The 144,179-nt window shown below is 35.4% G+C and overlaps 3 long non-coding RNA genes across 4 annotated transcripts; 1 reads left to right on the top strand and 2 right to left on the bottom strand.

Annotated features, from left to right (window-relative positions):
• Nucleotides 1-43,071: 43,071 nt before the first annotated feature.
• LOC143662534 (uncharacterized) lies at nt 43,072-45,624 on the bottom strand. Of its 2 annotated transcripts, none has more exons than XR_013165394.1 (3): nt 45,582-45,624; nt 45,084-45,161; nt 43,072-43,817 (listed from the first exon to the last, which is right to left on the bottom strand). It is a non-coding gene; the product is annotated as an uncharacterized LOC143662534 (long non-coding RNA). The 2 variants fall into 2 exon arrangements; XR_013165395.1 differs by lacking the exon at nt 45,582-45,624 and adding an exon at nt 45,334-45,573.
• A 38-nt stretch (nt 45,625-45,662) lies between these two features.
• On the top strand, nt 45,663-111,330 carry LOC143662535 (uncharacterized). The gene is made up of 5 exons (XR_013165396.1): nt 45,663-45,964; nt 81,863-81,971; nt 84,570-84,690; nt 109,442-109,546; nt 110,998-111,330. It is a non-coding gene; the product is annotated as an uncharacterized LOC143662535 (long non-coding RNA).
• On the bottom strand, nt 57,111-72,695 carry LOC143662536 (uncharacterized). The gene is made up of 3 exons (XR_013165398.1): nt 72,468-72,695; nt 72,198-72,258; nt 57,111-57,353 (listed from the first exon to the last, which is right to left on the bottom strand). It is a non-coding gene; the product is annotated as an uncharacterized LOC143662536 (long non-coding RNA).
• Nucleotides 111,331-144,179: the final 32,849 nt, after the last annotated feature.

The following is a 144,179-nucleotide window of genomic DNA, read 5'->3' as shown; positions in this document are numbered from 1 at the left end:
TGCCTGTGGAAGATTTCACAAGGAAGGTGCCATTTCAAGCAGATATTAAAAAAAAGTCAGAAATTTGTTAATTGTTGAAAGAGGGCAATTATTTCATTGCCTATGAAAGAAAAATGGAGTACTCTACTGACGACTGTAAGGATAAAAATTGCACATGATTTGAGGACACTTTTACAAATCATTTAAAAGATTTTAGGGTCTTTAACCTTATGAACCTTGAACTCTGACTTATTAATGGTTTGAACTGATTAATTTGCCTTAAGAACTAGGTGAGGTAGTGATCAATATTGTCCCTTCATTTATCAATTTCTTCTCCGGCCTTGCAGAGTCCACTTCACGGTTTTGCCTTCTCTATTGCTCATCTTTGTGTTCCTGAGACTAAATTTAGGGAGACTCAAGATCAGTTAACTAAATTAGCTGAGGTGCTTTGCAGTGTCACATTAAGGGCAAATTATGTGTAGCTGGTTAAGAAAGAAAATTCAGGCACGACTGTATAAAATACTGCTTTAATTAGAGCCAAAGAAAAATGTAGCCTTGGTTACTTGCTCAAATGTCTTAATTATGAAAGTTAATTTTAAGAGCCATGATGCTTTGTTTTATGAAATTGAAAATGGTTGCAAAATTATTTTCCACTGCCTATCAGGAAATAAGTTATGAGTTAAACGTTTTATTCATTAATTCTCAATCCATAAACAAATTCTCAAAGGAAGACTAGAATTTTCAAGATTCCTCTCTGATTAAAAAATCTGAAATGAATTCATATCCCCAAGTGGTGAAATTTTACACAACCAAGAAAGGGCAACCAACCACCCTAAAGTTATGTGTCCCAATGCATTTCTGAAGGAATTGATAAGCATACTTTTGGGCAAGTATAATTTGGACTACCTCTTTTCTTTTCTTTCTTTTTTCTTTTTCTTTAATTGACAGCTTCTTTAAAGTAGCAAAAAGAGAGTCTTGTACAGTGAAAAGAACATCAGCTCAGAAATTTAAATGTCCCCTTTCTAGCTGTGCTACTCATTTTATGAACTTGGACAAGCCCAACCCTCCCTCTCTCCAGGCTTCAGGGCTCCAGCAGGGGGGAAAGGAGGGCTGGAACGTGGTTTCTCGTGGTATGGAGTATTTCTCTTTCCTAATGGAGATTTCATTTTTGTAAAATAATGCATTATGAACAAAAATTCAGTAAGAAACCCAATGCATTGCTAAATATTCTAAATATCTGTCACAACTCTTCGGAGACCTAAGTAACTCACTGAAACCGACTTTGTTCAATGGGGCTGGTAAATGGGTTCCACACTTGGGCAGCTCCTTCTTTCTTATCACAACATATGATGGAGATACAGATCCAAATGCCTGATAAGTTGTAAACATTGACTGGTTTCATGGTTTCCAAATATAATCTTATTTAACTTTAAAATCTTAAAATCATCATGAATTTGGAACGTTTTCACTGTATCAATGCACCATGATGGAACCAAAATATTTGCTGCGATACAACTATGTGCATCATAAAGAGACTACTTATTTGAACAAAGTCTATCTTTGGTAGTGTCTATCCATCGATTTTTACATCAAATGTGATATCAATTTAGTTTATCAGGGAGCTGAAAATGACATTCAAACAGAGATAGATAGATAGATAGATAGATAGATAGATAGATAGATAGATAGATAGATAGATAGGTAGATAAGTAGATGATAGTAATATGTTACAGACAGAATTTACAGACCTGTATGAACATATCCTCTCTCCCTTACAGGCACGCACATATACACTGATTCACATATATATATATATATATACCTATTGTGAGATTTATGCATGCATTTGATGATGAGTTAGCTCTCTTATAATATTCACTGGGTATTTTGTTTGATTAGCAACCTCAACTTTTCAATATAAACATAATTTGAGTTAATAGATTTCCCACATCTGTCAGTTCTGATTTTTTTTCATACTTTCCAGTAATTTTATCTGCTATTTCATATTGACATGTACAAAATACCCCCTGCCAGAATAAAGTATAGCAAAATATCATATTGAAGGGTTGATAGTTCAACTCAAAGTATTGTTTTATTTCAACTTTTTATTAAATGTGAACCATCAAAATTTGTTATAAAAGCTTATTTGGTGGGAAGATGTGGAGCTATATACAGACTGAATATTGGCTTCATCATTTAGAGAACATGTCCCTTAGAAAAAGCTGCATAAGCACTATGGAGTGCAGCAGTCGTATCTATTAAAAGGGTATGCTAGGGGTGCAAGGACAATTCAGTGGTAGAATTCTCGCCTGTCATGCGGGAGACCCAGGTTCGATTTCCAGTGCATGTATTTCTCAGAAAACAAACAAACAAGCAAAACAAAAAATGAACAAACAAAATTCAACAAATGGTGCTGCAATAATGGGATCCTCACATGGAAAAAAATGAAATGTGACCCACCATAAAGAATACAAAAACAAAAAGTGTTATACCTAGCTCACACTCTAAAAATATTAGTGTTACACCTAGCTCACACTCTAAAAATATCTTGGAACTGCTTATTATTTGGTTGAATTTATGCACACATATGCATAAAGTTATAGGTATATCCTATACACAAATAGAGAATTTTTTTGATGATTGTTTCTAAGCATATCGAGAAAAGGATTTTGTCTCCTTTGCAAAAATTCCTATCTTTGTTTTTTCTTAATATAGTGATTATTTAATGATGTAAGGGCAGTGCCATGGTCAGGTTCATGTATCAACTTGGCCAGGTAGTGGTACCTGTTTGTCTGGTTGGGCAAGTGCTGGCCTGTCCGTTGCCATGAGGACATTTCATAGAATTAAATCATGATCATGTCAGCTGCATCCACAGCTGATTTCATTTGTAATCAGTCAAGGGGAGTGTCTTCTGCAATGAGTGATGCTCAATCTAATCACTGGAAGCCTTTTAAGGAGGATTCAGAAGAGACAGGCTCTCTTCCTGCTTCAGCCGGGGAGCCTCTCCTGTGGAGTGCGTCCAGACCCTCCATCGGAATCAGCTTCACAGCCTGCCCTGCAGATTTTGGACTCTGCGTTCCCGTGGTCACGTGAGATGCTTTTATAAATTTTATATTTGTAAGTGTTCCCTGTTGACTCTGTTTCTCTAGAGAACCCTAACTAATGCAGGCAGCAATTTAAAAATCATCCATATTTAGTTTTTAGTTTTACCTGTAAAAAAAAAAAGTGAACAATATATTTTGACATTTTAAAAAATTTCACTTTGAAATCATTATTTTGTGAGTAAAGTTTGTAAGAGATCACTTTCTTTGGACTAAGGTATAACTCTATGTAAACTAAATACACAAATATAAAGAAAAATGTGACCATTGTTACAGAGAGACTAACATTTGTGAGTGTAATTTGAACAGATGTGCTACAGTTTCACTATTGTGATGGGGGCATGAACTGCTTTAAAACCACGTGTTAATTCTAGAATGTTAATATCTAGAGAATTATATGCTTTTCCTTTTTTCATTTTACTAAGTGTGTAAGTGAACAAATAGTGAATGGTAGAGTGTTAAGTGCTCAATTCATAATTAAAGATGCATTTTGAACTTTGGTGAAGATATAACATCATCACTAAAATAATACTTAACCATTTATGCAGCATACATTTTCAATGCCAAACAGAAGGCCATGAAAAATCAATACTAGTATATTACCTGAATAAGAGTTCTAACAAGAGTTTTAATTCTGGGAGGATATAATGTTATTCATTATTCCTTATATTGGTACTAGTTAACTGAAGTGGGAAATTGAGATGATTCCTACAAGCAGAGCTCCCATTTGCTTCAACCATGTGGATATCTCAGATGAAAATAACTTTTATGTCATAATTACCTGCATCCTTCAACTTTACGTTGTATGTTGACACACCATTAATATACCAGTCCCAATGTCAGGGGATTTTTTTTTTATCTTAACACAATATTTTGTACTTTATGAAGACGTATGTTTTAAAACTATGCCCAGAAATTTTAGATGCTTAAAAAAATACTTGAAGAAATAGAGAAACACTTTCAAAATGATCACAGAAAGTTAAAAGGCAGCAATGGATCATATACAAATAAGCATTTTAAACTAGTCTTCTAAAAATGAATTCTTTTAAAGGTCATTGCTTAAACAATCTAAATCAGCCAGATCAGACTTGGGGAGTAAACATCAGCAGTTATTTGCCATAACGTGGAGTTTAAAGAGTCCTTACATAAGGCAGCAATGTTGTGCAGCTTTACTAGGGCATAAATATAATTTAACACTCTGATCTAAGCCTTAACCTGATTTGTGACTGCTGACAGTGTCTAAGTAAAAGGAATAAAAAGCAACAAGGTTTTCTCCAGTGAATGGAAGCCTTAATGTTAATTTTACATATATGTACTTTTTTCCACCTTGTTTCATAGAGAAGATTTTTCTCTAGAATTTTGTAATATCTCCCTTCTGGAATAATGGACACATATCTCCCTATATCTTGGAATACCAGTTTTAAAGTGATGTCCTAGTATTCTTATATAAAATAACGTAAATGTGTTAGCATTCACTGATCTTTTTTACTTGGAATTCTAAAAATTGAGTTAGTTTGAAAGCATGATTACCCTAATATATATGTCATTTGGAAGACAGTATATATATATAATATATATATAATATATATATACTATGCAGTCTTCATTCAATAAATATGCCTCAATTTGTAGTCTGCAGTACACAATAAATGTTAGTATATCAATCAGTTCACCAAGGAGAATTGCATTATTAACATTCATTAACTTTGTAACAGATAACTTAATTGTACAAATAACCCAAAGCTATGTAATTAGGATGCGATTATATTCCCATTTCTTTATGACAAAATGAACTTATAGTTCAAGCAACTGGTGCAAATGAAAAGTAAAATGTGAAATGAGGTTATAAATCAACTATTAAATACATATTCTTCTTTGCTACTGATAAAGGGATGGTTTAGTTCTCTGTATTTTATAGCAATTTCCTATTAAATGGCTTTGTTGGAATTGAGACCAATAATAATCTCTCTTTTCTCATTATAGTCAAAACGCTCCACATTATTTTGAAATGAAGGGACTGTTTCCTTATTGCTTTAGTTATGCTCAGATTCATGGGCCAAAATAAATAAAAATTAAGCATGAGTGCACACTGCCTTATTTTCCCAATCTCCATTATAAATCTACACTTCTCAGGAAAAAAGTTAAACACTTATGAAAGCTTCATTATTCCTATTCCCTTCCTTGTACAGAAATCTAATGATATCAATATTTGATAAACCCTTATGAAGGCTTCAGTTTTGGTTAAAGGCAAAGGACGTGCTGATTTTAGTACCCTCAACATACTGGAAAGGGACATCCACATTAACCAAGATATTTTACTAGAGGTTCAATAATTAGTTTTGCTACATTTCATTTTTTCATTTAACATGGCAGTTCATGTACTTTTTCTCAAAATTCTGCACAATTTTGCATGCTAATATAGAAATAGTTTGACCAATAAATTGAATCCAGATAAATATATCTTAATTCAGATTTATTAGCTACCATGCAATATAATGAGTAAAATTTTTAGATTTCTATGTCTTTATGACCGAGGTCAATACAGATTGGTAGTCCAACTTCATTCCTTAGAGTAAATGCCTTTTGGTATACGTCCCCCATGACCACTATTTTGTAGTCCATACTTTTCCTCGAGATCAGTGAACCATCTTTTTCTACACTCCTTTGAGAGTATGTTAAATATCAACTTTATGTGAGGAGTCAGCTGTAGACCAACTTTTATTCCTGTCTTCCTTCTAGCAAAATTCCCCAGATCTGCCCACTATGAAGAGATAATGGATATCCAGCCCTGCAAATGTGTTTGGCCTCAGGCTACTACTCGTCATTCACTGCCTGCTAGTCAGAATCATAATATTGCTATCTCTTTAAATGTAATTAACATAGTCTGCCATGTAGTTTGGTTCTTGAAGACCCTGATTATTAAGTTTCAACATAGAGGTAAATGTTTGGAATGGCTATGAAGATATGCTTGTTTTAACTCTCTCTCTCTGCTAATTCTAAAGACAAAAAAACTCCAAAAGATTGAGACTCTAACTGCTGCCCCAATATTAGGCAACTGAGACACCACTTCGGGTATTTTATCATTTAAACAGCTCTAAAAACTGTTTTTATATTTTAACTTTTGTAATGAAAAATTACTTACATGAAGAAAAGGACATGTGTTATAAATGTACAAATTAAAGTTGTTTTTTGCAAACTGAACATACCTGTGTTACCAGAGAGAAATCAAGAATATAAAACATGGTAAGCTCCCTTCCATTCCTTAACACTTCAAGGATGGCTGCTAGTTGACATCTAACATCATAGATATCTTTTACCCCAGATTTGTACTTTATATAAGTAGAAATATAATACTTCTGTTTCTGGCTTCTTTTACTCCACACCGTGTGAGATTTATCTAAATTTGTGCATGCATATTTAATCTTTCATTCTCATTGTTTAAAAGAGTGCCACCATTGTTAATCATCCACCGTTTATTCATCAGTTGGATTACTGATGGATATCTGGGTTATTTCCAGTTTTAAGGTGTTATAGATAGTCCAGAAATTTTGGTGAATATAGATACTTCTCTTTGGTGTCTGTGTCATATGGTACCCATACAGTTGTTTTGTTGCTATTGTTGTTGAAATGAGTTTTGTACACCAAAAATTTTTGAGCAGCATATGAAAATTAGGGTTTCTCCAGATATTTGTCAACACTTGGTATTTTCCTTATTTTTCATTTTAGTTTGTAGAGTGGCATGATATTATGGTTTTAATTTGCATTTTCCCAATAACAAATGAAATTGATCACATTTTCATGTTTCCCAAAATTTGAATAAATGCATCTTTCAAATGAAAATCTCAGAGGGCTGGCTCTGCCTGTTTGTGTTCTTTGTGGTTGCTTGTGCTTTGAAAATCTTATTTCCTAAGATTTCTAAAGCACACTTCTTCAAAAACTACTAAAATCCTAACCATTCATGTTGATTGTATCCATACTCAAAAATATTGGCAAGACTTAGTCCTTAGAGACATTCAGATTAAAAATATTTTCTTTTGAAGCCATCTTTTATATTGTAGTGCTCCTGGTGGCAGAAAGCAGGGTCCACAGGTCCTACAGGTCACATCTGGGGGTCCAACACAGTGATTTGTGATGTGGTCAGCTGGATGTCAGAGATGAAGGCTCCCATCACATCTGAAAACCAATGGAAAGGTTTAGGACAATAATTCTGTGGAACACAAAAGGATTGCAGTTTGAAGACTGCATTTCAAAATTTTCTATCAATAAATATAAATAACCATTTCAGTGTCAGCCATTGTTTTACTTATCCTTTAGTTTGTCTAGTACTCTTTGAAACAAAGAAAATCAACATGACCCCAAAATCTACCAAATGGGTTTTCAATGCATTTACAGAGAGATACTAGGTTATAAAAGGCGATCACAATTCTTTTCATTGAAAATAAAGGTAAATTGCTCTCTTTTTTGGGCAGGAAAAGACAGCAATCCTACTTGCTGTTTTCATGGAGTGCATAATCATTTCTCTTCTAAATTCTATGATGTTTTAGTGAGTATAGAGAGAGAGAATGAAATAAACAGAAAAATTTTAATACAGAATGAATATTTAAAAATCTTAAGTTATTTGGAAGCTTCAGAATGGCGAAATGGTTTGAGGTGTCCATTAATTTCATAGTTGGTATTTTTTTGTCTTTTTGCTGAAGAAAACAAATAATCCAACAATTTCATTATACCAAGTCACTGCAAGAGAGAAACCATAGTTGCTCTGTGCTATTTTTCTTTTATTTCTATATTTTCAAACTACATTTTTACTACATTCATTGGAAATCAAGTCCAACTATATTCTGAAGGAGTTTTACCTTAATGTACAATTTCAGACAACTTCATGACAAAAAAAAATGTGTGCATTTAGAACTAAGTTACTAAATATAATAGGGCTATTTGTAGAGGCTTTTAAAAATACCTCTTCTATTCTTTAGATTTCCACTATCACTATCCTATTTCAGTTCCACATTAATTTTCATAAGGTGACTAGAACACTTCACAACTTTGAATTCTCTTGCCAGTTTCACCAGCTGTTAATCTGCTTGTGCTTTAATCTGAATTGTTATACCATATCTTTATTGATTTAATTTGAAACTTTTGAGTATGAGAGCGATGTCAGAAATGTGTGTGCATAAACAAGTTAGTTCTAATTTTCATGACCACTTTTTGGGTTTCTTTATTAGAAGTAGTTTGGCAATGTTGCAAATTGTGGAGCTTGTATATACAGAATAAAAAACTCATGGAAGATGACCCTTCCAAGTCTAGAGTAGTTGGGTTCTGCTGAATTTTCCTAAAGCTCCTGATAACTAATCCAACTACAAGTAAGATTTGCCAGTTCCCTGGAAGAATGACTTGTTGTATTTTAGAGCAGATCTTTTATGCAAGGTTTTTGGTGGAGTACCTGTCAGTAGAAAAGGCTCTTCCTAACTATAAGCAATTTTATGATTACTTGTGCCTCTTTGTTAATAATTCCTGAACAACTGATAGGCTTTGGTCTACATTACTTTTGTTAGTAACATCACCTGCCATTGAGTATAGGAATGGAGAAAAATAGGACTCACCCTTGACTCCATTCCCTACGTTTTTACAAACAGTTGAGACTACTGGCAAGCACCATATAACTCACTTTTGTCAGATTATTTTATTGAGTCAGAAAAGTTAGCAACACTGCTTTGGCTCCCTGAAGAACAATTCTGATTACATGTTAGCCACTTCAGAACTTGTTTTCTATGACTGTGACATTCAATGGTTTTCTCATTTCAGACTCTGTCCTGATGTCATCTGCAGTTAGGCTTTCTCACAATGTATGTTCCAGCCAAATAAATTCACCCAACATGTGGATTATTCTCTCTGCTTTTGTGCCTCCAAATTTTTGCTCACAATCTGCTTTTGGCTTGAGATAGCTTTCCTCTCATCGTCTCCACTTCTCCAAACTATTTGTCCCTTTCAATTTTAGACAAATTCCTTCATGTTGAAGGATACCTTGGTCTTTCCAGTGTGAAGGACTATATTTTTGTTGAACTCCTTGAGCTTGTTTTTTCTACCACACCATATTTTCTATGTTCTCATGGAAAGCTGACATTTACAAGTTGACTACTCAAGCCTTGAGCACAAGAACAGTCTTTTATAACCATCATCACTTAGCATATTTTCTACCCCATAGTTAAGTTCAGTCAATATCACAGTGCACAGTTTCTTAAGACTTTCTCTTTTTTTACATTGTGATATTACTGGAAAATATGGATCATTATTTTACAATCACTCACATCTTACATTTACAGTGGCTAAGAGACAGTTGTCATTGTCTGTATATGCGAGAACTTGGCCCAATCTGTTCACATTTCCATTATGTCAATCAAGTCATGTGCATTGTTGCCACTTTATGTATTGATTTTTATTGCCATTTAAAATCTTCCAAAGAATACATGAGGTTTCAGCATTGAAACAAAATGTTATTGTGTTCACAGAAAGGGAAAGAAAGAGAGCAGTGGGGCATAACACTGATAATAGTGAAACAAATAGTTTTCATAAGGAGAATGACAACTATCCCATATTGTCTTGCAAAGCAAAATCCAAGTGCTTTATGGTAACTAAGAAAGGAAAATACCCACAAGTAGACGATGCTTAACTGTTGCTACACATGCAAAATGATCGTAAATTGCTGGCCAGAAATGGAAAGTGAAGTGAAGAGAATTGCTAAATCTTTTCTAATAGATGAAAAAAAAAAAAAAACAAGGCTTCAAAGTAATGAGAGGATTGTGTAAATAATTCATGTGTTACACAGGGTTTTTGTTGAATTATTATATACTAATTAGCAAGGTTCATACTTTGTTAGTAATTCATAAAATAAGTGTGTGTCTTATAATTTGATAGCTTCTTAAAGTTAAATTTGAAAGACTGTATACTAAATGAATGTATTGAAGAGCTGAATAGATAAATGATAAAATCTAACCTTCATATTGCAATTCTGAAATTACATTTATAATATGGCAAATTATTAGTCCATGACCTGTTTGGGTTATACTTTCTCTTATTACAGAAATTGTAGGAAATTCATCACTTATTTGTACCAAAAAACACCTCACTCCTTCCTCCCTAAAAGAAAAAGTCTAAATTTTTGAAGTTGAGTCTGTTCAATAATGCATGTATATTTACACACATATGTGTTCGTGTATGTACATTTATATGGCCTTGGATATATTTTGTTTTTATATGATTGCACTGTTAAAGCACAACAGGAAATGGAGATGCACCAATTGTCTCCTTAATATAAACAATAAGGAGTCAATAGACAATCCTGTACAAAATATACTTCTTTTTATACATCTATGGATCTCATTGATCAATTAATTACTATCTCCTCTTTGTCCTGATAGGCAGACCCAATTATCTGTCTACCCAAAAAGATCCACTCTAATGAAAACTCAATCATTTCAAACCCTTAATACCATGCACTGCCTAAATACTTGATGACTACAAAATGTGACTGGTAACTCTAAAATCACAGACTGAAATACTATTCACGAAGGAATAAGTGACATAAAAATAATTTATGAGCTTATTTGACATATTTACAATAAAATGAATTTGTTGAGGGCTGTCTCTGTGTTTAAGTAGAACATTTTAACAGTGGAAACAGCCCCATTGAGATTGTCTCTATTTCCACTTACATTTTAGGGATTGAGCATTCTCAGATTCCTTTCCCATTATTCAACTCTAATGTTCCCTCTAAATTTAGTATTGACTCCATACTTGGGGAGAATTTATGACTCGTGTATCACCTTATAGGAGAACCAAAACAAAAATTAAGATGCCATTCTTAAGGTATGACTTTTTGATAACCCACTAAACCTTTGTTTAATGACTAAGGTGAAAAATAAAACATTTCATCCAAATTGCTTGCACTTGTAATACAAATATAACCATATGTCTTCTGAAGTTTCCTTGCTTTCAGAAAGCTTATGGAAAAATAAAACACTAAGGTATGAGTAATTTCACAAAAGAAAAATAATGTTAAATTGTTCTGCTTTTGAAATTAAGAGGATTTTCAGGTAGGAGGGAAAAAGAAGGAGAAAAGAGAGATTGCCAGGACACTTGGTGTGGTGCCTGAACACATTTAAGCAGAGAGGTTTCTAATGTCAATGTAAAGTCATTTATGTTTCTAGAGCTTTCCCAGCTCCTGCTCATAGGAGTCTTCTCCCTTCTCTCCCCAATTCCTGAACTTCATCTCTCACTTAAGTCACATCTGACCTCAGATATCTCATTGATTTTCAATAAATAATGTAGCAGAGAATTCTTTTGTGTGAATGCTGAGGGATTGCCTGTGTGTCTGGAAAAAGAGGGGAATGATTAGCCTTCACATGCGCATCTAAGATGCAGGACATACACACGGAACAGTAAAGGCAGGAGTTCATACCAACCCATAAGCTTCCTGATTCTACAGCAGTAGGAGAAAAATTCCAGAGGTCATTGTGAAAAGGTAAAGCCACTAGGAGACCATAGAAATCTTGTGGTGGGTACTAAACTTCTACATGGCATGGAATTCCAATAGTTCAAAACACTTGAAGCCAGCAGATTGAAGCTGATTTTATTCAGGTCCTAAATTCAAGGAAACTTCAAAAGGCATCTGGTTATATTTGTATGACAAGTGCAAATGGAATAGCTAGACCATTGATTTGTCCTTGACTCTGCCAATCAACCATAGCCAGAAGATTTCTCATCAAGAGATCAATTAAGCCAATTATAGAAATTGACTGAGATTCCCATAATTGCTTTTGATAACTTGCAGTGCAAGATGAACATTTGGAGTAGAGTCAGAGAATAATAATTGGAGGAAGATCTGAAATGATAATCTTTTCCTTCTTTCTCAAAATCTTGGTCAAACTCCTCTACCTGGTTTTAATTGTCTTGGGTGGTACATGATTTAAGATGGTAAGTATGTACTTTTCACATTAAAGGAATTAATACCAATTAAATCCTGCCCCATCCTCGTACATAATTGTAAATTCTTTTTTCTTTCTTTTCAATCCTAATACTTTCTACTTTGTTCAAAGCTTCGATTATTTAAGAAATAAATGTAAACTTTATTTAATAGTTTCTCTGTGTCCTGGTTTTTTAGGCATAGTAAAGATAAATGAAGTTTACCTGGCTTTAATTAACTATGTGTAAGCATAAAGGCATTTTTTAGAATCCAGTGAAAACAAGTTGACGGGCTCTGGCATCCAGTGAGATCAATGTGATAAGATGAACGCCTTCTCTCCATGGAGACAGTTCATTCAGAATATCTTAATTGATTTAAGATTTAAGATTGCCTGACAGGGCAGATGACACCCTGCTGGCTGGTGACGCTGAGGTTAATTTTCAAGTTCCATTATTCATGTAATCTCTCAGCATCATCTTGTAAATTTGTCATTAATTCTTGTGTTTGGCTTCATACATGAAATTAGTGTCTTTGGTTGTTACATAACTTATTGGTAGTGATGCACAGACATCAAAGTTTCTATTGCCCCTTGAGCCTTTACCAATTTAGTCAGAGTTGACAGTCACTCTTTTAGTTTTTGAAAAGATAAATTCATTGAATAATTGACCTTTTTCAGACATCAGTGCTATTTTCAATAACCTCTTTCTAATTTAATACCAAAATCATAAGCAAAAATAAAGAAGACCGCTATTTATAGAAAACTTTAGTTTTTTTTGGAAAACAATTTTATCTCATAAGCTTTCATTAAGAATCCAATTTCCATATCCTCAATTCTTTTAAATATGACATGGTCAGACTTAAGAGCATTTGCTTATTTCTCTCTACAAACAATATTTGGTTCCTGCCAAGCAGCAGGAGTTAACCTATTATCACTTATTCCTTTGTGTTTATTACATACTGACTCAATGATAGCCTGCTGTGCACTATTATTCTTATAACATGCTGAGATTCTAAGTTTCTTCTTTATTCTTTCCTTTTGCAGGCTAGGATAATTCTAGCATGACCAAAGGAGGAATCATATGAGAACTAGCAATAAACTCAACAAACCTATAAATGTTCTATGTGTTGGCACATTCCATGAAACCAAATGTTTGACTCGTGCTATTCCTTCCAGGGAATCAAAAAGTATAAAATGGTTTTCACTCTTTGGAGAACATAACAAGTTATTACCCAAATTAGCAGCAAACATGATATTTTAATAGCTCTGATGTTTCTTTTTCATGATACCTTATCAGCAAGCTATTGAAATTTGGGCTTGAAAAATAAATAGTAATGAACTCCTATTGGAAAGAATAAGATATTAAGAAGATATTGAAATAAGGTGTTCAATTATGCCCTGGTTATGTTACTGATGACAAATATGAAAATAGAAAAATATGATAATCTTGAAACTAAAGAACTCTATATAAACTTTTAAAAAGAACTCGACATTAAATTGTTGTTTTAAAAGTTGATAATGATCATGTCTGCCTAGATATAGTGAAATTAAAAATGAAAAAATAAGATATAAAAGCAAATACAATACTTAGAAGAACTGCATTTAGTTTCCATGTTCAATCTGGAGAAATTGCCACCACTTTTACATAATTACTGTTTTAAAAATTTTATTTTTATTATAATTTTAAAAATTAAAAATTATTGTATCAAAAGCTATTTAGCTTGTCTTCCTTAAATCATTCACTTCAAAAAGAATTGTATAGTATATACAGTGAGAAAAATAATATTATAAAGATACTGATATTGTAATCATAATTCCCTTCATTTCTATCATGTTTTCCATTTGCAGACTGAGTATACAAAATCTAAGATATATGAAAATTTGTTGGCCTCTGGTATTAGCATGCAAAGCTATTTTACAGTGGCTTCATTTGCATAGATGAAGACTCTTTAAAATATAATTATGTAACACTTTTGATTGATTTTCATCAAGAAACTCTAATCATTTCTTCTATATATGTGCATATCCCACCCCCAAACATGCAAATAAATATATTAATCATCTATCAGGAAATAAAGGTGAAATTTCAGTATGCTTATGCCACTTGGGGCAATTTCAAAATTATGGTTTTCCTACTTATTAATAAATTTATCTAAACACTAATATTTTTGAATAAAAATAATAAAATATATATTTGATATAAAATAAACTGTCATATTGTAGTATTTCTAGAGTGCACAAAAACAAGGAGTCAGAAATAGACATTTTCAAGGATATGCATTTTTAGAGAATTTATCATTGTTATTAAAGATGAAGGGTCAAAGTTTTAATAAATTCAAGCATTTTTAGAACATAACGAATTTTAATTCTATAACTCTGTTAGCAGTTACGACCACAGGGCCTGTTTTATTTTTTATTAAGTTGAAGCTCACACAATATAAAATTAATCATTTAAAGTGGCCTTTGGTACATCACAAAGTTGTGCAACTACCACTTTTATCTAGTTCCAAACTGTTTTCTTGTCCCAAAATAAAACCTCATACTCATTAAACAGTCACTTCCCATTCCCCTCTCTTGCCATTCCCTGCTACCCACCAATTTGCTTTTTGTCTATGGATTTACTGACTCTGAGTATTTCACATAACATTTTGTTGGTCCTCAGAAAATTAACCATAGAATTTCCATATGAATCTAGAACTATACCCCCTAAGAATACTCCTAGGAAAACTCCACTGAATGTCCAAAATATTGAAAACAAGGACTCAAATATTTATAAACAAATATTCATAGCAGCAGTATTTACAAGATCCAAAAGATAGAAACAACCCAAAATTTATCAGTGAATGAAATGATAAATGAATTGTGGTGTATCCATATAATGGACTATTATTCAACCATAAATAAAGTACTGATACATGCTGCAACATGAATCAACCTTGAAAGCAGGCTAAGTGAAAGAAGTCAGACATAAAAATTCACATATCACATAGCCTTTTACATTATGATATCTTTTGCAGTTAATATCAAGTTTCAGGGAATACCTGACACTTCTGATCATTCAACAGGTTCTGGTTTAAAAAATCAAAAAATATAGTATTTCAACAAAATTACAAGTTATAAAAACATTAATCTGGGAATTTTAGAGCTAAAGATACAATAACCAAAATATTTTTAAAAGATTGCTCAATAGTACAATGGAGGTAACAGAGGATAGAATCAGTGAGCTTGAGGTTAGATCACTAGAATTTACCCCTCTGAACGAGAGAGAAAATAGACTGGAACAAATAAATGAAAGTATCTCAGAGACTTGAAAGACTAACAAAATCCCACATAAGACAGACATTTGTATCACTGGAGGTTCATAAATGGAGGGAGATGTGAGTGGGAGTGAAAACATATTCAAAGAAATAATGGGTGGAAAGGCCTCAAATTTGATGAAAGATAAAAATGTATATATTCAAGAACAGCAGAATAATCCCCGCCAACTTTCCACATTCAGACATATGACAATTAAACATTTGAAAACTATACATAAAGTAGAAAATCTTTGAAGTATCCCCATTATCTATACAGGAGCATCAATTTGAATCAATTCTTATTCAAAAAAATGGACCAGATTGAAGAGTAACAACAGTTTGCAAGAGCTGAAAGAAAAGAACTGTAAACTACAAATTCTATACATGGAGAAACAATCTTCAAAAATGAAGGCATAATAAAGAGATTCTCAGATAAAGAAAGTTTAGAGAAATTTTCACTAGTAGACCTAACATTAAAGAATGGCTAATGGAAATTCTTAAACAGAAAGGAAATATGAAAAATGAATCTTGGTATAACAGAAAAGAAGAGAGAACAATGGAAAGAGCAAAAATATGGTATATAAAATACATTTTGTCCTTGTGAATTTTCTTAATCATATTTGATGATTGAAACAAAATTATAACAGGCTGATGATATATCAGTATTTGAAGAGCCCAAAATTTGAAGACAATGGTATTAAAACGTGGGGGAAAAAAAAAAAAGGGAGGATAAAATGACCCATAGTTCATCAGAAGTGTAAATATTGGTTCCAGTAGGTGGTAATGAGTTTTATATATATATAAAAATCATAAAATACTAAAGAAAATGGTAATGCTAAAAGCATTACCATAAATGGTAATGCTTTATTTAAAATAAATAAAGAAAATTCTAATAATTTAAAATATTTCAATAACCCACAGGAAGGCAAATAAAAGAGTAAAGAGAAGCACAGGATACACAGAAAACAGATAATAAAGCAGCAGATGATTCCCAAATATCAATAATCTTAAGAGAAAAAAGTTCATTATTTTGCTATTAAATGTGGTGATAGCAGTAGTTGTTTTTTAGAGTACCTGCTCCAAGTTTCTGAAAATTTTCTCTTTATGCACGTTGAACTTTGGCAAATGCTTATCCTCCTGTGCTAAAATGATAAACAATTTTATGTTTAGCTTTTATTTTTGAATGCTAAATCAACCTGCTAATCCTGAAACAAACCTCCATTTGTTGGTATACTATCATTTTTATGTATTATATGTTTACACAGAACATCATATTTATATACTGATATTTTTTATTTGCTGAGATTTTGTTGTCCGTAAAATTAGGAACAATTTTTATACTTATGTTCACAAGGATTATGTCTATAATTTTCTTTTCTAGTAAAACTGAAGACAGATTTTGGTGTCAGACTTATTCTACCAACTGAAATACTTTGGAAAGTATTTCTTCCTCAATTTTTGGAAAGACTTTGTATAAATTGGAGTTATTTCTTACTGAAATGTCTGAAAGAATTTGCCCATGAATTTATGTGAATCTGGAGATATCATTGAGAGAAAGATTTTCCTAAGAATTAGATGCTTTTAATTAATAGATATTTGCCCTATCTTGTTACTTTTGGAAGTTAATGTTTTCTATCCATTTTCCAATTTTATCTAAGATGGCAAATTCATTGGCATAATTTAGTCATCCTATACCATTATTTTCTATTTAAGATTTGTAAATTTCACAGTAATGAATCCTCATTCTTTTTTTTTATTGGTAATTGCATTTCATTTTTATCCTTGAATTGCATTGCTAGGGAATTATCAATTTCACTAATCTTTTGGAAGATTAAAAGATAGGAGACAATGCCATTTTTTTGTACTGTTTGTCTCTACTTCATTGATTTCATTCACTTAGAGAATAATATATTTTTTTAATTTTTAAGACATTCTATAGTCCAGCACATGGTTCTTAGTAAATGCTTTGTATGATTTTGAAAGGTTATTCATTCTCCAGTTTTGTGTGGCGTGTTTTACGAATGTTGATTAGGCCAGTCCTGTGAAAATGTTCATATCATCTACATCCTTACTGATTTCTTGTCAATTTGTTCCCTCAATTACTGATAAATGAAGATATAAATATGCAAGTACAGTTATGGATTTATTATTTATTATTCCTATAGTTCTGTCAATTTTCATTTTGTGTATTTTAATGTTTAATGTGCATTCATCTTTAGGATATCGGTATCTTCTTGATGAACTGACACTCTATCATTAGAAATTGACTTTATGTACTTCTGTGAATTATTTGTGCACTGAGAGTCTTTCTGTGTGATATTAATATAACCACACAAATTTCCTTATTCTCATAAGCATAAGATTATGCTGTATGATATTCCACTCTATTTCCAGCTTGCTGGTGTCCTTGTATTTAAAATCAGCTTCTTTTAAACAAAATACTGTGTGTTCTTGCTTCTTTGTGTAGTTTGACATTCTATACCCTTTGATTAGATGCTTAGTCAATTTCATTTAGGATATTAGTTGATATGCTTAGGTTTGTATCTACCATCTGGCTATTTCTGTCTATTTTCCCTTCTATCCCATTATTCTTCCTTCCTTGTAGTTATTAAGTTTTTCTTTTTCACTTAATATTCCATTTATGTTTTATTTGGTTATAAACTATATTTGTATATAAATATCTGTATGCTAAAATATTTGTATATTTTTAGTGGTTACTCTAACAATTAAAATATTAATCGTTAACTCATCCTTACCTCTCAACTAATTACGAGGTACTTCATGTATGATGTAATTGCCTTACAGTAGTATAATTCTCTATCTCTGCTGTCTTTGTGCTATTGTTTTTATTTATTTTATTTCTACATTTATAAGCAACTCCAAATGCTTGAATCCTGAATGTAAATAAAAGTTATCTCTAGTTCTATTTCTCTATTTTTTGTTTGTTTGCTGCACAGAGTTGATTCCACAAAGTAAACTGACTTATAAAAATATAAAAATAGCCTTCTAAATGTACCCACATATTTAACTTTCTAGCCTCTTCCTTCTTCCCTAAAACCTAAAATTCCATATTTTGCATCAGGCTGAAAGATTTCCTTCTGCATTTCTTTTGTGACGATCTGTTGGCAATGGATCTGCTTAGTTTTTTGGTTTTCTGACAAAGTACTTATTTTCAGTATTATAAAGATGTTCAATTTTTTCTGATTTCTATTATTTCTGATATAAATCAGCTGATACTCCCATTATTATTCTTTCCTGTCTAATAGTAACGCCCTCTCTAGATGCTTCCAAGTTTTTTATCGTCACTTTAATTTTTAACATTTTTGAATATGATGTCCTTAAAGTTTAATGCTTTTTATATATCTATCATGGGTTTACTGGAATTTTTCAAATACTGTTTTTGTTTTGGAACAATTTTAGAATACTGCCAGCCAATGTTTCTTTGCATATTCTTCTATCCTATTATCTACACACTCCCTTCTCTGGTTCTAATTATATGTAGATTAGACTACCCTATGTTATTATTCTACAGGATATTGAGGCTGTGTTTCTTTGTTTTCAGTCTTTTTACTGTTTGTTCGTTAAGTAGTATAATCGCTCTCTACTTGTCTTCAGGTTCATTAATCCTTTATTCTTCATTAACCAATCATTCGACAAATTTATTTTCCATTCAATATTATTTTTGATTACAGATGTTTACTTTTTATCTTGAATAATTGCACTTGTGTCTATTTTCTATAATTCTGTTGAAATTCCCCATCTCCTCATTATATATACCTTTTCTTGTAGGTACTATAACCTAATTTTAATATTATTTTAAACTCTTTGTCTGTTAAGTAAGAATTATCTCTGGTTCTGTCTCTTATTTTTTTTTACATTTCTGATTTTTTTATGGCATACTGCGGTATATCTGAATATTACCTTGTGGAGAACTTGGATGATTTTATCTTCCTCTGGAGAGTTTGATTTCTGTTCAAAAGGAATTTCCTTGCCAGTAAATTACTAGATCACTGCGAAAATGTAGAAGCTTAGTTTTAGACTTGGCTAATCATTGCTACCGTCTTAGTAATGTAATAAGGTCTTTATTTCTAAGACATGAATCTTTTCAGTTGTTCATGGAAATTGACAAGTTATTTGCCAGTCACTCTAAGTTATTTGAAAGAGAACTTCAACCCCAAAGTTTTCTAGAACTGAGAAGCCACTGAAATCTGATTCGTCCTTTTAGCCCTCTGTTACTTTACTCCAGACTTCTTGGATACATCTTTCATATGTGCAATTTAAGAATCAGCCAAGCATTTGAGTGAATTTTTCAGGGTATTAGCTGTGGGTTCCTCACTATGACTTCTATTTTGTGATTCTTCGTCTGATTTACAGCCACTTTACTGGGTCTGAAACTTGATCTCTATTATTCAATCTAGTAGTACTGTTCCTTTCTGTATTAACTCTATTACCTGGGTACCATTGACACAAGTGAGTGTCATCAGGAGAAGATGGGATAGACATGGTTCTTAACCACTGTGAATACCTTCCTTTTAGGGTTACATACTTGTTACTGGTTAACAGAATTATAAGCCCTCATTCCCATTCTGGGCTCCATGTGTCTGGGTTGTTTAAATGATCTATCCAACCAGGTTGAGTTAGATTATGTGCTACAGAAAATTGAGGTTTTGAACAAAATAAATCTCTCTTCCTTTGTCTCATAGAGTAGGTGAAGTTCTAAAATGCAGACAATCTTCTCCTTACCCCTATATTCTGATTTACCTTAGTTCCGACTTGATCAGCTTCATTCTTATCTCTAATAGAAGCCTGATCTCTTTTTCCATTTTTTAACAGTTGTTGTATGTGACAGTGCTGACGTTCAGACCTGCAGAATTCTTATACTGAGTCTTAGCTCAGACAGTTGATTTTTATATTTTGTTTAGAATTTTTCATTGTTATTTGCAGGAATGATAGTCTGATTCTACCACTCAATCATTACCAGAAGCTAAGCATAACGTATGCTTTTGAAAGAAGGAGATAAATGATATATGTCTAAGCTGGTACAGACTTCATTGAATTACTAGCAGTTTATTATCCTGTTGAGCAAAGTGTTCATCTTTAATTGATTGATGGGTTGTTTTAGAAGTAAGTGAATTGGGCAAGGAATTTTATTTTAATCTAAAATAACTATGTATTTTCAGAATTTTGGAATGGTGCATGTAGAAAAGACAAGAAATGATTTTCTACTTATCCAAGCACAACCTCATTTTTCACTTGATGGTTTAAACATCTCCCATTAAAAATTACAAAAGTATTACATGAGTATTTATGGTTTTTGCAAAGAAACTATTGGTTGGAATCGTTCCGAAAGTGTAATGAGTATAATGAAAATTGCAATTGACAATTCCAGTTATATCCCTGAAAGGAGAGAAACTTATTCAAAACAGATGCTTTCTCTGAGATCCAGTTTTCATTATAAGTTTTTATCAGCATAGATTGGGAAAAAATGCCATTTTATCTTTTACAACTACCCTTTTATAGTCTGATATCAATAGCTCGTAGTTTAGTAGTTCTTAAGTTGTAGGCTAATTTCGATGTTTGATTAAAAATGCAAATACATTCATAGTCTGGAAATTTGAATTTGTGATAAGCTGTTCTGGTGAATCTCACATACTATTTGAAGGCCACAGGTTTAATGAACTTGATTGTTGTCCAGTTTGGTCATAACATTTTGATTAATTTTCAAATGACTCTCTTTCTCTAGGGGTTCCCAAATTTCTCATATCATATCAGTAAGATGCTTGTGAACAGCACAAAGTCTGGCCTTAAAAATAGGATTGAAGACAGGTGACTCATGGAGGTAAAATAATGGTTCAAGAAGCAGAAGAAAGGGTAGAGGGACTGGCTGTTTTTGTTCCTTGGTTGCTAAATCAAGTACTGTGCAATGGGTTAGCTTAAAAAATGTGAAGTTATTGGCTCATGGTTTTGATGCTTGGAGAAGTCCAAAATTAAAGCACTATCAAGGTAATGCTTTCTCCTAGAAGACTGTGAAATCCTGAGGCTGGCTGCTGTCAATCCTTCGTCCTTGACTTTTCTGTCATATGGCAATAACCCTGGCAGCCTCTCCTGGCTTTCTCTTCTGGATTCCACTGACATTTAACTTCTGGCTGTGCCCTCTGCCTTTTTCTTCCTGTGACATCCCGTATAATGTCTCCAGTGATACTATCAAGACCTTTCCTGATTTGTCTGGGCCACATCTCAAGTGAAATCACCTCATCAAATGTCCTATTTATAAGAGTTTATCCCACAGGATTGAGCTGAGTTTAAGAGCGTGTTATTCTTGGATGCACAGTTCCAAACCACCACAGGGCCACAGGGTCAAGTTACAATCTACCAGGCAAACTACAGCTCAATTATGTCAAATGGTTTTGCTCATGGTTGCAATGTAAAAGGATCACGTTGGACCCAAATTCAAAATTAGCAACTTCTGAAGCCAGCTTGGATCAGTTTTTAAAAACCTGACTATGGTACAGTTAAAAAGACAGCTAGATAAACCTCTTAGGACTGGCTTTATTCTTGGCCATATAAGGGTGAAAAGAGCTCTACAGTCTCCATATTCACTTAGTCTCGTTAGGAAGAGAGTAGATGGGAATCTGATGAAGTCGAAAGCAATAGCTAGGAATGCAGCGCACATTCTCAACAAATAACCTCGAGTTTATCACCTTAGTCACTTCATGTAGTCACTGCTGTCTGAATATCACTTTAATATGCCTAGATGTGGATGTCAAAATTCAGGAAAAAAGAAGGTTAAATATTCTATTTATTATGAAGTTGCTTTGTGAGACTTTATGAAATTCTGAGTGCCAGTCACTGGAAGACAGTACATTTTTTAGGACGTTAAGAAAACAATTTCTTTGTATAGGATTTATGCTGTTTTTCACAAATTTGTTTAAAGATTGCACACTGCTTTATTATAGATTGGATAACTTCACAATATATGGAAATGAGAAGCACAAGGCTCTTGTTCCAGTGAAGGTAAAAAATGGCAATTTCATAGGATCTACATATACTATCATGCTCCTGCTGTCACCAGCAAGGATTTGGTGTTTTTTTTTTTTTTAAGGTATTGTCTGTGGACCAGATAGAGAACATTGGTATAACAATTGGAAAAATCTAAATAAAATGCCTAGTTTAAGTTAATACTATTGCACTAAAATCAATTTCTTAATATTGACAAATATATGAGGGCTATGTGAGAGGATAACGTTAAGAGAGTAGGAAAAAGTATATGGGGACACTCTGTACTATGTTTGAAACCCTTCTGTATATCTAAAATTATTTCAAAATTTTAAAAAAGTTTAAAAATGTGTCATGAACACTAAAGAAAATTTAGTTGGGGGAACTTCTGAGAATCTTTTTCAATAAAGATAGGAACAAAAATTCATGCTGTCCTTCATTTCATTTTGTGTTTTCCTGTACGACCCTTTAAATCAATGATCAACTGCTGGTGCTATTGATCTCCATGGAATAGCCACTGGATAATGCTTGCTGAATGACTCAGTCTTTTTGATGTATTTAAAGATCCTTTTATTATTGGAATTTGGATTATCTTTGAAAGGTGCTCCTAAAATTTTCTTTTGACTCACTTAAGTTTGAATTGCCCCTAACCGGCCTCATTGTGTGCTTTTTTGGTTCTCTTCATGAAAGATCCCCATGATAATTTAAAAAAGAAATATACCACACTCAACCTTCTCCTCCTTTAACTGTCATGATAGACTGTTAAACTCTGCCAGGCATCTATCCCTGTATTTTTATTTTACTATCTGGCCTACTAATAAAAGTTATAATATAGGAAAGTGATCATTTTAAGGTGGTTTATTTCAACAAAGATCAAAAGAGGATAAATGAGGGCACTGATTACAGAAAATAAAATAACAAATTGAGATACAATCATTCTTTGTCTTTTTAAAATTGCTTTCGATATCCCTCTGATTTTGTCCACGTTTTTCTCACATTCTTTAGCATGCAGGTCAGTGCCATTTGCATGATTAATTTTCAAATTTATATACACACTTATTCCCCTTATATCACACACTTTTCCACACTCCTGATCTCTAGATAAAGCTTTGTGAGTTCTTGATCCATTCCCTTTTTCCCTGATATCTTTGGTATCTTAATCCTTCAATTATTTCCTTTTGCTTGAATCTTTGTAAACACTTCTTTTCTTTCAGTATTTCCATTTAAACATTTTAAAATTATTCATACCTCACTGATTTTGGGAAACCCACGAATGAGTCTTTCAATCCTGCTATTCTTTAAACCATTAACCTGCCTTGCATTTTCCACATCAGAATAAAAATAACTGAAAAATCAGTGTATACTCCTTATCCCTTATTCTCCAGCAACTACAAATTCTTAAATTCATTAGCACTTCTATCTCTATTATTCTACTGATGCTGTTCTTTAGAAACTCCCAGAAACTTACCAGTAGCCAAGTTGCTTGGTGCTCATATTCACTGGATAAATAGACTATTGAAACTTGGTTCCCTGGAAACCCTGTTATGTTAGCTGTAATTGGACCTCCCGAATTGCAATTCTTTATCTCCTCTAGCTCTACTTTTTCAACCAATTTTCCTCAGGTCTGAACTTGATACTCTTATAAGTTCTTATCTGTACTCTTTTCTTGTGTATACAACTATTTGTTATTTACTATGGCTTTACTAAACACCTATACAAGGTAATTCTGAACTCTATCTCCAATCCTTGACACTGCTCCTGAGCAGCAATTTTACCTTATTGTTGTACATTTCCACCAAAATATTCCATAACTAAATATTTTTAAATCATGTTGTACAAAATTAAATAATTATCTTCATTCTAAGAACTGAACATCTTCCATGGGTCTGACAATGTCAAAAACACACCAGGAATTTATTTTCACAAAAGATCAATACTTCTCTTTACCTTGCCCTAAGTAATTGTTCCATTTTTTAGATCTGCCCAATTTACCTTTTTTTTGCTGTCCTCTTCATTTCCATTTCCATTACTCTTTTCCAAGCACTCTTTGCCTCTCATAGACTGTGGTAATAGTCTAATTACAGAGTTTTTTTTTTTTTTTGATGTGTCCATCTTCTGTAAGCATGTCCCCAACTTAGCACTCATTGATGGTGGTTTGTATTTGCCATCAGAACTTCAACTTCTCTTTTGAGACATACAAGTTAAATATCTATGTTATCAACTTTTGTTGAAAATCAAACAAACATAGGAAGCACAGAATGTTTAGGTGTGATGATTCTTTGAGCATGGTCGTTCAACTTCAGCCCTATCTCTAAGTGACTTCAGCTTCTGTGCTTCTTCTGCATTTTCTTTCTGCATCTTCACCCAAACTTCTTTATCCACCATCAATTCTCTATCACTGGAACCAGAGAAAAGTTGAGATGAGCCTCTTTTTCCCCAGGAAACTTTAGCACCTTGAGATAGAGCAGGTGGAATGAATGAGGGAGGAGTAGCTGGCATTTGGGGAATGAGGACTCAAGGTCAGTCTGGAAGAACTTTTGGGCATCAGTTTCAAGGAGAAAGTGCATAGCCCAAGGCAAAGTGAATGGGTTTGAACAGACTAGAAAGACAAGTGGACATCTGCATATGGTAAAAGTATTTTGGAGTAAGGCCGAGAAAAATGCTGATACAATGTGCAACTGGGAGATAAGTTGGCTGAGTTGAACATGCGAGAAAGATAAAAGATGACCATGGCTTTTCATGTTCTTTATGTCTCAAATTAAAAAGCCACCTGAATATTAAGCTCTTTGGGACCTAGGTTGTGATTTATTTTCAGTAAACTAATTGGGCCAGTTTAAGCCATCCAGATTTTAAAATCTGTCCTTGTAACCTAAATTGCAATTAATATCCTTAGACTTTCTTATCCCAACATCAATCATTTATTTTTGAGAGACCCCTCCTTTAAAGAATTCCTTTAATAACTTATTTTCTATGCTCAAGAGCCTGACCAATAATCATAAAGCTACAAATCCCATTTCACTTATAGTGTTGGAATTTTTAACATGTAAGTTCATGACTGAAGAAGTCCTCTGAAATCTGAAGTTGCATGCGTTTCTGGATGTCTGTGCTAATGTGCTTGTTTCTGGGATCTTACTCAAATAGTTTGAAAGATCCTCAGAGACACAGGGGATCTAAAGAGCTGCAATCTCTGGGATTTTGAATCCTCTATTTGAATAGGGTGCTGGCAATCTTTTAAGAATAAATCTGATCCTGCCACTCTCTGTTTGATAATTTCTCAGAATCCCCATGGCTAACAGAATAAGACCAAAGATCCTGAACGTGACCTATAATACCTGAATGGTAAGTCCATTCTGAAATCTCTAGTCTGACCTTGCATCACCCTCCCTCTGCCTCTATGACCTCCAAGTAGATTACTTTCTTTAATTCCTCTTATAAATTGTGCTTTCTTTCAATCTCAGATGAAAGATTTCTTTCAACTCTTGGCTCTTCTACTGTCCTCTAGGAACATGCCACCACCGGATTCCATTACCTCTTTCTCCCAATTGCTTTCTATCTTGCTTCTCATCTCAGCTTGAACAGCACTTTATTAGTTGTCTTCCCTGACTCTTCAGAAAAATTCACATTTTCCTATTTCTTTTGTTCATAACAACCTTCTACTGTTATGTTGCTACATTTATCACAGTTCATAAATTTGTCATGAATTAATTAATGTTTAAATTTTATGTTAAAAAATAAACTATATTTATATATAAAATATAGTTTATTTCTATAAGCTCAGGAGGGCAGAGATGCTGATGGTTTGCTTTCACTGCAGTATTTGTAGCACTTGTCCAGGGTCAGGCTCTCAGTACACTGACTATATTCTTTTGTTGAATGAATGCATGGTTCCTTTTAAAATCTTACATCTCCTAATTTTATATGTAGATAATAAAACACACACCACAGCATCCTCCTAACATAATTAGAATGTTAATACCTATTAAATCACAGTTCAATAATTGCTGACTGAAAGACAAGATGTTTTACTAACAAAGAAATGGTGGTTTCCTATAAAAAGCTACCCTAATCATTTGTTCTTCCATTTCCTATATATGAAAATGCTAAATGATCTCATTTGTAGACCATTCATTCAAAAAAAGCATCTCCAAAAACAAGGATGGTAATGTTCTTGTATAAGGGTTTAGGAATTCTGCACATCTTCATATCTCCCTAAGGTGTTTCTGCCCATGAAATACACAGAGAGGTTCTCTTTCTATTTTTCATATTCCTTAGCCAATGTGATTTGATATGCACACAGTATAAGGAGACTTATGTACCTCTATGCTCATTTTAAAGAATTATATGCATGTGCCTCATTGTTTGCTAACTGAAATATGGAAGCAATAAATACCACCAAAAAGCCTTTAGTTGCTTCAACCATCATCCTGATGGCAGGGGACCTTTCATAATTCTTGATAATATATTTCTGATTACTTGTTGTCTCAGTACCACATTGTTAGGACAAGAGTGAATGCAGGCATCTATCTGCTCTTACGGCCAGATGTCATTTTATACAACTGAGCTATAATCCAGTAGAATTAGACTAGGATTAATAATAATAATAATAATAATAATAATAATAATAATAATAATAATTTTTAAAATGAAACATAATTATAGAGAAACAAATGCTTTTCTGTTATGTTTCCTCAAAATTGTGAAGTGTTTGAGACAACAGATTCCTTCCCTGATGAAGATGAGCTTGTCCAGAATTCTCCATAACCTTGTAAAGCTTGAACAATTATTTTCTGTCCCATAGAAATGAGTTTAAGAGTAGTTGTTAGATAGACAATGCAGTATATGTAGATAAATCAGAGAGAATGTTAAGAAAGTAAAGCCTGCAAGAGACATTTTATCTATATTTAAAAAAAAATCATTTGACAGTTTCACAGAATACCTACGGGCTAAAGTCAGTGTCTCAGATCTATTGAAAGATATGAAAAATGGAGCTCTAGCAGCTGCAAAACCACAATGAGACAGTGTCTGATGCTAGGGCCTTGTTTTGATGTGGGTTGATGAAAGTTACTCATGGAGGCGTGTTCCTTTATTGAAGAACCCGATATTTGTGCAACCTGAGTATAATTGGCCTGAGAATCGAGCAATATGATCCTGAGAATTGAGCAGTATGATCCCCGGCCCTTCAAAAGTAAATGTCCCCTCATCAATGCCCTCTTGCCCAGCCTCCCTGTAACCATGGCCCTGTGTGGATTGAAATAATGGCAATTCATGATGAAGATAAAAGATTTAATATGAGTACTGAAAAACAAGAGGTCGACATTATGCTTTCTTATTAAAAAATCATAGCTCAAATGTATCTAGAGCCTATTATGAGTCATATTTTGTGCGTAGAACTTGTATGGAGTGTCTTAATTGCCACTTACAGCAAACCTAAGGGGTAGCACTATTATGTTAGTCCCATTCTATATTATCTCATTTTGTGAAATGAGACTCAGAAAGGAGTTAAGCAACCGGGCCACACAATTTTCATGGTAGAACCTGGATTGGAACCCAGTCTTAGAATTAAAAGGCTGTTCTCGTATTACAACACCATGAAATATACGTAAACCGAGATGGCTGCTCATGATTTACATGACGACAGCTACCATAGGCTCAGGAGAACTGTTTTAGGAACTAAATAGTCTAAATTGTGCTATGCTTTTGTTTGTTTTTAATGCAATTTAACTGAAGTACATTACATATTCACATGCCATATAATCATCTAAATTGTATGATCAGTGTTTCACTGTGTCATCATATTAGCTGTGCATTCATCATCACAACTGATTTTTAAACATTTTCATTACTTCAAAAAAATTAAAATAAGAATAAAAGTAGAAATAAAAGTGAAAAACAATACACAAAACATCCCATCCTGCTCTCCCCCCCATTATTTATCTAATGTTTGCCTTTTTTTTTCTTACTCATCTGTCTATGCAGTACGTAAAGGGAGTGTCTGTCACAAGCTTTTCATAATCACAAGGTCACACCTTAAAAACTCTATAATTATTCAATCATCTTCAAGAATCAAGGCTACTGGATTAGAGATCAACACTTTCAATTATTTCCCTCTAGTTATTTCAATACAGCAAATATGAAAGGGGATATATGTATACTGCATAAAAATAACCTCCAGAATGGTCTCTCAATTCTATTTGAAATCTCCAAATCACTGAAATTTTATTTTGTTTCATTTCTCTTCTCCATTTTGGTTAACAAGGTCTTTTCTTTCCCAGAAGTCAGGGCCAGGCTCATTCCCAGGAGTAATGTGCTCCATTGCCTGAAAGATTTATACTACTGGAAGTCATGTCCCACTTAAGGGGAAAGGCAGTGAGCTCACTTGTGAAGTTGACTTAGAGAGAGAGGCCACATCTGAGCAACAAAAGAGGTTCACTGGGGGTGACTCTTAGACATAGTCATAAGTAAACTTAGCTTCTCCTTTGCAGAAAAAAGTTTCAAGATCGAAGACCTGGCCCATCATATTAGCAGTCCCCAACTCTTGTGACTGCCAATTTGATCATCTGTAGGTGGAGAAGTTTAATATTTCCACGTTTTTCCCCAGCCTCTCAAGGGGACATTGAAAATACTTTATAATCTTCTGCCCAGATTACTCTGGGATGTATCAGGGCATTATACCAACCTGTACAAAACCGACAAGATCTCATTTCCCATCCAAGATTCCATATAATTCTGGTGTTCAATTAAGTTGACCATACAAGTTAGATTAGATAGTGTGCTACCAAAAATATTTATTTTGCACTAAACATCTTTTCCTTTGGCCTTACATAGAAATTGAAGTTTTAAAATACAGTCAGTATCATCCTTTACCCTTTAGTCTGATTTACCTTAGCCATACCTGGATCAGCTTCATTCATATTTCTAATTGAAGTCTGATCATTTTTTCAGTATTTTAACAGTTGCTGTATGGGGTAATGTTGACTTTCATAGCTGCACAGCTTTAGCTCTGAGTCTCAGCTGTCACACAAATGTCCAAAAATGAACAGAGAGATACAAGATACAAGCTGAGAAAACATGGAGAAAGAGATGTACCTATTCACTGTTGATTAGGGAGATAGACAGGGGCAACCGCTGGAGGGCAGTGTGGTGACTCCGTAGACGTCAAGGGGTGGGGTTGCCATATGCTCCAGCAACTCCTTAGTGAGGTGATACTTGGAGGAACTGAGAGCAGGGACAGGGATGTGAATGGACATTTGCACATTGGTGTTTATGGCAGCAGTGTTCATGATTTGCCAAGGTGGAAGGGACCTAAGGGTACATTGACTAAGGAATAGAAGGGGGAAATGTGGTCTCTACATACAGTGGACTATAGAGTGGCTACAAGAATGAATGAAGTCATGAGGCATGTAACTGGATGAATGAACTTTGAGGATAGTACACTGAATGAAATAAGCCTGTAACAAAAGACAAATATTATTACACCTCACTAGCATGGACTAACTATAATACGTGAACTCTGAGGATTGAATTTGAGAGCAGAGAGAAGAAGGCCTATTGTAAAGTTCCTAGACTGGAAGCTCTTACAGCAGTCACATCTATTCTGGACATGTAACTGTATTCTGGACTTGTAATTCTGAGATGCTGAGCTCTTCGTATATAACTTTTTTTTTTTTAAATAAGTAGTGGACCCAGAGCTATTGAATTTGGGGTTTGAAGAATTAAGATAGAATAGGCACTCATAAATCTTCTTAACATTCTTATCCTTCTTTCATTCCCATTCTCTCTTACCATTCTACACATACAGAAAGGAATGAACCAAACCCATAAATCCCATCAAAGCTATCCTTAATCTGTCCCTCTTTTAGTGTGCTTATAAAAAAGGCCTATGGCTTACAGTGAAATATGATATGGACTGAAGCAAAGAGCTCCTAACAATTTTCTGGATTTGGCTTGGTAAAATCTATTCATTATGCTCAGGAGCAGGAAATACACACAGTGAAATAAATTCCCCCAATGCACAAACAATTTACTGGCTGCAAGTTTTTCTTGGAAATTGATACTAATGCAGCACCAGCATAACATTACCTAACTTTAATTTTGGTCATATTATTGCTTTATTTTTTGAAATTTCAGAATCATAAATATGCTCAGGACCTATGCTAATGCTATACGACTGAAAGAACTCAATATATAACTTTATTTTTCTATTTTGTTTACAAGAAAAAATAATGCTACCATCTCCCTTGTATGGGTATTTCAGTATTTTAAATGAATTATATTTGGAAAAATCTATCAAATGTTATTATTTAAAATTCACTTACTGAAACCTAAGATCTCAAACTCTTCAGCTCAGTGAGCAAAGTTTGTTACAATATTGGCTCCAAGATTCCAGGGTCTTTTACAGTGCTTGGGGTATGTTAAGTACCATAATGTAACAGAAATAATTGTCTTATAGTAAGTCTATTTGCCACCATGATGTCCTCATAAAAGGCACCAAACCCTTTATGCTGTGCCTGGTGTTGGCCTTAACATTTAAAAACAATGTTCCAGGATATATTGATTCATTCTACCTATATATGGATTGCATTCATGGCACTCTGGTAGCTCTACTATGAAAATCTAGAAAGTTAAAAGAAAAAAAAAGATAACTATATCAATGGAAAATCATGTCAAAATGCATTGTATATTTGGGCATGGAAAGTCTCCCAAGTCTCATCTAGTAAAAAAGTATTTGCAGCAGTAATATAGTTTCTGTGGTTTAATTCAGAAGCGGGTAGGTCATTGAATAAAATGGCGATCAAGTGCCTGAGTGGGAAGACCCGTTAAACTAATCAATGCAGATTCAATGGAAAATAAATGCCAGGGAAATTACCCATTAAAATTGTATTAGGGAAAAAAAATTAGAGATCTACAGGAATATATTAGTTGTAAAAATGTTTGCTGTGTTTAGAACTCAAGTTCAAGAGAACTAAAAAAATTCAAGTCTGTATGATGAAAATTAGTGCAGATCAATTTTTAGCCGCATTTAATCAATTTGTAACGAGCTGAGTAATTTTCTTCAAAGTATATTATTCTAAGGAAAAACAAATGGAAGCATTATTGTATATTAGTAATTGCATTGTAATTGAGATTATAACTCAATTTCAAGTTTATCATCACATAGCATTGTGGTGTAGCATTTGTGGTATAGATACTGGCAATTTTAAGTTTCATCATAAGTTCCAAACTATTTGTCAATAAAATGAAAAAGAACACTGAATTGTTTAATGCTTAAAAGGTGTAAAGGACAACAATCAATATAAGAATTGGGACTTTAACATCTTAGATATTCTAGTTTCTTAACACAAATGGGATATGGCATTCAAAGTCTTTACTCTTGGTAAATAATTACTAGATAGCTAGATTCGTCTGAGTCATATGACAGCTTGACGATATAATTCTCGCCAAAAGAATTCCACCAGAAGTAGTTTTAACTTTTCAATTGTGGAGAGAAAAAATTAAACAGAGAAAAAAAATACCCCATTTATTTTATTTAAATGATCGAAGATAGACCACATTGATTCCATACATTTCTGTTGAGTGCCCAATAAATGCAATTATAAAACAATACATACAAATATATTTATTTAAAGGAATTTATAGTTTATATTGCAACTGCTTCAAAAATTATTGAGAAGTGAACAATCACACTCAGAATTTGAGGAAATATTATCTTGCTCATTATGTATTCCAAGATTATTGAGAGACAAAAATCTTTCTGGTTCTGGAAAATATACACAAGTATTTTGTAATGAGATTATCTAAATGATCTAATTCCTGTTTCACTGATATTTTGAGGTAAAAAATTTCTAATGAAAAACATGTGGAGATATTTCTATGTTATCCAAATGGAGAAAAATATATAAGTATTGGTGACATGAGGAATTACTGTTTAATATTAGAAGCCCAGTAAAATTTGCCTTAGTAACACCAAGAGTGAAATCTATGAACTAATATATTTAACGAAAAATTCACACAATCTCTCACACACACACACAATTTAAAATTATTTATTAAATTGTTTTTTAGTCTCTCTTTGAGTTCATGATTTAAGTAGAATCAAATTTAGCAGCGTGTTATATCCCTTAAATCATTTTAACCAAATGTACCCTAATTTTTTTTTTTTTATGCAACCCTATTTTGTGTCATCACAGCCCCTTTTCACTGGCCACCACACTCAGCCCGCTGCTTTGCCCTTTGTGCCTTGAGAGCAAGATTATTTTGGCATCGCTGTTTTTACCCATTCGTGTAATGAACGTCATAATGTGGTGCTGGAGGACGCGGCTTTACCCTGTGGGTGTGTTGTCTCCACAATGCTTCTGCATCTTATTACCGCACTGGTTTCCTGGATAGATTGTTAATTCCTGAAGGTCGGATTTATGTTTTATTAGTGAAATTTCTCTCTGCTACTCCTTATTGTAATAGGAGATCCCTGTGTACAAATTAGGCACTGAATATTAGGCATTCGATACATTTTATTTCTTTCATTTAAAAAGTGTTGGGGGACAGAAAATGTATTAGCCAATTTAATCTGATAGCTGAAAACACTTTTTCAAACATTCTCTTTTGAAGCTGTAAACCTTTCAGAGGTTATGACTGGAGCATCTCGTTTTTCTCTCTGCTTCTGTTCTTCTGTAGCAGCTGAATGGAAGGCAAATGACCTACCTAATCCACAAGCTATATAATAGGGTCGTGCATATTCCATATTTTATTTTAGCCTAGTCTAAGTAATTCCTCACTCACACTGGATATTTAATAAAAAGTACTAACGTTTGAAACCATGGAGGATTAGGCAGAATTTTAACCCACCCCATAAGAATGTCTTTAACATCAATAGCATTTTAAATATAAACGGCTCCTCAATCATTGCAATCTTTTATAAATTATGTTTATATAATTAATGTATATCCAAGTATATTTTCAGGCACTGTCTATACAGTAAAACTGGCTGTTTATGTCTATTTTGTTGTGACTTTCCTACCATTAGCTTATCATATATTTACATTAAAAAGAATTGAGGAAAAAGTAGACATATGTGTTGGTTAAAACTGCTATGTACCCCGGAATATCCACATTCTTTTAATCCTAATCCGGTTTTGTGGAGGCAGAACTATTGTAGCCTGGGACCTTTTGGTTGGATCATTTCCATGAGATGTGACCCCACCCATTCAAGGAAGGTCTTGATTAGTTTACTGGGAATCCTGATAGGAGCTCAGGGAGAGAAAAAGAGCTTGGGGTCCACAGAGAGAGAAGACACCTAGACGCTGACATTTGGACGTGCTGAAGGAAAGCCCCCAGCAGAAGCCAGAAGGACCCACTGGGGTTGAGAGAGCCATTGTGAAACCAACCCAGGAGATACCGGCCAGCAGACGGCGCATGTGCCTTCCCATGTGGCAAAAACCTGGCTGCTGTCTTTCCTGAGAAGGATCCTCTTTTTGGTGCCTTACTTTGGACATTTTCATGGCCTTAGAATTGTAATTTGTAACTTAAAATCCTCTTTATAAAAGCCAATCAATTTCTGGTCTACTGAATTCCAGCAGTAATAACAAACTGAAACAGCATAGTTTTTGTGGTTCCCTTTATTATTATGCGATTGTATTTCTGTATAATTGAATTTCTATATAATTGAATTGAAATACTCTATTTTCAAACTAGAAAAACATTTACCTCAATTACTTGATACCTTTCCTGAGGCATGGCCTAGAAATGAAAAGTTCTATAGCCCTTTCTACTAATTTAGAGAAAGGCAGAATTAAATTATGACATATGGAAGTCACACTAAAGTACTGAGATTCACTCAGCAACTGATTCAAGATTTGTGTTATCTTCCTACTAAAATTTTAAACTTTGCAGAAACAAGATAGATTTGCTCATATACTACTGATTTTCTTTTTTTTAAATTTGCACCCAAATTATTCTGTAATTTGAGATATTTGACTTCAATTCTAGATGTTGAGGAACTGTGCTTTGGCAAATTCTGTCGGTCCTTAAGCTTTCTCTTTTATGACTGACAGGTCCCTTCTTTTCAATGGAATATTCTTACTAAAGCTTGTTAATATATTTGATTAGATAATTATCTGTTCCTGCTGATCTCCAACCTATTGATTCATTTTGTCCCTTTAAGATTATTTTGCATACTTTTGCTCCGATAGGTGAAGAAATAATAAGTTTGTATTGGATATATTCAGTTAGTTGTGCTGGAAGTTCTGATTATGATTTTCTAGGGGAAAAATGGAGAAGTGAGATGCAAGAGCCAGATTTAAGTTAGAAATATATATACTGGAGTCTTCTTTATAGGTATATATTTTGAAGCTCTGAAAATAGATGTAATTTGAAATGGTTAAGGTAAAGAAAACAGGAAAAAAAACAAATGTGCAAAGAATAGAATATTGGAAAATACCTCTTTTAGAAAGTGGCACAGGAAAGAAAACCACGGACCACCCAGAGGTAGAAGAAGTGCAAAATGTGGAAATATAATCTTGTGGCACAGTTTGCACAGAATATATATCTACATAAGTATCTTTCTATATATCTTTAACTCCAACTCTGCCATATGTACGTATGTATGTATGTATGTATCACCTATCTTCTATCATCTATCTATCTACCTCTCTATCTATCTATCTATCTATCTATCTATCTATCTATCTATCTATCTATCTATCTATCTATCTGTTGGAAAGCTGCCTGTTTCTATTGGGTCTGAAGTAGTACAGTGTCATCTTGGAACATCAGAATGGTCTGGGAAGAGCATTAACACTCCAGTGGGATGAGGAGCCACTTCTGCTTGATGTTGGAAAGCAAGACTGAATTCAGAATTCCCAAGCGAACTCTTAGGGCATTGATCACTTTTACATACGTAAATCCATTTTAAATAGGCAATGACTTCACTGAATAGTTACTGGTTTTAAGAGAGGCTTCTCTTTTGCCCAACAACATCCTTGGGGCAATGTTCGTCAGTAGGAAGGAGGGGCCAAGATGTGCATAGAGAGCAAAGAGCCTCTGGAAAGGAATAGGATTGAGATTATGCCTTCCCTTTTGTGATTCAATAGTATTAAACTTTCCATGAAAGATTGGCATGCCCTGATGGATGGTAGCTGACAGAGAAGTGAGCTTGTGTTTTCAAAGGGGGTCTGCGTTAAAGCTCACTCTAAGGTATTCTTCCAGGTTCAGCTACTCCACAAGGTGCTCACACTTTGGGAACAATGGCTGAGCAGTGTTAGTGAACAAATGGAGGTTGAAACTGGCAATAAACGGATTAGATTCAGAAAAATATCAGGACTGCAGCAGGATTAGGAGACCTGCATATCTTTCTGCTTGATATTTGAAATCAGGACCATAGCCGAAGTTCTCAGTGTACAAGATAAATAAATCTTCCAGCGTGAGAGCAGGACTTTGGAGAGCTAAGCACTAGTCTATATTCAAATGAGAATTAAGAAAGGAGACAGGAGGGAATTGTGTTCACATCTGTTCCAGAAGCAGTGGCAGAGATTCCTATCAGCTACAGGAGTATTATATTGTGAAACCAAGGGAGGAGAGCCCTTTAACAAGGAGGGAATGTCCACTAGGACAATTTTTCTAGAACTGTCAAGAAAAATGATGCCTTCATGAAGTAAGTCAGTTGTGACTTACAAAACAGAAGATTTATGAGAGTGGTGACAGCAGAGTAACTAGATTGCAGGAGATTAAGTGATTAGAATTATGAGAGAAGAAGCGTTCTGTACCCGACAAAGAACTCTTTGAGGAAGATTGTTGGGGTCAATGGGAGAATTAAAATATATATGTATATTGGAAGGTGTGATGGTGGCTCAGTGGCAGAATTCTCGCCTACCATGCCGGAGACCCGGGTTAAATTCCCAGTGCCTGCCAATGCAAAAAAAAAAAAAATATATATATATATATATGTGTGTGTGTGTGTGTGTGTGTGTGTGTGTGTGTGTGTGTATGTATATATTGCTTTTAAAAAGAAAAAGTATGGAATTGGAAATGTGAATGCGTCTAATAATTTCTACTTATAACTATTGAACTTCTAGTATATTGTGGCATTGTACTATTTGGTGAATGGAAATGTTAAAAGAGTATGACTGGTGAAACCAGGATTCTAAAAAGGCAGGATGGGATGACATCGGGCTGGCATTTTAAGGATTTCCAGGTGGCAATGAAAATCTAGCTGAGTTTAGAAGAAACATTTATAACTGGAAACATGGTCATGTAGAAAAAAAAAACATGGACTTTGAAATCATATTTAATGCTGTTTGGTAAGTTTTTATAATAAAGTAAGAATTGCATGGGGCAGTGGAAGAGTATCAATTTCCCAATCTAACCAGTGGAAAAATCCTGATTTATTTTTCTGGCAATTATGAGAATGATGGATGAAAATTTCTTTTGATCAAGAAAGAAAATAACTATTTTTTAGGCATTCTTGGAACTTTCCCAAAACTTGAAAATATACTAAATCACAAAAACCTCTCCGATTTACAAAAAATAAATCATGCACAGGCCACAGTTTGGGATATCTAGGCTGTAAAATTAGAAGTTAATAAAAATATTCTTGTGGGAAAAAAGTCCCATGATTTTAAAGCATAAAAAAATGTAAGAAAATATTAAGTATATCTTGAAGAATGACTAAGTAAAATTTTCCATTTGTATTCCAAAAAATGAATAGACCAATGTATAGAAGAACTTTTCATCTCGTAATTGAATGACTAGCTTTTAGAACTTTGTTCTCTCAATCCATCAGAGGGCTGAAATGGACTGTAAGGAAGCATTCCGTTCATATCTTCTGTTTTATAAGTACAATGAGTGAAGCCCCCAAACATTGAGCAACTTCCTCTACTTTATTTAGTTTGAAAGAATTTATGGCAAGTTTGGGTTCAGAACTGAGGAGCCCTGAGCCCCAGTCTCTTGTATGTCACTGAATTAAGCTTCACATGTTTGATAGGTGTGGTTTTTTTCTTTGGTGGAAAATAGTTAACCTTTATTCTCCATGGCTCTTTGTAGAGCAGAAGGCTTAGATGACATACAAATGAGAAATCATTAGCTTTACTTTTGTGAACTTGCTTATTTGTGTTCATGTTGATACTCCCATATCTGAAATAAATTGTATTCAGAAGGTAAAATCACATGTAAAGCATGGCAATTTTCCCTTGAATAGTTTTCTTCCATGATTAGAGTATCTTTACAATTCTGGAACTACATTTGAATCTTGTCAGAAATAAATGAACACCTTCAATTGAATACTCTAGTCACTCTCTGTTTTTTTTTTCTTCTTTCTTTTTTTTTTGTTTTTATACTTTTGAATTAGATTACCCCTGTCTGCAACTTTTCACTTTAATGGAAAAAGCCACAGGAGGTGCATCTCAATTGTAAATAGTTGAAGTGCCAGGTCCACACACAACTATACAAATGGCCCTCATGTTGTATTTTGAAAATTGACTTTTCAAAATTTATATCTATAAATGTGTACACATTTGCTATTAAACACATATAAATGGAATTGTGCACTTAACATCAAGAATTCTTGTACAATATATAACTCTATACTTGTGATCTTGATTACATAATGTTTCAATAATGCAGGACTGAATTATTCTGTCACAGTTTTATTCTTATATTCCTTTTCTGCATAAATATCGAAATAAAGAGGAATTTTCTCCAAAAAATGGTGAATATGGTATAAATAGAATCTCAAATGAACTAGGAGATTATTCCATTAGGAAATTTAAACACTGCTACTTCATTTTTACTTTCTGAGACATGGTTATTGGACTGATTTGCCAACTCCGAACCTATGAGGAACTTTTGACCATTTTCAATATGTAAAGTGACATTTTAATAACTAGAACATTGTCCAAAGCTTTATTTAAACTGCTAAAATTGGGAAATGGGAATTCCAATTTTAGAGATTATGTGGCTATCTTTACAAATATTCATTGTGTAAATGTATTTTTCTCATTGAGTGCTTATTTGTAGCATTTGCATCAGATTAGGTCACAAACTTAAATGTCACTTCATAGTCTCCTGGATTATTGTGCATTAATTTTGCTGAAGGAGATCTCATTAAACTTTAAGGCGGGGGTGTGTGTCTGTGTGTGATTTCATAACTACTTAACTAAGCTGCATAATAAAGATGATCAGATATTTAAAAATGCATCCAACACAATTCAATTGAGTAACAGGTAATACTATTAACCATTTCGAGATATTTTTTATGACAACATATTGTAGAGGGTCCTGTGAAAAATATTGACTTGATGCTAAAGGTCCACTCAGTATTCAAATATAGAATAATCAAGTATCTCCTTTGTTCAAACACTACCCTGGGGAATCAAAACTGGTATAATTATTGAGTATCTCTTATGTTTTAGTCCTTGTACCACATATTTTGCATATATTAAGTCATTTAATCTTCACAACTATATTAAATTGGCATTTTTCCATATTTTAAGGAGGAACTGCTTAACGAGATGACATGTGTGATAAAAACCTAGGATCTAAGCCCGTATCTTTGTGACTAATAGATTGTGGAGAGCCGCCTCCCGGGTCAGGCCTAGAGGACACGCTGCAGCCTGCTCTAGAGTTCCCCCCGCCCATCGAGTGAGCAAAGATGGCGCCCGCATCCTGTTTCCGCATATGACGCACGCGCCCACCAACCCTATCTTCCAATCACCTCTGTATACGTGGCACTAACCTATTGGGTTTGGGCACAGTATATAAGAGGTTACCCGGACAGGGTGGGTGGAGACGACCCACAGGGAGCCGTACCTGACGGCCGCATAGAGGTTGTTCCCCCGCGGGGTATCTTGTCCCGCGTGGAACCTGTAACAGAGAATGCAAGCTTAACTCCAGTAAAGGTCTGTGCTCACAACCGTTGCGTGCCTCGAACCCGTGTTTGTCACTTAAGTTGGTTTGCCTGCGTCTGTCTCTTTCTCCCCTCCTGTTCCCTTCGCCGGCCGGGGATCAGGAGCTGAACGAGACGGCTGCGGACAAGTGGTGGCCCGTACGGGGAACCTTCTCTTGACACCTCTTCTGCGAGGAGAGCCGTACGTGCATCCCGAGCTCGCAGCGGACTTCTCGCGCCTGATCACCGCGAGGAGGTGAGTGCTTCTTATTACGTGAGAGTTAAGGCCCGCGGGCTTTCAGGTAGCCCCGGGGACTCGGAAGAGCTCTCCGAGTGATTAAAGTACAGTGCCGACTGCAAGCATGGGGCAGTCAGGAAGTTCACCTTTGTTAGCTCCCTTAAAGACCCTTTTGAAGCAGCGGGGTATCTCGGTTAAGAAGAGTTCCCTCCTGCGGTTCCTTGACGATATTGCTGCTTTTGCCCCTTGGTTCGCCCATTCCGGTAGCCTCAGTTTGCCTTCTTGGATAAGACTTGGTAACGACATAGATCGGGCGCGCCGGACGGGCCTATGCATGGACCCGATCCTAGTCCCTATCTGGGAGACCGTCCGTGCTTGTCTTGAGGCAGAAGCTGCTACGGGCCTTAGTCCGTTCCCTGCCCTGCTAGAGGCACGGCACGCGCTTCAGGAAACTCGGTCGGCTTCGTCTGCAGACGGCTCCTGTAAAAGTGAGCCGCCAACTTGCAAGCCGCCAGAGTCAGGCGTTAGTTCAGACGACTCCGACTCCGAGTCAGATGATAATGAGACCGAGGGTGCAGACGCGCCTCCGCTGATCGATTGGGGGAGGCCCCCTGTCTCACCCACGCAGCCTTCCGCCCCGCCAGCGCCTGCTGCAGGGGCGCGGCGGCTTCCGGTGAATGGTTTTGGTGATCTCGCCAAAAACCCTCACCACGGGCTCCCTCTGGTGGCCGAATCAGGTAATTACAGTGGCCCTCCTTTGCGAGAACCGGAGTCCCTTACAGGCTGGTCAAGGGAGGGGCAGTTACAGCTGTGCCCCCCGCCTGCGTACGCAGGCCCTCAGGGTCCCACGTCATCAAACAATAGAGGGAGGCATTTCTGGAATTGGATTCCTTTTTCAACCTTTAGACCTTTCGGTATGCTGGGTGGTTACCAACCGCTTAAGCCAGAACCAGCTTCAGAAATGTACCCGGTTATTATCAATCCCCAAGGTAATAATCAGTATGAGTCATATGATTACAAAATTTTAAAGGAGTTGAGGCAGGCCGTCCATCAGTATGGCCCCAATGCTCCTTTTACCCTGAATATGGTTGAAAACCTTTCCGCCCTAAATCATACACCCGCTGATATATATCAGCTGGCCCGTGCTTGCTTGCCTCAGGGCCGATACATAGATTGGAAAGCATGGTTCGAGGAGCTGGCGGAGGAACAAGCTGCGAGAAACGCAGCGGGGAGACATGGCGAATGGAATGCAGATATGCTATTGGGGAAAGGTGCCCATGCCCAAAATCAAACAGGGTTCCCTCAAGAAGTCTACGCCCAGATTTTCCGTTGTTTCGTAGGAGCCTGGAAAAAGTTGACAGGTGAGGGAGAGGCTCAAGCTTCACTCAGCAGCATACAGCAGGGCCCCACTGAACCATTCGTGGATTTTGTAGCCAAGATGCAAACTGCAGCTGAGAGAATTTTCTCAGATCCAGGAGTGGCAGAGACCGTAGTTAAACAAATGATATTTGAGCAGTGCAACAAGGAATGTAAAGTCATCCTAGTTCACAGGTCTCTCAAAGACTTGCTCAAAAAACAGAAAGGGGGAATAGGTCACGGCTTGTCGCCAAAGGCGCGACTATCTGCAGCCTTATTTACCTATAATTTTTTAAATGAAAATTCACAAGGAATGACACCTGCCCTACAACACACCACTCCAGGTCCTCCACATAGAGGTCTGGTCCGATGGAAGGATGTCCTGTCGGGACAATGGCAAGGCCCCGACCCAGTGCTCAGCTGGGCCAGAGGCTCTGTTTGTGTTTTTCCCCAGGAACCAGGACGTCAACCTGTGTGGGTTCCGGAAAGACTGGTGAGAACCGTGACGTCGCCCGAGGACACCAAGGAACTGTTGCCCAGAAAATTGATAAGCCTCCAACCAGAGCCACCAGATCCGGTCTCCAACTCTGCTGATGATGGCGACGAACGACAAGATGACAACAGGAGCGCTAGTCACCCTTCTATCGTATAGAAAGGGGACCAGCTTTAAAACCTCCCTACCTTTACTAACCTCTCCCAACAGGTGGATTCAGACCTTCGAGTGCTTGGGGATATCAAGTTGACCCCCGTTGACTTCGACCTTTCCAAACTGGGCGAGACTGTACAAAGTCTGTGGAACCGAGTCACCTCATGGTTCTCTTGGCCCAATTTGACTACTTGGATCCTCGTAGCGGTGGGACTATTAGTGGGCTTAGTCACTGTTAAATGTTTGTTAGAACGCTTGTTCCAGACACAGCAGCAATTACGTGTCACTACCATGTTGGCTATGTCACTCACCCCTGATGCTCCTGGCAACGACCGTCCCGCTGCCCGGTCCTCCCCCTCACCGGACGGTCCATCCCGGCCACTCAGGGCGGGACGCTCGAAAGCAAGGTCAGCGGCAAGGCCCATGGCTGTGTCCCGGGTATAAAAGGCGGCACCAGATGTCATAATTTTGGTCTTAGGATGATCTCTAAGGCAGAGTCATGGTCCTGGCCAGACTAGACTCCGGCCATTGCACAGAGACATCTAGTGACACCCTCGACTCTGGTTGCCGCTCTCCTGAGCCCCGCTTAGCCCAGTTGCGAGGCAAAGCACTGCAGGGAGAGTCACGTGGTTTCCAGTTCACGGGCTCTCCGGTCTCTATATGAGGAGTGCATTCTGGTTGGTGCCTAGCAAGTCTAGTCCAGACTCCCCAAAGCACCAAAACAAGTAGTGGGCTAATCAAGCTCACGGGAGCTCACTCATCAATGGAGACACTGGGTCTAAGAAAAGGTCTACGGACCAAAAATAATAAAAAAGGGGGAGATGTGGAGAGCCGCCTCCCGGGTCAGGCCTAGAGGACACGCTGCAGCCTGCTCTAGAGTTCCCCCCGCCCATCGAGTGAGCAAAGATGGCGCCCGCATCCTGTTTCCGCGTATGACGCACGTGCCCACCAACCCTATCTTCCAATCACCTCTGTATACGTGGCACTAACCTATTGGGTTTGGGCACAGTATATAAGAGGTTACCCGGACAGGGTGGGTGGAGACGACCCACAGGGAGCCGTACCTGACGGCCGCATAGAGGTTGTTCCCCCGCGGGGTATCTTGTCCCGCGTGGAACCTGTAACAGAGAATGCAAGCTTAACTCCAGTAAAGGTCTGTGCTCACAACCGTTGCGTGCCTCGAACCCGTGTTTGTCACTTAAGTTGGTTTGCCTGCGTCTGTCTCTTTCTCCCCTCCTGTTCCCTTCGCCGGCCGGGGATCAGGAGCCGAACGAGACGGCTGCGGACAATAGATCAACTATCATTTCCCTTTATTATACTTATCACTTCGCATGATAACTTAAAGAGTTACTTCAGGTTATTTCCTCCTACTCATTTTTATTCAGACTCTTATGATAAAATGATTGCTTTCCCTTTTCTGTAGACAACATAAAACTTCTTAAAACCTGAAACATTAAGAAGGAATACTCTTTCGGTTTGTGGACAGAAAGATCAGAGATATAATACCAGTGAATGTCAAGATTCCCTTGTTATGAAAGGAGAGAAATTCAAGAATACAGAAATGAGAAGAGAGAAAAACAAAATGTTAAGAAAAAGAATAAAATAATGGTGGTAGAGTTTATTTAGAAGTGGCTATTGCAGAAGGGTCAAAGAAGATGAGACAGTATAAACCCCTATTTCATCTAAACAGTTGTTTTCTCTGAGAAAGATTTGCAAATCTGAATGCTTTGTCCCATTTCACACCCACTGTGCAAACCTCCCAGCCTTATTTGAATTGGCCAAATGGAAATAGATCTAACTGTTAGGACAGAAAATGGAGAAAGAAATACCATATTAAATCCTGCAAAAACATGCCAAACTCAGAGCTTTATAAAGTTTCCTTATTCAAGGAAATATGCAATGCTTCCATGTGGAAAAAAAAAATCAGGGTAAAATTACAAAAACATTAACATTATCAAAGGAGACTTTAAGTATATTAATAAATGCACCATGAACCCTTAATAAAGGAAAGGCTGTAGGACAGTTCTCCTAGGGCTGCTCTTCTTGGCTGATGTGAGGTTCCTGTGCCACTTTTCAAGTGGTTGTGAAATTCTAGTTGTTGATGGCAGTTATTGCTCACCTTCCTAAAATTGGTCTTTAAAATGACTTTGCGCTTTAATGCTGACAGAAAAATCCTTCATTCTGGTGATCAGTTCCAAAGCCTCAGAAATAGTGCAATCAATCACAGGGAGTTCCTGATGGATGTGTCAGGCATAAGTAGAGCCATAGCTGTTTCAAGGCCACTGACTTGAATCTGCAATTTGACTCGATTCCTTTAAAGTAGAAGGCTTTCAGGTAAACCAAGGGTCAGCAAAAGTGTCCCCTTCTGCACAGATCTTTCAAAATGACAAAAGAAAAAAAATGGTAAGTAGATTTACTATCTGATATAGAAAACACTTTTAAGTCATTAATTTTGCAATCCTTCCACTAATGATCAAAGGACATTTCACTTAATGAAAGTATTTTAACCTGACTCATTATTATTCATTAATCACAAAACATTTCTGAGAAGGATATTGATAAGGCATTTACTACATGAATTCTTTATCTTTTCTATGGATAACTGCAGAGAAAAAAAAGTTTATATTGCAGAAGCTTGGGATTCAGAAGAATTAAGCCAAGACTTCACAAACAAACAAAAATTCAGAATGAAATGGTACAAAGAAAAGGCAAAAACAAACAAAAAAATCAGTTTGAAAAATCCACATAACTGAAGTATCAAAACTATTTCTACTTGAATTGCCCATTCAAGTTTTCCTTTGTCTTTGTTGTACCGCAAACATTTTAAATCACATTTTATAAATACACCAAATAATCCTAATATAATTCCATTGCTTGATTTTTGCTGTCTCTATCGTTGCTTCCTTCATTTGATTCAAAAATTTATTTTATGCCTGTATATGTCAAACACTCTGAAAAATTACATTTTAGCTTCTGAGGCCAAAAGACCAAATATTAGATTTTGTGCTTATAATACATTGCTATTCAGAGATCAAATTTAATATTGCAGACATATTTTAGCAACAAAAGAATCTAGTCATTAAACACTGGCAATCCCCATTGTTATTCCAAATCCATGTGAATCAATAAGAAGTTTTACCACCAGCTGACAGAATGAGCAATAACTTTTAAATTAGGGCTCCACATGAAGAAGTAATTAGGTGCTTACTTTTGGAGAGGTCAAACTGTCACCAACTCATATGCTTGCTTCTGAAGCTATTCATTAATGTAGTAATAAGCTGTTGAAATAGCAATGTACAGCAAATCTACAAAGCAGGGAAATGAATTGGCTAATGAATACTTCCAACTATCCTGCTACAGAGACAGATACTCTTCTATCTAAAGTGGATATTTTGGATTTCGCTATTGGTGAAAAAAAAAAAAAAAAAAAAAAAACAGAGGCTCTGTTCACAGCGCTCAGATTCAGAGATTTCTGAAACCTTGACTTATAGACCTCTTGATGTTTTTCTGCAGTTGAAGTAATGTGCCCCATGAAGCTTCCTTAGTATATTTTTGTGTATCCCTCTTATTAAACATCCTGCTGACAGAGTGGTTCCTTTTATTTTGTTCTCACATATCAGTGGTCTGCTAAGAGAGCCTACCTTACTTATTTGTGCTCTCCTGCATGGTCCCAGGTCATCCTGCCAACCCTGACAAGCCATTTTGTCAATATAGGTCACCTGGAAAGAGTATGAAAAAAAATCAATAAATTTCTAAGCGAAGAAGAAGCCATCTTATACCAAGTGCCATTTTGATGGCTGCTGAATGCCAAAGCCATCACATGCTTATTATTATGCCATGTATTGCTAATGAGTAACGGCAACTTCGTCTCTGTGTTTTGTCTTCAAGTACCTTTGTCTGGTCACATAAATAAAAATCCTGTTAGATGCATATGCATGAATAATACATTTCCCCTACAGTTGGGCATTTAGAAACCAGCCTGCCAAGGGCTAGGTCCTTATATACATGACCCCTTGTCTATTTCATCTTCTTATGTCTCCTTATTCTCATTCCAGAACTCCTAGATACCAACTCCCTTTCTGTTTAGACATCAGATAATCGGTCTTTATCATTTATCTCCCATCCTTTCCCTACCATACCATTTTCCTAGACATGATGTCATTTTCTCTTCCTTGTTAGTTCTAGACTGATGTCACAAACACTGACTAACCCATGCTTTATACTGTACACTGTGCTGTAGATTGTAAATTAGTTAACACTGAGCATGGTCACAGCACTAGAGGAGCAGATAATATCATTCTTTATGTGCAGGGATCACGGCATCCAGTGGTTACTCTCCCAGAGCTTCGACATCTTTGCACATAGGAGCTTAATATATATTCAGGTTGAAGGAATTAATTCCTCTCTCCATTGCCAAGAAGGATGGCTTCTTAGACAAGTGTTCTATCCCCAGTTTAATTCTGATAGCATGGTTTTCCTGGGCTATTCTGATTTGATGGACTTGGCACCATCCAGCACGAAGGTAGGTCATAACGGCCTGTTTATAATGGGAATATTGAGTATAGTTTAAAGTTATCAAATAACAACATTATTATCTGTCACTATTAAACCTTAACATGTTTCCTACCATTTTTTTTTTTTTTTTTACTTTGCATTAAATGGCAGTAGCCAGCCCTGGATTATTTTGCTTATTAATTATGCTGTATGTTGATTTAACGTATGCTGAAATAGATTGAGGACTAGAACAGAAAAAAATTATATAATTGGAGAACCAACTACAAAAGACTTCCTTCCAAATTTTACTAAATAGCAAAACTCTGTATTTTATTTTTTTTGCATGGGCAGGCACTGGAAATCGAACCCAGGTCTCCGGTATGGCAGACAAGAACTCTGCCTGCTGAGCCACCATGGCACACCCAACTCTGTATTCTTTATATAAATTTTGTCTAATTTATTGTAAAGTTATGCCATTTGAGTATTTTTAACAAGTAGATCTTAGTTGCAAGAATATAAAAGAAGCAAAATTAAGAATAATTTCCATATTGAATTTATATCTCATTCTTTCTATCTCTAATCAGTTAAACTCAAACTCTTTTGCTAAGTTTTATATTGTAGTGAAAATATTGGTATTTTAGTTAAAGCTTTCTTATTTTTTTTTCAACTATTTTACTGTTTATATTTATTATTTCTTGGCTCTTAAGTCCCTGTTACAGAAGCATTGTGTTATTTAAAAATAATTTTATAATTCATTGTGACTCTTCCTTCATTTCTACAGGCACAAAGTGACAAATTGTGTGTGAAGTGTGTGTCAGAGGAAAGATAAAGGAGAATTGTAATTAGCTTTTATTGTGATACTAAACTACAAACTCTATCAGTGTCAAAAGAACTTGATTATGGTATTATCTGGCCTATGGCAGTTATTTCAAATAAAACCCATGCACCTACGTACATATCAACCCACCTATTTAGCTAACTCCATACAGAAAATCCTTACAAAAATGGCAGCCAATTTGTTGCATATTATGTTTTCTCCAATGAAAACATTTCCTCTTTGTCCTTTGGAATGTATTTCTTGACAGATTGAGGAATTAAAAGAGAGCAGTGTTGAGATATTTGTTGTTGGGGCATAGAGGTCAATAGGAAAAAAATATTCCTTTCCTTAAATTATCAGTAATAAACTTACCTTTATTTCTAATTTAAGCTGTAAAGTGAGTGATATAGCAATGCAAGAGTTTTAAAATAAAAATCTACATAAAAATGGAATAAAGTTAATTTCTCTGTAAAAGGAGAACAAGGTTTAATTGATAAGGAGTGTATTAAAACCTGGTTTCCTCATGGTGGTAGTTTGCCAAAAATTTGCTTTGAAAAAATAACATTATCTGCTTAGCAATATTGAATGACTATGTGTAATGGTCAGGTTCACGTGTCAACTTGGCCAAGTGGTGGTGCCCTATTATCTGATCAGACAAGCGCTGCCTGTCTGTTGTTATGAGGACATTTCATGGACTTAAATCATGACCACATTGACTATACCCACAGCTGATTTCATTTGTAATCAGCTAAGGGGAGTGTCTTTTACAGTGAGTGACAATTTAATCACCAGAAGGCCTTTAGGGAAGATTCAGAAAAGACAGTCTCTCTTCCTGCTTCAGCCAGTGAGCCTCTCCTGTGGAGGTCATTCAGACCCTTCATTGGAGTCATCAACTTCACAGCCTATCCTAAAAATCTTGGACCCTTACATTCCTATGGTTGCCCAGTCAGCATCACCTGAGAGTTCATTGAGGAACTTCCTTGGAGTTACCAGCTTGTGGCCTGCCCTACGACCTTGGACTCTGTATTTCCATGATTATGTGAGACACTTTTATAAATTTTATATCTATGGATATCTCCTGCTGATTCTGTTTCTCTAGGGAACCCTTGCTAATATAATGATGATATAAATATTATTATTCCATGAGTTTGTAGAAAGCAAAAGCTATGAAATGATGCAACACTTCTTCCTTTCTTGACTTCTAGCCAACAAAATCAAAGCTTAGGTGTAGTCTTCTGCCATCCCTCAATTCCTAAACTCCTAAGTTTATAGACTTAGAAGTGTGGTTCACTGTCATGACAGGTGAACTGAATTATCATCCATGGAGATGATTGATTCATTTATGATTTTAAGGTAGAGCAGAAACAGGTTACATATAGTTTCCACTTGTGTTTTTTTGAGAACACATTTCCAAAGATCTCAGTTGTTTCTTTTAAGGACAATGTGTGTTAATTATACTTGCATGTTTTATAGGACATTCCAGCAATTATTTGGTTTCCACTAGATATCTCTTAGATCCATTCTCACCCATAAACAATTAAGTTATAAGAATTGTTGATAGAGTTTGCAGAGGATACAAAATTCATCCTTTTTCATAGTGTTTTATGAGTAATATATATCATTTTATATTTAAAGCTGCCATTCACTTAACTGTTAGTTGAATATAAGGTAATCTTGAAAATTGTATATTTGTGATGTCTATTCGAGACGACTCTAAATACCAGACAGGAAACAAAAGTACAAGTATTGGAAAATATTAGATATAACTACATTAATCTAAGATTATAAATTTCAACAAGTAAAGTAGAAAACAAATATCTGAATCACGGAAATAGAAAGAGCCCAGCCTTTTATTTAGCTCCCTGTTTGGAATTGTTCCTTGAAAGGCAGTTCCTCTTTCAGACCCCAAACATCTTGATTGAGCTTAGTACTTTAATGGACTATCCCTTAATAGAAGGCAGAGGTGGAAGCAATTCTTTTTTACATAAATATACATTATGGATACATTTACTATGCATCAGTATCATACATTCACTTTCTCAATACCTGTAATAGAACTCTTCTATTCCAGTTCCACACAAAAAAAAACAAAAAACAAAAAACTTAACACTAAGATTTGCTTTTGTTATCTGTTGATGAATCCATTCCTCATTTAAAATAGTCACTATGTTGTCAAGTAAGATGCTGAGGCAGGGGTTGAACCAGGATTTTCTTGACTTCAATGTCACTTAATTTCTGTAACTTACTACAATTCTATTTCCTTCCTTTAAAAGGAAAACATTATGCCATGATTTATCCCTCGTATATTAGACAATGATGCCTCATCTGGCGTATCCAGGGGACAAGCTCAAGTAAACCTACATAGCCCTACTTTTAACTGATCATATAAGGCAAAGTTTCTGAACGGACATAGATTAATATTGCATAAAGACACTCTTTGCTTTCTAGCTTCTGAAAAGAGATGTTTCATATAAAATATTTGGAAAACAGAATAGAGTCTGTCATATTAATGGGCTAACTACATAACATGCAAAATGGGTGCTTTTCAACTTTTCCAAAGAGAGTGGAAGCTGGGTAGAGTTAATGGTTCTACAAACCAAAAAGATAAACTCTTCTTTGATCTGATTGGCTTGTATAGGAAATCCTTTTGTAGTTTGAGGCCTCTGTATCCTTTGGGAGTGACTTAGGTAGCCCATGGGGAAGGCAAACTGTGACAAAAATGGGAATAAGAGTTTCGGCAGTTCATCCTCTCAGGAATATTCCCCTTTAGATTCCAGTCTAGGAATATCAGGATACTTTAAAATAAATCATTAATAATGGCAAGATTTCTTTTCATATAGTAGCAAGAGTAGTTCCTACACATAAATAAAAGCCACTGCTGCTGCTTTGACATTTAAGGAAACATCTCACAGGCATTGTCAATAGTGAAAAACCTGTAGATCTTTACTTCGTATATGTTAGGCAGTTTTCTAAACAGCTCACAAATATCAAATAGTATTTGTGAGAATTCACTAAAGATTGTCTACACAAGATCACGTGTTATTATAATAATGGAAATGATGATGGTGGTGATAATTATAAGAAGAATACCTGTCTCTTTGAAATAAGAAAAAATTGCATTGAAGTGTAACTGCCATTGTTTACACCTAATCTTAATACAGTAAATTTTAACCCTGTCTACTAGAATCATACATGAGTTTTTTTTAAGACCTTTAGTTTGAAACAAATTCAGATTTACAGAAAAGTTGCAAAGGTAGTACAGGGAGTTAACACAATCCCTTCACTCAGATCCCCCAAATGTTAGTATCTTATATAACCATGATACATTTATCAAAATTAAGAATTAATTTTGGTGCAACATTGTTTACTAAACTAAGGTCTTCAGACTCACCAAATTTTCCACTAATGCCCTTTCCTGTTTCTAGATCCAATCTAAGGTTCCTTGTTGCATTTAATCATCTTATCACCTTACTCACCTATAATCTGTGGCAATTTCTCAACATTTCCTCTTTTATAACCTTCAGACTCTTGAAGAGGAAGGTCAAATTTTTGTGGAATTTGCATTAATTTCCTGATGTTTTGTCATGATTAAAGTGTGATTATGAGTTTTGGGGAAAACAGAGGTGATATGCCTTTAGCATGGTCCCATATTAGGGAGTCATGGTCCACATGACCTATTGCTGGAATGTGAGCCATGAACATGTGGCTAAGGTGGTGTCCACCAGTCTTCTTCCCCTGAAGAGTTATCATATTTCCTTTTCTATGTTCTGTTTGAATGGAGTGTAGTCAACTTATCCTCAAAGCTGGGACTGAGGGAGATTAAGCTACATCTTCTGGAGGTAATCATTTCAAAGAATTGAAATTTCAAATCACTGTAGTGGTTATTACCTGTCATTTTCAATACTTGTGTTGTGCCAATTGCTCTACTAAATTGTTTACCTATTTTATGATTCAATTTTTACAATAGAAGTTACTTCTTTCTTTTGATCTTTGCTAGTTTGCTCAAAATACCTGGTGATTTCTAAAATTTATGAACCTCCTCTTTTCCAATGGTTATTTCCATACTCCATTTATTTTACCTATACCTGACTACGTGACCCTACTGTTGTTCAGGTCCGTGTCTAGGCCAAACTCAGAAATTTCAATCTACTCAAGAATTCATTATCATTCCTGATGCTAAGCAGGGAAAATTTATAAACCTTACAGTTCATCTTTAAAAATCAAACAAAAAACATCCTCACCTTCTTAGACTTTATGACTCGCTCCACCTACAACCTCTGTCTTCTGTGCCACTGTATGTCCAAGCTCCTTATAATGCTTGTTTATAACCACTCTCCCTACTCCCTTAACAATGTCTTTTATACATGCTTCACCTTAATGTTTTTCTCTTCCTTGCCTCCATATTGGCTCTGGTCCTTGATTCCCAATTTCCAAAGTCAAAGATCAAGTCTCATCTTAACTGACTTTTAGAGACGTTTAACAGAGTCTATTATTCTCTCCTTAAACAGTTTTCTTTTTTTTCCCCATTTTTCACTTCGTGTTTCATCTTTTTCTACCCATCATCCATCACACTGCAAATTCTGTTTTCAATGCAATTTTATTGAGATATATTCGCACACCATATAATCTATTCAAAGTATACAAAGAATGACTCACAGTATCATCATATAGTTGTGCATTCACCACCGCAACTAATTTTAGAATATTTTCATTACCCCCAAATAAAATAAAATAAAAATAAAAAAGAACACCCCAAACATCCCATAACCCATATGCCCCCTGTTGTTTACCTTTGCCTTTATTTTATTATTCATCTTCCCACATACTGGATAAAAGTAGTAACTGTCACAATGGTTTCGCAATCATACAGTAATACCATAAAAGCTATATGGTTATATAATAATCATCAGAAATAAAGTCTAATGGATTATGGTTCAACAATTTCAGGTATTTCCTTCTAGCTATTCTAGTATACTAAATATATCTAGTCTGGCTTCTCCTTGCAGCTTATAGTAGAATGCAACAAGAAGGAGATAAGTTGAGAGCTGAACTTTTGACTACAAAGAAACCACAAACTCATGGTCTGGAAAATTCTGGGCTTCCAGAAAGTGAGATCCCAGTGAATAGGGCCTCACATGAGGATTTAACCAAACGTGAAACCAGTCAGCCATTTCAGAAAAAGCTAGGAAAGGAAATGGAGTTATCTATAAAGGATCTGTGGAAAATCCTATTGTCTGATGGCTTTGATCCCTGCATGCTACATGGAAAATAAACAAACTTTTTATGAGATCTGTATAAATGAAACAACTGCCAGTCTGAACTAAAAGAAACAGAAAAGGGACAGGTTGAAGGAAGAATGTATTCAAAGGCAGAACCATGGAAGCTAAGTCTAGATTTAAGAAATTTCTGGGTCAGAAAAGTGGAAAGGAGAGTGAACCCACCTCCCATGTGGAAAGGGTGAGTTTGCCTGAAAGGCAGAGTGTAGGCCTTCTGCCTCACTGCTCAAGGAGAGTTTTGCCACCTCAAGCCTCAGCGAAGGTGGAGCAAATTTCTCAGGGATTGGGAGGAGCCTGGCTATCACCCCATTGTTTTGAAATAGTTGAGCATGTGCCTCAGAGATGGCACAGAGCTCAGGTGATGCCCTGAAGCTTGAAGAGGGTGGTAAAGAAAAAGGTGGTCCTTGAAATGCACCACAGTATTGCAACACTCACTCAAGCTTTTGCAGAGGCACAAAAAAAGAAAAAGTGGGACTGCAGGTTTCTAAAGACCCAAGGATGATAAATGGCTCACAGACTTTGAAATCTAATGGAGTTTGCCCTGCTAACTTCCAGAACTGTTTGGGTTCAGTGACCCCTATGTACCTTCTAATTTCTTCCTATGGAAATGGGAAAATATATCCTATGACTGTTCCTCCTTTGTAGATTGGCAGCATACAACTTGTTTTGGGTCTCACAGGACCACAGCAAGAAGAGAATTTTACCTTAAGACAGACTATGCCTATTTCCTGAATTGATGAGGTTTTTTTTACTGTTTTTGATGTTGTATCATGTTTGTATCATTACTAAACTGGTTTAAGTCTTTGTGATATTGTAATGGAAGAATGTATTTTGTTTTGGGGAAGAACATGACTTTTGAGGGTCAAGAGGATGGAATGCGCTGGTTTGACAGTGTACTGTACCCCAGAAAAGCCATGTCCTTTAATCCTGATTCAATATTGTAGGGCAGAAACTTTGATTAGATTGTTTTTCGAGATTGACCCACTCAATTGTGGGTGTGCCTTTTGATTAATTTACTCCATGGAGATATGGTATACCCAATTTAGGGTGTGGCCTTTTTGTTAGATGTAGATGTGGCTCCACCCATTCAAGATGGGTCTTGATTAGTTTACTAGAGTCCTTTAAAACAGGGGATATTTTGGAGAAACCTCAGATGTTGATGCTTGGGAAACAGTTGCTTCAGAGCTGACAGAGATGCAGACATTTTGAAATGCTTGGAGTGCTGAAAGAGAGAGCAAACACCTAGACACAGATGTTTACAGATGCATAGCCCAGCAGACATCACCATGTGCCTTCCTACGAAATGCTAAGCAAGCCAGAACCCAGAGTTGTGTCCCAGAGGAGCTAAGTGAAGGCCATAGATGCTTTGAGAGGAAACCACTGGCATCAGTAACTGGAAGGCGTGGAACTAGGAACAAGGACTAGCAGACACCAGCCACATGTCTTCCCACATGACAGATATTGAACTTTCTTGAGCCAAGGTATGTTTCTCTGGATGCTTTAGTTTGGACGTTTTTATGGCCTTAGAACTGTAAACTTGTAACTTAATAAATCCCCTTTTTAAAAGCCAACCCCTATAACAAACTCTAGAATATGTCCTGTAACTACCTGTTGACAAATGCTTTGAATAGTATTGATTTTTTTTCTTTGCTTTCTATGTATATTATACAATTTTTGAAGTTTAAAAAAATTATCCAGAAAAAAAATTCATAATATAGACGTAAAAAATAAAAGAACCCATTTCTGGTATATTGCATTCTGACAACATTAGCAAACCAAAAGAACACCCTTGATGCTTAGCACTCTCATAATTGATATCCAATTCTTCCCAAATCCTATTGGCTCACAAATATTTCCTTAATAGATTAATATATTTTGCTAGACAATCTCCTAATTGATTTCCCTATTTCTACACTGATCCCATAGTAGTATTGCCCCTGTGATAGCCAGAGTGATCTTGTCAAAATGTAAATCAGCTCTTTTCATGCCTTAATCAAAGTTCTGCAAAATATAATCTAAGTTGTTATCATGAGGTCTTATGCTGTCTTTTCTTGGCTGGCTCACCAAGTACATTTCTCCATCACCCTTCCCTTGCCACCTATGCTTCACTCTCTTGTATTTGAATATGAAGAGCTCTTGTCCCAGTCCCAGCCCTTGTTGCCCCCTCGACGTTATGTATTGAATTGTGTCCTCAAAAATAAATGTTCAAGTCTTATCCTCAAGTTCCGTGTATGTGATCTTATTTGAAAATAAGATCTTTTAAGATTTTGTTAAGATGAGGCCAAATTGGACCAAACAGGCCCTAATACAATATAATTGGTTCTTTAGAAGAAGGAGAAAGACAGAAAGAAGCCATGTGATGGAGGCAGAGATTTAAGTATGCCACGGATTGCTGAAAGCTACCCTGGGAACTTGAGGAAGACCCTGCAGCCACCTTGATTCCAGTTCTAGCCTCCAGAACTCAGAGACGATATGTTTGTTCCAGCCACCCAGTTTGTGCTGTGTTGTGACAGCAGACCCAGGTAACATTGATGCTCTCTGCCTGTAGATAACGTTCTTTCCACAGATATTTTCATGATCTACTTTTAAAAAATTTTTTGCTCTTTTCATTCTGTTCTGTTCTAGAATTACAACCTCAGGAGGGGCTTTCTTTACCACTCTATCATAAAAGCATACGTCTATAACTCTATGACCCATTATCCTACTGAGTTTTTCTTTATTGCACTACCATTATCTCACATTATGTTGTTTTCTATTTTTGCTGTTGTTTATCTTTACAAGGATATAGACTTTATGCCAGGAGTAACTGTTTTATTTCATTCCTGCTGTATGCCCAGAGACTAGGAGAGTACCTAGCACACAGCTAGGACTCAATGGAAATTTGTTGAATGATTATTTCATCAAATAGGAGCATAAGAAAGTCAGTTTTATTGTTAATCACATGATGACCTTTATATCTACTTTAATGCCAGGGCTTTTACATTATTTCTTGACCATTTCTGATTTAGTTCCCCTCCTTAGCCTCCTCGCTCTCCTGCCAGCATCCCACATCTTCCAACTACAAGGATGTACCTTTCTCTCAAGACTCTTTCAGAAAAAAAATTGATTTCTGAAACCTGACTTTCAATGACCTCGTGGAACACTGATTTCCTTTCAGTAAATAGGCTATAATATTACCTCTTGAGACTATTATAATAATTAAATGAAACAAGCACACGAAAATACTTTATGAACTAAAAAAGCCCTAAGAGATGTTATCTATATTTATAATTAATGTGCTTTAGCATTTTCTACCAGGAGTCACAAATATCTTTAATAAGACAAGTCTACATAGCAAAAATCTAAATATCTATGATCACTTATATCCATTACATGAGATAATATCAGTAAAACACAATGCAGTGTTTGGGATATCTGGTAGTTCCTTTTTATTTTCACTTCCCTTTCTATTTACCCAATTTCTTATCTCATTCTGGAGAATTATTTTGTAATATGATCTAGCAAATAGCTCTCAAGTTTTTCTTCTTTGGAATATTGTGTAGAAAGGCTACTCATGAATTCATTTATTCTTCTATGCTACCAGAATTTTAACTGATTTATCATCCACAAAAACTTACTTATAATTTATCTGGCCCTACTTAGAAAAGCATTTTCCCTCTAGAAAACATTTTCTTTTACAACTTTTAATTGTAATAATAATCCAGTATTTATAACCTTTTCTACTTTTTGAACATGTATCTGCTATGTTTTCTTTTACAGATAAAGGGCTCAACATAATAAATGTTACGTACTTTCTCACATAGTTTTGCACATTTATTTTACTACTTTAATAAGTCATTCCCACCACCAATGACAGTAGTACTAAATCAAATACAGAAATTTTTGGTGTGCTGTGATATTTTACTTCAACATTTCATAATGAAACCTATTCTGTAATTTAACTACCTCTTTTTTCCCACTATAAAGAAAAGCTGATTTTTTTATTACTTTACCACTATCTCAAGTATCCTGTTTGCAAATAACATTTTAGATTAAAAAAAGCCTGTTCCACAAAAACAAATAGGCCAAATACAAGAGTATATGCATAATTCAACCTATAAAAGCAAAACAAAATAGAGAACATCAGGATATGGTATATGAAAAAGTGTTTTTCTCTAAAAATCTGGAGCTATGGGTTCTTATTCTAAGTTGTTAATTGATAGGGTGAAATTAGGAAGCTTGTTTAACATTCATATATTAACATAGCATTATCTGTAGAAAGCATAGATCTTGGTTCAATAGCTTGTTTTTGAATCTCAGCTCTGAAATTGTTAACTTAGTTAAACCACTTTCTGGAGAATCAGTTTGCTCATCTTTAAAATGGGAAGGTAATGCCTGCATTCTCAAGACATTTGTTAGTGCAAATATTTTAATTTATGCTAAATACTTTCTTGGTTATTTTACAAATGTAATTCTATTTCCCTAAAAATGTATTTATATAAATACAATTTTTTCAGAAAATGTAGTATTTCTGTATTGTGTTTTGGGAAGAACAATTAAACTGATAAATTATTTAATGGTTCAAGATGATATTATAAAAGGAAAATGCAATGGCTATGATATTGATATCATATATATGATTATCATCTTGCTCAAATGTTAAAAGCAAGTGAAATTTAAAGCCGTAAACACATATATCTAATATGCAGCCCACTTTTTGTGCTCTAATTGTAGTAAAACTCAATAACCACATTAGTTTTATGTTTAATTTAAACAATGAATTTAATTTTTATTAAATTAATCCATTTAATTTATTATTAATTTGTTATTAACAATTAAATTATCAATTTTATTAATAAATGAACACATTTAATTGACTTTAGTTTTGATTTGCTTTAGCTTTACTTGTGTTTATTCTTGAAATTCATTTGTTTTCAATTTGCTTTATAATTATATAAGAGTTGAAACCACTAGTATCTCCAATTTTCGTACTTGAATTTTTAAAGTAATGTTGCAATTTAAATTGTTTTCATGTCCACAATGGGGTTTCACATAAATTTTTCTCCCTTTAAAAAAAATTTTAAAACATTATAGTAGTGTCACCAAACTTTATTTGTAGATAACTATGCCATGAGTTCCTTCTTGGATATCAAGACAAAACTGTTCTCTTCTAGCAGTTTTCTAGTGCAGTTTTCTAGTCTCTGCCCACAAACTTTGCTTCATAAATGGGTCCATGGATTCATTTATTCATTTGCTGGACCAGGATATATTATGCATTGAGCTAGATATTCAAGATACCAAGGATGGAATTTCATCTCTTGATTTTCTCTGAAGTTAATTGCTAGCTGGTGAGAGAGAAGAGTAGCCATTATTTATACTACCAGGTGACAAGAATAATGCCATAGCTATGCACTTGATCCTCTGGGAACCAGATTCTCCACATCTAGTTTCCTGGGCTTTGTTTCTTTACTCTACCTCTTCTGAAAGTGAATACAATATGTGAGATCTAATGAAGTTTTGTCTCCAGATCATCAGTATGCAGCTATAGCATCAGTTACTGCAATCCAACTGATCTCAAGGGATTGGAGAATCTCCAAGATGCAAATATTTTAAAGAAGATTTTTTTTTGATATTTTATTTTTAAATTACCAGGCAATACTGCCCAATAACTGCATTTTCCCTCTAATATGAATTCACTCTGTTTCTGAATTTTTTTTTTTTTGTAAAGAATTATCTTAAAGGATAAAGGACACACAGAGCAGAATGGTGAAAGAATTCCTCCTTAAATTTTTTTATTAGATCTTGTTGACCTATTTGCTTTGCCCACTTGGAGCTGCGTTGGCTTGCCATGGTATTTATTCAGCTAAGTGTGGAGGTAGAGTCAGCCAGGCTCTCGTGGAATTTGCCCTCTGTGTGATGATGAATTTGGCTCTCACAGTGATTGTAAAGTGCCCATGATCCCTTAATACCTCTAGTCTTCTCAGCCAGAGCAGTGTAGAGAAAGGCTTCCACAGAAAGTAGACAATAGTCCCAGAACTTTGAGTGTATCTTAGACAAAAGAGTCACATTTTCTGACCCTCCAAATTAGAGAAAGTGTATGTTCAGATTTTAGTGAAACTGGGAGTCTGGTACACTTAAAGCTGTCCTGACCAACCTCAATTTAATCAACTCATAGGCTGAATCTTCCCACTCCATTTCTTAGGAGAAGCACATGGAAAAATGTGCTTGGCAGGCTTCAGGCTCACTGCTGGCAGCCCACCCTCTCATGTGCCAGTGACCTCTGCTCTCACCAATTGAGCTGTATGTTTGAGTCAGAATATGTGTTCCCAAACTGGCTTATGCCTGCTGTTCTTGTTATTGCAATTACATAGCTTAATTAAATCTTATATGAACCAAACAAACAGAAAAATAATTGATGTTTCCAAATAAAAAACAAAACAAGACAAGTATGTTGAGTACTTTGAAAATTTGTGTTAAGTCCTGGCACTGAATCGAAAATTGTTAAATTAGGGTAAAAAAAAATGCGTATACTCACACAGCATTTTAAAGAAATTTGAACTGGAAGCTTGTAGATGAGAAATCATGGGTGATTTATGCTAGAAAGATGAGGTAGAATCCCAACTGGCGGTAAAATTACAAAGAAAAATGTCCCCATATTACATGAAATGCTGGTCTTTGTAGAATAAATGCACAGATAAGAGTTTTAAGCTAAAATAAAATATTGGATGTTTCAGGTTGTCTAATTTTCATGATTCCTAGCTTGAAATGAATTTGGATTAAATGATTTATTACCAGTCCAAAATATTTTGGATAATAGGTCACTAATGTTAACCAAACGGCATTAAAATGCTAAAATAAAAAAAAGGAGGGGTAATCCAGCAACATTACGACTGTCCAAAGTAAAACAAATGCTTCTGGAAATAATAAAAATAATAGAATTGAAAAAGTGTTTTCATCACTCTTATCTCAATAGTGTGGATATGTAAAACGGGATAAAATTTTGAGACTACTGAATTCTTCTAAATTTTGGAAAAAAGTGTTTTGAAAACCAACATCTTATCTTTGATAATATCCTGATATTTTTATTTCTTACTTGGTTTATAAATGTACATTTTGCATGCATAATACAAATTTTCTCTCTATATCTGAATAACTATCTATCTGTCTAAATAAACAAGTATATTTTCTTCATTCTTCCAGAGCAGATGTATTAGTCCAGCTATTCTTTACTGAGCTTAATATTTAAATAGGAAAATAAGCTTAATTAGAAACTACAAGAAACCCAAAGAAGCACTATTCCAAACAAACTTCAGGATTATTCACACAAGGTCTTAAGACATAAACCTAATACCATTTTTATGAAAATATTACTTAGTGAAATAGTTAGGAAACTCTATATATTGCATTATGAAAAATGAGGTCAGTGAAGATATGAGGAATTAACTAGGAGTACTGTATACTTCTAAAAAATATATTAAAATTAATGCAACATGAAAATTTTTGTTTTCTAATTAAGATGAGGTCAGCCACTAGCCTCCTAGAAGTCAATTGAGTGGAACAAAAGAAAGACATATTTAAGTTCAGCACCCATTTAATTCAAGGACAACCAATTTTTATTTCCTTATTCAGAATCAATGAAACAGAAATTAAAATATAGTTTTAATTTCTACCCATTTGGTTCAGTATATTTTTTCTTATCCAAATATTAATGATCATGTTTATTTTGTTCCAAATAATACTGCTGAGTTAATAATAACTTTTCTTGCTTCTTTAATCTCTCTCTCACTTTTTTAACCACCAAATTTTTTTCTAAAGACAAAAAAAGTAGAAGCTTAACGATTACAAAAATGGACTTCATTTGTCTTAATATATAATATTATTTTTTTGTCTTTGTAAATGGTAATGAAATTTCTGATGGTACCAGTTAGTGCTAGTTATGTTTTAAAACACATTTTCTGAAATACAGTGTAGGTTCAGAGAATTGCAATAATCAGAAATGTACAGATCTATACATTTTCATAGCAAACACATCTGTGTAACTGGCATTCAGATCAAGTTAACATAACTGTTGGGGATTACATTGTATCTCCCATAAAAGACATATCTGTCTTACTCCACATTCATGTGGATGTGACCCTATTAATGGACTCTTGCAGTTGCTGTTATTAGTTAAGGTGTCGATTCACTTGCGATGGGATTTTTGAAGATCCTATTTTGCATAAAACCAAATTCAATCAGGGTGGACCTTAATCTATGTGGCTGGAGGCCTTATAAAGAGAAGAAATTCCAGTGCCATGAGAAGCTAGAAGTGAGCCAATGCCAGAAAGGAGAGAGAGAGAGTGAGAGAGAGAGAGAGGGAAAACATGGTCTTGTGAGATTTTGAATTTTGACTTCTAGTCTTCAAAACTATGAGACAATAAATACCTTTTGTTGAAGCCAACCCCTTGGGTGGTATTTGTCATGGCACCTCTGGCAATAATATTCCTGTGAACAGAATGCTTACTGCTCTCTTGAAGTCCAAGAGTAAATACTAGAATGTCTTCTAATACTAAAGATTACATTCACCTGCTTTAAAGTTATAGTTAAATGAAGGGAAGTGGTTTTTAACCATTGTATCCAGCTCTTCTCACCATTGTTCAACACAGATCCAAGTTGCTCTGTTTAATAGTAGTTCATTAATTGTCATTTACTGCATGGTTTTCTGCTGTCTGCTGTTGGAAGCCTTTATTTATTTGTTTCTACCTTTTGGCTGAAAAATGTTTTTTGCACACCTTATAGTGAAAATTTGCATGATATACAATACCAGTTTGTCATACCAGTTTGCTCCATAAAAGAATTTAAAATATTTGAAGATGAAATTGGCTCACTCAAGTTCTCTGATTACCTAGAATAATTTGTTAAATGGTACACTTTTTGTTTTTAAAACTTAAAATAATTGCATTGAATTAGACACAAATTTTAAAAATTATTATGATTATTTATGGAATACTATTAGCAAAGGAGGCACTGTGTAAAAGAAGAACGCATGCCATAGCTTCTTGTATACTAACTAAATAAGTCTCAGATTTATCTAGGAGGACTTTGGCAATGACAGCCCACTTAGGATGTTACAAGTATGCCAAATGTTCCTTGTCTTATGTGAAATATTGACTAGAAGATCATTTACTTCTTGAGTAAGTGAATTACTAAGATATTTCTCTGGACTTCCATTGTTTGGTGGTATTTTTCAATGTTTGTATTAATTAAGCACCTAGATGTTCATCTATAACTGGCCAACTTGGGAAGCTATGCTTCATGTCAACATTATGAAGGTCAAAAATAAAAGAAGAAAACTACATAAATGAACGCTTTCACTTCAGTGTTCCCTCCAAATTAATTTCAAGAATTTATGTTTTGTAATAATGTGCGTGTGTTGGGGAAGCTGTAGCAGCCAAGGGCCTGGGCACCCTCCTAATGGGAATAAAACCCCAAGCACATAACAGTCTCCTTAAGCAGGACAAATGTTAAGAAAGTAAACAACCTCCCTGGAGGGACAAGAAGGTAATCACGGATGTAAAATGGCACTGATTTTATCTTAGTCTTAAACATTAATTCTAGTAAATTTTCAGGTTTTAAGCCTCTATAATGATTATAGTAGTGGTCAGATGTCCTCATATTACATGGAATGTCTTTGTTCTAAAGTCATATATATACTGGCCCTTACTCTCCCCCTTACTCTCCTACCCATTTGTGGGGTCCTACTCTTCTGGACCAGTGGCCACTGAAGAATCTCTCCTGTTCAGAAGTCCTAATAAATCTATGTCTACTTCTGTGCCTGGTGTGTGTTTCAGTCTCACAGCAGCACTGGCCCGTGTTTTGCATGAACTGTCTGGGCCTGAACAGGAAGGTTGTTGAGGGTTGTACATGGACACAACCAGGCATAGTAAAGATATAAATATGATGATAATAATTGTGTGTACAGGCAAAAATACAGCCCAACTAGCCCATAGTATGGAACCATACATACTATGGAGCATCTCATTTCATAGAAAGGGTTGAAGTAGCAACTGTGTACTTCAGGCAAAATTATTTGATCAGTACCAGGAGGTGTATTTCTTATTTATAAAATTATTAGCTTTCAATTTTTATCTTTATTAGGGAAGTTGTGGGTTTTATATTATTAAATAAAGATTTTCTTTTTCCTCTTAAGCTTATTAACATTCACAGTTTTACCAAGGTTATAAAAAGATTATTATTTGGATTAGATGAGGCAGGGAAAAAAGACTTAATCAGTCTTCTTTAAAAAAAATGTATGAGCTTGTTTAGGAAGTTATTTTATATCATGGAAAATAGTTATCCATTGTGCACTTCTAAGGAATGTGAGTGAAAATTACTTTACAGTTGTAATGAACCTAAACAGCAAACTAATGAATAAAATATTGTTTTCTATAAGGACTAACATTTCATAATCTAGTTGATAAAAAACTATTTTTTTTCAGAAAGATATTTCTGTTAAGAAATTCAAATCATATGTGCATTCAAAACTATGTGCACACTCACACATCATAGTAAACTCACCATTTATTCTGAAGGCTAATTTAAAATATTTTCATTCATCCAGTCACCTACCCAGCCATTCGTTCATTCATTCAAAAAATATATTAACTGCTTGCCTGAAAATTGCTTTGTTACATGTTAACATGCAACAACAGGAGTGCAAAGAACATGTTAGGATATACTGATCTTACTCTCAATGCTCCAAAATATACTTATATAGAGACTATTGAAAGAAAGAGTTACATTGTCAGAAAATTATAGATTGGTGTCTAAAGACACAATCCAATCTTAGGGCTTTGGGCAAAGTTTTTCAAAAGTCAAGAGGATGTTCACATCAGAAAGTGTTTTCTAAAGGGAGTATCCCGGAACTGAGGGTTAGGTGGAGGGATATTGTGGAGAGTGATGCAAAGGTTTTGATATTAAGCACATCTAGATTCATAACCCATTTCTACCATTTACTCTCTATATGACCTAGTGCAAACTACAAAACCTCTCAAAACTTTTGCTTCCTCACCTGCACAAATTGATAAATTGCCTGTCTTAGTGATAAAATAGGACAATAATAATAGCTGTTTACTGTGCTCCAAGTACTCTTCTAAGCTCTTTATATTGATTATTTTATATAATTCCATCAACATATCTGAAACACAAGAATTACAATTAGCCCTACATTGTAAGTCAGCAAAAGGAGGTAGTGAGGAGTTAAGTAAACTGGGCTGATTTATGAGTAAATGTGGTCTGAATTTTGAACATACTTTGTGACCACTTCGCTGCACAGCCTCTCCAAGGTATGTCATAAAGCCAACATGTATATTAATAATGATAATAATAATAATAATAATGGATGAGTAGGGATTAATTAGATCATGGAAAGGGAGTAAGGGAAGTGATTATATTTAAGTATAATCCAAGAAGATGGGAGGTTTGGACAGAGGCACTCACAAAACCAAGCATGAGGTGATATAGGCTTCCTGGAGAGTACAGTTATGGTGGGGGACAGATGTGCCCTACAAGTTCACGATGCCACTTATGTAAAATGTTAAGTGTGAATGACAAGATGTTTTAAAGAAGGGGAATAATATGGTCAGATGAGCATTTTTAGAGAGAACTCTGAAATCTGGTAGAAGTTACAGTTGTGAAAACATAATGAAGGCATGGCTCTCCATTAAGGGGCTGTTGCATTATTCCAGGAAAAGAAGGGAAATGCATGAACTAGGAAATAAAGAGCAAGGTGTGGATTAATGGGGAAATATCTGTGTAAAATGGAGGAGAACTTCTTAGAGTCTACTCTGACTTCTTAGAGTAATGGCACCTGAATGACTCAATGGGGATGGACTTTGTATGCTCTTTTATTGAAACCCCACCTCTACATAGAAGGAAAATGATGATGATGATGAAGATGATGACAATAATAATGATACCCATTTTTTTCTAACTCATTTGATGTTAACATGCAATAGTTATTCAAAATATTAGAGAAGTTCATGGTGAAAGAAATTTTGAAAATATTCATAACTATAATCAGTGTTTTCCCCTTCAAAATTTCTTAGATTTTTGATTATGCTAAATCATATTGTTTCTCTCCAAGGATATTAAACAAGTTTGTTTGATCATGTATGAATTGGGTTGTATTGTGCTGTGTGTGTATGTATGAGTATGTATTGAGTCTTTACAGTGTCACAGAACATACTTGCAGGGATGAATACTATAAAAAAACAGTTTACCCATATATTTCCAGAGGATGGACATGCTATACACAAAGAGTTCACCATGTCAGAATTTAGAAATAACTGTTACAACTCAGGAACAGATATGACTGCTATAAGAACTTCCAAAATAGCAGTCTTTCTAATAGCCTTCTCCTGATAATCTACGCTCTTGGCTTCAACCCTCAGAGTTTGCACATTATAGCCAGTCCATATTAGTGAAGTGTTAAAACGATGGTATTTCTGTTTCTAGCTTATTTCACTCAACATACTGTCCTCAGGATATATTCACCTAGTTACATGTCTTACAACTTCATTCCTTCTTGCAGCCACTCAGTATTCCATTGTATGTATACCCCACAGTTTGCCCTTTCATTCATCAGTTGTTGTACCCTTTGGCCACCTCCATCCAATGCCATTCCATTGTATGTATACCCCACAGTTTGCCCTTTCATTCATCAGTTGTTGTACCCTTTGGCCACCTCCATCCAATGCCATGCTGCTGTCATAAGCACCAGTATGCAAATATCCATTCATGTTCCTGCTTTCAGTTTTTCCAAGTGCATCATATAACCAATAACAGGATTGCAGCATCATATGACAACCCTATACTTAGCCTCCTGTGCAACAACACACTGCCCTCCAGAGGAGCAACACAATTCTACTTCCCTAACAACAGTGAATAGGTACATTGCTCTCTTCACATTTTCTCCAGCTCTTGTATCTTTCTGAGTATTTTTAAAGTTTTATTCATACACCATACAATCCATACTAAGTAAACAATCAATGGTTCCTGGTATAATTACATAGCTATCTATATGAAGCTATATATATGAAGACATATATATATATATATATATATATATATATATATAGTAATATCTATCTATATGAAGATATTTCCATGTCCCATTTCTTCCACCAATAAAGAAGAAAAGGAAAAAATGAAGGAAATAAACAAAATAAAAAGGCAAAACAACAACAACACGAAGAATTATATACCCCTCCCTAATATTCTGCTCTTATTGGCATTTAGCTTTGGTATATTACCTTTATTACATTTACTAGAAACATATGCAATAGTACTGTTAACTACAGAGTGTAGTTTGCATTTGCTTTAGTTTGAAAGCTTCTTGTACGCAATATACCAGAAACAGAATGGCTTTTTACAAAGGGGAATTTAATAAATTATAAGTTTACAGTTCTAAGGCTGTGAAAATGTCCAAATTAAGGCATGGCTATGAAAATATCCAAGTTAAGGCATTCAGGGAATGATCCCTTGGTTCAAGAAGGTCGATGAAGTTCAGGGTTTCTCTCTCAGCTGGAAGGGCACACGGTGAAGTCTGTTAGCTTTCTCTCCTCTTCTTGATTCATGCAGCTCTCCGGGGGCATTTTCCTTCTCCATCTTCAAAGGTCTCTGGCTGCCTGGGCTCTAAAGTTTTTTCCAAAATGGTTCCTTCTTAAAGGGCTCCAGTAAGCAACCCCATCTTGAATGGGTGGAGACACAGCTCTGGAAACTATCTAATCAAAAATCATCTAATCGCAATTGGGTGGGTAACATCTTGGAAACGATGAAAAAGCACCCAGCCAGCGATATTGAATAAGGATTAAAGGCCTTGGCTTTTATGGGGTACACAACAGATTCAAACCAGCACAGTATTGATTGTATTTTTTCCTGTACACTACACCATTTGCAACATTTTGCAATGCTAACATTCATTTATTCTTCCTCATGTAAAAATATTCTTATATTTGTACATTTAATCACCATCATTGACCACTCAAGGTTTCACTAAGTTATACAGTCCCAAATTTTATCTTCTATCCTTCCTTCTGGTGTGAAACATGGCTTTGACCTTACTCCTTCACCCATACTCACACTCAGCTTTTATTATTGTACTTATGTTACCATCAGACAGTACTTGTTCTATCCATTTCTAGATCTATATAATCAATCCTGGTGAACATTATATATTTCTTCAGCATCAAATTTTCAATCTCTACCCTCTTTCTATCCCCTGAAACACTACATTCTCAAATTTAACTCTCAAGTTCGCTCATTAATGTTAGTTCATATTAGTGAAACCATACAGTATTTATCTTTTTGTTTATGGCCAATTTCTTTCAACGTAATGTCCTGAAGTTTCATTCACATAGTTTCATGCTTCATGAATTCCCATCATATGTATTAATCCACTTATCCATTGATGGAAATTGAGGCTGTTTCCATCTCTTGGTAATCATGAATAATGCTACTATAAACATTGGTGTAAATGTCTGCTCATGTCCTTGTCTTCAGTTCCTCTGAATATGTATACCTACTAATGGGATTGCTGGTGTCTTCAGTTCCTCTGAATATGTATACCGACTAATGGGATTGCTGGATCATATGGCAATTCTATATTTAGTTTCCTGAAAAATAGCCAAACTGACTTCCAGAACAGCTATACCATTCTACAGTCCCAACAACAATGAATAAGTGTGCCTCTTTCTCCACATGCACTCCAGAACTTGAAATTTTGTTTTTTTTGTTGTTGTTGTTGTTTGTTTGTTTTATTAAGGCCATTCTAGTAGGTGTGAGGTGTTATCTCATTGTGGTTTGACTTGCATTTCCCAAATAGCCAGAAGTTGAACATTTTTTCATATGTTTTGAGTCATTTGTATTTCTTCCTCTGAAAAGTGTCTGTCGTGTATTTTGCCCATTTTTTTTTTATGGGGTTTTTTGTCTTTTTGTTGTTGATTTGTAAGATCTCTTTATGTGTCAAACCCTTATCTGATATGTGGCTTGAAATACTATCTCCCATTGTACAGGTTGCTTTTTTATTTTCATGACAAGTCATTTGAAGTGTAAAAGTACTCAATTTTGAGCAGATTCCATTTATAAATTTCTTCTTTTATTGCTCACACTTTGGGTGTGAGGTCTAGAAAACCACCTCCTATTACAAAATATTTAAGATATTTCCCTTCATTTTCTTCTAAAACTTTTATGTTCTTAACTCTAATGTTTGGGTGTTTGATTGATTTTGAGCTAATTTTTGTAGAAGGTGTGCAATAAGGGTTCTCTTTCATTCTTTTGGATATGGATATCCAGTTCTCCAAAAACCATTTATTGAAGAGACTACTCTGTCCCGGTTAAATTAGCTTGACCACTGTATCAAAGATCAGTTGTCCCCAGATGAGAGAGTTTATTTCTAAACTCTCACATTTCATTGGCCCGGATATCTATCTTTATGCCAGCATCATGCTATTTTGACCATCGTAGCTTTGTAATATGCTTTAAAGTCAAGTAGTGTGAGAGCTCCCAGTTCTTTCCTCTTTCCCGAGATATTTTAAACTATTCAGGGCACTCTGCCCTTCCAAATAAATTTGGTTACTTTTTTTTTCTGTTTCTGAAAAGTGAGTTCTTGGGATTTTAATTGGTATTGCCTTGAATCTATAAATCAATTTGACATCTTAAATATATTTAGTCTTCCAATTTATGAACATGATATATCCTTCTATTTATTAAGGCCTACTTTGATTTATTTTAGCAACTTCTTGTAGTTTTCTGTCTATAGGCCTTTTGTGGACTTAGTTAAATTTATTCCTAAATATTTTATTCTGTTGGTTTCTATTGTAAATTGAATTTTTTCTTGATTAAATTTTCACATTGCTCACTACTAATGTGTGAAAGCACTACTGATTTTTGCATGTTTATCTTGTAACCTGCCTCTTTGCTGTGTTTGTTTATTAGTTCTATTATCTTTGCTGTAGATTTTTTTGGATTTTCTACATATTGTGTCATGTCATTTGCAAACAGTTGAAATTTTAATTATTTCCTTTCCAATTATGATGACTTTTCTTTTTCTTGCCTAATTGCTCTAGCTAGTGATTCCAGCACAATGCTGAGAAACAATGGTGAAAGGGGTGTCTTGTCTTGTTTCTGATCTTAGAGGGAAAACTTTCAGTCTTTCCCCATTGATCATGATGTTCACTGTTAGGTTTTCATATATTCCTTTTAGCATGTTAAGGAAGTTCCCTTCTATTTCTATACTTGAAGTGTTTTCATCAAGAAATGATGGTAAATTTTGTCAAATGCTTTTGCTTTATCAATTGAGATGATCATGTAGTTTTTCTGCTTTGATTTATTGATGTGGTTTATTGCATTAATTGATTTTGTTGTGTTGAACCAGGTTTGCATATCTGGAATAAAATCCATTTGATCATTGTGAATCATTCTTTAATGTGCTACTGTATTTGAGGAATTTTGCATCTATATTCATTAAAGATTTTGGATTATAATTTTCTATTCTTGTAGTGTTTTTGTCTGGCTTTGCTGTTAGGCTGGCATTGGCTTCATAGAATGAGTTATGTAGCTTTTCCTCCTCTTAAATTTTTCTGAAGACTTTGAGCAGGATTGGTACTAATCCTTTCTTGAATGCTTGGTAATATTCACATGTGAAGCTATCTGGCCCTGGACTTTTCTTTTTTGGGAGGTTTTTGATGGCTGATTCAATCTCTTGTGATTGGTTTGTTGAGGTCATCTACTTCTCAAGTCAATATTGATCTTGCTTTTCTAGGAAGCTGTCCATTTCATCTATCCTCTAGTTTATTAGCATATAGTTGCTCATGATGGCCTTTATTTCTATGGGGTCAGCAGTTATGTCCCCTGTGCCATTTAGGAACTGTTATACAGCTCAGAAAAGCCATGTTCTTCTAGTCCCATCTTGTGGCGCAGACCTATTGTGGGTAGAACCTTTTGAATCATGGAAGCTAAGGTCTGGAGCCAAGAAATCTCAGGCCAGGAGAGTGGACCCACTCATGAATTTGGAAAAGGTGAGTGTACATTAGAGACAGAGAGTGGGCAGAACAGTTTTGCCACCTCAGGCCTCAGAGAGAGTAGAGCACATTCCCCAGGGATGGGGTAGAGCCTGGTTGCCATCCCACTGTTCTAAAGGGTTTGACTGTGTGCTCTGAAGGTGGCAGATAGTCTGAGTGCCACCAAGATGCTTGGAGAGAGTGGGACTGAGAACAAGGTGGTTTTCCCAATAGTCCCTGATATTTCAACCCTACCCCAGTATTTAGAGACAGAGGAGCTACTGTGAAAGCCCTTGGAAATAGTAGGATTGCCACTGTCCCAAGCTCTGAGGATTAAATGTGATTCTACAAATGATTATCAGATTTAAAAATCTAATGGAGTATGCCTTGTAGGTTTTTGGAATTTTGGGGGTCTGGGTGACCTCTGTTTTCCTTTCAATCTCTTCCTATGGAAATGGAAGTGTTTATCCTATCATTTCTCCTCCTTTTTATATTGGCAGCAGATAAGTTGTCCTTTCACAGGTCTACAATCAAAGGGGGATTTTGCCTTAGGACAGACCATGACTAAGGCTTTTGTGATATTGTGATGGAATGAATGTATTTTGCATTTTGAAAGAACATGTCTTTTGGGGGTCCAGAGGGTGGAATGCATTGATTTGAACCTGTTATTTACCCCAGAAAAGCCATGTTCTTCTAATCCAATATTGTGCGTGCAGACCTATTGTGGGTGAAATTTTGATTAAATTGTTTCCATGGAGATTCAATTCAAGGGGCTCTTAATCCTTTTGCTGGAACCCTGTATGAAGAGAATAAAAGGGAGAAAACATGGATCTCATAGCCAACACAGAGAGCAGAGAGATGAAACCAAGAAACAGACATTTGAAAACACTAAGAGATGAAACCCAGACTTTGCTCTGGAGAAGCTAAGTGAGAACCCACAGATGCTTAGAAAGAAAGCCATTGGAAACAGGAGGTGAGAGAGGCATTTGAAACCAGAAGCTAGGAGAGAAGGACAGCTGATATCACCATCTGCTTTCCTGTGAACCAGAGAAACCTGGATGCCATTGGCCATTCTTCAGGGTCAAGGTATCCTACTTTGGATGCCTTAGTTTGGACATTTTTATCACCTTAGAGCTGTAAACTTGTAACTTAATTAATCCCCTATATAAGAGCCAACCCATTTCAGGTATATTGCATTATAGCAACTTTAGCAAACTGAAACATTCCCTTTCCCATTTCTGACAATTTATTTGCATTCTCCTTCTCTCCTTCTCTCTCTCTTTAGGCTTTCTTGATTCTCAAATTTTATTATTCCATATTCTCAAATTTATGTATTTCTACTCTAATCTTTGTTATTTTTTCTTCTGTTAGCGTTCATGTTAGTTTATTGTTCTTTCTTTAATTACTTTAAGTGAACAATTAATCCCTTGATTTTGGCTCTTTCTTCTTTTTTAATATAGGCATTTGGGGCAAAAAAAAAAAAAAAAAAAAACAAAAACCAATGTCCCACTCAGCACTGTCTTTGCTGCATCCCATAAGTATTGATATGTTGTGTTTTCATCTTCATTTCCCTCAAGATATTTACTGGTTCTTTTTGTAATTTCTTCCTTGACCCACTGGTTGTTTAAGAGTGCATTGTCTAGCTTCCACGTAATTGTGAATTTTCTAGCATTCTACCCGTTACTGATTTCCAAGTTCATTCCATTGTGATTTGAGAAAGTGTTTTGAATAATCACAATCTCTTTAAAGTTTATTGAGACCTGCTCCATGACCCAACATGTGGTCATCCTGGGGAGTGATCCATGAGCACTTGAGAACAATGTGTATCCTGCTGCTGTGGGCATGGTGTTTTATAAATATCTGTTGTCTATTTCATTTATTGTAGTATTCAGCATCTTATTTCCTTATTGATCCTCTATCTATATGAATACATCTATATGTTTTATCTAAAGTGACTCTCATATAGACAGCATATAGATAAGTCTTGTTTTTTAATCCATTCCGCCAGTTTATGTCTTTTGATTGGGGGGTTAAATCCATTAACATTTAGTGTTATTATTGTAAAGGCAGCAATTTTTGGTTGGTGCCCAGGCATCAAATTCCTTGATTAGTTAATTCTGAAGGAACTTTTCACTTTTTTTTCTTACCTAGAGTTTTCTTTCTGCTTGACTTTTTTCTCTGTCTATTCTTTGTCATTCAGTTCCACTTTTCTAGACTTCTAGCATAGCTTCTGTTGATCAGAATTTTTTCAGCTCTTGTTTCTCTGGTTCTTGTCCTGCCTTTTTTTGAGGAGGATCTCACCAGATATGCTCACCCCAATCAGGTTTTCCAAGACCAGACCTTAGGAGAATGGTGTATCAGTATCAAATTTACACGAGAATGAGACCCAGCAGGTTGTTAGACATTCCTGTGAATCCTGTAAATGCTGATCCTTTCCTTTCTTGATCATCAGGTGGCACTTCTCACCACAAAGTTTCCCACTGGCATAAAGTGTTGTGGTGCCCTTAATTCTCAGTCACCCCTGTCCCTGTTGTGGGCATGGTTGAGACAGAGGTTGAGGTAGAAGGCAGGCTCCAGGGATTTCTGTTTTCCAGCCCTTGGGAACTGAATTTTCTGAAGAATGGCTACCAGTTAATCTAAGGCCTGCCCCTTTTTCTTGGGGAAGACTCACCCTTTGTGGAATTGTGTCCCCCACTTGACTCATTACTTTAACTGTCAGACCAATCTCAGCTCTGCCCTTACTGGGTCCAGCTGACAATTGAAAATGCCTGAGGCTTTCCCTGATGAGCCACTTATAATAGTTTTTCAAAATAAAAAGAAATCATTTTTTAGACCAGCGCCTGCCCCCAACGTTCATCAATTGAGAGTTGGAATTGGTACCCAGCTCTTTGTGCCCATCTTCTAAGGGTACAACTCTTATCCTGTACTCAGAGCTCAGCTGATTCCAAAAACCTCTGTCTTTATTCGTTTTTGTTTTACTTCTTTTAATTTTTTTTCCTATCAGCCCCACCTCCTCAATGCCAGGATTAAAACTACAATTGGAGTTTGGCTGAACTACTTTCTCTTGCTTCTAGTAGAGCTGGCTTAAAGATACACCCTTTAGGGAATTATTTTCTTCACCTGACTAGTTACTTTGTCTCTCAGACATACCTTAATTCTGCTCTTGCCTGGGCAGTGCTGGATCCTGAGAATGTCCCTATTTAATGGCCTGCTATACAGAAGAAAAAAAAATAGAATGAAAAAAAAACATCCATTTCAGAGCCAGTCCTCAGTCCCCTGGATTTGCCAAACAAGGGCCAGATTTGTTACCTAGTTCTATGTGCCCTTTTTCTTGGGGTCCAGCCCTTTTCTAGTATTCTGAGATTTGGTCAACTCCAAAAGCCACTTTTTTTTTTTTATGTCAGCCCCACCACCTCTCACCTAGGAAACAGTTCCTTTCATGCTTGCTCCAGTTTTACCAGTGCTCAGAGCTTTTATTCAGCAGTCCAAATTTGTTAATTAATTCTGCAGTTGGAGTTGGTTGAACTACCTTCCTTGCTCCTAATAGAGAGGTCTTCTTTCTCCCTCAAGGGACCAACTCCAACACAGCCTGCCATGCCCATTGGGGAGGGGTACCAGCCTGCACTGCTTGGACTTACAGTTCTACATTGTGATCTCTGGAACGGGTGGATTCTGCAATTCCACCCATTCCAGACTGGTGTATGATGTATGCTTAGTTACAGAAGTCCCTGCATAGTTGTTCCAGACTGTTTATGGCTATTTACTTGCTGCCCTAGAAACTAACTAAATTGCACACCTCACTATGTTACCATCTTGCCTTACTTCCTCATTAATTTTTGTTTAGTTGATTGTTTGTAGTTCATTGCCTCTTTTTATCAAGTAAAATATAAACTTACTAAGGCAATGTGTATTCAATTTTATTGCAATATTCCTAACACTTCAAACAGTGACAGATGTTTTTAAGTGCTTGAAGAATGTATTAAGCAGTGAAAACTGCTTTTAATTATAAAGCACAAAATATTTTAATACAGAAATAACTATCAAAACTCTTGTCTTCTATGCAAGTTTTGAGTACCCAAATAATCTTCCACCAACTCCTAACTTATTCTTATCAAAATAATATATACACTAGAGGGAAGTGAATTTGTTCAATGTAATATTGTCTCAAACCTTGTCCATAATAAATGGTGCTCTGTTGTGTTGCTAATTCAGGTATCTAGAAAAGGTGTCAAATTTTTATAACAGATTGTTTCAACAGAATCACTTCTTTTAATAATGGCCAAGAAAAAGAAATTTTTAGAAAGAAACTTTTTTAAAGGGTTCTCCTTTGAACAGTAAGACCTGATTTAAAAATATCTTGGGAAGGTTGTACCAATCAATGGTTGAATGTTTTCTTAACTAAGCAACAGGAACCATCCTTATACCATGATTTGCAGTACCCAAGTGCCCTTAAAGTTCCTTTGCAGTAAGTAAAGAAAATAGAAGTGACTTGAAATTTGTATGACATATAAGACACCCATGTTTCCCCTCCAAACTTTTAAAAGGTGTTCGGGATTTGAGGAAATTGACAGCTAACATATTAACAGTGTAAAACACCTCTGAGTCTCCTGTTTCTCATGCTGTCAGGTCCTTAGAGCATTGTAGAATTTGATGAAATGCGACATCGACTTTTAGAAACATATGCACTAACAGATGAAGCAAACGGCTGATGATCTTTCAGGACAGCATTTCCTGGAGCTATGACACTACAGTCTCTTTTATCTCTATGGTCTGTGTAGATATTAATATTAGCAAACATATAGGAAAAACATTAGAGGTGTGTAAAAATTATTCAAGTTCTTAGCTCTTCTTCTCATCATGGTGGTCTTCTTTTTGAAAATGCTTTCCATAATTTTAGTGATTTAGGAGAATGGTGGTGTAGAAAGTTTATTGAATGCTCCAAAGCCTGGATTCTGTCCCCGCACTGCCCCTATTTGGGTAATTTGGAAAAATCATAGAGACACTGACTGTTAACTCAACATGTTCATCTGTAATTGAGGGGACCAGATAATTCCTTATCCACTGTAGTTATCCACGAGTCTAAGGGGTGGGATGATGACAACTTGAGTACAACCCTGAAAATATTTATATTACAAGTTACTCCTGTTAAGGCATTTTGCTTCTCACTGTAATAGAGAACAAAATGCCTTAAAATAATTCATCCGCTTCCTTGTTGAGGTTCTGAGGCTCCTCACCACCTGATGTGTATTAGGCTTTGTGTTAAGTAGTCAGTATGTAACACAAGTTATAGGAATTAATAGTCTTGGATAGCTTTCTTTCTTTTCTCTCCTGTCTCTCTCCTGCCCCCTATATCTTTTTTTTCTTATCCATTTATCTTATTTAATGTGATTAAAGAAAAAAAACATATTAAATTCTGATTATTAAAGGAAAAATATGTATTTTATGTGTGGGGCAGTATGGGAATGGGGAGGGTGTTTAAAGTAGGTTACATGGAAAGTGCAGCATTTTATCTGGGTTGTAAGAGATAAATGCAGTCTATTCTATTAGTCTAAGTTCCAAACAATGTAAAGTACCGTAGATATTCTCAAAATAACCATTGAAAGAAGCAATTATATGAGAGCATAAAGATGTATATTTTTTCCATTTTATGCACTAGCATGGTATAGCAGAGAATAGAAAATTGTTAAAAGAGTTCAGAGTTGGGGATTAATGCCTGGCATGAATAAGCAGATCACTATTGCTATAGGGAAAAGGGAGAAATGCAATCAATTGCTCACTGGTAACGTAATGTATCATATTATTCATCTCAGCTCTTCCTTCCTTGAGGGAAAAATATCCCAAGTATAAAGGGAGAGATAGACAACAGCCTTTCTTATATTTTCTTATTTGTTCAAACTTACTCTACGTAAAAAAGGAAAAAAGAAGAAACATGGCTTCCTCAGAGCACAGTTCTCAAAATGCTTCAAAGGAAATTGGTATTCTCTGTCTTAGGAAACAAAACATGCACATATTTGGGGGACAATATGATTGCAGTACATAATAAATATTCAAGAATCTGTACATTGTGCAAGTGAGAAATAAATAAATGCATGGTTTGGCCCAAATGTATCTATGTTAATGAGTTTGTGCTACACTGAATGAGTTTGGTGTCTTATTTTGTTTTTGTTGCTTATCTAATAGTTTAGTGTTCTACACGAAACATTTCATTATAGAACCCTAACGTGCCATTTTATTTTATATAGTATGAAAACTAAAATCATCAACTGTAAAGTTTTGGGTAAATGACAGCAGTGGCCTTAATTAGCTTTCCTGATGGTTTTTCATAAAGTATAATTATATCTATCATATCTATAAATACTACTCTTTTGCAAAACGCATTTAGAAAGTTAACTTTAATATTCCTTTTTTATTCATCAGTTTCATTTAAGGAAAGGGAAAAATACTATCAATATCATGGAGGAGAGGCAGAGGGATGGACACAGTGAGGAGTGAGACACTGGGTTTAAATATTGGGAAGTTATATAGGGAAGTGGCACAAGAGTGGTGGAGAATTGGATAAATCAAACTGCATCTAAGAGCTCCAGTTTCAGCAGCATTGAATCCTTCTTTCAGGGTTGCTGTATAGAGCTGATCCTCACACCAGAGTGTCATATCTAATGAGGTATATTTTACATTGTGAATGTTTTATAATTGTTTATTTATTCCAACATTTTATGATGGATGTTATCAGGGTTTCTTGTTCTAAAAGGGCAAGAAATATGTGGTAGGCACAATGGTCCCCAAACAATGCTCCTCCTCTACTCTCTGGACCTGTGACTATATTATGCTGTAGATGAGGCCCCCCACCTTTCCCCCCTGCCCCCCAATACCTGGGTTCATCATACCCTGAGGCTTAAAGCATAGAAACACCTAATGGGCCATGGAGGAAAAGGAAGTTCATTCATGCCTGTGGGGAGGCCAGGGGAAACTTCCCAAATCCCTCCCATTGTAATTTTTCAGCTGGCTCTTGTTCATGTTAGAGACAAAGAAAGATAATCATCTGGATAACAAGTAATGGGTCTGGAGAGCACCATTAGTTCCTTATCTCAGTTATTTGCTACTTCCTTTAGGATTTCATCCTCGGCAATACCTGGGGCCTGGTGCCCATAGCGCTCCAAGTCTGAGGCCATAGATGAAAGCCTGGTCACACTTGGGTGCAGACTTTACATAGGGCACCTTTGTCAGACTAAAGCTCAAATTCACAGCTAACTTGCAGTTTTAAGGTTACATTTAAAATGTCAACACTACAATGCCATGTGGCAGAGGGATCTTGCAGATATACCAAATATTAGAGATTTAAAACAGCGAGATTTCCTTGATTATCTAAGTGGACCTAATCTAATCAGATGAAGCCTCAAAAGCAGAGAATTTCATGCTGGAGTCAGAGAGATGTCTGGAAACAGAGAATACAGAAGAAGAGGGATGCAAATTCCAAGCATGAGCATATGACACACTGTTAGTGACTGTGAAATATAGCAGACTATACAAGAGTGAGGCCGGTAGGAGATAAGAGTGGCCCCCAAGTAATAGCCATCATGAAAAACCTGGACCTCAGTCAGTCTACCACCCTCAGAAATTGGATTCTTTCATCAACCTGAAGGAGCTTAGATGCAGATTTTTCCCAGAGCCTCCAGATGGAGTTCAGCCAGCCTACAGCTTGATTTCAGCCCTGTGAGACCTGGAGCAAAGAAACTAGCATAGCTACTCTGTGCATGGAATACTGAAAAAAAAATGAGATAATAAATACTTATTGTTTTAAGCTTTAAATTTGTGGTAATCTGTTACATCAGCAAAATAAAATGAAAGAGTGTATTAAGTCAACATTTTCATAGATGGAAATAAGGTATCGAGCAATCAAGGGCACCTTTTCTTCTTAATTGCACAATGATGATATATGAGCCAGCATTAGATTTGTTCAATGTTGAAAATTGTTCTTCCTGGCTAGATACTGAGCTTGAACCCTGGATTCAGCAGTGCCAAATATTTAATTTCCTGAGTACCCTGGTTTGAATGCTTTTCTAATTCAAACTTTAATAAAACCTGTGGTGCTTGGCCAAAAACTTCTCTTTATCTTTGCATAAGGACTTCTCATGAAAGAGAAGACCAGGCATTCCTAAAATTTTTTTGGCCTAGGAGAAAACCAAAAAAAATCTTTCAAAATCTCCCATGGAATGGCAAAGCCATGTATATAGAAACATGGATATTTCTTGAATAATAATGCAATCATATACTCCTATTAGCTCTTTCATACCTAATTAACAATTAGTACCCCTTCTAAGTGTTTACTAAGAATGCAGAGGGATGTCAGTGTGCTTTAAGCTTTTCTGTCTTCCTTATTCATGAGCAAGCTTACGATGTCATGACAGAGACCCAGCACGGGCAGATACAAGGAGCAGAGCACAGTGAGACAGATTAGCCTTTCTGTCTACACAGGCCATCACAGAAGGCAATGTTGATTTCAAGTCAATGGAAAAAAAATTAGCAAGAATTTAGTTAGGGCCATGTCAAGGAGGAAGAGACAAGTAAAATGTCTTGGAGTAGAGGTCTTGATGCTAAAAGGTTAAGTCATATGTTTTCCAGCCTGGAAGTACAGAGAGTAAGGCAGCAAGGTATAATAAAGGATCCTTACGGAGCAAACACAGAATGAATAAACTATAGGCTATGTAGACTCAGACCTGGGTTGGAAAGATTGTGGTCAACATTAATTCCTAGTTTTGACATGTCTCTGATTTATGGTTTGGCTGGAAATCACTGGGCCGGGTGTGGGTCCTTAAACTGACCAAGCAATGTCAAAAGCAGAAGGGAACAAGACAGGGCTACTGAGAAGATACAATGAGGTTGTTGGTCTATGCAGCTTTCAGATTATGGTAGGGAGTAGGAGATGAAGCTGAACCCAAGGGCCTGAAGACCGATTCTATTCAGTGTACACTTCGTCTTATATTAGCAGATTATGGTGGGTGTTGGGTAGGACAGGGTGTTTAGGTCTCTTCAAATTTTAGTCAGTAATACTCATATGTTTTAGAAATGTCACTCTAGTAGTATGGGGGACAATGTTGCTCAATTTTGTATATGCCTTGGAACGACTCAGAATGTGTTAAAATGCACATTTTCATCCAGCAGATCTCGTGTGGATCCTGAGAATCTGCATTTCTACCAAGCCACCAGGAAATAACTGTTCACCTCGTCCAAGGAGCACATTCTTAGTAACAAGAATAGTTGACGACATATTACAGAAGAGTAATGTGGGGAAATGAGACAACTCAGGCAGTGCTAGCAGTTTTCCAAGGCGGAGTGGCTAGTGTAAACTAAAACAAAATGGGAGGAACACACAGAGGAGAGACCAGAATCAAAGGCCTAAGGAGAAGGTAGGTTATTGGTCTGTAGAGACCAGTCAGTCACATTCAGTCCTTTCAGTAAGAAGGAAATAGCTGACCACTTATTAGAATTCCTAATACCTCTTCAGATAGAGACATTTATAAGAAAATACCTCAGAATTTCTACACTTTTTCTACAAAAAAACTCCTCTCTCCAGTGGTTCCCAAATGAGGATGAAAACCTCACTTAAACACTAATATGTCTTTAATTGATCCCTTTTAACACTTGCTAATATCTTTACTAGTCTGCCTTAGTGTTGGATTGTCTACAGGCAGTAGGAGCTATAGTTAGAAACATTTGTCATGTGTGAATATATGATACTAAGAACTCTAAAAACAAAATTGGTAGAGCTCACCCCACATTATTAATTGAAGGTATGTGAAGCAACTGCTCTTTTTACAGGCAGGCTATAGCAAATGTGACCTGCAAAGACCTGAGAGGGTGGAAGACCCTCAAAGACAGGGGTTAGAGAGTCTCCCTTCCCTCCTGAGGCTTTCTTCCAACAGCACTATGGTATATACCTTGGTATCTGTATTAGTTTATTAAAGCTGCCAGAACGCAATATATCAAAAGTGGAACGGCTTTTATAAAGGGAATATGTTATGTTACAAGTTTTCAGTTCTAAGACTGTTGTGTTAGTTAGATTCAGTTGTCAACTTGGCCAGGTGAGCATACCTAGTTCTGTCGCTGCGGACACAAACCAATGGTATGTGAATCTCATCTGTTGCGAATTACATCTGCAGTCGGCTAGGAGGCGTGTCTGCTGCAATGAGTGACGTTTGACTTAATTGGCTGGTGCTTAAATGAGAGAACGCAATGTAGCACAGCCTAGCAGCTCAGCATTCCTCATCTCAGCACTTGCAGCTCAGCCCAGGCCTTTGGAGATGCAGAAAGAAGTCCCCCAGGGGGAAGTTGTTGGAACCCAGGGGCCTGGAGAGAAGACCAGCAGAGACCATCCTGTGCCTTCCATGTAAGAAAGAACCTCAGTGGAAAGTTAGCTGCCTTTCCTCTGAAGAACCAACAAAATAAATCCCCTTTTATTAAAAGCCAATCCATCTCTGGTGTGTTGCATTCCATCAGCTAGCAAACTAGAACAACTGTGAAAATGTCCACACTATGGCACCACCAAGAGGTTACCTTTGCTAAAGAAAGGCTGATGCTATCTGGATCACCTCTGTAAGCTGTGAAGGCATGTGGTTGGCATTAGCTGGTCCCTTGCTCCTGGGCTTCATTGCTTTCAGCCTCTGTTCTCTGTGGAGGTTGCTAACTTGGCTTCACCAGGGCTGGGTTTCATCTCTTGGCTTCCCTTGGCTCTCTCCAGGTTCTGGTTTGCTTAGCATCTCATGAGAAGGAACATGGTGACATCTGCTGCATCTCCAAATATCTGGGTTTTGTGTTGGTTCTGTCAGCTCTGTTGTTTCTGCTCTTCAAGTGTCTGCAAGTGTTTGCATCTGAGGTTTCTCCAAAATCTTTCCCCTTTTAAAGGACTCTGGAATGGGTGAAGTCATATCTCCATCTAATCAAAAGGCCATACCAACAATTGACGGAGTCACATCTCCATGGAGTAATTGAACCAAAAGGTCACACCCACAACTGGGTTTGTCACATCTCCATGGAAACAATCCAATTAAAGTTTCCCACCTTAAATAATAGGTCTGGCCCCATGAGATTGCAACAGGATTAAAACATGGCTTTTCTGGGGTACATGATTGTTTCAAACAGGCACAGTATCCTTTGAGACTCATGCTGCCATCTCTGATTAAAACAATCATTCTAAGATTTATGTAGTTGTGAGAAGAGATATCCTCAAGGTTTGGAATCACTAAGTTAACATTCTGAAAAGCGTTGTAGACCTTCTTCCAATAAAATGAATCAAAAGTGATTACCAATCTCCAGAGATGGAAACAAAATATTCCAGGTATAAGGAAGGCACATATAATGTCATTAATTTAAGAAACTCCTAATTGAGTCACTAAAGTATGTGATTTACAAGGTTACCTAACTTTCAGACTAGTGTGAACAGCTGTGTCAATCATCATTTTTACATTTAATTCATGAAATAAAACACAGAGATACTTCAGACTCACTGAGATTTTCTTTCATTTGACAAACTATCCAAAGTGGCATAATGTCTGTCTTCATTTCACACCATTTGCATTCGGATTATATGGAATTTGAGTAAGGAATTAAGTTTTGATTCATTACCATTTCCTGCAGGTGTCATGGATCTTTTTCTTCTTTAAACACATTCAAATCTTTTTGGTGCCTCACATTTCAAAACTGTCGTATTATTAGAAAGCAAGTGAGTCGGGAAAAGGTTTGAGGGTAATTTTAAATGCACTATACTCAGAGGTAATTAAAACCACTTTCGCTCTCTTTTTCTTCACTTTCCCTGGTCTGGTTCCCAAAGAATGAGTGAGGGGATATGACTATGACTTCCAAGTCAGGAACTAAAGCACTAGGGTATGAGGCTATAATTTATAAAACCTCCTTCTTTATATCTATGTCTCAAATAGCAAAATGGAACTGAAGCAGTGATGAGTGATGTAATTACACATAGTCACACACACATACATATATATATTAGGAAAATATTATCACTTGGAGAGCTGAGTGTCTCTCTTTAACGAGAATACCTTGATGATCAGAATAAGTTAAAGTTTGCATTTAAATTCCCAACCCAAACTTTTTATTATGCCCTTCAACCATTTTGCATAGTAAATCTTAGTATATATAAAAGACTGCATGCCACACTCTAAGTAGAATATAAGATGGCTATTAGAAGCTCAGGTCTTAGTCCATTTAAGGATTTAATGATGTGTCAGAAGCTTAAAATGGCTTAAATTTGTAGGAGGAAATACGTATCAAGTGAGATCTGTGAATGGGTCAGATTCAGAAGCAGTCTGGGCTTTAATTTTCTCCGTTATCGTTTCTATGGACAATAGCCTTGTTTGAGCCCCTACAGTGTCTCCCTATTCTCCTTTTCATCCCAGTCCTACTCTGCGCTCCCTTTAAGGGATTCAGTAGCTCCTCATCTCCTAAAGAAGATAATGTAGTTTCCTTATATAACACAGAATGGATTGATAATGAATTGATTGCTAGTATCTTCTAAAGGTGCAACCTTTGGGAAAATACTTCCAATCTTATTGCCTTAAGATTGCCTGTGCCAGTCCCAATCCCTTAGACCCACATTAGAAAAGCCTTTGGTAAACTGTACCAATTTCCATTTTCTACCCAATCAGCCAGTAACCCTTCATATGAAATTGCTTGTGAAATTTGATTGTATATTAGCTATATAGTTTTCAACACTTCTTAAACTTTTATATGTGTATAAAATATAATTGGGATGATAAATAACTTTACTAACCATCTTGATTTGCTCTCACTTCCATTTTATCCAGAGAACTACAAAGAAGAAACATAGACTCACTGAACCTAGCTGACATACCAATGATCCTTCGAGGTGGTGATAAAGATCTCTGTCCCTGCAAGAAAGAGAAACTATAATAAGTAAGTCGAGCTGGTGCCAGAAAGTCTGCTGACCTTCCCCTAGTGCCAGGAAGTCTGCTGATCTTCCCCTAATCTTGCATAAAGGTACTGTTGTTGCAGGTTACTGGTTAATTAACCATTGCTCAAGGACAACATGCCCCAAACTACTCACAATCTCCACCCACCCACCTGCTTTCTGCCTCATATCCTCCCTTTGTCTGAAGCAACCCTATAAGCCACTTCTCCAGCCCAGCCTTTTGAGCAGAAACCTTCTTTGGTGCTGCTGCACATGCATGCCACTTTAGCTCAATAGACGTCTTTTATACCTTATTTAAGTCTATTCATTCTGTTCTCAGTTTAACTGTATATATATATTTTTTCTTTCTTTCTGTTTCTTTTCCTGGAGCATGCCTCCATTTCATGTGAGTTCTATTATCACCACTCCAGTGGGAGGACTGTCCTGACTTCTGAACAACTCTCTTAGCATAGATTTAACACATATTATAATACCTTGCTCTACAAACTGGACATAATTTAAAATAATAAGATGTTTTTTTATGTACATGCTATCTACTCATTAAAGAAATAATAATAGAGAAATAATAAGTATAGCCTGTAAATATATCTCAAATCCTATCATTAAGAAATAATCATCATTAAGTTAACATTAAGTTATATACTGATATGTATTTATGCATATAAAAAGGTAAAATGAGTGACAGATGGAGAGTAGATAGATAACAGACAGGCAAATGAATCCATGGATGCATAGGTAAGAGTTTACTAAAATGGTTTCATACCATTCAAATTTGACAATTTCCTATTGAACACAAATAAATGAAAATGGAACAATTTTAAACAAATTGCTAAAATTATGTTAAATATTTCTTCATGAAATAAAAAGCATAATTCTCCTAAATCGTCCTAATAAAAAATTAATAAAAACAGTCAGGGCTTATTGTCATTTTTTACCTTATTATTTTGTGTTTAAACTGTGTGGCTTGACTGCCAGGGATAGAAAAGGCTAAATCATTGCTTTTACATTTTTCTCCCACTTTCCCAAACTTATGTCTCAATTTTGCTTTTTAATCACTATTTTTACACAGTAAAATTTTACACTATTTATATACAGTTCTGTTGCAAATATATTTAGGCATATTTCTCACAGGTTTTAGAAGCAGCTCTGTTTAAATGGACAATTCACTATTCACCTTTATTTTTTGTCTGTTTTGTTTTGTTTTGCTTTCCTTTTTAAAATTTGATTTAGTCTTTTTCGGCTAGATTTTATTTTCAATTAATTTTCTTTGGGCACACTCACAGGTTTGTATTTAAATTCTTACATTTTTAAGCATTTTTGTATATTGTTTAAGGAGGGAAATTAAAATGGTCAATATTCCTATCAGTTGATATTAAAATTTTACATTTGGGCACATGGTGTCAAAAAACGAACAGTTAAAAAAGTGTAATATAATTACTTAAAGCCTCCTTTCCTACCTTGGTCGTTCGCGAAGTTAACATTATTAAGATAGATTGCTTTTTTGTTTCCTATGTCTCTTTACACACACAGTGGTATTTACTTGTGTGTGTATGTTTGTGTACCTTTCTATCTACACAGAAATAACTATTTACACAAAAAGATCATACTTTTATATAGAGTTCTTGTTTTGGCCCAGACTGAGTTCATGCAGAACATGGGCTGGTACAGTTCTGAGACTGAAAAACACCCCAGGCACAGAAGTGGACACAGTTTTATTGGGACTTACGAATAGGAGAAATTCTCCAGTGGTGGTGTTCCAGAGGAATAGCATTTTGCAAGAAGCAGGGGGCGGGCAAGGAGTAATGTATTATTTTAGAACAAAGACATTCCATATAGTATGAGGACATCAGGTCTAGAGCATAATCATTAAAGGGGCCTAAGACCTGATGTTTTACTAAGATTAGTGTTTAAGACTATGATACAATCAATGGCACTTTACATCCGTAGTTATAGTCTTCCCTTTCTAGAGAGACTGTTAACTTTCTTGATCTCTGTCCTTAGCTAAAGCAGGTTTGTTATGGGTCATTTAGGAAGGGGCCTGGGCCTGGGACCTCACAGTACTGTAACTTGATTTTATCAATTAATAAGAGTTCTTGGAAGCCTTTCCATATTATCATAGATAAGTCACCCTAATTTTATGTTAAAGCCTCAGTATTATGTATTACTTGTTGATGGTATCATTTATTTAAACAAGCCCATTTTCTATTGGTTGACAGTATATATTTCTAATTTTCTTTTTGTTTTTGGCCTTTTCATACAATGCTGCAAAAAATAATGATATGTAAGTTTTGATGTGTTATTTTATGCATATCTGTAGAGTAAAATAATAGCAGTGAAACTGATGGTTATTAAGTTATATAATTATATATTTATACTAAAAAATTCAAAACATGTTTATTGAAGGACTACTATATGCCATACACTGTTATATACACATGAGGGGACCTGGAACATGTGGTGGGCACAGTGGTCCCCAAAAAGCTCCTGCTCTAATTCTGGAAACTGCGACCATGTTATGCTGTAGATGAGGCTGCTCCCTACCCCCCCCCCCCCACTATACCTGGATTCATCACTCCCCACAGACACACCTGATGGGCTGTGGAGGACACCAGTGAACAAAATGGACAGAATATCTGCTATCATCAAAGGTAAACTCTGGAAGGTGGAGGCAGACAATGAATGGAAAATTTTTAAATACATAAGGTAAATATATGATAGAAGATGATAGTGGCTAGGAGGGAAATATAAAGTAGTAAGGTCATAGAGATTGCTGGGATGGGGTGGGATGCAGTTTTAAGGAGTGTGATTAGCAGTTGCATCAATGAAAAAGTGCAATTTCTGTGAATCATACAGAAAAGACAATGTGACCCTTATGGGCATCTGTCAAACAGCCTCCAGGCAGAGGAAAAGGCATTGCCAACCTGTTTGGAACTCAGGGTGGGCAGGGACCAAAGTGTGAAGGAGGGAAGTCGTAAGAGAAGCTGTCAGAAAGTTAGCAGGGGTACAGACCCTGCAGGGAGCTGTGGTTTTGCCTTCAGTTAATTGTGGTGAGAGGGTTTTATGGGATTTTAAGGAGAGGAATAGCAGTCTGGCATATGTTTTCAAAGAACTGCTTTGACTACTGGGTTGAGTATATACCATAGGGGGAAAGACCAGACTTGGGGGACCAGTTAGGAGGCTGTGGCAGGAATCCAGCGAAGGAATAATTGCTGAACCTGGTTGTGTCACTGGAGGTGGTGAGAAATGCTCAAATTCTAAATGGGCTTTGAAGTTACATCTATAGGATTTCTCAATTGTTTGGATGTGGATGAGCCTGGCAGATTACAATCAAAGGGTGAAAAAAGTGAAAAACAAAAACAGAATGAAACAAAAACAAAAACAGAAATGGCATTTCATCACTTTGTAAGAAGAGGATTTTTATAGGGGATACAGAAGCTCCCAGATTAGAAAATTCCCCTACCTTCTCTATTTCTCTGGTTTTATAGATGCATATGTTATTAGGTTGATACGCAGTAGGTGAGAATGGATAGTTCAGGGCTGCCTCAGTATAAATCTCATCTCAAACACTGTGAGACAGACAGAATCCTGGACAGATAAACTTGAACAGCTCATCTCAGTGTGGTCTTTCTTATTACATGTAAATCACATAATTCTTGTCCTTTGGAATTTTTTTTACTCCCTGCAGGGTCTGTACCCCTGCTAACTTTCTGACAGCTTCTCTTATGACTTCCCTCCTTCACACTTTGGTCCCTGCCCACCCTGAGTTCCAAACAGGTTGGCAATGCCTTTTCCTCTGCCTGGAGGCTGTTTGACAGATGCCCATAAGGGTCACATTGTCTTTTCTGTATGATTCACAGAAATTGCACTTTTTCATTGACGCAACTGCTAATCACACTCCTTAAAACTGCATCCCACCCCATCCCAGCAATCTCTATGACCTTACTAATTTATATTTCCCTCCTAGCCACTGTCATCTTCTGTCATATGTTTACCTTATGTATTTAAAGATTTTCCATGTATTTATGTATTTAAAATCATTTTTCCTTGTAATGACCATAAATGCTGAATAGATTGTATATTCTTTTACATTGAACTCTTCCACATGAGTAAATTTGTGGTTTTGTTTAAAGAGACCACAGGTCTAGAGGCAGAGTGAAGTTCTTCAAGATTACATATAGGTTGGAGTCAATAATTTACTTTTGAACAACATATTCCTTGGAGGCACTTAATGCTTAGATAAAATTATTTAATTGAATTAATACCAATTTATTGAAATATTAAATTTTAATTTAAGAAATAAGAAACTAGCATGATACTGAACCTAGATAAACATGCTTTCCAGAGTAAATATTGATTGTAAAAGACTGAATTAGGTCTGAGATTTGTCAGGAAATTATCTGTTTCTCTAATTTATCAGGATGAACAGAAATTGTAAAAACTGAGAAGACGAATTTTTCCAAATTTGCAGGTGTTGTAAATTGTAGTACCCACTAAATGGAGACATTTGTTGAATATTCCAGAAGAAAAGAAGAGTACTTTTGATATATAAATGCATATACATACTCATAAACACATACACACATATATATACACACACACATGTATATATGTGTATATAGATATATTTGTATGTACATATGCATGTATATATCTATATGTGCACATGTGTACAAACACACATACACCCACACATCCTATATCATCTCGATGCCAATTACTAAACTTTGAGCTCTTAAAATAGACCCAGTTGACCGAGGATTAAAATAAGGTGAGACATTAAACTATCACTTATTTTTAAAAGTAACATTAAAAACTAAAATTCATAGAAATATATGTTAGAGTGGGGTGGGGATTGGCTATCCTTATTTGCTCTTAGACTCCCTACTACTATATCTCAGAGTCTTCTCTACCTGGACCCCTTGTCTTCTTTGGGTACACTCAAGCCGACTTTTTCTCCTGCCACCCTGCTGCTTCTCTCATCTCCTCTAATTTTCGTGCTCTTCCCCCTCCACCTCCATAGGAGAAAAAAAAGGAATATATGTAGAGACTGATAATTTTGTTAAAAGTTTTATTATTTATTGTAAGTGATTTTATAATCCATCATCAATCATGGGGACATCAGAGTATTCCTCAAAAGATACTTCATATCAGATTAGCTATCCCATTTATAGAGTGCCAGTGATGTGAACAACTTTGAAAGCCTATATGTCTTCGACATCACTTAAACATATTTTATTACTGTGTAATTTGGTGGAAAATAGTAAATACAAATCAAAACTGTGGCTCCTAATCAATTAAGAAAAGCTTATTATTTATTTATTTAAATAAACTATTAACTACATCTAGAAATCGGCACAACATGAGTATAGGTCTCTATGCATTTTCATATTTTCCTTAGTTTTTATACTTGTGAATTTATTTATGCTCATGGAAAATTTTAAAATCTATTTTATTGGCTTTCTCCTTTTCTCTGATAGAAGACCTAGAATTGCTTGTATTACCCAAATACAGAAAGAAATTTAGTTTATTTATTCAGATTAAATTAAAACACACTGGTAATGGATCTAATTTTTAAAGTAGGGATTAGACATTTTAATTTGACAGTCCCCTTTTGTCTTTGAAAGTCAACCAAGTTGGTTTAACAGAAACCACTTCTTTCATCAGTAATTACCAATGTCTTCACGGTTTTGTGAGATATGATGAGCTCAAGTCAAGAATACTCTGACCGTTTGCTGGGGTATACACTCATAAACCTGTGCTAACCTTGCAGTTGCTTTCAAATGGTTCAAAATGTTCTGGATTGCTCCTTCATGTCCCTTGACATCCACCTAGATACTCTTGCCCCTAAGATGGATTGTTCCCACAGTTGATGTCACATGGCTACTAGCAAAATACAAGTGTTTCAGAAGAAATGGGTGATATTTGTCAAGAGTCTTGCCTCATGATTGCTCCTGCTTCATTCTGGCTTAAACAATAATTCATTATCAGATATGCTGTTCTTTACTTAAGGGTTTTATTTTTATGGTCTATATTGACACCTTACAAAGAATGCTTTCCTCAAAACCTTTATGTCTTGTTTTATTTATTGGAGGGACTCTTTAATGTGACAATATTTTGACCTTTTTTTGTCAGTGAATCCTAGTAGATGGACAGAAAAAGAAATAAGTAAATACAGAGTGTGTGCCTTATATAAACATTGGATTTAATACTTTATATATTTATCTCATTTGCATTTCTGTGTAAACTACTATGGCATTGCAAGTTAAATGCCATTTAAATATGATAAATTATAGCTATTTATTTGTATATTCTGTCTAAAAAAATTAGGTATTTTTGCTTAAAATAATTAAGGAAATGAGAATCCCTGCAAGTGGTGCAAGTATTTTATGTTCTCTGAAATTACAACTACAAATTGATTAATTTTTGAGTACCTTCAGAGGTGTTTGAAAACAAAAAATGTTATAACACCCCACAAATGAAAGGTCTGTACTAACATCTCTAGACAGGTGCCTGCCCCAGGGGCTTCCTGGTCATAAGTCTTTCACTCAATCGCAGCCCTGGAGAATGGTTGAATTGTGCTTTGGAGGATGGCTATATTCACAAAATTATTGTGTATTTTTTCATACACTGAGAGGATAGGTGAGAACACTCAAAAGAAGACTCTTAAAACCAATGATTCTTTTAAGGAGAGAATGTCCACTTTTCCCTGGAGGGGTACTTGCTGTGCTAGATAACAATAAATTCCCACTCTGATGCAGCTTCTGTAAAAAAGTGGAATTAAAGTATTTTAGGTATGTTTTAAACAAAGTCATTTTCCTTCTGCTTATAAGATGATCCAATAATGGAGGGTACTGGGGTCATGGTGAAATTCAATCATAGCATTGATATAAAGACCCCCATATCCTGAGACACTACCAGAAAACAGACCGAAATAGAGAAGAGCACAAAGGAATACCTTGCCACTGACAAGTCTTTTCTAACTTCCCCTGTTCACATACCAGAATTTAAGATCTAGAACTAAATAGAAAATTTTCCTGACTCACTCATCCCCCAGAGACAAAAAATCCAGACAGACTGTTGGAAAGAGAGGAGGGAAAGAGAAGAAAATTATTAGAAAATTAATTAAATTTTAGCAGTGAGGTGTTTTTTCTCTTGTTTTGTTGGATTAAGTACTATGACTGCTACTTCTACAGAAAACACTTAAAATGTGAGTAAAATATATAAAAGGAAGACTTTCTCAAACCTGCGAGAAAAGGAAGGATTCTTAAGAGGCCAAAGTGGGAACTGTGAAAGGTAATCGATGATGCCCTCTGACTCTAAACGTGAAGGTATATGCCAAATGCAGATAAACTTGAACTTCCATTCTTTGCTATGCATGATTCAGGGAAAGGAGATACAGCCCTAAAAACTGTCCACTCTGGTGAGTATGATAGTAAGGAAACTATCCAGTAAGCTAGCAGGCCAAAAGTCAAAATAGATCACAAAGAACCAACCCCCTACAAAGTAACAAGAAAAATTAGCTCACTGTCATAAACAATCATAAAAACCCTACAAATTGACTCAAATACACACACACACACACACACAAACACACACCAACAAAAGGAGAAAAATTGTGAGAGCCAAGGGAAGCAATAGAGGGGAATAATATTCTTAAGGACTTCAGCTATTAGAATGATCACACACAAAATATAAAATAGGTGAAGTAATTAAGGTTAAGGAAATAAAGACACATGAGAATAGCAGCAAAGGGAGGAAAGATTATAAAATATCACTCGAATTCGGAAAGAAAAACAAACAAGCAAATAAATAAAACAAAACGAACAATCCCTTAGTGGGTAAACAGCAGTTTAGATATCATCAGTGGGAATTAGTGAACTGTAAGATCAATCCATAAATTATTCAGAATGTAGCATAGAGTAACAAACACATAGAAAATATTAAAAGTACATTGAAGTCATATGGGAGAATGAAGACTCAATTTCCAAATAATAAGAATTCGAGAAGGATAAAAAAGCAAAGTGGGAAAAGCTGGAATATATGAAGAGAACATGACAGAAAATGTCGTAGAAAATTTAAAAAGGCATCAATTGTCTGTTTAATGAAACCCAGATGATAAAAGAAATACAAAGTTTAAGATGGAAATAGTTTATACAAATAAGTTTGCAGAGACAAATAATAAGCTGTAGAACACTAAATATGAAGAGATTTTAAAAACACTTTAAAATTTGTTTTGGACTAAAAGCAAGTCAAAGACATAGATTGATGAGGTGGGTTAAAAATGATATGGCTCTCGCCTGCCATGCCAGAGACCCAGGTTCTATTCCTGGAGCCTCTCCATGCCAAAACAAAGAAAAAGATATGGTTATCCTGTTTATATGAAATTCTTTTCAAATTCAGCAATACAGATATATTGAAAGTAAAAGTACAGAAAAGATATATAAGGCAAACAACCATTATAAAAAAAAATCAGAAATGACTATATTACTAGCAGTAAACGTCACAGGACTGAAAATTATTAGAGAAAAGAGGATCATTTAGAAATAGTAAAAGGAATACTCCACTAAGAAGTTATAATTATCCTAAATATCTATGCACAAAATAGCAGAGACTCTGAATAAATGAAGCAAAAACTGAGTGTTGAAAGGAGAAATAAACAAACACAAATATAATCAGGGACATCAGTGCTCACCTCATAGCAAATGCCAAAACTACTAGAAAGAAAAACAACAAAGTTCTAGAAGATGTGAGCAACACAATTAACCAATAGGATCTAAATGACACCGTGACATTCCACCAAATAATAGCTGAATACAATTTATTGTTTTCAAGCACCTATGGAATACTCAAATGATAGTCCATAAACTGGGTCTTAAAACAAAATTCAATAAATTTAAAAGAATTGAAATCATACAGATTATATTCTGCTACATAGTGAAATTTTACTAGATGTCATTAGCAGAACAGGAAAATCTCAAAACACTTGGAAATTAAACACTACACTTTTATATAATTTAATAAACAAATATATTAAGTAATACAATAAATAAAGAGAAAGACTGAAGGAAAATAAGGGCACATAAAACTGAATGGAAATACAACATATAAAAATATGTGTGATAGGGTGTGCAAGGGTAGTTCAGTGGTAGAATTCTCACCTGCCGTGAAGAAATCCAGGTTCAATTCCCAGCCCATGCACTTCCCAAGCAAACAAACAAACAAACAAACGAAAAACCAACCAAACAAAAATTCAACAAATGGTGCCTGAATAAGGGGATACTCATATGGAAAAAGAATGACCCCTGCCATACAGCCTACAAAAAAAAATATATGTGCAATACAACTAAAGCGGTGCTAAAAGTAATTTCATAGCATTTCACAGCATTGAATTCTTACATTACAAATGAGGAAAATTATGAGACTAAGAATCAAAGTTCCTACCTCAGGAAACTATAAAAACAAAAGCAAAATAAACCCAAAGAAAGCATAAGGAAGTAAATAATGTATATGAGTGTAAATCAATGAAATTGAAACAGGAAAATAGAGAAAATCAATGAAACCTAGTACAGATTCTTAAACAAAATTGGTTACAATTCCAGTAAGACAGAAGAAGATAAAGAAGATAAAATACACACATGCAGCAATGAATTGAAGGAAAACTATCACTACAGATCCTGCAGCCATTAAAAAGATCATAAGGGAATAATATGAAAGCTTTATGCCATAAAGTCTACAACTTAGAAAAAATAAAAAAATGTCACAAAATCCATAAGTCATCAAAGATGCAATAGATAACTTAAATATTCCTAAATTCATTAATGAAATTGCATTCATAATTTAAAAGTTGCCCCCAAATACTCTGGCCCAGGTGCTTTCACTGAGGAATCTGACAAACATATAAAGAAAAAAAACATTGATTTTACACAATCTCTGTCAGAAGATAGAAGAGCAGAAAACACTTTCTGACTCTTATTAAAAAGTGGCCAGAATTGCCTTAACACCAAACCAGACAAAGTGATTTACATAACAATATCTCTCCTAAACATAGACACAAAATGAGTATAAAAATAAGCAAATTAACAAGACAACAGATAAAAATTGATTATACAACATGATAAAGTGAAATTTCTCCAAGGTATGCAAGACTGGTTCAAGATTAGAAAATCAAGCAATGAAATCCACTATAGGAACAGGCTTAACAAAATCACAGCAATTGAATGAGTAGAAGCATTTGAAAATATACAATACACATTCAGGATAAAAATTACAGACGGTTAGGAAAATTGATAAAAAGCATCTACAAAAATCCTATAACCAATCTCCTACTTAATGTTGAAAGAGTGAATAGCTCCGCCAAGATCAAGAGTCTGTGTTTCCACCACTTTCATTCGACAAAGTAATGGAAGTACTAGCAAATGCAATAAGGTAAGAAAAAATAAAATAGGAGGATACAGGTTGGAAAGAAGAAATAAAAATTTATTTTTGCAAATAACATAAGTACCTACATAGAAAAACCACCAAAAATATACAAAAAAAATCTACTAAAGCAAATAATTGAGCTTGGTATAGTTGCAGGATATCAGATCTAACATGCAGAAAGCAGCCACACTTTAATATACTATACTAATATATCCTAATAATGATCAGGTAGAAGACAAAATTAAAAACACAATACCATTTAAAATCACCACAAATAAAATGAAATTTTTTGATACAAACTTATGAAAATATACAGGAAATATATGCTTAAATTTTTTAAAAAACTGATAAAATTAGCAAAGAATACTGAAATCAATAGAGAGACATGCCATATGCACGAGGTGAAAGACTCAAAATAGTAAAAGTGTCAATTTTCCCACAAGTGATCTACAGATTTAACACAAACCTTCTCTAAAATGTATATGGAAAAATAGCTAAAATTATCTTGTAATGGAAAAATGAAGTGGGAGAATCACTCTATTCAATATTGTCTTTCTGTCTAGCTATAGTTATCAAGATTGTGTGGAATCGGAAGAAAGACACTTAGGTAATGAAATGGAATGAAGAACTCAGAAATATATCCACACAAATAGGCTTAGTTGATTTTTGATAATGGGAGAAGGATAGCCTTTTGCCAAATAGTTTTAGAAGAACTGGACATCCATAGGCAAAATATATGAATCTAAATTTACACCTTATATACATGTTAACTCAAAATTGATCATGGAGTTAAATGCAAAATGAAAGTGATCAAGCTTTTAGAAAAAAAATCTTCATATCCTAGGGCTCAATGAAGAGTTCTTAGTTTTGACAGCAAAAGCACAATCCAAAAACACAAAATTTGTTTAACCAGATCTCATAAAATTAAAGAAGAGTTTCTTCTGCCAAAATCCTGTTATGAGTATTAAAAAGCCAAGGTAAAGACTGGGGAAAAATATTTTGAAGCTATGTTTTAAATATAAAGTTCTCTCAAACACAACAACAAAAAATAAAATAATCCAACTAGAAAATGGGCAAAAACATGAAGAGACACTTCACTAAAGAGGGTATATAGATGGTGAATAAGTACCATGAAAAGATGTTCAAATATATTACTAATTAGAGAAATGCAAATTAAAATCATAGTAAGATACAACTATAAATCCATAAGAATGGCTAAATATTACATAAATAAATAAAATAGTGACCACACTGAATACTGCAAGGAGGCAGAGTAATATGGACCAATCATATATTAGTTATGGGAAAATAAAATGGTACAGCCAGTCTGGAAAGCATTTTACTCTTTTCTAATACATCTAAACATGCAATTACCATATGACCCAGCAATTATCTGGGTATTTGTCTCACAGAAACAGAAACTTACATTCACACGTACACAAATGTAAATGTTCATGGCTACTTTGTTCATAATGGAAAATAATGAAACACCCCAATGTCCCTCAAAGGTTGAATGGTTAAAAATACAAAAACAAACAAATCAAAAAACTTTTGCATCCCTATCACAGATTACTCAGTAACAGAAAGGAACAAAAATTTGATACATGCATAAAATTGGAGGAATCTGAAGAGAACTATGCTAAATGAAAAAAGCCAAACTCAATGACAACATGAATGATTCCTTGTATATGATTCCACTCATATAATATTTTTGAAATGACAAAATTGTAACGATTGGAAACAGAATAGTTGTAGCCAATGGTTGAGGATGGGGGTTTGAGGGTGGTGACAAGTAGAAGGGATATCAATATCAGGGATTTTTGTGGTGACAGAATAGTGGTTCGGATACAGCAATTTACACTTCTGACAATCACACAGAACTAAGTACATACAGGTGCAAAAATGCACACATATACTCACACACATATAAAACTGGAGAAATATAAATATCATTAGCTAATTGTATCAATGTCATGCTCCTGATTGTGATATTATGCTACGGCATAGCCAGTTCTTACCATTGGGAAACTCCATAAAGGCTACACTGAATCTCTTTATTATTTCTTAAAACTGAGTGTTAGTTTTAAATTATTTCAAATAAATAAAAATTAAAATTAATTTTAAAACGCATCTAGAGAGAAAGGAGAATTTACATAGAACGTGTTTCAGTTTGCTAAAGCTGCTGGAATGCAAACTGGAATGCAATCCAGAAATGGATTGGCTCTAACAAGGGGGATTACTAGGCTACAAATTACGGTTCTAAGTCCATGAAATGCCCAAATTAAGTCCTCAAGAGGGAGATACCTTCTCTGAGGAAAGGCTGCAGGTTAATAGAATAATCACATTTTCTTAAGACATCTACATTTTCTTACTAAATATACAGGAAAATGTAAAACAGATTGCTTAGCCAGATGTGATTGTCAACAAGTTGCAACCCAGTGGAGTACAATACAGCCATGGAAATGAATAGAGTCTAGTTGTACAATCAGTAGCTAAACCTCACAAATATACTGGCTGAAAAAATAAACTGCAGAAAAAAAGTACAGTGGTACCATTTATTATTCATATAAAATTCAAATGTATGCAAATGTAAGTGATATATTGTTTTGAGGTATATGCATATGTGGTAGGACTATTGAAAAAGAACAAGGGGTAGTTAGATACAAAATTCTAGATAGCAATTATGCCTGAGTGGGATATGAGGGAAGTGAATCTCAGAGCATGACCCAGGAGACTGGCAGTTTTATATATATACAAATTTATAAAATATAAATATATATATATATTTAACTTGGGTGGTAATGATTACAAGTCTTTGATTTATTTTTAGAATTTCATACATGTTCTTTGTCTGCCTTCATTAAATATACAAATAGATTTTGATAAAAGAGTACTAGGCAGAATGAACTAAGAGAAAAACATTTTTTAAAAATGTCACAGGATTAAATAATGAAATGAGACTAGAATAGCACATGTAGGTAAGTGAAAAATTATGAATTCTGACCAAGTTATCAAAGGGTCAAATTAAAGTCAAAGGGAAAAGTTTACCTTTAAGGGAGTTACAGAATTTTTTTTTTCAATTCTTGCATTTCAAAAAAATGAAATGTCCTGCTAAATCAGTTGCACTCCTATTACTAGAATCAATTGTTCAAAATTTCCCTCACCTCCCAGTCCAGAACCAAGTTTTCTGCCAGGATAAGGCAAAGCCCTCTTGTGAGGCCAGGTAGCACCCTGTCTGTATCCCTATCAGAGCAGATTCTGCCTTGTCTCATACCTTTTGTTTGCTGTTCTATCTTCCACGAAGTTGTAACAGCAGGCATCCAATGCAATGCATGTCATATCACAGAAACCTCATAAATATTTATTAAATAATTAAGTGAATAAATAAATGTATACATAAATGAGATAAAACATTTGCAGCTTGTTTTCAGATGATTAAGTAAAACATATTCAGTGAAGTGATTAAAACTATATTTAAAAACTTATTTAGTAGGTCTTTTTTTTTAAGGATGTTTTCCAAGAAAAAAAAAAAGACACCGATTAGAATAGACCTCAAAGATATATCTCAGTTTTTGCAGATGCCTAATTAATATAAAACAGAGGGTACCCATGTATTTTATCTCAATAGTGTATGAAATAATTTATGAAAGCATTTATGCCAGTGGGGGTCTCTTAATAATCCACTGCAGGAGTTTCAAAATATCCATCTCTTGCTCAAGGCACAATAGTATGTCCTGATTTTCACTCCCTTTGAACCATCTGTGTTCCTCTATCTATTTAATTTACAAAGCTGTCAGGAGGCATTACAACTCTTTGAAAAGGCTAAAGGTTTTCATTCATTTTTATGAAAAGCAAGATTATGTAAAGAAAAATGAAGTGGAGTTTCCCAATATACTTTTGACAGCTTGGAAGCAACAGACTTCATTTATGGCTAATGAGTGAGTGGATATAAAACTAAGCAGAGAGAGGATGCAAGCAACCGATTCAGAGAGACTGCAGATGGAACAAACAGGTGGTGTGGCCACAGCAGGAGCTGATGATGAATGGAATACTGATGGTGGAAAAAAAATGATCAGATTCAATAAAATTCAGATGTGTTTCCACACAGGCTACTAAATTTTCGATGACAGAGTCAGAAATCCATCTGGGACCCTTATGGTTGATACAGAAAAGTTGGCAACATTTGAAAACCATACTATGCCTCTGTCCATACAATGCCTCTCTCTTTTTGAATGGAGTTTGGCATCAGTCACCTGGTTGAAACATTATTTCTAAACTTTTACTGTGGGACCTGAATGCAAAATCTGTTTGAGGGTATCTTTATATGTAGCCAAGGGAAGAATATAGATTTTCTTCGGGGCACAGTAATATGAGGTGTAAGACAAGGAATGGGCGAAATTATAAGCAGCTTGGACATCTTTAACTCAACTGGTAATAACCAATGATATGTGTTTTAGTTTGCTAAAGTTGCCAAAATGCAATACCAGAAATGGACTGGCTTTTCACAATGGGAATGTATTAGCTTACAAGCTTACTGTTCTGAGGCCATGAAAATGTCCAAATCTAGGCACCATTAGGATGATCCCGTCTTCCTAAAGACAGGCTGCCAGCAATCCAGACTCCTCTGTCACATGGCAAGGCATGTGACTGCAACTGCTGGTCTCTCCCTTCTCTTCCAGGTTTTATTTCTTCCAACTTCTGGCTTCCGTGGCTTTCCCTCTCAGTTTCTATGGTTTCCTCTCTCAGCTTATGTGTCTTTCTCTCTGAATTTTGCGCTCTTTTAAGGACTCCAATAAGAAGATTAAGACCAACCCTGCATGAAGTGGGTTACATCTTAACTTAAGATCCTACTCACCAAAGATCCTACCTAAAATGGGTCCACATCCACAATGGATTAATTTAAGAAAATAATTTTGTGGGGACCATAAAGCCTCCAAATCATCACATTATGTCATCAAGATCTTGAATGAGCTTTTTCCCAAAATGAAAGACCTTAGTAATTAAATGTGTCACTGTCACTAGAAAATACTAACAGCTTTCACAGTTTTAATGTATGCTTGTAGTCACAAAATACTATATTTGAGATAGAAATACAAAGAGAAAATGGAATGCAATTGTCCTCTTTACCTTTCCTTGGGACATTTTTATTTTACAAAATAATTTAAGTAGAATTATTTTAAGTAGTTTGTCCAAAAACACATGATTTCAAACCCTAAGTTAAAAGTCATTTAAAATCGATCTCTTCTCAAATAACTTAAGTTTAGATTATTCACTATATAATATTATTATATCTAATATATCACTTATGAAAACCTCTAAGTTTTCATAATTTAAGGTTCGATGTATATTAATCATTGAAACACTGACCCAAGTAGCTTTCATATATTTGTCCCTCTTGTGTGCATATAATACTTTTTTATGGGAATAATCTTAGGCTTTCATATGTATTCTAAATTCCCATAGATCACTAAAGAATAAGAAGCTGGCCCATTATTAGCAGAGTGGAGCCAATAAATCCAAGAAGGGCTCTGCATTATCTCATACTACAATTTGTACAATTCCAGCCAGAACTTTGTTTTATCAACTTGATGTAAAAGAAAAACTTCACACAGATTAATGCCCAGATCCCATGTTGGCATTATATTTTGTAAGTTAAAAAACATTTATATTACACGTGAATATAATAAAACTCTTTTACTTGTGGGATGCATAGGTGGTTAACAAACATTAAGAATAGTGCATAGCCGGAGTAAAATGCGGTGGGAATTCTAATTCCAAGGTTTGATCAGAGAATTGTGACTTTGGTAAATCATAAAGATTTTATCATTTGTGCTTTCTTTTCTGGAAAACATGTTCTGACAATTTGAAGATGAGAGATAATAGTCTATGAAAAAGCAGATAAGAAAATATTTTTAAGGAGAACTCTAGAATGTTCTCACCACCACCACCCCTGTTTCATGCTATAAGCAAAAGGCTTTATCCATAATTGAACATTTGTAGGAACTGTTATATACACATTTTCAATAAAGTTATGAAATGAGGATGTCCATTTGGTAGCTTATCAGTAATTTGATGCATCTCATATCAAAGATGAATTCATTTTGCCTCATGTGTGTATTGACTTAGCACATGTTTGTAATGGGTAGTACTGGTAGTAGTAATGGAATAAAGGTTGTAGACAAGAGTATTCCAAAAGAAAACTTGATTTTAATTAAGAAATGGAGCAAGAGAGGAGCCAAAGAAGGCTCCAGAATTTCAAAACTGAGTTTACTGAATAGCGGCAAATGTAAATAAAGTAGAGTTAGCAGAGGTAGATAGCTCATGGGGTGGCCTAAATAGTAAGTTGAATTTTAGAAACATTGGTGTCTACTTTTTCCACTGGGAAGGAAGAGGTGAAAATAAATATCAAATTGGCATTTTAAAGGAAGATCTCCTTTTGTTCCCATTACATTTTCTGCTTTTTTATTCCATAGAATTTGTCTAATTACAGCTGGATATTTGTCTTCCTATTTTCCATTGTACTGTCAGTAATTAAGGGTCGAACCTTCTGACCTTTGAATTCTCATTAAAGAGCACTGTGTAGTAAGTTAATGAGTAGTTTATAGAATGTATGAGTGAGCAAAAATTGAGTTTTGGAATAAAATTATCAGAATGATCAGTATATACCTGGTGGCAGGCTACGGTTACTTAAAGGTGAGTCCCTATGACATGTGACTTCCAGATAATAGACCCAGCCAGACATTGCTGTGTTTTCTTGCCTTGGAAGACAAGGAACTTAGAATCATGTGAGCACACCCAGACTTCTGAGCACAGATGATAATGAATTTGTATTTTTTAAGTTGTTAAATTGTGGTAAAATATTATAGCAGCAAGATAAAACAAATGCACGCAAATTATCTACATATCCTAGTGCACAAGAGCCTCAAATAATTAAAAGAAAACCCTGGAAGTTTGCGGCTAGCGTGTGGGAGCCCAGGGCCAGGCTTCTTGTTTCTGATGCCAGCTCTGACACTATCAGCTTTCAGATGTTGGCCAAATCATTTATCCTGAATTTCAACTTTCATTTCTGCAAAATAGAGAGACACTTTCTACATTATAAGGTTCACGGGAAAGTAAAAATGAAATAAACTAATGAAAAAAATGAGCTTAAAATAGTGCACAACACATAGTAAAGTAGTTAATTACTATCATAATTATTTTTACTATTTATTTAGAGACAGGAGAAGAAATCCATAAGATAGCTTAGCAGGCACCCCATATATCCTTAATTGAATGAAAAAAAGCCCTTTATATACTAAGGAAGAAAAGAAATGGTTAGAAAATAAGTATTCAGAAAGCAGATAGCAGAGCATAAACCCAATTTGAAGCAAGAGAGACTTTCAAGGAACACAAGAATCAAGAATATTAGAAATTCCAGAGGAGAACTCTGAATTCATTGAAGAAGAATTTTTATATAATGCACTTATATATCATGGCAGTACTTTACATGCTTCCTTACACGTCATAGGAAATCAATAAATATTTCCTAAATGACACAAATAAAAATGAAAAAGATTTGGATTTAGATATTAGGAGACTCATGTGCTGACAGTTTATTTGGCCTGAAACATACAGACAGCAAGTTGCAAGGAAACTGGGTGAAAAAGGGTTTGTTCAGAGACTCGTGGAGCAGTGTTTTGAGGATGGAGCTTGCTAATGTGGTCTGGGGCACCCATGAGAATGTCTCAGGAATGAAGGAAGAGACAGACAACACGATTACAAATTAGAATCAGTAGTCCAGTCCAGTTAAACTAGATATGAGTTTTATTAATACCAATCATAGGGTTTTGTGACTTTTCCAAGTCATTCATCTGCTGAGGAGTAGAATCAGGAATTGTGAAGTGAGTGGGGATAAAAATAGATTTGGGGAATAAAAATTCAGGGAGGCTGAAGGACCTTGTGAATTGAAGTAGGTAGGCAAGATGTCATGATGAATGTAAAGAAGACACTGAGGAATTCTAAAGGAGTAGAAGAGCAGGAAGACATTATTTTTAAATCTTGTAGATGGTAACGATTTTGATGATGACAGATGAAATAGGTGGAATACATTTGAAAATCATTTGTGTTGGTGAATTAGAAATATTTTATTATAGAGTAATGTCACAGATTATGTCATAAGATTGTGAAAATTAAAATAGGAAAAAATAAACTATCCGTGAGCTCAGTACTTCGATCTTAGTTTTGATTTGTAATTGAGAGGTGAAGCAAACTGCAGTTAAGACCAACTAGCAGTAATGTCAGTGATATAGAACCACTTTGAACAAGTGTTTGATGCCATTACCAAAATTTAACATATATATGTATATACCTGAGGACGCAGATTCCATCCAACCAAAGTTTCTGTCTAGAGTCACCAAAAGGGACACAAAACTGTGTTCATGACAACTTTAATTGTAGCAGTCCTTAAAAGGAAATAACAAAAATGTGCCACCTGCAGAATGCACGACCATGTGATGATACTGTGACCCAAGTATGATTGCATACTTGGTATGGTTTCTGTGCTGCGCGAATATATCTCAATAAAATTGCATTTTGAAAATGTGCTACCTGCTTTCTCTTAGACAATTCTTTCCATAGAGATTATGTTCCTCCCAACCTGTTATCTCTTACTATTTAAATTAAGATATCTATTGATACAATTTATAACAAATAAAAATTGACATCTTTTCCCTCTTCATTTTATTCATTGGGTCACATAGTTAATAATACAATGTGAAATGTACCTTCTAAATAAAAATCTGCAATTATTTGAGGCGTGCTTTGAATCATCCTTGTGATTTTTTCACTTAAGGAATATTTAAACTGAATTTGGAAAGTAACTGTGAATTTTCTCAGCGATACAGCGTGGCTCAGGTGAGAGTGGCATGTGAACTGGGTAGCTGGGAAGGATTCCGGGGAAGGTAAGGACAAGTGTGAGGGATAAGGAAGGCACACAGGAGCTCCCGTGTCACTCAGACCAGGCTTGTAGCAAGCTGGCTGTATAAATGAGAAGAGGATGAGAAACAGGGGATCTGCATTACCTCATCTATTTCAATTCCTGAGCATTAACCAGTTGCTATAGCTGAAAATTGCCCTTGGATGTGATAAAACGCAGCAGCTTCCATTAAGGCAGGTTATATACAAATGCCAGGTTGGGCAGATATAATTGTTCTTGAATCTGCTTTCATTCACAAACAATATGTGTTATTTTATTTCTCCTCAGTTCATCTCTGAAATATAGTGAAATATAGTCATTTTTTGCTTAATATTACTCTCTATCCAAATTGTCCATTGTTACTTTTCACCTTTGAGTCTGAATTCTTGGTCTAGTTATCTTCCATGATTTTTCATGGATTATGGGCTTCATTTACTTATATTTTATCTCCAATGTCAATGATAAATCAATGCATTTTATGCACTTAAGGTTTTTTCCCTTCAAAAGAGAAGTTAAATCCATGTTTAATTTACCACTAGAATATCATGTAGAATTGAATGTTCACATTTTTCATCTGAAGTTCAGGGTCCAAATCTTTGGGTGATCGGTAGCAATTTTTTCTCCACTAAAAAGTATAGTCTATGGGCAGGCCACGGTGGCAGAGTTCTTGCCTGCCATGCTGGAGACCCAGGTTCGATTACTGGTGCCAGCCCATGCAGAAAAAAAAAAAAGTATGGCCTGTTGGGGCATGATTTTTTCTTTCTTTTCTGTGTTGTTCAGTGTTGTATCTGAAGCACCTAAGAAATATACTGTATATAGTTGTTGATCAATGATATTTTCTTTTAACATTCATGAATTTAGGTGCTTACACTAAAGTACAAAAAATATCATGAGTTAGAGAGGAACCATGACTCTTCTGAAGAGGACTGGGACACTGGGGTTTGCAGCTCAGCCTGCCCTAGAAAGGGCACAGGATGGTGGGACACTAAGCTCAGTCCTCAGTGAGCTGGGCAGAGAGGTTGAGAAGGCTGGGCCCTTCCTGCCTGTAAGACATCACCTACTGTTTTAGCCCAGGGGAGGAAAGCAAGAGGGGAATTATCAGAAACCTGAGATGATAGGCAGTCAGAACCCACAAAATCCTTTTGCTCCCCTCCTCCACTGGCTGTGGAATAAAATTAAATTTTCACACAGCTTGTCAGGTTCAAGTGCTCTCTCTGCTACCATCAAATGAGAAGGAAAATCACGTAGCATTTGACATTTTACTCTAGCTGCCTAGGCATTTCCTGTCCCGTCCATGACTGTGACTGCCCAGAAAACCCTGGGTTCCCTTTCTCCCCACAGCTGCTTAGATCTCTCCCCTTTGGCAGAACCCAAGAAACTGGACATGAGCCCTGTCTCTTCATTGGAAACTATTCCTCCAAGAATTTCAAATCCTCCTCTCATATTCCAGGGTAAAGGTTAAGAAGGAGGGCCCTTCAAAGGGATCGACAGTGAGGCAAAGGCTGAGAAGATTCATGTGTAGGAGGAAGGAAAAGAAAGGATGAACTGAAACCATCGCATACCATCGCGACTTAGAGAAAGATAACTGTGGGGACACCACAGGAATCCTAATGTGTCAGTGCTCAACGCCATTCAGGTGTATCCCTCTCTCATGTCACAGCACCGTGTGGAGCAGTGGGGAAGGGTGGAAATATGTTAGTTATCTGACTCCTTCCATCATGTGGATTCACCGAAACCTGGGGACGCCGAATCCACCAAAGGATCCTCCAAATCCATCCAGGAAATGAGGGCATGGGAGGAACTATGTATATGAATAGTCAGTCCACTGTAAAATAAATCGAGTGGCTGTAGCTATACAAATAGATGACTGACCTTACTGATTAGAGAAGGAAACCTACATTGAGATTCATTTATACTTTATTTGATTGTCAAAATAATCTGAAGAATAATCAATATAATATGTTGAAAATACTGGCTGGTAATAGGTTCCCTTATGAATTGGTTGATATGAACAGGTAAAAGCCCTCTGAAGGAAAATTTAGGGACATGTAGCAAACTTACACATTTATTTAGATATTTTCTCAGAAATCTCATCTTTGCAAATTTATCCCAAATCTGTGAAATGACATATACATCAGGCTGCAAATGATAGGGGCAAGAACATCTTTCAATTGGGGGAAGGTGTTATAAATGCTGTTATGCCCATAAAATAGAAAACTATATATCTTTTAAAGGGGCGTGGAGGTCATGTCCACACAAGTGTAATGAAGTAGGCTTAAAGTCGTGGTACAAATGTAATATTAATTCCACAAAATAAACTTGGTGTCTTCACATCTTTATTCCCCTAAGAGTTTTAACAAGCCTAAATATTATCTATTTCTTGAATCTTATTACAACCAAAAAATATAAACAGTGACTCTGTCAGCTTTTGGAGAATGGTGGTAGGGATTGAGGTGAAGCGGTGGGGTGGTTTTAAGCAATAAAATAAATCCCAGATTTATCATTTCTGTCTTCTAATGGTGCTCTTCCATAAAGTGTTTTACCCTCCAGTGCCGTAGTGTGTCTTAAGAAGGGATTTGCGATATGTCAGGAACAAATGTAAAAAATGATTTGAGCTGAATCTCCAATAAAGTGAGGATATTTAGGGATGCCTCTGACCGTAAATAAGCAAAAACCCGACAGTGAATAATGAATAATTTTTAGCCTTTCCTGACAGGACATCAGGCTGGTTGAAAAAGGTTTCCGTCAGTGGCAAAGTCTTGTGGTCGTTAGGTGGTTTCTGTAGTCATAGAAAAAAGGTTCACATTCCAGCAAGAACTAGGATGCAAGGTGAGGAAGACAATTATTTCAGGAAAGCGGAATCTTCCCCTGGAACACCACAGCAGACACAGCTCCTGTCTTCATGGCAATTTCAAATTGGAAAGGGAGGAGGTTGGGAATGGGTTGAGGGAGGGTGTCCCACAACGGTCAGGCATTCAGCCATGCAAATGTCTGCATTTGCATAGAAGTATATTTAATTATTCTCATAGCAAGATATGTTTATTTTCCTACTAGAAAACAACTTAATTAAATGTTTATAGATGAGGAAATTGAGGTACAGCCTATACATCACACAATTTTATTTCAATCTATATTCTAATGTCCACTCAGAGCACAGAGCCAAGAAAGTTTGTGCTCATGAGGGAAAGAGCAGACTCAACAATGACTTTGGTTCTGCCAATGATACCACATCCAATTTAACCTTTGGCTTTTGTATTTCATGGTTATGCCATGGATTATCCAAATAAATAGTTGTTTTCATGTAATATATTTTATCAATATTAATCTTTTCAAAATGCATTTGCATTCCGGTGCCTGCCCATGTGAATAAAAACAAATAAAATGCATTTGCCAACATATGATGGCTCACTCAAGATCAGAAATATGCTTTGCTGGAAAACAGGGATGGTGACTAGCATTTGAAAATGGAGATATGCTGGGCAGTTGTAAAATTTCAGATAGGTGTTACCGATTGGTCCCAGCATAGAGTCTAAAACCTAGCAGAAACTAAACAAACCTTTGTCCAGTGAATGGATCAATTTCCACTTGCATGTATTGTATTTTTGATTAAACAACACGAGCAATAACAATTGTGTGTTGAATGTGCCTGGCAGTTCTAAAATACTGAGATAAGATGGTGAATAAAACAGACAAAGTTCTTCTCTGATGCAGAACATATTCAAGAGGTGGGAAAAAATCAATAAATAAACTACATAAGCTCATAAGGATAAGTGTTAGGAAACAAAGTTAAAATAATATATGTGTATTATCTTAAAGACGATATTCAAGCCAGGACTTTTCCAGAAAGCGACGTTGAGTAGAGGTCTGAAATAATTCAGGGAGGAAGCCATGTGAACAACTCAAGAACAATTTCAGGAAAGAGCCAACGCAAAGGTCAATGCTTGTGTGATTAAAGAAGATGAGGAAAGAATATATAGCACATACAGAGTGAGCAAAGAAAAAGGATCTGTAATGAAACCAGAAATATAATCTAAAAAAAATAAAGTTGGGGTAAAGGGCAATGAAAGGATGTGTATCTTTATCTTTTCCACTACAAAACGTGACATCCAAAAATTGTCTTGTACTTTTTCAAATCTATCCATATTATCATATTACCCAAATTTTAAGAAGCTCTTTCCTCCATCCCTTCAGCCAGCAATCATCATACTCAAAAGTCAATCTTCTTTCACAGGGTCTCACTTACTCAATCAGTAGTTGATTTTATTTTCAGGTTCTCACTTCTCAATAGGAGGCTGGTTGGAGCTGTGAGCGTGGAGAGCCCCCATATGAAAAGAGATGCTCATTGCTTCTCTCGTACCACTATTGAAACGCCCCTGGCTGTATACCCTCTTGATATCTAAGCATGGTTATTTTCCCTTCACCCAGAGCAAAAGACAGGCCATAGAGGTTATGAAGAAGATTTCCCTGACTCCTTGCTCAGAAAAACAGATTATTAATTAAAATTTGGTCTATCCATTTTGCCTGATTTGGGAAGAAATCACATAAGTCAACCTAGCTACCGTGTGATTTTATGAGCAGGGAAGCTTAATGAAAAATACTTCTTTAAATTATAGAAGCAGAGTTTGACATGTAATACACCCTATTATTTGTTTCTTTCTCATATTCATATCTCTGCAATCATCTTGTGGCCCCACCCCACATATCTCAGACTAATTTAGTGTAGCATTTTGACAGTTACTGAAAATTTTGAAATATTTGTTTTAACATCATACTTTTAAGTATTTGAAGCTGCACGTACCCTCTTCTAAAGTCGTTTGTAGGCAATATACTTTGCTGTTGCCTGTAGGCGAACTTGTTTTGAAGGCTAAGGATGCCACTAATTTGCTTCTAGGATCTGCTGTCTGTTGATTCAAGTCCAAACCCTCTGCTCTACTCAGCATGCCCCTTCAACTTGATGTAATGCTACTTATCATTCCCCTTTGATGCTAAGGCTCTACCTTGGTGTTCTCTTCATGTACCTGGACATATGGTTCCTATATTTTCTAACACGGAGACAAAATGTGAGTCTACCTGAAACAGCTTTTGTTTCAAGGGAAGATTATTTCCCTGATGTTTACATTAGAGCAAAGGAAATGAGCATATGATATTTAAATGCTACTTTCATTTCTAACCACATTATATCTTGGTCCCTTAAAATGAAGTGCTTTATATCTTCCTTCTGTCAAAAAAGTCTCACCATGGTATTATGCAATTCAATAGCTGTTTGTGACTGATTAGCTTTTCAAAACTGTATTATACATTTTAAATTGTAATTATGTCCAGCGAGACATTCATTTGGCTCCTAATTTTTACATCTCATCTTTAAACTAGTGTTATACTTAAACTGATGTCCCTTTATATTCCTATTAGTTAATAAATAATATTATTCTTAATATGGTTGAAATAGTGAAATATTAGATGAGAGAATATTATTAATTCCCTTATGATTTTTCACTCCTACTCCTTTTAACAACAAGTAAGTTCCTTAAGTGTCCTGAAGATAAAGATGTTTTCCACATGAGAAAGAGAGCACTCAGAAAATAAAAACACTTTACTGAAATTATTGGTGTAGAACAATTTCCTGTGTATGCTAATAAGTCACACAAGGTTTGCCTTAGACAACCTCATTATTCTCATCAGGAATGCATTTCCAATACACTCTTCACATGCAAATACTGTATCGCTACACTTTATTTGAATCATGTTCTGAGCTTCTTTATCTCTTAAACTCTACAAGACATTTGTTTTTTATAACTAATTATGTAACATACTCTTTGTTAGGCTTTTGGAGTTTCTAGTTTGTTTTTCTCTGGGTTCTGTAACCTTGGGAGGATAGAGCATCAATGATCCATGAAACCTTTTCTACATCTAACTGCTTAGGTTTATGCCTTTCATTGCAAGTGTTCCTTTTGTTTGACCTGTGCCAAACTAACATCTCCAGTTAATTTCAGTACACAATATCTATATCAAGATGCAGTGTTCATGTTTTATATTCCATGATGGAATATAAAACAAATTGTCTCTTGAATCTTCTCAAATGGAGATGGCTGTTCAGTTATTTTGTTGTAATTAAAGTGCTCCTAATATATTTCTTTTAAAAATAATCAAGGATCTGAACTTGAGTAAAAGTAGTATTGAGATTACTCACAAACTTTTAATTCCTTGGGCATGGCTAACTAAGAGAATTTAGGCAGTACTTCAATGTTCCAAAAAAAGAATAGAAAAATAAAAAGTCCATCAATTTAATTCATATTAGGATGTTATTGTGCATAGTTCATTCTTTGATTTAAATGTTACTCGTATAATGTTGATCAGGGAAATTAAATTGGATTTTCTAAGAATCAGTTGACTGAAATTTGCTTATTTATATTTCCCTATATTGCTGAAGTATTACTTGAGTTTTAGTGGAAGGACTGTGACAGTTCAATTAGCTGCTATACTTCTTCTATCATCCCCCTTTTCCTTCTATTGATACCTATTATTCCCTCTACTGACACTAATAAGAATTTCAAATTGAATTCACTTGTATTCCAAATCCCCTGCAGTGTTCTCTTTCTTGAGTGACCATTGATACATATATATATACTTTTTACATGGGCAGGCACCGGTAATTGAACCCAGGTCCTCTGGCATCACAGGCAAGCATTCCTGCCTGCTGAGCCACCGTGGCCCACCCAACCATTGATATTTGAATCCACTGTAATGCCCAGTAAAATTCTTTATCTTTGCTTTAAAAGATGGGATTCCTAAAATTTAAGCCTGTCTTGATTCTCCTAAATATAGAGTTGACAATTCTGTTTGTTGTATTGAACCCAGGAATAACATTTATGTGTTAGGGTAGCAGAACTGCAAGTCAGAAGAACTTGATTCCTTAGTACCAAACAGGCTGCCAAATCAATATGGATCCTTGACTCCCACATTTATACAAGAATAAGACAAATTCTACCTGATTTAATTAATGGAATTTTATAATTCTAATAGCAGAAATAGCCTCTCTAAAGCAAACAGAATAATCTCAAATATAATAGGCCAAAGAAAAACAGAAACAGGTGGGTATTAAAAAGAAAAATAGAAATTTGGAGGGGGGGTATAATAGTGACTGCAATGGGGTACAAGTCAGATCTATACAGATATATTAAAAGACAAAATTTTAGATTTAGAAAAATCTTCTGCACTAATAAATTGCATGAGAAAGTCACCAAGAGCACACCAATGCAAGACAAAGAGATTAAAAAATATATGAGGAGTTGATTTGAAAAAAGGCATAGTGAGAACTTCCAACATATCTAGAAGTTCCATGAAGAGATATTAGAGATAGCAGTGGAGAAACAATGTTTAAGGAGAAACTGACAGAATTTTGTAGAATTGTTTAAAGACTTAAATGATCAAGTTGCAAGTGCATTTGGGGAGTAGGTTAGTTTTAATGAAAATAAATCTACCTTTAGAGACGTGCAGTTTAACATGGCAGTTTGAACATTTGCATTTATTTCAGGATCCTTCTGCATGCAAACATAATCCAGAAGAAGGGTATGTGTCCAGGTGGGAGGTATCAGAAATAATAAACATAAAGAATGGGAAATAAAGGTGTCAACACAATTTTAGAATTTTGTTAGAAAGGAGATGAGTGAATTGACAACCTAATTGAAAGGAGAAAGATGAGATCAAAGTGCTTACCTGGAGGAAAACATGGAGAGGCAAGCCAGTTTATGTTTAAAACCTTAGAAAGAAGCAGGAATTGGAGACAAAAAGCTTCACTGAAGGTACATTGACTATGAGAACAAATCAGAAAGCTGGATTGATAAAAATTCTGCGTAAGAAGAGTTGGATCTCTAAGGCCTCCATCTGTACAGCCAGGAGACAAGCTTTCCTCCATTCTGCACAAAGTTGGAACTTTGCTGTCTGCAGAAAATAAACCAAGAATCTTTGAGCTAGTAAATGCCTGCCAGGATAGAGTTTTAGACAAAGTACCTTATTCAAAGGAATGGAATAATGTCAAAGTTTACAATCTGATCAAGAAATAACTCTTTTTTTTTTTTCTTCTAGGAATCTATACACCAGGAAGGAGAATTAGAACTTTTCTTTCAATAAAGTAGATTGATCAGGATGGTGAAGCCCTTAGCTGCTGATATTGGTGATAAAAAATAAATGGTCAGTACGTTGTTGACCTGTCTCCCTGCACTGAAGCTCTGCTCTTACACAGAGAAATAATAATCAGCCTTTGACTTACTTTCTCTAAATATCAACTCGTACTGAGAATCATCACGCAAATGAGAATAGTCTCTAACATGACAGAAAGACCAAAGAAAAAATTCAGTTAAAAAAAGAAGTAGCATCAGGAAGCAAGGAAACATTCTATAGACACATAAGATCTAAGATGTAAAATCCTCAGGGAAATTAGAAACTATTGTATAAACAAAGAGAGAGAGGATATTACTGAAAAATAACATTCAGAATGCAGAAAAAAAGACCAAAATACTTAAGGTTAAAAATATTCCTGACCCTTAATAATTACTTTAATTGCATCTGAAAACCCTGTCAGTAAATAGAAAGGAGTTAAATTCCAAAACCTCATTCATTTAAGAGAAAAATTTCTACGAGTTCTATTCTAATCAATATAATCATATAATTTATATAAATAAAATGTATCAATTAAAAGCAAGCAGGTTTATATAAGTGGTCAAATAAATAAAGACAGTTTATACATATGATGAAATTTTAAAAAGCTCATGATTTTGTCAATGGAGAAAGAGAATATTTAATAGTGTTTGTTGCTGATGGGGGAAAAAGTGAGGGAGTAATTCTCTAGGGAAGGCATTCTTCTTTTATCTTATTTTTTCATCAATTTCAAAACTTTTAGGCTCTTACATATTACACTCAAATATCTTAAAATAAAATTGTATCATAAAATAATACCTTTAATACAAAACGAAGAATAAATAAGAGTGCACATTTAAGCACAAGGACATAACACACATATCAGGCTGAAAAATATGCCTTTGTCTGAAACTGGGCACTCAAAATTAACTTCTTGTGTTTGGTATATATTGAGTATACCCCAAAACAGACTCTTGCAAAAAGTGGTGTATATGTTCGCAAGTTTTATTAGTCAGCAACTGAATATTTGTTATATGTTTATATAAAAAACAAATCAATAGAATATTGGTAGATAAACTTGAAGTATTCCACCCCAAAGTAGGAAAAATACAGAATGGGAAGTACATGTAGATTAAAAAAATGAAAGGATATATTCAGGAAGGGGGAAATTAACAGAGCTGATTACAGAAGAAGTAATATTTTTAATATTTTCCAAAATGGAAAAATAAAGTATTCTATATTTTAAGGTTCCACTGAAAGTGAGAACAATTTGTATGGAAAGATACACACCAAGGAGGATAGGAGGAAATCATGATAAAATTTCTGAGAACCATGAAAAAACAGTAAAATTTAGGAGATTCCATATGTGGAGGTGGGGAAGGCAGACCATTTTCAAAGCTAAAAGTCAGTACAGAAATTCTGAAAGAAAAAAAAAGATTTCAGCATAGAACTCTACACACATCTAATCTCAATCAAGTGTATTGATATTGGTAAAATATTTTCAGGTGTACAAGATTTTCCCAAAAACCTTTCCCAAGAAATTTCTGGAGGACATGCTCTTCTAAACTGGACAGCCAAATTTCTAGAAGAATCTATAGGAAAATGAAGAGTTGCTTACAAAAGAGTGTGGTGAAGTGAATACTCACAGTGTTTCCAAAAGGAGAGTAGACTAAGAAATCAATAATTTATTTTGAAGATGGGCAATAAATGATTCCAAGAAAAACAAAAATAGATCTGGTTGATCATCTAACATGTAACCTGAATTGATCTAAGATTGACAGCTTGTGTAAGAGAATCTGAAGATGAATTAGAGTTGCCTAAAAAACCAAGCAAATCAAAATGTCAATGCATTGAAATCACATTTGATACAATAAATGAAATATTATCAAAACACACAATGTACTTAGTGAACAATATTTACAAAGTAATAGTGATTTAAACTGCGCCTATTGATTTAAATAAAAATATGTTTTATATAGGAGGATAACGAAGTAAAAAGAAGTGAGTTTGCAGAAGGGTGGAAGGATATAAGACAGCTAACCTATCATGTCCCATGTGGAAATCATTACAAATGCATAAAACTGAAATTAAAAATGAGATGCACAAAATTATCGTTTAGTAAGATTGAATAAATACAAGAAGAAACAGCTAGAAGTATCAAAATATTTGTCATTTGCAAAAAGAAATTAGGACTAGAAGAGATTTAGCAGAAGCTATTACATTTCTTTTTTTTTTATATAAGTCACATAGTCTACAGACCTGGACTTCAAAAGATTATTAGTTTGATAAGAAAATAATAATAATAAAGTTTATCTTAAACATGCTTGAACTAAATAGCATATAAAAATAGGCCAACATACTAAAAACTGAAAGATCAGACTGCTTCCAAAGCATATTATTTAGAATGGCATTAAACGCCTCATCAGCAAGGGGAAAAAATGCCACAAAAACAAAACTGTTATGTTTAAAGACTGTCAAACTAAAAATTTATACTTGGCTAATCTATCATTAAATAAATGAAGCCAATATAAAGATAGTTTCACCAAAAATAAACACAGAGAGAAGGATTCCTTCATCCCAGTCAAAACAGAAATGAGATAAAATGGCTGGTAAATATAAATAACAGTACATGAAAGAATGATGATGTTTTTATGGTTCAATTAAAATTCTAATTAATAAAGTTATCTAGATTTTCATTTCTTACCTTTATCAAATTCCTTGTTCCCTTGTTAAAGCATGTGTGACTTTTTTGTTGACTGTTTCAGAGAGGGCTTGGAATTTTTAATAAATTTATAATATGTTGGAATATTTATAATAAAAAGAAAAACTTAATTTCTTGTTCATAAAAGAACAGAAATAAAATTTATCACTTCCTATATAGTAGGATGAGATGAAGTATATAAAAAATAATAATTAAAAGCCAAAAAGAAGAAAATAAGTACCAAAGAAATCTAGTGGTTAGCAGAGTGTCCAAAATATGATGGTAGAAATAAACGCAAATGTAATACTGGCTATAAATGTAAATAAAGTAAATTTACCTATTAAGGATGGGCTATGCAATTGAGGAAGAAAAAGACCCAAATACGATCTAACAACATGGCCAGTATAACATGGAAATAACATAAAGAGTAATGACTAAAGAAAGAAAACTATGGGAAATACAAATCATTTTTCATAGATCTAAAGTAAGTTGATGGTTTAGGGGACATCTGTGACCATGACCAGACACACATCATACACCAGTCTTGAGTGGGTGGAAGGGCTGACATCATGGCAAAGAACTAGGTAAAGTTCATTCTAAGCAGCTTATTAGAGAAAGCCTCAGGCACTTTCAACTGCCCTCACTGACCCAGGCAAGGGCAGAGTTAAGACAGGTTTGAGAGACAAAGTCAAATGAAGGAAATAATTCCCCAAAGGGTGTATCATCCCCAAGAAAAGGGGGGGCATGGACTAGCTCCAGTGATGGCCCCCTTTCAGAGTTCAGACCCCATGAGCTAGGAATCAGAAGCAGCCTAAGCTTGCCTTCCAACTCAACCTCTCTCAGCCACATTCATGGCAGGTTGAGAATCAAAAGCTTCACACCACTTTACACTGGTGGAGGGTTGTGGGCTGATGAGCACCACCTGCTGGGTAGGATAGGAAAAGCACAGAGACTAGAAGCTCCACAGGGAAGTCTGACAACCTGCTGTGTCTCATCCTTGGGGAAACTTGATACTGATTACATCCTTGTCCTGGGACCTGGGCCTTCTTCGTCTGAGAAAATCTGATTGGGTTGATCACATCTGGGGAGATACTCCTCAAAAATTTTCCATAAGGAAGGTCAAGAACTAGAAAAACAAGAGACCGAAAATTTTGAACATTTAATCAAAAGCTATGCTAGAGGTCTAGAATAAATGGAATTGTTCCAGACAATTCTAGACAAAGAACTGATAGAGAACAAAGCCAACCACCAAGAAAACCCTAGGTAAAAGAGTGAAAACAGCCTCCAGAATAAATTAATCAAGGAAATCAAATGCCTAGATTCCAGCAAAAAATAACGAATTATACTAGGAAAATTGAAGATATGGCTCAAAGGAACTAACTAACATTTCAAATGAGATACAGGAATTGAAACAACTAATTGAAGATGTTCAAGCAGACATGCAAAATCACATCAAAAATCAAATAAATAAGTGAACTTTGAGAGTTATAGTTAAGAGCACAGGTTTTTAGGAGATAGAAAGAGAGTAGATAAGTGTACATTTAATGCTGAAGGAGTATGAAATGTTCATCAGGATTGATTGTAAAGATACAGAATTCAGAGCACTATATTATCTGATGATAGCACAACATTGTCACTACAAAGAACAAAGCTGAAGGTGAGTATGGTTAAAAGAGGAAAACTAGGGACATGTATGACACCAGAAGGAAAGATAGAAGATAAAGACTGGGACTGCGTACCTTACAAAATTTAGAGTGAACAATGATGGTGATAAAATGTACAAATATAAGGATGTATTTTACATGAGGGAAAATGAATGAATGTCAATAGCACAAGGTGTTGAAAATAGGATGGTATATGAAAAAATACAATTAATATAAACTAGGGTCTATAGTTATATTGTAATATGCATCCATTTTAAGTATAACAAAGGAAATTACCAAAGCTGAATGTCAATAAGAAGGGTATATAAGGGAGGTTTATGGGAGTTTTGATGTTGTGGATGGTTCTTCTTTTATTTTATTTTAGTTTTTAAAATTTTTTATTCTTCATTTTTTCCCTCTTCTTCTTTCTTGGTGGAAGAAATGGAAATTTCTTCAAATAGATTATGGTGGTGAATGAATAACTATGTGATTATACCAGAACCCATTGATTGTTTACTTAAGATGGATGATATGTGTGTGAATAAAACTGTTTAGAAAATAAACAGAAAGATACAGGTGCTGGAGAAAACGTGGAGAGAATGATGTACTTATTCATTGTTGATAGGCAAGTAGAAGGTCAATGTGGTGGTTCGAAAGGAGGCTAAGTATAGGGTTGCCATAAGATCCTGTAACCTGTTATTAGGTATATACTTAGAAGAACTGAAAGCCAGGATGTGAAAAGACATTTCTACACTGGTGTTTATAGGTGGCAGTATTCACAATTTGCAATGGATGGAGGTGGCCTAAAGGTACATCAACTAATAAATGGAAAGGAAGACTGCAGTGTGTACATACAATGGAATATTTAGTGGCTGCAAAAAGGAATGAAGTTGTGAGGCATGCAACTAAGTGAATGAAACTTGGTAACAGTATGTTGAGTGAAATAAGCCAGAAATAAAAAGACAGATATTATAATGCCTTACAGATATTACAATGCCTCACATTATAGTTAGTACAATTGAATAGGCCAAGCCCTCAATCTTGAGGTTTTCTTATGAAAGTTATTTCTGCAAAGGAGAAGCTAAGCCTACTCATAAATTATGTCTGAGTCACCCCCAGAGACCCTCTTTTATTGCTCAGATGTGGTCACTCTAAGTTAAATCTGCAGGTAAACTCCTTGCCCTCCCCCTACCTGGGACATGACTCCCAGAAGTGTAAATTTCCCTGGAAAGATAAGACCTAACCCACAGGGATGAGCCTTGCCCTGGCATCATGGAATTGAGAAAGCATTCTTGACCAAAAGGAGAAGGAGAAATGAAACAAAATAAACTTTCAGTGGTGGAGAGATTTCAAATAGAGTTTAGAGGTCATTCTGGAGGCTATTCTTATGCACTATATAGGTATTTCTTTTCAGTTTTGGGGGTATTGGCGTAACTAGAGGGAAATGCCTGAAACCGTTGAACTGCAATCCAGTAGCCTCGATTGTTGAATATGATTGTATATGTAGCCTTTACAATGTGACTGTAATTGTAAAACCTTGTGAATGACACTCACTTTATCCAGTGAATGGACATACAGGTAAGAAAATAAAGACAAAAAAATAAATAAATGATAGTGAGTAGGAGATATGGGATGTTTGGGGGGTTCTTTTCTACTTTTATTTTTCTTCCTATTTTTATTGTTTTAGGAGTAATGAAAATGTGCAAAAATCTATTGTAATGATGAACGTACAATTATATGATGATACTGTGAACCACTGATTTATACTTTAATTGATTATATGGCATGTATATATATACATGTCAATGAAATTGCATTTAGAAAAAGAAAGTTGATTCAGGTATTTACATAACACCTGAGACTCAGAGTTAGAGCTCTGAAGCTATGGAAGTCACCACTACCCCATACAGGAACTGTTTAAAAAGTCAAGAAAGTGATCAGATAGCAAGTAGAAACATGAATGAAGCTGATCTGAACAGGACTAAGGTATATCAGAAGACTGGGTAAAGGATGATATCATTCATGTTTTTAAAACTTTAATTTCTGTGCGAGATTAAGAGGAGAGATGTTTATTTGGTGCAAAATTTATGTTTTGGCTAGTACATTTCCTAATTTAACTTGTATGGTCATTTTAGTTAAAACCATATGTGCATGGAATTTTGAATAGGGTATGAGATTTTGTTGGTTTGTCCAGGTTAGTGTGATGCCCTGATAAATACCAGAGAGATTTGGACAGTGAATAAAAACGTATTTACAAAGTCCCCTTGGGGGAATAGGGAGAAAGGGGGCAATATTTCACTTCCCTATTTGGAGAATGTCTGATATTCTAGCAAGCAGTGGGGACAACCAAATCAATAGGCCGAGCCCTTAATTTTTGGGGTCACCCCTATGCAACTTATTCCTGCAAGAGATAGGCTAAGCCTACTTAAAATTAGGCCTAAGAGTCACCCCCAGAGAACCTCTTTCGTAGCTCACATGTGGCCTCTCTCTCTCTAAACCAACTTGGCAAGTGAACTCACTGCCTGCTCCCTTTATGTGGCATATGATTTGCAGGGGTGTAAACCTCCTTGACAACATGGGACAGAAATCCCAGGATGAGATGGGACCCAGAATCAAGGGATTGAGAAAACCTTTTTGTCCAAAAAGGGGAAGACAGAAATGAGACAAAATAAAGTGTCAGTGACTGAGAGATTTCAAACAGAGTTGAGAGGTTAGCCTGGAGGTTATTCTTACACATTATGCAACTATCCTCTTTTAAGTTTTTTTGGAGTGGCTAGAAGGAAGTACCTGAACTGTAGAGCTATGTTCCAATAGCCTTGTTTCTTTTTGAATTTCTCCTTGTTCTCACCATTCCCCGAAGGGGACTTTGCAAATACTTTTACACTCATTGATCGAGTCACTCTGGGATTCATCGGGACATCACTCTGGACAAACCAACAAAATCTCATGTCCTACCTGAGATTCCAAGTACTTACGGTGTTCAATCAAATTATCTACATAAGTTATATTAGGAAATGCACTAGTCAAAATATAAATTTTGTACCAAATAAACATTCTTTTGCTTTAGTCTCACACATAAGGTGACATTTTAAAATATTAATTACCATCTATTTTCAGCACCCTGCAATAATGACATTCCTTTGTTTTTCCTCATGCAAAAACATTTAGCTTTGTTTCTTGAAGATGATTATATAATGATGTGGCTTTTACAATGTAAAATGCACAATGTGTGATTGTGAAAACTTTGTGTCTGATGCACAGGGTATGGACAGAGGAGTAAAAAATATGGATAAAAAATAAATAATAGGGGGAACAAAGGTTAAAATAAATTTGGTAGATGGAAATACTAGTGATCAATGAGAGGGTGGGATGAGGGATATGGTATGCATGAGTTCCTCTTTTTTCTCTTTTTTTACTTCTTTTTCTGTGGTGATGCAAATGTTCAAAAAAATGATCATGGCAATGAATACACAACTATGTGATGATATTGTAAGCCATTGATTGCATACCATGTATGGAATGTTTGTGTGTTAAGAATGTTTATGTATTTTTATGTTGTTTTATTAATAAAAACATTAAAAAAAGAAAATGGATATAGTATAGTTAATATAGAATAAAACAGAATTAAGATAAAAAGCACTAATAGCAGTAAAATGGTCATTTTTTTATCATTCATGATGTCATCGTTTATGCCAGGTAAAAAGGAATCCCAAAATTTCAGCAGCTTGAAAAAAAGATTTTTGTTTTTTGTTCACACTATTATGTCCAGTGTGGTGGAATGCGTGGACAAACTCACTCAGGAATCCAGGTTTGCTATCACGTATTATGCTACTTCTCATCAATGTGTGATGCCAGGGTTAGTTTGAAGAGTGAAAGAAAGCATGTATAACCGTGGATTAGCTATTAAATGCTTCCGCCTGGAAGCGACATGTCATTCCTTTTCCCATTTCATAGGCTGAAGCACATCGCATGACCATACCTAATTTTAAAGGGTGAGCAGAGTACACTTTCAAATGTCTAGCAAGGGAGACTAACCAGAAATTCAATGAACATTGATATCTACCTCAACCACACATGGATAAAAAGAGCACTCACTCATCAAGATGTAGCAATCATTACTTTTTAACTTATAAATGAAAGCTGATATTAGCAAATGGAAATTAACAGAACCATAATAAAGAGCGTGATTTGTATCTAATCTGTTTGAGAAACTAATGGGTCAAACAAAAGTAAATATTGAAGATTTGAATAATATATTGTACAGCATAGTATAATATATAATAAATAAAATAAATACAACAGCTAAAATAAATGTGATTTATAGTATATTATATCATCTCAGATATAATATTATATAATAATCTTTTTGCTTGCCATTTTGAACAAGCGCCTTTGACATTGACTCTGCCCTTCAGGGTCAGATAATGGAAAGGGTAGAGTATGGTGAACTGTGCACGGGAAAATTTTATAGACCAAACCAAGAGGAGTCACATACAACTATCCTTCACATTATATTGGATACATCTCAGGCCAGCTCCAACTGCAGACCAGGCTGGGAAATAAATTCTGGCTGCATTTTAAGAAAGAGTGGAAATCTCTTTGTTAAACATCCACCCATTCTCTGCCACACAAACATAAAGCAAAACAGCAATACACATTTAAAAACTCGGGGGTAAAGGGAAAATCAAAATGCAAATGGGAAGTTAAGGCTTAAAATGTACAGGATTCCTATTTGGAGTGATGGAAAAGTTTTGGTAATGGATGGTGGTGATGGTGGCATAGCATTGTGAACATAATTAATAGCACTGAAATAGATACCTAGATAAAAGGGGAATGTTAGATTATATATGTGATAACAGAATAACAATTTAAAAAAATCCATGGAACAACATCACACAGGGCATTGCAAGTTAAAGCATGGACTATGGTTAATAGGATGATTATAAAAATGTGCTGTCAATTGAAACAACTGCTCCACACTGATGCAAGCTGTTAATAATAGGGGCGTAGGATAGGAAGCCTGTATCTTATACATGATGGTTCTGTAAATCCACAGTTTCTCTAATAAAGGAAAAATAAATTATGAAGTTAAAAACGCATAGTATAGGCTATTTTTAAACTATTTTAGTATGAAAACACTATATATAAATATTTGTGAAGGGTTCCTGGTTTAGAGATATTTTATCCCTAAAGGCATTTTTTAAACAAATTGGAAATATTGAAAATAAATAAATTACTATTTCAACCCTTAAAGTAATTATTAAAGGGGTAAAAAAAAATGCAACTGAAAGTCAGAGAGCAGAACAAAAACTGATAAAATGTAAGGCAACCATCAACCCAAATTAAATATTTATCTCTATGAAAACTAACCAAGGATATACTGTATCTAGATTATTTTATTTATTAGTAAGATATCCTCCTCTTTTAATATTTAGAAATGATAAATAAGAGTTCACAGCTTATTCCCAGGAGAGAATTACTTTTCATGCTGCGAATAGTCATGTAATTTACTTATAATTGTGATACAGCATTTTTACTGAACATGGACGTTTGGATACAATAAAGCAGTCAAAATAGATATTCATGATGCCGATATAACACAATCTCTAGAATTATTATCTGTAAATGAGTATAGCAACTTCACCTGTGGTCTAAAATGCTGCGCTTTTACAAATGACAGACACAAAATGCTTATTAACACCTTGAAATTGGATTAATGAGAAAAGTCCACTTATCTTTGGAGGCGAATTGTTTTCTTTCAAAATTGCAACGCGGTTTACATAATTTCATTAGAAAATAGTCCTTCTCTACTCGAAAGTTACCATTTTCCCCTAATCATACACAGTTTGAGGAGCATGAATATCTGAGTATGGTTTGAAGGTTAAAGCATAATTCAAAAATTCAGCTGTCCTTAGAAACATTGCTCTGGATCAAAAGTGATCCAAAATCCTAATGGATATTATGTGTAGTTAAAATTCTAACTATAATACTAACTATACACCTGCTAAATTCTATAAATGTATTTTAGTGCTTTCCTTACTTGCATAAAAGCACTTGAATATTTGGTCTTTCTTTAAACATGTTCTTTGGATTCCGTTTGTCAAAAATTTCCACTTTCTGAGAGTAATTCTTCTCAACTTCTCTTTTTAGAGTGTCATAAATTATTTAGTCTCCATGTTAAGGATTCTTCTCTTTTTATTCAACATTGTTCGTACAAGTACTTTCAGTGATCAAACAGCTATATTCTGATAATTCGAGGATGTATGTTAATAAGACCAATAACAGTTAATACTTACTTACCATATAAGGATATACAATTAAGTGATTTACATATACTAAATTGTTTACCTTGTCATAACTATATGCAGTATTCCTTATTATTTTCTTAGTAAGCATGAGGATTGTAAGCCACAGTGCAGATAAGTAACTCACCCTATGGATCACTGGTGCCAGGATTTGGCTCCAGGAACCAAAGGCACAATTTTGCCATAGCACTGTTCTGCTCAAGGCCATACCTCTTTCTTGAGATCCAAATCTGCACATTCAATTGTTTACTAGAAATCTATTCTTAACTGTCTCTTAGTGTAACTCAAAACGAACATGTCCAAAACTCTTCCCAATATTATCTCCCCCTCATCCCCACCAAAAACATATGCAAACAATAAGATTCTGTCCTTCCTCAATTGTTAATTAGGTCAACAGTTATGAGTCATAGACTCATTTTGGTAATTTCATTTCTCTCTTTTTCTTGAAGTTGTCAGTTAAAACTCTCAATTTCTCGAATTAATTGCTTCTATTCCATCTTTTAAAGTGGTCTGAACTATTGCTATATACAATGGAATTAGGTATTTTGGTGTGATAGAGAAAAACATTTTTCCATATTCTCACTTCTGTTTTGCTCAAATTACACAGTTCTTTTCTGACAAATATTTTCCATTTTATTTAGTAAATTTTACCAATGTTTGATGGTTTTTGGAATCTGTATAATATTAAGGCCTTGTTATACAAAGATAATAAAACTATTTTTTTAAATCCCCAGTTTCCTCTAGTACTTCTGTAGTTTAGTTTTATTACTAAACATAAGCATGTGCTTTATGTTTAAATTTTGTATTAACTCAAATCTTATTATAGCCTCCCCTAAATGTCCTATGTAAAATAGGTCCTTGCCCCTACACTCTGTTCTACTTCCTTATACTGCTGCAGATTAGTTTCCCCAGAAAGCATATTCTTTGATGGAAATCAGAATGCAAGGGGTTTAACAGGCAGTGCTTTGGGGATCAATACCTGCGAAAGTGAAGGGAAGGAAGCAGAGGGAGAGATTGAGTTGTGACACAGCATTGAAGAAAGCCTTAGCCAACCCAGTGGGGAAATGACAAAATAGGATAACCTCTCTGAGATCTCCCAGTTTGGAGTGAAGGTTGAGTCGTTCCCTGAGGGCTGTCTGCCTGCAGTACTGCTAGCAGTGGGGATGATATGTTTTTCATTCCTAGAATGGGATTTGGGCAGCACATTATAGCATCTGTCATGGTCCATCCCTGGTGCTACAAAGTCCATTTCTTTGTATAGGTTCTGGTAGAAGCTTTTCTGGAGTTCTCTGGTAGAAACTTAAAAGAGGAAAATTAGTGGGACAAACTAGAGCAGCACTGGTATCGGGATTCCAACTGATATTCATCATCTTTGTTATTCTCTGATCAATGCTAAATACCCTTCACCCTAACTATAACTTCTATTGGTTTTGTTTTCTTCCCTGTTGGTTGGCCCAGATCTTCATCCTTGCAAGTTCTGAGTTTTTGGCCACCGTGTCTTTCTCAGGTCAGAGAGGTTGAATATTTATTATCAATGTAAAGCAAGGAGAAAGTACCAAGAAGTGCCCTACTGAATTCCTTTATGCCAAATGTATTCTTCCCTGCCTCAATTGTTTAACAGTAGCCCTACCTCCTCCTGACCACTGGACTCAACAATCTCTGTCAACAAGATGACTCCTCTTCTGGCCTGCTGATCCCTTGATGCAAGGTTCTGAGGAGCTCAGGGCACAGCTATTGATTGTATTTCAATGAGATTCTCACTGTGCTCCCTCATGGAATCATTTCCCTTTGGGGAATGAGTACCTTTTGTTCAGAAAGCACATAGTTGGGTGATAAGAAGGACAAATTCCCTAAGCAAGTTATTGCAAGTGTTGCTAAGCTAAGTTTCTCCTGCTTCCATCCTTGGTTCCTAGACCCACGTAGTCTATCTTTTAGAGACACGACATCATATAAAGGTACATAATTTAATGTATATACTGAATCCCAACAATGACACTGCATCTTCCTAATTCTCTATCCTCAATTTATTTTGTTTGTTCACATTGGGGAATACTGTCCATCTACCTTGTTCTAAATGAGAATTTTCTATGAATCATCTCCTTATCACTCTGTGGGTCAGAAGTCCCTTGCAACCCCTCTGACTTGGCCAGTCATGGCAACTGTGTACCCCGTGTCATTCCAGTACTGTTTTGGGGGGACCTATTCATTCCCATTGCTTTACTTGCTTTCCCCTAAATGTACCATACCTGCTTCTGCCTGTTTGAACACACATTGCTTTTTATACCCTACCCAGAAGATATATACTTCTCTTTGATTTCCAATTAACTCATAATCAAATTTCAAGTCCAAAGCTTTTATCACTTTCTGCTGAAAATCTTCTCTCATCTTTCTAGATGGTCTCATTGTCTGACTACGGTAATACCAGAGAACCATTTGAGGCATATTATTTTGCATTATTTTCTGACTGTCCCTCTTGAACAGAGTTTCCCAAACATTGTTCTATAGAGTGGTAAGAATCTATATATTAAAGACTTTACTCTTTTACAGAGTAATGAAAAATTAAAGGCAACTGAGAGAGTTTTCCTTATAGGCACAATAGGAGATAGAATGTAGTGTCATTCATTCTCATCTAAAGTCCTTCTCAAGTTTGTTTTTGGTTGTTAAAATCCTTTCATTGATTAAAGGATGATACCAATTATAGCTGCCACTATTTCTTTTATTTACCTGCTGGCCTTCCATCATTTCTTCCTTGTGTCATTCCTTCTTCCTTCCTTCTATCCTTCTTTGCTTTCAAAGCCCTAATATGACAAAACAAAAAGACTGCAACACTATTTTGAGCCCCATTTTTGTCTGTTCTGTTGCTCTAAACTCTAAATTGAGATTTTTTTAAATCTTATTTTGAATCGTCACTATTTCCCCAAGTATCTATGTAAGTGCCCAGAACACATAGCAGGTGTCACTATATCTTGGCTGAATGAATGATACACCATCCAAAATGCCAAGCTGATTATAACCTTACTACTTTACAGGGAAGAGAATGAAATGAGTATGTGCACCGTGAGCATCCAGGTGCAGGGGGATACTGCCTGGTTTGTAGACTAAATAGGTTGATGTGCTATAGTATCCTAATTATCCCCTGATGACTACTCTGGTGATTTCATTACTTACTCTGCTTAGCACCCTAATGAACCCAATACCCTGTAATTAATGCTCTTTTTGGAACTGTCCAGTACTTTCTATGCTACACAGCTGGTGACCTGCATACAACCTACTGAGTTAGATTAACTTTTTTTTTTTACTTTAATCCTGCACATAATTAAGGGCCACCTCAAAACCTCGAGGAAAACTGGTAATTACTGCAAAGGGGAAGTTGAATATTTTGGGTTCAATATGCCAGTTCAAACTCAGCAGCAGAATACAGCAGCAATAAATTGTGACCTTTTGGTAGCACCTGTAAAGTGGTACTTAAAAAGTGTTCCCTAATTGCTTCACTTATTGGCAATCAGCTGAGAAACGGTCCAATATAAAGCAGATAAAGTGACTGAATTACCTTTTGGCCTCCTGAATAGCTTATTGTGTGCTGCACTTAACTCTGCCTACAGGTGTCTGTCTATACTTCCATAAAAATAGAAGACAGACTCTTTGGGGAAAAAATTGTACCGACACAATAAATCACATAATGGAGTAAACTCATTACCTATCATCCACCCCACTGAAGCAAGGTGTAAATTCAATTTTAAGGAAAGCTAACACCTTTATTCTATTTTAAAGCAATTTCTTACCTGCAGATGGGTAACTCTTTCTTCACTTACATTTCTTGAGGTGCAAATTAATTTTTGGTTCAGATAGTAACTCATCCTAGTGTAAGGAAATTGGAATAGTAAGAGCTGATCTCTTCTTCTCAGGAAAGCAATTGAGTTGAACATAGAGATACACTGGATTCAAAAAATGTTTGCGTTATTTGAAAATTCACTTCATTTCTAGATTATTCTACAAATATGAATGATTACATTTTATTTTCCTACCATATTTAGCAATCTATGTTCTATTTGGTTTTGGATGTGAATAAAGATAAAACAATATAGATATTATGTTTTATGTACTACTCTAATTATAAATTCAGTTTGCTAATGTGATTTTGAATGAAGTAAGATATATTTTATTTATAATACAATAAATATTTGACCCATGTATATTTCTGGTGTAATAAGCTGCTGGCAAAGCATGTTGGAGTTGTTATCCTTCATTTTGAGTAATTTCCATATGTATAATTTAGTTATGAATTTTAAATAGTCTATTATAATATAATTTCAAAGGAGACAGCAATTCCTTTATTTTGGTGGGGGATGAGTTTTGGCCCAGTTAGGACACTTTCCAGATGTGAGCATTTCCACGTAGATATTGTTATACATTGTGAGATTAAGAACAAAGCAATCTTCAAATATCACAAATTTAGAGTTGTGAAATATCAACAACAAAACTTAATTTGGCTGATATTAGAAAGGTAGAAAATGTGGACTCAGATTATCTCAAAAGTTTGAATATGACATAGAAGAAAAAAATGAAATGCAACGAGGCAAGGCTGGGTTGAAACACTTGACTCCTAATAGATCCCGTCACCATATTTAATCCTGCCCTCACAAGGACCTTTCTGTTCAATCCCTCAATCATTTTCCTTTCTTAGGACAATGTCTTGTTTTATAGATATAATCAAAGACATTTATTATATAAATCTGGATGAAATGCATTTACTCTATGTTGTGAGGAATAAATTTGTTTTACATAAATTTGAAATTGAGAGAGGTTACTCACCCACTTAAAACTTTTTTCCATTGCCCATAGAATGCAATTTTAATTCTTGAACATAGCTTGCATGATCTATTTGCAGATATGCTCCTCTCTCACCATCCATCATACCTGCCAATCACTGCTCACACTGCTCCAGCCACCCTGACTTTCTGGGGTTTGCTCAGGTCTGTGCATTATCAATGTGCAATAGCCTCTGCCGATGAGCTTTTCCTTAGCCCCTCTCCTGTCTATCCTCAAGGCATCCTTGTGATGCTTGCTGGCCTATGTCACTTCCCTAAGCCTACAAATCTCAATGGTATTCTCCTGTTGTTCTCCCAAAACATTCCATTCTTCTTCATAGAACTTACTATAACTTACATTAATATCTTATGCATTTGTCTAATATCTTTCTCTTTCATTAACTCTCTTCTCCCTGATGGAAAGGACCATATCCACTGGTTTTTCATTATCAACAATAAAAGCACATATAATAATCACTTCTTAACTGTTAGTTACATAAAAGTTAAAATATGTTAGCATTAATGCCACTACAATAAATAACATATACGATAAAAGTAGAGCATGGGCTTCATTTCCCTACTTTGTGGTTCTCAATTGCAGCACATGGAGTGTTGTGAACACTCCTCAAATATTCCACTGAGCCTTCATCAATATGTAAAACTTCGTTTTGCAACAATCGTATAAACAGCATTAAGGTAGGATCTTTAAATGAACACAGCATTATAATATGCATTATAATGGCATATTCCCTTCTGTGAATAAAAGGTTAAAGTATCACTAAGAAACAGTACCCTCACTCAAACAGGATTATTTTTTTTTTTGGTCAAACTCTATGAGGGTGTAAACAGAGTGGTAAATGGATCTACTTAAATACTGGCAACAAATAAATAATCAATAATCATCACAAATGGTTTATAGACAACTTAAGTTTTAGTTGTGATTATGTCATAATCAATTGCATTTATATATTATTATTTGAATGTTTTAATCTTTAGATGCATGCTTTACAATAATTTGCTATTTGAAATATACTTTAAATTAGAATAGGGAATCATTGCCTATTGTGATCTGTATACCTTCATTATCTAATATGTTGGGCTTCATTGGTCTGATAAATGCTATAAGTATAAGATTTATTTTACTCTTCTAAAGTCATTCCATAAATATTAATCAAAATAAGGACATAAAGCCACAGGCATGAAAATTATATAGAGATAGAGGGATATACCAATTTGTCTTACTTCTCTCAGACTGAAGTATAGAAAATAATATTCATTTTCTACCTGCTAAGAATCAAATTATTGTGTTGGATGCTTTCTTAAACTTTATTTTAATCCTTACAAAAATGCTGAGGGGTGGTTACAATAGTTTCATTTCACAGAAAGTCAAAATAACTTAAGCTAGGTTTAAAAGATTAAGCAATTTTCCCAGTACAAAAATATATATTTAGTAGAGCCAGAATTCAAAACCTTGGTAGTCTGATCCCAAATTGAAAGTTCTTCCTTTCCTGCCTTACTCCTCCTTTTGTGGGAAATAAAAAAAACAACAGATAATTTTCACTTTTTAACCTTATATCCAGTGTCCCAGAGGAAAATTGCTTAATATATTTTAAATAAATTATTGTTCTAATAATCTTAATATCTTGCATTTATATTCTTTATTCCAAATATTTAAGGTTTATTTTTTCTTCAACTATTCTTAAGTATTACTGAATCGTTTAATGGCTATACAAAATAATCTCTATTGGCCAGTTGGGAAAACAGGGCACAAACAAACAAAAAAGACTTTTTTAGAGGTATTTGGGAAATATCCCAAATCATTAGCATTATTGATCAGCAATTATTTGCCAAGTGAACCTCACAATAGCCGTAAGACAACTGGGCTAGTAATGCTTATTATGAAGATAAGAAAGGTAAGATTCAGCACACTTAAATTTATGAATGTAAGAACATATGGCAAAAACGAGATTGAAAACATTATTTATTCTACCACTAGAGCTCACGATTTTTACCCTATCTATACCACATCTCAAGATGACATTGACACTTTATGCAGAATTTGAACCAACCCCTAGGAACTAATGGAGTAAATTTGCTGTATTATTTCCAGTTACTGGGTCACAAGAAAATTATAAAACAGGTAAACACATAGACAAACATACGTGTCATGGTTTATGAATGAAGTAGGAAAACATGGAGGAGTAATTCTAGCTCCCACAAAGACTCTGAATATGAGCCAAATCTAAAATTAAGAGCAAAGACCACTACAATGACAAAAATATCACTGATGTTTTCTAGGACAATTCTTGTAGCAATCCTGTGCTACTTCCACAGTCACTCAATATGGGCTAGAAATGTCAATTGAATAAAGTAGTGACAAATTAAGCATTGGAGAAAAATATAATTTGTAGGCAGTCTGGTGCTTATCTCAATAGAACTATGCTTCCAGAACAATAATTGGTTGTTTACCAGCATTGATTAAAATAAAAGAAAAACCAATTTGTCCTTTATTATATTTCAGAAACAAAGAAACATCTTTTCAGCGGATTGCTGCTTTGGCTACATAAATGGTTATTTGATTCTTAAGTTTGCATTGCAGATTTGAGATACATAATTAGGATTATTTTTCCCAGTTCCGCAGTTAAAACATAGCACCAAATACCTCACAAAGCAATTCAGTCTAATTACTCATAGTTTGATTTAGAAATATCTCCAATTCTTTAGGTCTACAGCCTATTTAAGAAACTATAGTATACCCCTTCCCCACCAAGGTTTTCATCAATGAAGATAATTTCATTATAGATTATAAAAAGGGAATTTGTTTTTAACTATGATATCTGGGAACTTCTTCCGGAACAGGCTTTGAAGTGTAGCTTCCATTGAAAGAAATAAAAAGGCTTTCTGGAGCAGGCAATGGCGGTGCAGTGGCAGAGCTCTCGCCTGCTATGCCGGAGATGCGGGTTCGATTCCAGGTGCCTGCCCATGCAAAAAAAAAAAAAAAAAAAATCTTTCTGATCCTAAAAGACCCTGCATCTCACTTCCGTCAATGTAAATGAATGCTCTACCCTGCATCAGATATGCATGCTTATACCTTATTTTCTTGAAGGAATAGCTAACAAATATTTCATTAACCAATTTAAGTTGACTTTTTCTCAAAGACCATAAAATAGAACTCCAAATTATGGAGGTTTTCAGGCTCTAGAGAACTCTGCTTGCATTGTTGCTAACATCTAAAGGCTATATTTAAATTGATAAAGTTCCTACTGAGGTCATTTTTTTCCCAAAAAAACTTAAATTTTTGTTACTAACCTTTCTTGTTTAAAATCTACATCCATCGTCTTTGTTTTATCAAAGGAAACAAATCTATCCTGAGCTGTGAGATGAAGATGAGTCTTCCTGGAACCTTCCTGGCCAGAGAAGATGGAAAGTGAGCTCAATGAAGAACATCATATTTATTAGATCACAAATGTTTCAAGGACTTCCAGCATTATTAAGATATCTTTCTAGGGATAGTTGGCCTATAATGTAGTTATTTTCAATCTATGTCCATTTTCTATTCATGAAGCAGTTCTACAAACATGACCTCATTTCATCTTCCCACCTTGATGAGTTATGGATTGTTATGATCTCCATATTATGGGTGAGGGAACTAAATTAGGGGCCAATATTTTTTCAGCAGTAGAAAGAGTGGAAGTCAGGTCTCAAACACGGGTCTTCAGAAACTGTAATCTGTGCTAGCACAATTTTCCTGCCTCTCTTTCTTCTTTTAAAAGAAATCCTTCCCAGATTTCCTCCACTTTTTACTATGTTCCTCATGGATTTTATACAATGACATAAATACTTTCTCTTTATTGAAAATAATTTTTAAAAATGAAAACAGAAGAAAAATTTTCAATGATCTCTACACTATGAAATAATCAGCAGTAAAATTTTGATGCATTTGATGCATATTTTTACAGATTTTCAATGCATATATTTATATAATGGTGTGTAAGTGTGTGTTCTAGTTTGTTAACTGCCAGAATGCAATATATCAGAAATGGAATGACTTTTAAAAAAGGGAATTTAATAAGTTGCTAGTTTACAGTTCTAAGGCCGAGAAAATGTCCCAATTAAAGCAACTTTATAGAAAGGTCCAATCTAAGGCATACAGGGAAAGATATCTTGGTTCAAGAAAGCCGATGAAGTTCAGGGTTTCTCTCTCAAGTGAGAAGGCACATGGCGAACACAGTCAGGGCTTCTCTCTCAGCTGGAAGGTCTCATGGCAAACACAGTATCATCTGCTAGCTTTCTTTCCTGGCTTCAGGTTTCATGAAGCTCCCCAGGAGGCATTTTCCTTCTTCATCTCCAAAGGTCGCTGGCTCGTGGACTCTCTGCCTCATGGTGTTGCAGCATTCTCTGCTCTCTCCGAATCTCCTTCATTCTCGGAAATGTTTCCTCTTTTATAGGACTCCAGAAACTTATCAAGACCCACCCAAATGGGTGGAGACATGTCGTCACCTAATCCAGTTTAACAACCACTCTTGATTAAATCACATCTCCAGGGAGATTATTTACTTACAGATTCAAACATACAGTATTGACGGGGGATTATTCTGCCTTTAGAAAACGGGATCTTGATTAAAACATGGGTTTTCTAGGGGACATACATCCTTTCAAACCAGCACAGTGTGTATGCCTATAGCTATAAAATATTTGATAAATGTATTATCACTATACACATAATTGTTACTAATGTATAAAGACATATATAGAAAAATTCAGATATCAAATGTAGAATTTGATGAATTACTTTGATTAATTTCCCCCCAAATTGCTAAAGCATTAGACCCTTTAAAATACATTTACACTCTTCCTATTTCTTTTATTTTATTGCTGGCATGCATGATAGCCTACATATGTTTAATACTCCACAAGGTACTGTAATTGAGCATTGTATTTAGCAGTCAATATTAATATATATATATATATATATATATATATATACCCACATATTTACCTTTTCCAAGGTTCCTCTCTGCACTTCAATATCTCTATCTTGGTTAATTTCTGTTTTCTTTATAGAACTCTCCTTAATGTTTGTTTTAGGGCAGGGGATTTGTTAAAAAATTCTCACAGGATTGATTCAGCTACAAAATCTTTACTTCACTTTTCTTTTTAAAGTATGTGTTGGGAATTCTTTTGTTTCAGCATTTAAAATATGTCACTATTGAATTCTGGCTTCAGGTGTTTCTATAAGAAAGTCATTTATCAGATTTAGCTGTGCTACCCTAAAAATTGCATGTCTTTTGTTTTCCTCTTGTTGATTTAAGAATATTTTCATTGCCTTTGAATTGTGATAGTTTTATTCTGATGTATCTATTGTGGCGTTCTTTGTTTTTATCCTTTTTGGGGCTCACTGAATTTCTTGAATCTATAATGCCATGCATTTATTTTGGAAAAGTATTAGCAATTATCTCTTTGGCTATTTCTTTGCTTCATTTTCTCTTCTCCTTTCCCTTCTGGGTCTCCAGTTCTACATATATTACTGCTTCTGCATGTGCCTTGTGCACTTTCATTTTTTTTGTTCTTTTTTTCTCACTATGCTTCAGTTTCTTATTTTCTATTTAATTCTATGTTTTGCAATGTCCAATCTTCTATTAAAGCCATCCATTCAATTATTAATCTCCACTTTCTGATTATTTTACATAAATTAAAATTACCTTGCAAATTTCTCAGTCTTTTTACCTATCATATGCCTATCATTTTGTTCTATTGCCCTGAACATAATAATGAAATTTTAAATCATTTCTTGCTACTTCAATTTCTGGATCACCTATGAATTAGCTTCAACTTTTTCTTCATTAGCGGTCATTTGGTCTTGCCTCTTTTCATACCTAGATATTTTGTATGCTCTTTCAGATACTTTATATAAAAGAACCAAAGGGTGGAGGTTGTTGAAATGAGTCATGACTAGGATTAAATTTTAGTAATTGTCAGCCTACTTTTGTTTCATTCCTATACCAAGGTCCTTGCCCTATGAGAATTTAAACTTGGAATCCAGCTGGACTCTTCCTCTATGTTCCTTAAAGACCATGGGACATTCAATGTTGGCCCTTGGAGTGTTTCAGTTAGACTCTTTATTCTCTCTCCCTAAGCAACTATAGAATGCATTAAATAACTTGAGGAGTGGGGAGGCAATGTTCTGCATTTAAGGCAACCCCCTTTATCTTTCTCAGCTACCCGTGTCTATATGAGATTTCACTTTTCCCATTTGAAACATCTGTATAAAGTCCCTAGTTGTCCGTGTAGTTCCAGAACTCGGAAAGTATGGCCTTGTGATTCTTCTTGAGTAGTTCTCAACAGGGTGACATTGCCCCCAGGGGACATTTTGTAATATATGGTAGCATTTTGACAACTGGGAGGAGAAGAAACCAGGGGCTGCCGATAACATCCTACAAATCATAGGACAACGCCCCAGCCCCATAGTGGTTGTAACACAAAATGTCAATAACGCAGAGACTGAAAAACCCTGTGACCAGTCCTGTGAGGGCTCTTAGAGAATTGCTGGTTTCTCTTTCCATCAGTACAAGCTCTCTGCGTAGGCCAAGATCAGTTCTGAGCTCATGCCCGGAATAAGCAAATGCTGAGGGCATGGATGGGGATAGAGAACAGTGTACTCATCAATTCAACCTGAAATAGTTCTTTCTTCTCTGGCATTTTTTTTTTTTCAGCTAATCTTCACTGTTTCCATAGCTCTCTGATGCTGTGAAAGATTTTATTTTGTAACTTCCTTCATTTTTTAGTTATCACAGTCAGAACACTTGCCTAAAGTAACTTATTGCATTCTACCCTGGCAGGTAAAGTGGTCATGGACATATATCACAAGTGCCATGCAGCACAAATGTAATACAGGGTAACTGAGAATAAAGCTTAAAATCAAAATAGAAATGGAGTGTGTTCAGTTCCCTAAACTCTCATTATCCCAGAGCTTAGGCTAAGAAATAAAATGTGTGGACACTGTGGGTCAACATTCAATTACATTCTGTCCTACCCTCTTGCTCTACGTTTGTCAACCGCAGAAGGATGATCCAGAAGATTTGTGATACAGCAGAGCCTCCAGAACCCAGTGGCTGGATTAGCCTTTTCTTTCACTGATCTTATTCAGACCTGGTTGATCCATGTCTCTACTGAGCTCTCTAAATGGAGTAAGAAACGAATCTTTCATCAGTCTATTTCCTTGTCCAAGGGAACTCACTAAAGCAGTTCCATTTGACCAGCTCCATTTAACTATGTGTTTCTGCAGCTTGTCTGGGAATGAGGTGTGATATAATAAGGTCCCACACATATGGTCTATACAGGAAGTGATGTATCCAGTCCCACACATATGGTCTATACAGGAAGTGATGTATCCAGTCCCACACATATGGTCTATACAGGAAGTGATGTATCCAGTCCCACACATATGGTCTATACAGGAAGTGATGTATCCAGTCCCACACATATGGTCTATACAGGAAGTGATGTATCCAGTCCCACACACATGGTCTATACAGGAAGTGATGTATCCAGTCCCACACACATGGTCTATACAGGAAGTGATGTATCCAGTCCCACACACATGGTCTATACAGGAAGTGATGTATCCAGTCCCACACATATGGTCTATACAGGAAGTGATGTATCCAGTCCCACACATATGGTCTATACAGGAAGTGATGTATCCAGTCCCACACATATGGTCTATACAGGAAGTGATGTATCCAGTCCCACACATATGGTCTATACAGGAAGTGATGTATCCAGTCCCACACATATGGTCTATACAGGAAGTGATGTATCCAATGTGCTTATTGGAACAGTTGTGGAAGGTCATTTGGTTTTTCAAATTGGCAAAAGGCCAATCCATTTTTCTCCAACAGAAAAATTAGAAAGGAGTTATTCAACCTGTTTAGCTCTTTGATTAATTCCTGAGATTGGATATGTACATTTAAAGCCAACTGAAGTCTGTCCACCCCCATGGCAATGAACCAGAACTTCAGTTCTTTTTCCAGAGTGCTGAATTCCACAGATGCCCAGGAGTCACAATATCATTTTCTTTAGCAATGTCTGTAAGCAGGGGTGTTGCCCTGAAAGTTTCTAGGATATTTCATCACAAACTTGTTGGTCTGAAGCCTCCTTTATGTTCTAAAAAAAATGTTGAGAATCCCTCAAACTTTTTTTAATGTGTTATTATAACCTAAAGTCAAGGATTATAAGAATAGATACTCACTAATCCATTTAAAAATAACAATAGTGAACTATTATATGTTGACATGATAACATGTTTTTGTAAAACATAACTAATTTCCAAAACAAAAACAATTATTGAGTAGAGTATCATTGTTTTACAGGTCTGTAAATCTCAATAAAGACTGGCTTGACAAAAGACAGCTGGATTTATACAGATGTGTGTGTGTGTGTGTGTGTGTTTATTGAAGTAGATGATAAAACCCGGCTTCACACAGGTACGCAGTAGAGAAAATGAGGCATCTTTCAGTAGGATTTATAGATATATTTGGATATTCTCCTGCAATATTGTACCCAAACTTAACAAATATAATTTGATAAGGAGTAGATGCAGTAGGGAATCAAGCCATATCAATCATTTTTCATCTCTCATTACATTCTGTTGGTCTAGTTTGAACTTTGAATGGAACTTTTGCCTGATTTTGGAACATCATGTGTCTCTCATATGGAATTATTTGGTTCATTAAGTTATGGAAATCTTCCAGATGTTGATTTATTTCCTTATATATAAAAACAATCATATTAAATATTTCACCACTGTACATACACATCAGGAAAATCCTTTTTTCTTTTCTTTTTTGCAGTGGAATAAAAAGTTTTAATTCAAATACATACTCTGAAAACAATGGGTAAAAAAAAAAATAATAAAGTTCAACAAGCTCTCATTTTGAATTTACAACACTGACAATCACAGAACTGTTTCACAATTGCTCCAAAAATGCACACTATGGCCATGACATTGAAACATTATATATTTTTGAAATCTGTATAGTAATTTATTTCCCAGAGACTGTCATACCCTCCAAAATTATCTGCTAGCAACTTATTAGACTGGTTCTCCTGCTGTTTATTGCCCACAGTATGACTAAAATGGTTCCATCTGTGGTCCTGGTGCTTTACATAATTTTATATTTTGTGGGAGAAACTAGGTTTAATTATCCACAGGACAGTTGTATCATGACGTTCTCGAGCAACACACTGTCCCACATCCCATACAAGCGGGAACTAGGAAAGCCTCTTTCCCCAGTACTAGCATGTTTACCTCTGGGAAACTTCATCATAGATTTAATATGCTGACCACTGAGAGCTAGCTTTGGTCTATTCACTTCACTCTGTACCCTGAAAACCTGGGTTTACATTTCAATCAGTAACCACACTCAGGGGTAAAAATTTATTCCTGAGTAACATGGTCTCTCCCTTTCACTCATTTATGAGCAATTAGGTTAAGAGAGTTTTTGTTTTTTTAAATGTTTATTCTAAAGGCACTAAAGATTTACTGGTTTACCATTAAATGGAGAAATTACTTACCATCTTATCAAAAAGAGGAAAAAACTCTACACTGAAAAGTATTTCTGCATCAACAGAATTACTTCATTTGTAAATTAACTCTTTCAATATGCGAGCTGCATACCAGACTTCGTGTTCAATATATTAGCAAATGAAAACATTTGATTTTCTATGAGTTATAATAAAAATACCCACATCAGAAAAGTCTTTGGGCATTGGGAAGTTCTCAGGTTTATAGTGCTGGAAATAAGTTTTCCAAAATGCTATTTTTTCCTTTGAAAGTTTAGATTTTTACTACTGGAAACAAAAACCATGTCAGTTTCCTTAAAGTAGCAGACACAGTTTATTCAATTTTTAAGAAAATTTATGTCAAATCCTCAAACTTGGGCAACAATAGTTTGTATGTCGTTCTTTAAAGTGGAAATTGTGTTTCACTAGAAAAGAGTTGAGTTTAAATTTTAATGCCACCAATTAACAAGTACCTCCCATCCCCGAAACAATCATGCTTCAAAGTGCATCAGATGTACTTTATATGTACTTCTAATTTTGTCACGCACAATATATTTTTTTAATAATGCATGCACTCAAGTGTCCAGTTTTTCAGTTGTCTAAAATGGTAGGGGTAAATCAGTCCTCATTATTTCTCTGTGGCCAGTGACAGAAGTATTTGTTCCAGTGCCTTTGAAGACATTACTTTTTCACAGTCGTTTCTGATTATTCCTCTATTTAGACTTTTGAGGTTTTTTTGAACCAATTGCACTAATTTTAATTTTCTTAACAAAATATCTGATTTATTGAGTTATTCAAACATTGGACTAGTAGTATGGATATGTATGGAGCACAGACACAAGTCTAAGTCCTTTAATTTATCCCCTGACAAGATTTCAATGCCCAGCTTTCATTCACACAATTTATGGATTCAATTGGAGTTATCTTGTGGTATGTTTGTGTTCCTCATTCATTTACCTTCCAGGGGATTAATCTCATTAACTGTTATATGTCCAGTGGCATTATCATCAGTCTAGTTCCATTTGCATTGTACCTTGTAGAAATTATTCTGACTTGTTGATGGCACTTCTGCGTTTCCCAATGCTTTTATGTATCTTTCTTTGGATATTTATATATGATAATTAGGGAATGCTGGCATAAAACATTTGACTCATATTTGGGAAATGTTGGAATAAAACCTGTAACTCAAATCATTAACTTGAAACATGATTTACAGAAAGCACTTCTTTTCTATATCCCATATTTTAAAAATATGCTTACACCGAGCTCAAATAATTCTCTCAATCCTACCATTAAAATAGCATAGTGTATAATTCAGTGAGGATGGCAAGAATATTTTCAATATTAAATGACAGCTTAACATCTGAGCAATAACCTGACATAGTTGAATATTGCTAATTATTATGATACAATAGCATCACTTAGAATTTAGCTACAATAAGCCAGAGTCTTAATGACAGAAAAAACTCCAGATTTTTGTCAATTGAAGATAGTGCATATGAATCTTAAGAATCCTATAAAGATAAATTTTTATAACTTCTATAATTGCCTTTGGATATTTTGTTGTGGGCTTTTCGATACTCTCTGTGGAAGTACCATTTATTTAAGGGGATGAATTCAATTGTTTTTAATGACCAAAAGCCTTCCAGATGTAAGTCTGGTAAATAAGGTGAGCAAATCATATAAAGAAAGCCCATTTGGCATTAAAATCAGGTATGAATTCAATGTAATCTAGGTTGATTTTCTTAATTAACTGGTAAATTGTCTCTGAAAGTATTTCCAAAGGAGGATCCATGGGAGATTTTGTGCCATTATAGCACAAATGTGCCATTATGGCAAAATGAAAATAACATTTGTCTTTTATGAAAATATTTTCCCGGACAATTTCTATATATGTATGCTGCAGAATTCCATAGCCTTTACATCAAAAAATAAAAATTATTAGCACCAAAATTTATTTGGCTTTCCACATTTTACAAATTTTTTCTAGATAGTTATTTTTCAGCTATAGCACAAGCGATGCATGTGTATGCACACAAATATATGCAGATGCAAATATATATTAAACATCCATATATCTATTGTGCATGTATTTGTGGTATGAAAATATCGACAGAACTTTTTTATTCTCCTAAATTAATGGGAGATTTGCTTATATATGAGGAATCTTAGAGCCCTTTAAATGCCAAAGTTATCTTATGGCATTTGCAATCCTCTACTTGAGATTTAAAAACTACGTATAGTTTCAGTATTTTTGTATTCATGCATTCCCTCAGCAAATTGCCTCAAGTTATGTCAAATTTTATTTTAAATTATTCTTTGAAGAATATACTATTCTCTGGTTAGAAAAATACAAAATACTCGCAAGTTGTATAAATCCCCCTCATTGAGAATCCTGGGCTTATCTCTATATAAAAGCTCTTATAAAATGAAAGGCTATAGAATGTCATTTAAGCTGTACTTTGCTAAATTCAGATTTTGCTGGAGGGTAGAGGGGGGAAAAGTCTTTCCTTTATCTGAGTTAATCATCCTTTAAACCCTCCAAATGCTCTAAGCTTCACTATCAGATTCAGATCTAAGTAGGAAAAAAAAAAAATTAAAAGCCCTAGGAGAGTATGAAACCTAACTTTATTAAAAGATAACTTCTCTAGCTCATCTTTTACATTTCTCTATTTCACTTTGTAACTCCATCTAGAAGGTTATAGACTCAGATAATCTTGTATAACATCTTGCTGCAAGAACTTCAAAACTGCTCTTGCAGTTCTCTCCTTATTTCTACATGGCTTTGCTCCATGGACAGGATTTTATAAATGCTATGCTTTCAACTTTCAGGTTCATTGAGACAAAAGTATTTTTCCCCCCTTAATTATGTATTCTCAATGTGTAATGGACAGTCCCCGAATATTCCATTGCCATACCAATGATCACATTGGAGAAACTGAACTTCTTTCTCCATTAATCTGCAACTATTCTGTATGTTTTCTCTCTTGCAATGAACAGTTCTATGTAGAGTCCTAAGTTTCAAATATCAAAATCAGTTCTACAGAAATTTATTAAAAGTGTCTATAAATGAATAACATATCTCATTTTAATCTACTTGTTTTCCTTTATCTCCAACGTTTAATAGTTTAGAACATCCTGTCATTTTTACTTCTCAAATATATCTTTAATCATTTCCTTGAGCCAAGCTTCACTGTTAGTAGGTTAGTTCAATATCTTGTAATTTTCACTTCAAGAATTGCAATAGCTCCCTAATTGCTCTATGAGTCTCTCTTTTCTGCTCCTTCAGGTTGCTCTACAATTGTGTTACTAAAGTGATGTATCTGGAACACAAATCCAATCTTATTGTCTTTGATAAAATGCTCTGAAAAATCTCCATTGCAGACTGGATAGAATTCAAACCTCAAAGTAAGATGCATATGGCACTTTGATCTCCAAGCACAAAATAGTGTTCCATATACACTTTTCATCTACTTGACATCTATATTAATTACACAGATGCTTTTCTATACAAGCCACAATGAGATTTAGGAGAAAGTTGTGATCTTTCACAAGTTTACTTCTGTATGTGTCTCCTCTGTTTAGAAAGATCTGTTACTTCTCCAGATGGGAAACTTCCCTTTATAAAAAATCACCTTGGAATCACTTTCTTTTAGTAGAATGTGGTATAGCTTTCTAAATATCTTTTTGGTGCATTCATGCCTTATATATTGTACCTTTGTTTACATGTTTCTTTACTCTTACAGATGTGTTGCTCTGCCTAATTCTGTATTGCCCTACTTCTTGGCCCTTGTGAAAAATAATCACTTCTTTCATTGTTCTATATTCAGAATCTCAGATCTTTATGTCATTTGTAATCTTCCTAGAGATTTCAACCTGTACTTGCAAATGCCTAATACCCAAGAGACACCAGAGTTAGACATCAGCTAAGCTTGTGCAGGGAGAGGAATATACATTTTATCCCTGAGAGTAAGAGTTCTTAATAATAAATTATTCTATATGTCCATTTTCAGAGAAACCAGGAGTATCTTCAGTGTTAAAAAGAACTAACAAGAAATGTATATAGTGCCCTCTGTATACAAGACACTGTGATTTAGTTGAGCTGTTTTGAGTTTTTAAATTTATTGTAGTTGAAACTGACAAGACATCTGGGACATTTAATTCCACTTGCATATTCATATACCAAAATTAAATATGAAAGTGAATTTCACCTCTGTATGTATAATTCAATGTCTGCAGTATCTCATTCATGAACGTCCAAAAAGACAAATTGTTCTCATCTATCAAATAGGCTTTTGGCAAGGAACTGGCTGTAAAACCAAAAGACCTGCCAAAGTTTGGACTTTGCAGAACTTTGTGCCTCCTTTGGACTCTATTGTAATCTGTCACCATGTGTCATTTTGAATACATTTCCTTTAGGACTGGCATGGATTCATATTGGCAGGAAAAACATCACATTTATTAGTTTTATACTTTATATTTTATTCAAATGAGTAAGTCATTCAAAAGAGGCATTAGTGTCCAGAATACATTTTCAAAGGTGACATTTATTAGGAGAATTTTTTTGGTCCAGAGTTCAATTAGCATACATATTTACCAAATAATTAATGAATTGGGAGCTCACAGGCAGCCTGAGTCAATAACTCACCAACTATCCAACTAATACTATTGAGTGCAGACTATTTCAAGTTGCAATGATAACTAATTTCATCTACTTTATCTCATTTAAAGAATATTGAAAGAATACAATGCAGTTATAAAAACCTGATTTTTCACACAAGCAAATTGTGGAATATACTCAATTAACTATCCCAGCAAATCAACTAATTTTCACCAAATTTGAAAGCAAACCATCTTGATAAAGATAGAGTATTTCTTCTCCAGCATTAAAGTTATAACTTGCAATATTATTGAATTAAATATATGATCAATTAGAAAAGGGGAGATACAAACATAAGAAATAGATTTTAACTGTCAGAATGGCTATAAGTGAGTCAAATACTTAGTTTTCTGAATTAAAACATGATGAAAAAGGGGTTCAATGGTAGTTCAGTGATAGAATTCTTACCTGCAATGGGGGAGATCTGAGTTCAATTCCTGGCCCATGCACTTCCAAAAAACAAAAAAAATAAACGAATGGTGCTGCAATAACAGATAGTCACGTGGAAAATGTATGAAATGTGACCCTGCTATACAGCATACAAAACAAAATAACAAACAAAAAAAATCATATGAATATTCTGACATTTTTATAACTTTTAAATTGCATTTATGAAGTATGTAATTGTGGGTGGTAATTTCTAAACAAGATTCATAGTTAGGAAGATAAAATCCTTAATCCATAAGGTTTTTAGATCAGAACTAACCAAATTAAACTTGTTGATGGGAATGTATAGGGCCAAATGAGAGGAAACCTGCAGGTTGTATACTGTCATGATCAGGTTCATGTGTCAGCTTGGCCAGGTGGTGGTAACTGTTTGGTTGGGCAAGTGCTGGCTTGTCTTTTGCCATGAGGACATTTCACAGAATTAAATCATGATCACATCGGCTATATTCATAGCTGATTCTATTTGTAATCAGCCAAGGGGAGTGCCTTCTTTAATGAGTGATGCTTAATCTAATTACTGGAAGCCTTTTAAGCAGGATTCAGAAGAGACAGGCTCTCTTCCTGCTTAGGCCGTAAAGCCTCTCCTGTGAAGTTCATCCAGACTCTCCATTGGAATCGTCAGCTTCAGAGCCTGCCCTACAGATTTTGGAATCTACATTCCCATGGTCATGTGAGACACTTTTATAAATTTTATATTTATGAATATTTCCTGTTGATTCTATTTCTCTAGAGAACCCTAACTAATGCATCTTGGTACCAAGAGTAGTTCTTAAGAAATAGAATTTTAAAAATGGGTTTTTATGAAAGGTTTTCTACTCTGACTGGATGCAAAGGCACTAAGGACTCTGATTCCCATAATCAGAATGAAATTGCCAATCCATGGAGTGAGTTGGCAAAAGAGATACTCAAGATATCACCATTTGATTCTTGTAATGCTTCGCTTATATGAAGCCAGGCTCTGGAGAATAATGTTTTTGACACCTTTATGGAGTTTTGTGGAAATAGTAAGTATGGAGATGTTGGCTGATTGTTGTTAGATACACTATATACATTAATGAATGAAAGGGATGGGTTTAAGGCTTCAAATGAGGAGCTTAAGCGCCGTCTGACAGATGTAGATGTTTCTGTGAGTGTCTTGAAGGAAAACCTTATTTCCTGTAGTCGGAGGATTGAGATCTCCAAAAATCAGACTCAGAATCCTATTGTTATAGTAGAAACCTCGCAACATAAACTGAAATATCAATGTTGCATGGTGTCTGCCATTAAAGTGAGGGCATTGATTGCAAAGGAGTGGGACCTTGAAAAACGGGATGGCAACACATGAATTGATAATGATGTTGGGGGAAAGGTTGAAACCCTAGGTCAGGCTGAGTCTTCTCTAGATAACCCTGTAATAGTCTGCCCAGAAGACATAGCTGCCCCATCTCCAGTCTGCCTTGAGTAGTTGGCCACCCAAACTCTACTTGAAGGAATTAGCCCTAGAGTGAATAATCCTGTTTCACCAGATGAAACTGCAAATGAATGCCCTAAAGCAAATGGCTTGGAAGATATTTCTGTGTCTTATCATGACCCACCCCCACGACCCCTCATTTTCCCAGACCTAAAACTAGACTTAAGTCCTAACAAGCTCTTAAAGGTGAGTTACAAAGTATCACACATGAGGAGGTACATTACACTCCAAAAGAACTGTGTGAGTTTTCCAATTTATATAGACAGAAACCAGGGGAATATGTGTGGCAATGGATTTTAAGGGTGTGGGATAATGGTGGGAGGAATATAAGGCTGGATAAGGCTGAATTTATTGATATGGGCCCACAAGGCAGAGATTCTGAATTCAATGTTAGAGCTTGAGGGGTTAGAAAAGGCATTAACAGTTTGTTTGGATGGTTGGCTACAACATGGATAAAAAGGGAGAAGACATTACCTAAGGTTGAAACACCAGAAATGCCCTGTGGTATAATGTAGATGAGGGGATCCAGAGGCTTAGATAGATTGGAATGTTAGAGTGGATTTATCATGCAAAGCCTGCTCTTACACCCCAGGATTGTCTGGAGGATGCACCTTTTACCAGAAAAGTGAGAAATAAATTTGTGAGACTAGTGCCATCATGCCTAAAGAACTCTTTAAGGATGTGTACACTTGTAAGAAGTGTAGTTGCACTTCTCCATAGGTCAGATATTACCGTGTGAATTGCTGTCACTGAGCTGGAATCCTTAAACACAATGGGGATGACCGGATCCTGAGTTGGCAGAAACCAGGTGGCAGCACTTAATCGCCAAAGACAGGGTGGACGTGGCTATTATAATAGACAGCAAACTCAAAGCAGGTGTCAAAATAATCTGACTCACAGAGATTCGTGGCATTGGCTAGTAAATTATGGGGTACTGAGAAATACAATAGATGGGCAGTCTACTAAATTCTTGTTTGAACCGTATAAATAGGTCTAGGTCCAGTGAACAGAAGTCTAACTTGAATTACAAAAACAGAGACACAGCCTCTTAATCGATTTCCAGACTTGAGACAGTTTATAGACCAGATCCCATTGAATGAAGGGGAGGCCAGTTCTCTTTGGGGGAGAACTCTGTTACACTGCTACAAAACTATACTGTTAATCTTCCTGCAAGCCCTCCCCAAGGAGACAGATGGCCTTTAATCAGGGTAACTGTGCATTGGGGAAAAGGAAATGACCAGATATTTGGGCAATTATTAGACACTGGTTCAGAAGTGGCATTAATTCCAGGGGACCCAAAACATCACTCTGGTCCACCAGTCAGAATGGGGGCTTATGGAGGTCAGGTGATCGAGTTTTAGCTCAGGTCCATCTCACAGTGGGTCCAGTGGGGACACAGACCCATTCTGTAGTTATTTCCCCAGTTCCAGAATGCATAATTGGAGTAGACATACTGAGCAACTGGCAGAATCCCCACATTGGCTCTCTAACTCATACAATGAGGGCTATTAGGATGGGAAAGGCCAAGTGGAAGCCACTAGAACTTCCCCTACCTAGCAAAATCATAAATCAGAAGCAATACTGGATTCTTGGAGGGATTGCAGAGATTACTGCCACCCTTAAGGACTTGAAGTTTATAGGGGTGGTGATTCCCACTACATCCCCATTCAACTCTCCTATTTGACCTGTGCAGAAAACAGATGGGTCTGGGAGGATGACAGTGGATTATCATAAGCTCAACCAGGTGGTAACTCCAATTGTTGTTGCTGTTCCAGATGTAATATCATTGCTTGAGCAAATCAATACATCCCCTGGTACCTGGTATACAGCTATTGAACTGACAAATGTTTTTTCTCAAGGACCACCAGAAACAGTTTGCTTTCAGTTGGCAAGATCAGCAATATACTTTCACTGTCCTACCTCAAGGATATATCAACCCTTCAGCCCTATGTCATAATCTTATCCGCAGGGACCTTGATGATTTCTTCCTTCCACAAGACATCACACTGGTCCATTATATTGATGATATCATGTTGATTGGACCTAGTGAGCAAGAAGTAACAATTACTCTAGACTTATTTGTAAGGCATTTGCATGTCAGAGGATGGGAGATAAATCCAACAAAAATACAGGGGCCTTCCACCTCTGAAATTCTTAGGTGTCCAGTGGAGTGAGGCATGTCGAGATATCCCTTCTAAGGTGAAGGAATAAAGAGGCACAATGCCTAAGTGGTCTGTTTGGATTTTGGTGACAATGTATCCCTCATTTGGGTGTGCTACTCTGGCCCATTTATCGAGTGACCAGTAAAGTTGCTAATTTTGAGTGGAGAACTGAACAAGAAGAGGCTCTGTGACAGGTCCAGGCTGCTGTACAAGCTGCTCTGCCACTTGGACCATGTGATCCAGCAGATCCAATGGTGCTGAGGTTTCCTTCAGTGGCAAATAGAGATGCTGTCTGGAGCCTTTCACAGGCTCCTGTAGGAGAATCACAATGCAGATCCTTAGGATTTGGGAGCAAAGCCTTACCATCTGCTGCAGGTAACTACTATCCTTTTGAGAAACAGCTTTTGGCCTGCTATTGGGCCTTAGTAGAGACTGAACACTTAACCATGGGGCAGCAATTTACCACGAGACCTGAGTTGCCTATCATGAGCTGGGTGTTGTCTGATCCACCAAGCCATAAGATTGGGTGTGCACAGCAGCGCTCTTTTGTAAAATGGAAATGGTATATGTGAGATAAAGCCAGCTAGGTCTTGAAGGCATAAATAAGTTACATGAGGAAGTGGCAAAAATTCCCATGGTGTCCATTCCTGCCACATTATCTTCTCTTTCCCAGACCATAGCTATGGCCTCTTGGGGTGTTCCTTACAGTGAAATAACTGAAGAAGAGAAAACTAGGGTCTGGTTTACAGACGGTTTAGCACAATACACAGGTACCACCCAAAAGTGGACCGCTGTAGCACTACAACCCCTTTCTGGGGTGTTCTTGGAGGACAGTGGTGATGGGAAATTCTTCCAGTGGGCAGAACTTCAAGCAGTGTAACTGGCTGTTCATTTTGCTTGGAAGGAAAACTGGACAGAAGTGTGTTTGTATACTGACTCATGGGCTG

The sequence above is a fragment of the Tamandua tetradactyla genome, chromosome 18 (genome assembly GCF_023851605.1).
Source record: "Tamandua tetradactyla isolate mTamTet1 chromosome 18, mTamTet1.pri, whole genome shotgun sequence".
Classification (NCBI taxonomy): Eukaryota; Metazoa; Chordata; class Mammalia; order Pilosa; family Myrmecophagidae; genus Tamandua; species Tamandua tetradactyla.
This window is presented reverse-complemented; position numbering and strand designations above follow the sequence as displayed.